At 36.6% G+C, this 135071-nt stretch overlaps 1 protein-coding gene across 1 annotated transcript; it reads left to right on the plus strand.

Annotated features, from left to right (window-relative positions):
* Positions 1–25899: 25899 nt before the first annotated feature.
* Positions 25900–102666, plus strand: Map3k1 (mitogen-activated protein kinase kinase kinase 1). The gene is made up of 20 exons (XM_026385960.2): positions 25900–26384; positions 65933–66083; positions 69149–69349; positions 72683–72883; positions 73254–73370; positions 73741–73889; positions 80926–81047; positions 81630–81711; positions 81824–82007; positions 83940–84218; positions 86151–86272; positions 90124–90215; positions 90500–90689; positions 91000–92284; positions 92645–92797; positions 93570–93732; positions 95136–95267; positions 97068–97210; positions 97872–98003; positions 100124–102666. Exons 1-20 carry the CDS (start codon positions 25900–25902, stop codon positions 100271–100273), a joined length of 4533 nt encoding a protein of 1510 aa, XP_026241745.1. The 3' UTR covers positions 100274–102666.
* The last annotated feature ends 32405 nt before the right edge of the window (positions 102667–135071 follow it).

Genomic DNA, 135071 nt, shown 5'->3' on the forward strand with positions numbered 1-135071 from the left:
TATCCAAATTACTAGATATCCACTGAAATTTAAATGTACTTGATATAGGGATGGAAAGATTTTCCACCAATAAAAATATTCACAGACTTTCCTCTTTCTTCAGGTAAGAATACCATCCTATTTGTAAACCTTCTATTACCTAACCTTAGAAAAACCAAGAAAGGTGAAAGACGATAAAAATGTTGTTTATGGAAAGAATGTTTCTCAGGAGTTTCATTCATGTTTTCTTTCATGAAAAGAACAAAACAAGAAAAGAATCTGCCCTTGTGCTCTATAGAGTCAATAGGAAATTTATCATTACAAACTTAGCCTGGGTACCTGCAGGTTAAAATATACATATATGTATGTGTGCACGTGTGAATGAATGAATGATGAGCTTGCCTCTGTGAAGTGGAATCAGGTTTAATCCAGTCTTAATCCAGCATGTGTGGTTACATTTTCATTAGCAATATGCTTTGTCACAGCACAAACCACCAAACTGCAAGACTATTTGACATTCATGCTCAAACCAGGGAAGTCAGTCTGTTTCCTTCCTTTTGAGTGACACAAGTCAGCACTGAGATATGATAGCCAATTTTGAAAAGTTTTCTATTTGAAGGTGGAAAATCTTCAAGGCACTTTGGAACGCACAGTTTAAATAAAATATGTATATCCTTCACACTAACAACTTCTGTACATAGCTTAAGATACCAAAGCCTCTGAATCAAAACAGTGACTGTGGAATTGCTTTAATTCATCAAATTATGTACTTAATGTAATGTGATGAGTTCCATCTAAATACTATATAATTTTGTATGTTTTCATTGCTTTATATTCTTTCAAATTAAGATAGCATTATTGAACTCTCGACTTCTTTTGGTATAATTATATCTAGCTGTTTTTAATTAGAATGATTAGTATTGTTCTTTAGGGCTTTCTTTTAGCAATCATTTCCCATTGTTCTATAACATTGCCTGCCAAATTCATTTCATCTGAGAGCTGAGCCTGTCTTGTCTTTATTTTCCTCTCTTCAGGATCATTGCCACCATGGGGTCCATAAATCATTACTGAATTGAAGTACAATTGAACTACTTAGCAAAGTTAGCATTTTTCAGGATGTTATTCATTTTGATAAGGAGAGAAGGGAGCAGAGCTCTGCTTCTTAAACTGTGGTTAAGCAGATCCTCTATGCAGCATCAACATCACTTGAGAGCATCTCAGAAATGCAGAATCTGGGAACTCTGGGACTTAAATGTGCATTTGAACCAACCATGAATGAAGATTCTGCTTCAGTAGGTCTGGATGGGACTGAAGATTCTGTAGTTCAGGGAGCTCCCAGGTTACACCTATTCAAATAGTCCTGAGACCACTCTGAACAGCAAGGACAAGGACAAGAGCCCATGTGATGATGCATCTGCAAGGTCTCTTCTGTCTACAACTGAGATTTACTGGGAAAAGTCAGTAGTTGATGCAGAAGGGTTTGCCTAGCATATCATCTGTGACTAGACCTTGGAGTTTCTGCTTAGTATCACTACTAAGTGAAGGTAGTGCTTCAATTTATTTTCTGATAATGTTTACATTTGACCCTTGCAATGATTTTTGCATTCCATTGGTTAATATTATTAAAACCAGATAACTCTCATTTGAAATAGTTATTTTTAGGAGAGAGAGAAAATAAAAAACCAACAGAAGTAATTCTCAAGTAAAAAACAAACAGCTGGGGGCTGGGGTTGTGGTACAGTAGTAGAGTGCTCACCTACCACGTGCGTAGGCCCTGGGTTCGATCCTCAGCACCACATCAAAAATAAAATAAATAAATAAAATAAAGGTATTGTGTCCAACTACAACTTAAAAAATAATATAAAAAGCAGACTTGTCTGTTAAAATGTTAAATTTTGCAACTTCACAAAATGAAGTATATCCCAGTCATCTCCAATTTTGTTAGCACAAACTTTGGAAAATCATCTGATCTATAAATTAAGCTTAAAACTGAGTTTGTTCAAAACATGGATGCCAAAAGGTGCTAAAAAATATATTGCTTCCTCTATATAAATTGTTCTTAGAGTATAGTCCCCCGGGATAACGGCATCCCCTGGGAACTTGTTGGAGAAACAAATTCTCAGACCCCACTCAAGACATACAGAATCAAAAACTCAGGGTACGTCCCAGAAATCTGTTTTCAAGAAGCCTTCAGGTGATTCTGATACAAACTAAAATGTGAAAAAAACAGCTCTTTCTACAAAGTGAAATTATGATAATTCTCAGGCTTATTGCCCCAAATTTTTAAGGACTTTTCTATTCTGTTACATTAGTTCCATAAAGTTGTGTAGCACAAACAATTTTTCTTTCTATTTTATTTTATTTTTTGAGACACAATCTTACTAGATTGCTTACAGCCTCACTAAGTTGCTGAGCCTACGTTTGAACTTGTGCTCCTCCTGCCTCAGATCCCCTGAGCCACTGAGATTACAGATGTGCACTACCACACCCAACACAAAAAATTTTCTAATAGTATAAAAGCAACGTAAACTAATTCCTAGAATATAAAGGACTGAAATACTGAGGAATCTCATATTACAATACATAGACATGCTTAAAACAAAACTAAACTCCAAAGAAATAATAGGAAATCTCAAGATGCAAGAAATGATATGGGAAATCACAGGCAAAACGTAAGCAAGAGTAGATGCTTGCTCCAGGGGTTGGGTTCTAATGCTCATATTGGATAAGAGATGTAGACTGGGCTCACATAAGGTGGAGAAATAAAACTACTATTTTATAAACCTGGGTCCCTCTCAGTAAAAAGAGCATTAGATAAATTCTTCCCTCTGCCCAAGAAAGGTGGTCTTTTCCTCAAGCTCTGAGTAGAAAGAAAGGATTCTCTGGCAGATTTCAATCCCTGATTGGATCGTGCATGAAGGTAGAATCTAATTTAACACATTGCAGAATGCAGAGATCACAAAGTGACATCCTGAAACTCCTGGGACCAGCAAAAGCAAACGTGAAACCTCTCTGCAGGGATATTTCCAACCCAATGTGTAGAAGACAGCACTGGGAAAACAGAAAAAAGAAGTGTGAAAAAATGTTTTTCAAACAAAGAAAAGTCTTCTTCAAAAGACCTTGTCTAATGAAATGACTAAAGAGTGTTCCTCAGAGCTTGATGTGGTAGCTCACATCTGTAATCCCAGTGACTCGGGGAGGCTAAGGCTGGAGAATCACAGGTTCAAAGCCAGCCTCAACAACTTAATGAAGTCCTAAGCAATTTAGTGAGACCCTGCTACTAAAACAAAAAATAAATCAAAAGAGCTGGGAATGTGTCTCAGTTTTTAAGTACTCCTGGGTTCAATCCTCAGTACCCCCACTCCCCAAAAAAATCATTCCTCAGTGCAAAAGAAACAAAATAAATTGAATCCAGAAAGAATTTCTTACAACTCAATAACTGCACTGTAGTTCAGTGGTAGAGCGCTTGCCTACCACATGTGAGGCACTGGGTTCGATGCTCAGCACCATATAAAAATAATTAAATAAAATAAAGGTCTTGTGTCCATCTACAACTAAAAATATAAGAAATAAAATGAGTAAAATTAAAATAACCTGATTTAAAAACGAACAAAAGATTGGAACAGACTTTTCCCCAAGGAAGACAAACCAGTGGCCAAAAACCACATAAAATGCTTGAATTAGCATCATTAGTCATTAGAGAAATATAAACCAAAATCAAAACATCCACTGGCTGCTATAATCAAAAAGACTGATAGCAATAAGTGTTGGTGAGGATGTGAAGAAATTGGAACCCTCATGCATTGCCTTTGGAATGTAAAATGATGCAGCTGTTTTGGAAAATACTTTGGCAATTCCTCAAAATGTTAAGCATAGAGTTACCACGTGACTCGGCAGGTTTTCTTCTAAATATATGTTTATGAGAGTTGAAAACACATTCACAAAAGAACTTTTCACAAATATTCATAAGAGCATAATAGTCCAAGGTGGTAACAACTCAATTGTCCAACTGATGAATGGATAAGACAAAATATGATAAATCCATACAATGAAATATTATTTGGCCATAAAATGCATTACTGATTCATGCTATAACATGGATGAACCTTAAAAACATGCTCAGTGAAAGACATAAGTCACTAGAATCACATATTATATGGTCATACTTCTTTGAAATGTCCAGAAAAAATAAATCCATACAGAGACAAAGAAAGTCACTGCTTGTAGTAGAAAACAAGACTAACTGTTAACATGTATAGGATTTTATATGGGATAATAAAAATAACTTAAAAGCAGACAGTGATATTGGCTGCACAACTCTGTAAACATACTAAAAAGCACTGAATTTGAATCTTAAATGGTGAATTTGGGTTGTGGTGTAGCTCAGTGGTAGAGCACATACTTAGCATGCATGAAGCCATGTTGAATTCCCACCATCAGAGAGAAAGAGAGAGAGAGAGAGAGAGAGAGAGAGAGAGAAGCTTATAATATATGAATTATATCTTTAAAAAGTTGTGATAAAATAAAACAAGAAAAAATAGAGAATACAGATAAGTAGAGCTTAAAGGGAAATGCATAAATTCAAATGTATATATTTGAAAATGAATGAATTTGTTTTCAACTCAAGAAACTAGAAAAAGGGTGGCAGAATAAACTCAGAGTTGAAGGAAGTAAATAATTTAGGAAGAACAAAATTAACAACAGAAACGAAAAGAGCTTATCAATAAAATCAAATTCTAGGTCTTTGAAAGTTCTTCGAAAAGACTAATAAAATAGACAAATCTGTTGTGATCAACAGAAAAAAAGCCCACTTCTCAGAAGATGATATGCAATCAATCAACAAATATATGAAAAAATGTTCATCATCATTAGCAATTAGAGAAATGCAAATCAAAACTACTCTAAGATTTCATCTCACTCCAGTCAGAATGGCAGCTATTAAGAAAACAAACAACAATAAATGTTGGCAAGGATGTGAGGAGAAAGACACATTCATACATTGCTGGTGGGACTGCAAATTGGTGCAGCCAATCTAGAAAGCAGTATGGAGATTCCTTGGAAAACTGGGAATGGAACCACCTTTTGACCCAGCTATCCCAGTCCTTGGTCTATACTCAAAAGACTTTAAAACAGAATACTACAGGGGCAAAGTCACATCAATGTTTATAGCAGCACAATTCACAATAGCTAAACTGTGGAGCCAAACTAGATGCCCTTCAGTAGATGAATGGATAACGAAAATGTGGTATATATACACGATGTAATATTACTCAGTAATAAAAGAGAATAAAATCATGGCATTTGCAGATAAATGGATAGAATTGGAGAATATCATGCTAAAGTGAAGTTATCCAATCCCAAAAAGCCAAATGCCAGATGTTTTCTCTGATATAAGGAGACTGATTCATAGTGGGGTTAGGAGGGGGATCGTGACAGGATTAGATGAACTCTAGATAGGGCAAAGGGAAGGGAGGGAAGGGGGGAGGCATGGGGGTAGAAAAGATGGTGAAATTGTATGGACATCATTACCCTAAGTACATATATGAAAACACGAATGGTGTGACTCTACATTGTGTACAACCAGAGATATGAAAAATTGTGCTCTATATGTGTAATATGAATTGTAATGCATCCTGCTGTCATATATAACAATTAAGAATTTTTAAAAATTTTTAAATTACATTTTGTTTATGGATATCAATATATGTAGTCAGAGCAAACAATGGGGTCAAGAAGGATATACACCAGCCTCAGGATGGTAATGATCTTTGGAGATCAGGAAAGAGAGGTCTTTCTATCAGTTACATTTTATTTCTTCAAAAAAGTATTTGAAGTTAAGAGTGGAAAATATTACCACGTATTAAAAGTGGTTGGTATCTAACTATCTACCACTACCACCACTTTTTTGTAATTTTATATGATTTAATAATTTAAAAAGCAAAATAAGTCTCATTTATTTCTGTGTTTCTACAATTTTTGATCCAAGTAAAATCATCAGTTAATTTACGTTTCCTTATATACAGACAAGAAGAGTATTCTTTAAAAACTAATAAAAATAGAAAACTTTCTCAACTTTCATTATGATACAGAATGTCTATGAAATAATGAAGATGCTGTTAAACAGACAAAAAAATGTACAAACAAAATTTTAGTTGATTACAGAGTAGGGTGAACACGAAGAATTTTGTGTATCTTTTTCTGGAATAAAAAATAGTCTTAAAGACCCTAAGGAAAAAGTATAACAACAAAAAGACCTTAATTCCTATCTGTTTTCAGGTATAATAAACCACCTGAATAAAAACAAATGAGCCTGTTCAGTGCTTTGGTACTTTTTTAAGAGGACTTGTGTGACTTACTTAGATATTTCAAATGAGAAAACCAGCTTTGAGGACACATGCCTTGCCTGTCTTGTTTTGATTTGGCCCCCTTCCTTCACAGAGAGCCATTACGCGGGCCATGGTCAAAGTGTATAGTGATGTTTCCAAATGCACATCATTGCTTTGGTTGAATGTATTTTCTGCATCTTCTTGATTTGAGTCACGCCAAAAAGAAACTGGACCCATTAATGAGTCACTGCTGGTTTCCTTCTCTTTAAACTCTGGTAACCACTAATCAGCTTTCTATGTCTATAGATTTGCCTTTCCTGAACATTTCATATAAATGAAGTCATACAATACATAGTCTTTAGTGTCTGGTTTCTTTCACTTAGCTAAATGTGCTCAAGGTTCATCCACGTTATGTTATCAATCAGTATTCACTCCTTTTTATGGCCGAATGATACTTCATTGTAGGGATTTGCCATATTTTGCTTTATCCATTCATTCATTAGTTGGTATACATTTTGCCTTTAATCTGTTATGAGCAATGCTGCTATGAGCACTCATGTATGAGTTTTTGTGCAGATATGTGCTTTCAGTTCTTTTGGATCCATACTTAGAAGTAGAATTCCTGGGTCTTTAAACATTTTAAGGAATTACCAAACCATTTTTTCAAAGTGACTGCATGATTCACATTTCTCACCAGTAGATTCTCCATAATATTTCCAACACTATTATTATTTCTAACATTATTATCTCTTGTAAACTATTATAACCATCATAGTGGGTATTATAGTTTAGAAATGAGATGTCCCCCCAAAGCTCTTGGGTGACACAATGCAAGAAAGTTTAGAGGTGAATTGATTGGGTTATAAGAACTTTGACCTAATCAGAGTGTTAATTCATGAATAGGGATTAACTTTGTGGTAACTCTAGGCAGGTAGAGTGTGGCTGGAGGAGGTGAATCACTGGGGGCATGCCTTTGGGGTATATATTTTCCCTCTGGTCTGGAGTCAGTCTCTCTCTCTCTCTCTCTCTCTCTCTCTCTCTCTCTCTCTCTCTCTCTCTCTCTCTCTCTCTCTCCCATTGCCATGTTCTGAGCAGCTTTCCTGCACCACGCCCTTTTGCCTTGATGTTCTGCCTCAACTCAGGCACAGAGTAAAGGAGTCGGCCATTTATGAACCTTTGAAAACTGTGAGCACAAATAAACTTTTCCTCCTCTGAAGTTGTTCTTGTCAGGTCTTTTGATCACTGAGGGGGAAAAAGTCAATAGAACAGTGGGTATGCAGTGCTGTGTCCTTGTTCCTTCATCTGCATTTCCTTGGTGGTGAATGATGTTGGGCATCTTCTCATGAGCTCACTGCCCACTTCTTGTGCATGTTCTTTGGAGAAATGTCTACTTTAATACTCTGCCCATTTTAAAATTGGGTATTTGTCTTTTCATTCTTGAGTTATAAGAATTCTTTATATATTCTAGATACTCTTCCTTTTTCAGGGTTGTGTTTCCAATTCCCTAATAGTACCTTTGAAACCCAAGAGTTTTTAATTTTAATGTAGTCTAATTAAGCATTTTTTTCTTTTGTTCCCCATTCTTCTGGTGTCATGTCCAGGAAATCATTGCCAAATCCAGCATCATACCATTTTTCCTCTGTGTTTTCTTCTAAGTTTTGCAGTTTTAGCTCCTACACTTTGGTCTTTGATCCATTTGGAGTTAATTTTTGTGTGTTATGAAGGAGGGCTCCCACTTCATTCTTTTACATGGAGCTGACTAGTCATCCTAGAACCATTTGTGGAAAAAAAAAATGCTATCCTCCTTCATGGCACTTTGGCACCCCTGTCAAAAGTCAATTGATTCTAAACATGAAAGTTTATTTCTGGATTCTAGATTCATCCCATTGATCTATAGGTCTGTCCTTGTGCCGCAACACACTGTCTTGATTACTGTTGTTTTGTCGTGAGATTTTAAACGAGGACGTACAAAGCTTTCAGCTTTGCTCTTTCTCAAGGTTGTTTGGTGCATTTATTTTTTTATTTGTAACATATTTCATTTTTTACAGATCCCAAGGGTTTTCCTCTCTGGTTGACATCATCACCAAGACCTCCTTCCTGGAGCTGATTGAGGCAACCCCCAGGAACAAAGGCCTGACTGTGACAGGGGAGGTTCTTCCTTCTTCCTCAAAGGCTACTCTTAGACCAGGTCTCTTGTCTCTGCTTGTTTTTTTTTTTTTTAATTATTTTTTTTCTTTTTGTGAGTTTTACTATTTTTATTAATTCTTTTCAGTTATACATCAGAATATAGAAGCATGGAATATAATTTGCTCTCATTCAGTTCCCAATACTTCTCCTTACCCTCCCCTGCACCCTCCCCCTGTTCTCTTCCCTCTACTCTACTGATCTTTCTGTTTTAGTTATAGGATTTTTTTTTTACGAATATACACGATGGTGAGATTCACTGTGGTATGTTCATATATGTTCATAGGAAAGTTAGGTCAGACTCATTCCACTGTCTTTCCCTATCCCATCCTTTCTCCCTTCCCTTTGTCTTCTCCACTGATCTTTCTTCTATTTTTTTTAATGCTTTCCCATCCCCCATTTTTGGTTAGCTTTCATGTATCAGAGAAAACATTCGCCCTTTACTTTTAGAACAATTGCTCTATCTCTGATTATTCCAGTTGAATTATTTAAACTGAAACGGAGTGAATGATTAATAATAGACTTTAAAAAATATTCTTGGGAAATATTTTTAAATTATGTGTAGAAAAATATGTACATAGAGAGAAGCACAAATCATAATGGTGCAGCTATGTACATATGTAAATAGCAAATGATATTGTGAGAGATATATAAATGTATGCGTGTGTGTGTGTGTGTGTGTGTGTGTGTGTACATTTTTACTTTTCTCCACATTTCCACTCGTGACTCCTTTCCTAGCTGGCAAAAAGCAAAGTTGATTTCAGTCCCCCAGAGAGTGTAAATTTGAATTCAAACAAACAAAACAACATCCCTCCTCAGTCATTAGGCTCTCTCTGTCAACTATTTTAGTGTTCTGAGGAACACAGCTTCCCCAGTGCTACCACTCTGTGCCAACAACCCCGAGACTAGTGGCCAGCTGTCACCTGACACCATCTATGACTGTCAGTAAAAATTCTGAAAGCAAGTCATGTATGGTGAGGGATTTTCCCTGACATGAGAGGCTGAAATATTTTCCAAATGTTTAAATCGTCTAATATATATCTTAAGAAACTGTTTTGAAAAATTAGGAGGGAAAAAGACTTTCCAAAACACCAACAAGAGGCTGAAAAAAGTCATAAAAATAAAAATCACAATGTGTCCAAATAAGATAATATGCTATTTATGTACATAATAAATACTCTGCTTTCTATCATTTTTGAATACCCTCTTAGTGTTTTGAAAATAAATCAAGGTACTCCATTTTTACTTGTACCACATTGCTTTTTCTACATGCACACAATATAAACACTGACCAGATATTTAAATACCATGTATTAGAAAAGTGCTCATTACTAGCCTACCAGGGGAAACCCCAGATCTCAGCCCTATGCAACATTCAGCAAAACAAATTTTTCATTTCCAACCAGAGAAATTGGCAAAGAGTCTAAAGAAAGGTTTGATGGAGAGCTGGGGAGAACAGGAGCAGAAACGTCCGAAGAAACTGGCACTTCATGGAATAGCAATTTGCTACAGTTTGCAAGTTGAATGTCCCCAGTAGGCCCATGTGTTGAAAGCTTGGGGCTTCATGGTGGATGCCATTGGGAGGTGGCACAACCTAGTGAGAGGCCCTTAGGTCAGTCAAGGGGAATGGTGGGACCCTCACTCTTTCCTCTTCTTCTTTTGCTTCCTGGCCATGAGGTGAGCAGTTTGTTCCACCATGCACTTTCCACCATTGCCATCTGGCAACCCCATCGGAGGTCCAAAAGCAATGAATCTGCCAAAATAAACCTTTTCTCTTTGTAATTTAACTACCTCAGGTATTTTGTTATAGTGATGAGAAACTGACCATCCAAAGTTGTTACTAGCAGACAAGCAGTTTATAGAACAGACAAACACAAGTACATTCCATGTGGTCTCTGACAGCAGGTTCATTGTGGAACTTGAATTACAAAGCACCCCCTGATCTTCACATATGGACAATGAAGGGCAGGTACAGACAGCCCACCTGGGAATTGTGAATGTGCACATGCACAGACGAAGTTGCTTCCTTGCTTGAGTCTTTGGAAGAGTCTTTGGAAGAAGACATTAATATCTGAAAGGAAATGTTATAAAACAAAGATAATCTTGATGAATATATACTTCTGGGAACAAAGATGCTGCTATATATAGGGGCTAGAATAAACACTGAGCTTCTAAATGGTGACTTAGTCACCATTCCAAGGAGCACAACTACCTTAAGACATAGAAACCTAAAACAGAAACAACAATAACAGCAGCTAACCATAACTTCAGGGAAAACATTGATTGATTTTCATGGATTAACTATAAGTGGCAGTCACAATCAAGGAAACACTGTGTTTTTGCATTATCCAAACTACCCCTTAACTCTGGGAGTGGATGGGGATGGTGAGGATGGAGGGAGGAAAGGGGACTAAATCCTCTCCTGCTCTACTAGAAAGACAGTAGAGAATGCCTAGAGGGACATAATCAGGAAGTGACAGCACAGCATGTTAAAAGATACTTACAGATAAGCATAAAAATAAGCAGATACAAGAGGTGACCTGGTTGCCTCCAAGGTCTGGAAATGTGAGAAGGGAAGCAGAGAGCCTCTGTTCTCCATGACAGCACTTGAGGAAAGGTCCAGTCCTCAAGCTACTTTTAATGGATAAAACTTTTTTTAAAAAGAAAAGGAAGAGGAAGAGAATATGGATCTGAAACATGAACTAGTAAGCTATCACAATAACCCAGAGCAACTAGACTGGGCCTGAAAAGAAGGGAAGGGAGAGAAATAGGAGGAAACAATTTCTTAAGAAATACGGAAAAGACTCAGTGTGTGAGTTGGAGGAAGACAGAGAGCTGAAATTCAAACCAGTTTCCTGGGAGAAGAAGATGTCATCAGAGAAAAATAAACTCACACTATGTCATTCATACTGTCCACCTCGTACAATTAGCATATTTCATATACCATGTTGTTTTTCTAATTGCGCAACTCAGGACTGTCATTTTCATTAAATGCTTCATGCCTACCTGACTCATTTACCTATACCATCGATGCCTTTGTTGGAGGCCACTTTTGAACGTCCTCTTGGTTTTATGCAGCGAGGGATACAGTAGATTCTCTATAGACAGTCCATGCTTAATCGATAACTTCGTAGAAAATACAGGTGTGAATGTTGATAGCTAGAAAGTAAAGAGGAATTTGATTCACTTCTTAACCAAGATAAATTTATTTCTTCCTTTCTTTTCCATATATGTTTTACTTCATCTTCTTTTCTTATTGCACTGTGGGAAATTAGAAAATAGAATTGTAAGTAACAGTGAGGAGAGGGCACATCCTTTTTTCTCCCAATCTTAGGGGTAAAATATCCAGTTTTTCACCATTAAGTTTATAGTTGGCTTTAGTTTTTCTGTAGATGTTGTTTATCATGTCGAGGCAATTCCCCTTAATTCCTAGAGAGCTTAATTTCTGAGAGCTTTTATCATCTGTATCAATATGTGTTGGGTTTCATGGAATTCTGCTTTTTGCACCTATTGACATTATCATGATATGTTATTATTCAGAGTTTTGATATTCTAAATTACATTAATAAACTTTCTAACATTGACTCAAAAATAAATAGTAAGTAAAATAAAAAATAAATAAATGCAAACCTATAATTTCTAAAGTTACCTTATAAGTACTTTACGTGTGTTACTTTATGTTTTAGTCAGCTTTCTTACTGCTGTGACTAAAGGATCTGAATAGAACAACTGTAGAGGAGGAAAAGTTTATTTGAGGGCTCATGGTTTTGGAGGTCTTGTTCCACAGAAGGCTGGCTCCATTCCTCAGGGCTGAACATCATGGTGGGAGAGGGTGGCAGAAGGAAGCAACTCACATCACAATGATCAGAAAGCAGAGAGAGAAGCTCCACTCTCTGATACAAATATATACCCAAAGCCATGCCCTAATTCCTACCTCCTCCAGCCACACCCTGTGACTTCAATTAATCCCATCAGAGATTAACTCACCGATTAGGCTAAGGCCATATAACCCAATCATTTCTCCTCCAAACCTTCTTGCATTGTCTCATGTGAGCTTTCAGGGGACACCTCACATCCAAACCATGACATTTTATAGAGAAGTATTATAACTAACGCTTTTGTAATACTTTCTGTATTCCAGATTTGTTTTACATAATTTAAGTCATTCATTCTTCACACTGAATCCATAAAGTAGATACTGAGGAAACCAGTGCACAGAGAGGATAAGTGAGGTTTTCAAGGTTGCACATCCAGTAAGTTACAGAGTCATGATTCAAATCTAGCAGTTTGACTCCAAAGTTTGTACTCACATATACACTATATGCTCATACAAACATGGGTTGATACCATTATGTAGATTGGGAATTAAAGAATTGGCAGAGCATGTCATAAAGTACAATGTGATTCACAGAGACAATATGAAAGGATTAGAGAAGAGAGAGGTGATTATGAATGAAATGGCTGGGAAAGAATTTCTTAAGAGGAGGGGATATGAGTATCCCAGAGATCAGTTTGTTGCGACTCAATTTATCAAATGATCAATTTACCAAATGAAATATTTACTGAAATTTGCTAGAAAATTTATCTGCAGTCCTGTCACTGTAGTAGATATTCACATGGCTAGGAGCAGAAAGGAGCAGAGCTATCTAAACTGTGAGATTGGTAGCCAAAATTTATTGCCACTTGACAAGCCTAACACATCTCTAGCTATAGGACTATACAGCAAAGCTTAAATGTGGGGAAAGTATCCATAAATGATTCTGCAAGTGGATTATTTATGAGATTTTTGGTAAAATGGTTTGTGGCAAATTCACCATCAATGAATTGACACTTGTTGTGTGGCCCGGCTTCAATATCTAGAACTGGAACGTACAAACATTTGGTTTAGTCATACAGTCCTCAATCCATAGATCTTGAGTCTTTTTTCACCATAATATGCAGTAAGGAATATACTTTATCACATAATACACACACACACACACACACACACACACACACACACACACACACACACAATTCACATTGTCCCTACTTCAGGCATTTCATTCTGATATTTCCTACTTTATTTCTGTTCCCCTTATTTTTAAATAATGGTTACAACCCACTAACACCATTTCTTTTGTTTTCTTTCTTTTTTTTTTTTCCTCAGCACTGAATATTGAATCCAGGGCCTTATAAATGTCAGGCAAGTGCTCTGCCACTAAGCCACATCCCTAATCCAACACCATTTCCTAATCATTCATTGGTTCTGACCTGCAATTTGGAAAACCTTGTAACAAATGAATATGCCAATTCCCCTGATCTGATCATTACATATTATATACATGTACTAAAATATCACACTGTACCCCCATAGATAAGTACAATTATGTACCAATTAAAAATTATAAAAATATATTTTAAAAAACTAAACCTTATAACAAAACATGTTCAAGCTCAATTATATAGTAGAAGGTTAACATTTCTGAACTGAACTGAACAAATACAGTAAATGCCATTTGGATGAAAATACTGGTTGCAATTCTACCATGGCGTTCAGGGATGCAGTTCTCCACTGCAGTGAACCAGTGCTGTCCCATATCCAGCCATGGGGAAATTGTCCAGCTCCAAATCTGGGGCAACCACTGTGGCCTGGTGAGGTGCTGAGGATGCAGCTAAGGAGCTGGAGGAATGTGCCTTCGTCACAAGACAGCCCCCTAACTGTCCCCTTCCCTTTCTTCTGCTGAACCTGCCTGTCTCACTTTCCATGGTAGGCCTTGCTATCTGCTCCTAGGAATTGCTCTTTTCCTTGTTCCACTAATAAACCTGAGGCCATCTTTTATATATATATATATATATATATATATATATATATATATATATATATATAATTTATATTTATGTTGATGGACCTTTATTTTGTTTATTTATTTATATGTGGTGCTGAGAATCAAACCCAGTACTTTACACCTGCCAGAAAGCTCTCTACCACTGAGCCACAACTCCAGCCCACCTAATGCCATCTTAAGCTTTCCATTGCCTATGCTGTTCTATAATTGAGTCACCAATCCTTCAAGGCCCCTCAAGGGGATGTCATACTGACGGGAAGGTGGTAAAACAGGGTAAAAACTTACTGCTGTATTTGCCTGATTCCTTCTTTCCCCTTGAGGCTGGAGGGAAAGACAGAATTGTGCTCAGATTCTGTGGTAGTGTTTCAAATGCAGTAAAGTTGATTCATCACTGTTTCAAGACAAAACCAGACTTGGGGTATACTGACAGGACTTTCAGATCATCTGGCTAAAGCCATTATTTTATGTTATTTCTAATTCAGTGACATGGAAGTATCAACGGAGAAATGATAAAAATCCATGCCAAGTGCTACTGTAGAAAGTCTCCCCATTTTACCATGCATTTAAACAAATTGGATACAGATGATACTTCAAGTACAAAACATTGCAGGCCTATTCTGCCCTTTTGAGTTCAGTTAAATTTATAATTACCTGGTAAAAGGAAGCACACTAGGAGGAGCAATGATTTTCATCACGGACTTCTTTAAAGTTAAGAGCTGAGAAACAAAGAGATTTTAGTCTGCACTTGTTCTCCAATGACAAGACGCTGTTTTTTCTTCCCCCCTTGATACCAGGGATTGAACCCAAGGGCACTCAACTATTGAGCCACATCCCCAGCCCTTTTTGGTATTTTATTTAGAGACAGGTTCTCACTAAGTTGCTGAGGGTCTCGATAAGTTGCTGAGGTTAGTTTTTGAACTCACAATCCTCCAGCTTCAGCATCCAGAGCCACTGGTATTATGGGTGTGCTCTACTACGCCCCGCTAAGACACTGATTATTTTATGATCTTTTCTCCCCTTATTTGTCAGTTTTGATCCTCTTCATGTGTCCCTCTCCAATGGACTTGTATTGTACTGGCCCCACTGGATGCAAGTAGCAAAAATTTGCATCAAAGATGAAGACTTAGTAAAGCCCCACCTGTTTTCAGGTATTCTTCTGACATTCCATCCTTTGCAGCCAGAGATTTCCACATTGGAGTCAGCCCAACACATAATTTAAAAAGAAAGTTTGATTAACATTCCTTAGGTTACAAGGACTTTATAAAGCAAAGTGCTTTCTTGGCATCTTTGTTAGTATTTTTTTTTTCCTTCTGAAGGCATACAAGTGTCTTTAAAAAAGGAAAAAGGGCAGAACTTTGGAACTGACTAAATAAAAAGGTGAATGTGAAGTACTCCACTTGCAAAGCTGGGAAAATGTAAAAGTGAAAATATTACATCAGTGTTTGTGTGTCCTGAATACTTACCACACATATTCGTTAATCCTGGTGAAATGGGTACAAACCTATATTGAAAGTCCAGCCCCACATTAGGCATGATGCTAATAAGGAGATGGCAGGCAAGGTCCCCATTTGAGTAACTCAGCATCATTCAAAGAAATCTTGTAACTTTTGGCACCTATTAAACTTCTAGCCCCAGTAAAATGCTGGGAAATTGTGTGCTGCTGCTCACCATAAGTCCAGCTGAGGAAATATGAATGATTACTACACTATCACTACTCAAAAAAAAAAAAAAAACTTTAACTGCATGGTACCCGATAAACATTTGATAAATATTTGCTGACTGATTAAGAGGTGCCTGATTATTATGCAAAGGATACATTTATTTTTTCCTGAAAGCAGCAATGTACAGTGGCAAGAATTTGAGTTAGAAGCTTTTTTTTTTTTTTTTGTACTCAGGGGCATTTGGCCACTGAGCCACATCCCCAGCCCTATTTTGTATTTTATTTAGAGACAGAATCTCACTGAATTCCTTAGTGCCTTGCTTTTGCTGAGGCTGGCTTTGAAATCATGATCCTCCTGTCTCAGCTTCCCAAGCCTCTGGGATTACAGGTGTGAGCCACTGCTCCTGGCCCCCTAAGTGGTTTGAGACAAGATATAATACAATACTCTTTATGACTCCATTTCCAAGTTTGTAAAATGGAAAGAACTTTGTCTATCCCAAAGAGGAGCTGTAGGGGAATTCAATGGACTGGCTATCTGTAAAAGGCCCAACACATGGAAGACCTTTAGCAAATGTTAGTTGAATCAAATGCTTAATTAGCCCGGTGGGGTGAGGTACTTCTGTAATCTCAGTGGCTTGGGAGGCTGATACAGGAGGATCCCAAATTCAAAGCCAGCCTCAGCAAAAGCGAGGCATTAAGAAATTCACTGAGAGACCCTGTCTCTAAATAAAATAACAAAATAGGGCTGGGATGTGGCTCAGTGGTTGAGCGCCCCTGAGTTCAATCCCTAGTACCCTCCCCTCCCAAATCCTTAATTATTCATTTTCAGGAAAGAGTTTGTCCCTAATACTCATCTTTCCACCAATAATTGTGATATACATTTATTTTTGTTCTCTGGATTATCTAGTTGTCCTTCTCCCTTAAAAACAATCAACTTGTTTGGCAAAATACAAAAGCAAACAAAAATAAAAGGAACATTAAATATTTCAGTGACAACAAAAATGACTAAAATCTTCTTGGAAAAGTTAATACACTCACAGAGCAATCCAAGCTCTGTCAGGGAAGCATTGAATCAAAAGGGACTTCCCTGGAGAAGTGCGACTGCAGCTTTTAACAGAGAACACAACTGATTTTATGCCATCCTCTTACAAGAATGGCCTCTTGACATTTAGTCACCTATCCTAACAATATTATCATTGTTGATTACATTAATATGAAAAGTTATGACAGATGCTGAGTTACTTCCCTTCAAATAAAATGAAAATAGCATCCAAGGAAAAAGGAAGAGATACTAGGGAAGGGGCCAGGAATCTGCTGAATTAAAGGGGCCACTCTAAACAGATGCTCAGCCACTCAAGAGACTGACAGCTCCAGAATGTGACAGGCCAGACAGTCTGGGAGCTGCCTCTTCCCTTCTGCCAGAGCAGATGATGATCAGCAACTGACACATGAATAGAAGAGTTGGGCCTGTACCTGGTACTGCAGTGATGAGCTCTTGTTCCAGCCAAAAAGCCTGCAGAGCAGTTGGAGAATAGAAAAATGCAAATGTCCTGGAACTTCTCAGCCGTCCATTTGGGACCTAAGAACCAGGAGATAATTGACTGTTTCAGGAAGATCAGGAATTACCCTTAGGAAAAGATGGCAATGTAAAAATTATTTCAGGAGGTTTAGATTTCTAAAGGTATTCAAATGAAATCTTTTGCCCCTGAACATTTTAATATTTGAAAATAAAATTTTTAAACTTCCTCAAATTCGTTTCAGCTTATTTTTGGCAATACCCTATTTCTAAAGAAGGAAGTGAATCTTTAAAACAAAATTTTCAGAAGCTCTGAGATACCAAAAGTGATTTAAAACAATACGAAACAATAATTTCCATGATCTTACTCTGTACCAACCAATGTCCATTTTACCTTGAGGTGAGTTGGCATTGCAATGTTTTCACATGTTAATGAAGAATGACATCACTTGAGGATTTTATGTCACTGTATTTGGTAATAAAGAAGATAGTGGTAAATTTTCCAAGGATTTTGAGTCCTTCTCACAGAAAAGTTATCCTTAATTTACTTTTCCCCCCCTCAGACTGGGATAGGTTAGGACTTGAATTATAGTTCACAAAATTGAGAAAAACAAATACTTCCGTGTACACTTCCACACATTGCCATGTGGTGCTGCAGTGTGACCCCGCATATTCTATCCACTAAATCACCTGAAGCCACAAGTGCATCCCACAATTGCCAAGAACTCTGTTCAAGGGGGTGGGCTCTCTGCCAAGTGCACCTATGTGTTAGTCATTGAAGCGATGTTGTATTTAGTTTTGCATCTTTTTTTTTTTTTTTTTGTAATTTAATTAGGGATGAAAGTCAATGATAGGCATCTCCTCAGGAAATGCAGACTGGTACTAAAAACTTAGTCTAAAAATCAAGATCATTTTCTCATCTCATAAATTGGATTTTTTTCCCCCCAGTGTGGTTTTTGGACTTAGCACCTCCCATCTTCTCAACCTATCTGTACTTCCCCTCTGGCTATGGCCTCATGCTATCTGTGGCCTGAGAGTGCTTCAGTCCAGTCCTGTATCTTTATCTCTCACTTCTGCCCCAGGAAAAGGATGCCTGTGGTCACCTGATCAGCTTTTTGCACAGGTGCAAACCTCGAAATGTGGAAGATTAACATCTCCTGGCACAGTGTTTGTCCAATGAGGGTTGTTGCTGGTGGGAGTGTTATTCTACCTTGCCCATTCCTCAGGTAAACAATTGCCAGGCACAATCAACACAGCCCTTCAGAAGGTTCCCAAGGGATCAAGCCCCGTCCATCCTGAACAGAGGAAACCAGTGAGAGAGGACTCCCCTGGACTGGCTTCCCCCTCCTTAGTCCTATTCTTCTGTCTCAGGCTCTGCTTTTTACAGGAATATAGTAAACTCCTACCAATGGTGGCTGTTTCTTCTTGACCTCAGCAACCTCCAACATTCTCTGCCTTTTTAACTGTTGTCAATCTGATAATAAATAAATAAATCTCACTGTTTTAAGGTACATGTGTATGAGTAAGTAAAACATTCAAATAATGGCTATATCATGTGAATTTTTGCTTTTGTCTGTATGTTATAGGCTTTCATAAAACTAGAGAGCTGGAACGGGTGTTAAATGCCATCTAGTTCACTTTCCTCACTTTGAAAATGAAACATGGGGGCCAGTAAAGGGAAGTAACTGAAGATTCACTCAACATGACTCCAACAGTGGTGGCCCCAAAGGGGGACTCTCAACTTTTTGGTGCTTTTCCTACTAAATACTTTTGCCCTTTCTTTATAAATGATCATTTGGTTTTCTAAAGCATCCTCATTCACAGTGCCTGGTGAAAACCCAGTATCAGTCACCTTTCTGTTGCTGTGACAAAAAAAGTGAGATAATAAGTTTAATAAAGAAAACTTTTGTTGGCTCACAGCTTCAGAGATTTTAGTCCTTGGTCACTTGGCCCTGTTAGTTTGGGCCTGTGGAGACCCAGTGCATCATGGCAGGAGCATGTGGAGAGAAGGCCAGTTTACCTCATGGCGGCAAGGATGCAAAGAGACAGGAAGAGGAAAGGTCCAGGGACCCAATTCCTTTCACAGGCACCCTCCCAATGATCTAACTTCCTTCCAGAATGCCACATTTCCTAAAGCTTCCATCACCTCCCAATAGTGCCACAGACTAGTGACAAAGCCTCAACACATAGGACTTTAGGAGACAGTCAAGATCCAAATAATTGCAAACTCCATTTACCATTGAAATAAGGTTTTTTAAAAAGTTATAATTTAGCTGGGCATGATGGCAAACATCTAAAATCTAGCTAGTTGGGAGGCTGAGGCAAGAGGATCGTGAGTTTTAGGCCAATGTGAGAAACGCAGCAAGAACATTATCTAAATAAATAAATGTTTTAATTTCACCACAAAAGCACCAAAAAGGACTACTTTTAAAGAAAAAATAAACAGAGAAGTTACATCTTTTTAAGAGACTTTGTAATGGTGAGCTCCTGAGAGTTTTGTGCAGTTTGTTACTAGAAGACTGGGATCCTAGCCTATATGGCTCTTCCATGGGGACATAAAACATGAGATCAACACAAGTGTCTAAATATTTAACAAAACAGAATGAACGGTTGCTAATGCAAAATCAAAACCAATAAACAAAGAGTGTCAGATATCTTAAGATTTTGAGAAGCCTATATTTACAAGGAAAAGGGGGCCTGAAAATCTGTAGCTTACAAGACTACGTTCCAGGATTAAATGTGTCTGTTTGGAAATATTAGGGAGTGCCTTAAATCTTCACATGTATACTTTTTATTGATGACAAAATTCTACCTAGTGAAAATTAAATGTCATTGGAGGTGATTCATGTATTTGAAACAAGTGAGTTTTAAATGCATAATTTTAACTCCTACTACAGTTAATTAACCTGTAAGTATTCCTTAAGCATAGGGAGAAGATAGTATTTTAAAGTGCCTACTAACTGTACTGTACCTTCAATAATTTCAACTTTCTTTATTGTCATCCCCTGTCTTTCTTTCAGTTCCCCCAAATGTAGAGCTTGGAACAGGATTCTAGTTGATTTGGGAGGTGATAGAAATACTGACAAGGGAATAAGGAAGTAAGACAGGGAAACCAGCCAATAAAGTTGTGTTTTCAAACTGGCTTTCACTATGAGAAAAAGTTTAATCCTGTTGGAAAAAAAATCTAGAAACCACTGTAGAACACACCCCTGAATTATCTCACCCAAAGGGCAAAAGAGCTGGTATGTTCATCAATGTTTAACAACCAGCTCTGGTAGAGGGTAGAACTCTGATTTGTAGCATTTGTTAGTTTCTATGGTGTAAAAACTCTCCTTGTTGCCAATTTCTTTTTTTTAAATTTCTTTATTTGAATTTATTTATTTACTCTAATTTGTTATACATAACAGAAGAATGCATTTCAATTCATAGTACACATATAGAGCACAATCTTTCATGTCTGGTTATTCACAAAGTAGAGTCACACCATTCATGTCTTCATACATGTACTTAGGGTAATGATGTCCATCTCATAACACCATCTTTCCTATCCCCAAGCCCCCTTCATTTTCCTCCCTCCCCTTTGTCCTATCTAAAATTTCTCCAATCCTCCCATGCTCCCCACCCCATCCCCATTATGGATGTGTATTAAGAATTGTAATACAAATAATAATAATAATGATGATGATAACAATAATAATAATAATAATAATAATAATAATAATAATGTTACCTTTGATTAAGTAGAGGGAAGTGAAAGGAGAGGAAGGCAGGGGATGGGGATAAGAAAAATAGTAGAATGAAACAGACATTATTACTGTATATGTGTATGTGACTGTATGACCAATGTGATTCTACAATATGTATACTCAGAAAAATGAGAAATTATGTCCTATCTATGTATGATGCATCGAAATATATAAGTGTATCCCGGGTTGTCAATTTCAAGCTACTAGTGTGACATTGCTGAAATTGGAGTTAGGAAGAAGCATGAACTCTGGGTTCCCATACTTCCATGCAAATCATGTCTAGTTGCTGTTCCTGTCAAGTCACTCCATCACTGGCCTCAGGCTGCATAGGATCCCATGGTGCGGGCACCCAGTTTCACCCTGTCATTTAGTAAACAAAGTAAGCGTCAATAGCTAGAAAGATATGGGTGCTTCCATATCCAGTATGTGTATACCAAACTAGTGGTGAGGACAAGGGAAAGGGTAAGGCTTCAAAGGTGACTACCACATCCATATGTTAATGACAACTAAAGTATATACAGCCAAAGGTCACATCACTAATCACGGAAGAGCTGAGATTCAAACACTAGGCCAGGCTGATACCAAAACCCTCCTGTCTTTGTGTCATACTGCTTTTCCTATAGAAAGCTTTAAGTTTCACAATCCATTAGAGAACAAAGAAAATTATATTGTATTATTTAGAGTAGATTAAACTGCTATACCAAATAGATCTAAACATGTAATGGCTCAAGACAATAGAATTTTACTACTGGGAAGAAACTGATGTTGTCTGGGGGGCTGGGGGTTGGGGTGGGGGGCTGTCCTCCATCCAGACCTTCCAGGGACCCTTTTATTCCCTTGCTCTGCAATCCCCTGGGCCATTGTAGTCACTTGTATCCAGCTGTGCCATTTCTTTTAAATTGGCAGCTCTCATACCTAGCTGCAAGGCATGCTGGAACACATAGTTCCTAGCTAGGCAGAGGTTCCCCAGTACACTTGCATGGTGATGGATGGAGAGAGGAGGGAATTTTATGGGCAGCTGTCTACATTTTTCTACTATTTTTTGTATAATTAATCTTAAAACTTATAGTAATTCAAAGGTAAATTTTTCTGCCTGGTCTACAAAAAAAATTTTTTTTTCAAATAGAAAAGTTGGTGCAACTTAGAACTTTTATTTCAAAAAAAAAAAAAAAGCAAAGTGTAGTATTCCTCTCTCTTTCTCCATTCAAGGGGGTATATTGGTGAAGACCCTCGTGGTATAATTTTCACTTCAGATGTTTAAGGCATTAGGGAATAAAAGCTGCATTGAGACAAGAACTCTGAAAGATTTGGTGAATATTTTTTATGTTCACTAAGAAAGTAAGAACTAACTGTAGAAAAACAACAAAGATATTCTAAATTTGTTAGTAATAATAAACATATATTGCAGCTTTGAAGTTATAAGAACAGAATATAGAGCCCATTCTAAGTTGAAATCTTGTCTCTGCTGCTTCCCAGCTACATACTCTTGGTTCAGTTATTTAACCTCCCTGGGCTTCAGTTTCTTTGTCTGTAAAATGGAGATGATGATAGTGTCTACTGCATAGGGTTATTATGTAGATCAAATAATTCAATATTCATGAAGTGGTTATCACTGTCCTGGCACATAATCAAGATTCAATACAGTTTTATAATTATTTTAATAGTAATATTTAGTAGCCAATTCAGTCTAGAGACTTCAAAGATTCTCTTCTTAAAAACTTTCAGATTTGTTTTATATGCTTCATGTGGTATACATCTAGAGACATTTTTTTTCTTTTTTTCTATGGGCTTCCATTCCAAATGTTCAATGCCATTTGGTTTTATCAACCTTAACACCTCCTTGACCCAAATCCACTTCTCAAGTTTCCACCTCCTGCCTTCCTCCAACAATAATCTTCACAGAGGCCTTTGAAGCATGGTGAAGTGGAGGCTAGCTCAGAGACTTGCTACTATAATATCACCTACAGTGCCCTTATAGGAGGCCAATTACCACACAGATAACAAGATTTCCTGATTTAAAACATCTGGGAACACTGGGAAGTGTGGTGTCTAGGAAAAGGATAGAGAAATCAAGTCTAGTCCCCACCTCTTCTGCATGTGTTACACAATAAATATCTACAAGTCCAAGAGGACAGCTTTTTGCCTATTCTCAAGATTATACTCTTTTTGAGAGAGAGAGAATTTTAATATTTATTTTTTAGTTTTTGGCGGACAAACATCCAGGCCGCACACATACCAGGTGAGCGCGCTATCGCTTGAGCCACATCCCCAGCCCTCAAGATTATACTCTTAAGTTTCTATGTCCACCTAAGGCAGATCTCACAAACATAGCTATGATATGAATATATTCACATACTGATGGATCTGAAATTCTGTGAGTCAGCCCAATAAATAACCACTAATAAAATTGTAGATGAGAATGTTTTGAATAAATGCAGAAAAACAAAAACATATCTCCCAGGAAGGAAAAAATTTCTTGCACATACATAGTAGGTGCTTGATAAATATATAATGAATGAGGTACAAGCTGAAGTAATTCTGCCAGTGCATACATTTTTTTTCATTTTAATGCCTGTGATATTTATGCACAGCCAAAAAAATGTCAAATGTTTAACTGGATACTCCAAATGAACTTGACTTAGGAACTGAAGTGTGACTTAGGTGATTCCCAGAAGCACTGTGACGGAGCAGTCATCTGTAAAGCACGGGTGTAAATTTACTGAAATGTCACGGTGTATGGGAAATCACTGCAAAGTTTATATCTGTGTGAGAATAAAGAGCTTGGAAATGGTAATTGGAGTTTTTGGTTTAGAGGCAACCTTGAAAGAAAGATGTGTCCTTTATGTCATTAAAAAAATCAAATTAAGGCAATTAAGAGTCAACAGTAGCTTGGTATTTGACATATGCGTCTGTGCAGTGATATAAAGCAGGATTCAAGCAGCACCAAAATCATAGCAAGAGGTTTAATCATGCTTAAGACTCAGAAAGTTGGGCAGGAATCCATGCAAATACTCTTCAAAAAAAAAAAAAAAGACTTTCTAAGAATGGTGCATTTAACTAATATGAAATCAGGACCCTTTTAAGAATCCCTCTATGTTACCTTCCTTTTCAGTTAACGTTATGTCTGAGAAGGGGGCTTTCATTTAATCTATTTTCGAGAAGTCAAAATAATTATTTTGTAGATTGCTCAAGCTTTTGTCTAGATATATCATGATTGACAAAGATAGCTCTCCCCTTTCTCTATGTGAGAAACCCCTCCTGCCCCCTGTCTTAATTAATGTTTCATAAAATAAATCTAGAGACATTGCTCCCAGGTTCTGGGAGATTTCCCAACTTAGACCAAAAGTGTAGAGGAAAAGAAGAGACGGGGAAAATAAACGCGATACAGAAAGTCTACTCGGTTGAAAAAAAGTAAAAAATCATTAACATGTAAATGTTGCTTTCACTTCCCAAAGCACCTTCTCGCAGAGTCTCTCCTGGTCTGCAAGGGTTTCCAACGCCACGTTCGACAACCCGGGCATTGCAGGGGTGGGGACTGGGGAACCCAGCCCGTCACCTGACTGCCGGAAAGAAGGACGTGCAGCCAGAAGCATCGGATTCGGGGAGGGCCAAGACCTGACCGAAGATGACATGAAAGCTCTTCCTGGCACAGCGCTGGTTCTTACCCCAAACGTGCGCTCCGTGGTTCTGTATATGCCTGCCGAAGAAAAAAATAAAGATCTGCAGGGACCCCCGCTCCTCCCTGTTTCTCTAGCCGGTGGGTGTTTGTGCGGTGGCGGTGGTGCGCGCGGGGGTGGGGGGTGGGGGTGCTGTCCCAAATCACAGTTTCAGGATGTGAAGTAAGGATGAGAAACCTTAGTTTTGCGATTTGTAGCACGAGGGGGTGGGGATGGGACAAAAGAGTCGGAATGCTTTCTTCAAAACAACACAACTTTATTTACTTTTGGTCCGCAACTGCACGTCTGGTAAACGCTGGCTTCTGCTTTGCAGCAAGCTACAATCCTGGGCGCCACCTGCGCGTCGGGCGCGGGCGGGCTAGGGGTGGAAGGCTGGTCGGTGCCGGGACCCCAGACATCCACTGCAAAGAGCAGTGCGAATGACAGACTGCAAACCCTCCGGCCTGCGTCCCCTTCAAGCACCATAAATCCAAGTTCGAACTAATTATTTGGTTCAGAACCTGCAACTCCCGTTGGGCGCGCTTCATCGAACCCCCCCCCCACGCCCCCAAGCTGGGCCGAGATTGCAGCAAAGGGGAAGAGGCGCAAAGCTACCACCAAGCCCCAGCCTCTCGCCCGTGTGGCCGGGACTACCTGGCGGCGCAGCGGTTGCAGTGCGCCCATCCCATCCCAGAGCGCCGAGCGCGGGCTCTCGGAGCCCACAGTGCTCGCTCTTGTGGAATCGGGCGCACTGACCACTCCCTCCCTTCCACCTGCGGCCACCGCCTCCCCGGGCGCACTCTCCGCCTCCGCCTCGTCGCTGGCCGGCAACCGCGCGCCCGCCCGCGGGTCCTCCAGGCCGGCGCTGGCGGGCCGCGCTCACGCAGATAGCGCAGGCGGTCTTACGCCGGCGGCGCAGCGCCCGCCCGTCCGCCCGCCCCCTGCGCTCTCCCCGCCCCCTCCCTCCCTCGCAGGGGCCGAGCGAATGTAGCCCGCGAGAGAAAATGGCGGCGGCGGCGGGGAATCGCGCCTCGTCGTCTGGATTCCCGGGCGTCGGGGCGACGAGCCCCGAGTCAGGCGGCGGCGGAGGGGCTCTCAAGGCGAGCAGCGCTCCCGTGGCAGCCTCAGGGCTGCTGCGGGAGACCGGCAGCGGGGGCCGCGAGCGGGCTGACTGGCGGCGGCGGCAGCTGCGCAAAGTGCGGAGTGTGGAGCTGGACCAGCTGCCCGAGTCACCACTCTTCCTCACCGCCTCTCCGCCGTCCTCCTCCACTTCCCCGTCGCCGGAGCCCGCGGACGCGGCTGCGGGTGGAAGCAGTTTCCAGCCTGTGGCGGTGCCGCAGCCCCACGGACCCACGAGCCGCGGCGGCGGCGCCCACCCTCTGGAACCAGCGGCCGCGCCGGACAGCGGCGCCCCGAACCCCGTGGGGGCCGAGCCCGGGGAGAAACCGGCGCCTGCCGCCGAGCCGCCTCCTGCAGCGGCCCCCGCCGGGTAAGCCAGCGCGGCCGAGGTGCGGCGGGTCCTGGGCGGGCGGAGGGCAATGAATGAATCCCGGGCATCGCGCACGGAGTCCCGGGGCTCGGCTTTGCGGGACTCGGCACCACTCGCCGGGACCTGCGCCCACTGGCACCTCGGAGCCCTCCAGGGTCTGCCGGCGTCCGGGTCCTAGCCGGGGGACTGGACGAGGACGTGCCCGAGAGTTTGTTATTGTTTGCAGACATGTGACAGGCGTGCGAGCCGCGCTGAGGGACCCGTTGGGGAAAGGTGTGGGGCCCCAGCTGGCTTTGTGGGTTTCCGGGGATCGGGGCTCCCCGAGAAGCACGGGCGTCCCGGGGCTGGACCAAGGGTGGGTACCAGCCCAGCGGCGGAGCCCGGGGCGGGTGTCCCCGAGGGACTGGGGAGCGAGGCCCGAGCTGCGCGGGCGGAGGTCGGAAAGGGGCGGGGTGGACTGGGAAGCCCAAGGTCGGGTGGGGGGCACGGAGGGCCAAGAAGGCGGAGGTCCCCGGCTGTGACAGGCAGAGCCCTTGGGCCCGTAGGAGCTTGAGTGCCCGGGCAGGAACCGGGACCGGACCCGGGCGCAGGCGGCGCGCCTGGAGTGCCGGCCCTGGGGGCTCCGGGTGTATCGCGGGGTAACGCCTGTCAAAGCGGCACCGGCTGACCGCTGCAGACTCGGCGGGGCTTGTGGTCTTCTAGGACGTGTGGTTTTTCGAACTGTGACCCCCAACAGCTCCTTGTGTTCTTGGGAATTCATACTGCATCACTAAGACTCCAGTGACTTCTGTTTGGAGTTTGAATTTGGCGAAGTGGTGTAGGAGCCAGGACCGGATGTGTCAGCCATTCAGTTTCAAAGCGGTGGTGACTGCTCCCCGCAGCCCCTGCGGCGTGGCTGGGAACCGCAGCGCCGGTGCGGTGCTGCCTGCTTGGTGCAGCTGCACCGGCCGCCGCCGAATTCCAGGGGTCACGGTACTGTGGGCTTCGGCTTAGATGGGTCTTGTGGTGCACGTGAATTAGGAAACGTGTGAGGTAATTTGGCTCCTCGGCCTCACACTGTTTTGGCTATTGGAAATTTTTCTGTTAAAAGAAGTTCTTTTAAGTGTGACAGCTATAATCTTTTTTTTTTTTTTAAACAACTGATAGTAATTGCAAAAGCACAAAGTGTTGATGGGCGTTTAGAGTTGCTGGAAATATTTTCGTAATAGTCACTCGCTGCTCTATAGAATTCCCTGACATTTGTTAAGGGAGTAAAGTGTGTCTACTGTGAGATGCGTCAGACAGTAGGTTTTGGTTAATTATTTTAAATGCTTTGATTCTTTTTTGTGCACTTGTATGTTGGTTTAAAAACATGGTCCGTTTATTACTTGGAAGTCTTCCCCTACCAAAAAATAAATAAAATCTAAAAAATATGCTTAGCACTGTACCATGGCGATATTACAATGAAAGGAGATTTGAGACTGGTTCAGTTTTCTGTATGCAGTGGTACACATAACTTAGTCTTACAAGAAGAAATGTTGCTCCACGGGGTCTTATTTCTGTGCAGATCAGATTAAAAGTCAATCAGAATAATTCTTAGAAGGCAATTGTTACTACATTTCGGATTTTTTAAAAAATTGACCCCAAATTTGAGAAATTAATTTTATTTATTTTTTGGATATAATAAATAGTTTGTGAGATTCAAAGACTAAGTAATCAATGCTTAATTTTTGTTTCCTTTCTTTAAGGGGGGATTTTAATTGCACAGTATATTAATGGATTAGTAAGCATAATATTTTTTCAAACAAGTCATTTTATTAACCAGAATGCTCTTGGTTCATCCCAAATGTCATATGCAAAGATTTCATTTGTAACAAAATTTTGATCCCTATCTTTTGAAATGTAGTGATTATTTTTTTTCAGTTTTCTTGACAGTGGGGTTGAAATTCATTTGAGTCTATTGGTGTAAAAACTTACATTATGGAGAAAAATACTTGTACTATAATATTTCCATGTGTTTTATTTATATTGTCAGATTATTTACCACTTAAAGTCTTAGAAAAAGCTGATTGTAAGCAGTACTATAAGATCTCAGTTGAATTGTGCATTTTCCTCTTTTTGACATACTTTCAAGAGGAAAATCTAAAACTGAAATTTTTAAATATTTTTGTTTCAACAGTAGTAGAGGTCTGAAGACTTCTACAGAACTACTGAGTTTTTAAAAAAGAGAGCTTTGTGATTTTTACTTAAGAATTTCCTTCAGTTTATAATTTTGGATGTAGAAATTGGAAGTATAGGAAATACATTTACAAATGATAAATTATATAAGAAATACCCATTAAAATAAAAGATTTTATGTCTATCCCTCTTCAGGGTAACTGAAATCAGTGAAAGTTTAGTGCCTGTAAGTGGCGCCCAAGGGTTTGGGATTTTTCCTTATATTACAGAATTAGGGGCTTTTTCTTCCTATTTACTGTCTTTGAAGAAAAATTACAGTGTTACTCTCCATTGAACAGGCTATTGTGAGTTTGGTAGATATAATTACTCCATCCTATTTTTGTAACTTAAAAAACCAAACTATCAATTTGCTGGCCCATGAAAGAACAAGATATGCTGTACTTGTTAGTGTTAGTTTTTGCTTAAAACTAAGAATATTTCATAGGCTGCTGTTATATCCTCATATAGCCCTCAGTTTCACTTCCTTTTAGAAGTTGTTGAAATGAAAATACAATTTAGTGACCTGTTACTAGAGAGGACATGTAAGAGTTAGCTAAAAATAAGTCTTTTTAAAAATTAAGTTGGTGATTTTTTTAATAAAATAATAGAAGTAGTCACATAAGATAATTTTATATGATTTTGTGTTGTAGTTATAAATTGTCTCCAAATTCCATTTAAAATCAGGTAAAAAATGGATTCTTCAAAGATTAACCTTATTAAATATAATGCTGGAAGAGAAATATCAGAGCTAGAATTGTTGCCAACTTTTGTTTTCTTTTCATATCTGATCTTGGCAAGAGTGACTGGTTAACCAACATTCCTTAATATATGATTTCCAATACACTATAATAACTCCATTTTGTTAGATAGGAAAAACAGGAAGTAACCCTGTTCATTGATATTCTTTCAAGTCTTCTGTAGCACCTCAAGCAAAATATGTTGCATGTTTTAGAAATGGTCACGGACTTGTCAACTTGAAGATTTCAAAATGTGGGAAGAAAGGAGTGTTCTTTTGGTTTCACCAAGAGGAAAAAAAAAAAAACTAGCTACAGCTTGCCTAGGCTGAGTCTGCTAATCAGTCCTTGACACTGGCTATGTGCATTCCAAAGGAAGAAGTGATAGGGTGGCAAGTAGTGGGGAATGGATTTCCCCTAGTTATAATATGGGGCAGTCAGAAATGCTCTGAGTTAGAAAGCACTACTTTTGCATTCTGTATCCCACTCATTTTCTTGGGTTGAGGGATATCTCTTGCTATGGAACGCAGTGGAAAATATGGCATGGAAAAGCAGTAGTCTCCAGAGTCTGCTTAAGAACTCCATCATGTGAATTATACCTCTAGCCATGGAATGCTTTGCTTGTATAAGATATACCATGTATATTCCTTAGAGTTAGTTATTTCCTTAGTTCTGGCCTCCTCTTTTAATTTTAAGTCTAAAGTGAGAGCTACTTTAAAAAATAAATGGGAGCTGGAAATGAGGCTCAGTTATAGTGTTTGCCTATCATCAGCAAGGCCCTGGGTTGGATCTCCAGCATCCTTCCCAAAAGTTAAGTAATTGCACAGAATATTAATATGATGCAATGTGCAGTATTAGAAATAAGCCAAAGTTGTCTTTAAGAAATAATTTTTAAACATTTTTATTTTTTTAATTGAAGCAAAAGAACATTTTAATCATGAAAGAAATCAGAACCAGAATTAAAAGGTTTATTGCAATGCAGTGAGATTAGTCAGGTACTCTTAAAATTACAAAAATATCAGGATTGTACTTGTGGCTTATAACATGTTAATTGAGCATATAGATAGGTGTAGATAGCTTTTATATATCACTTTCCTTGCCTTTTATGTTGGGTAAGATACACACACACACAGACACACACACACACACACACACTTTTTTCTTATTTAATCATCTTATTTAATCTTATATAATCATCACTACAGCCCTCTAAGGCATTGTAATTTCTCTTTTCAGGAGGTTGAAACTCATTAGGGATGGTAAAGCTCCATGATCATACAACTAGAAGTCAGAGCTAGGATGCAACCCCAAGTCAGTCTGACTCTGTAGTCCATTGCTTTTCATTACTATGTGCTTCTTCTGTCTTCTTTTTCAAATTAACTGAAGGTTTTAAGAAGACAGTTGTTTTGCAGGAGTTCTGATAGACCACTAGCTTGGTCTCTACTCAGTGCTGCATTCATCTGCTAATACTTACATGATGAATATCTTTCTTAAACCTGCCTTGTACACCTAATACAAGTAAGTAATATTCAGGATCCCCCAACATGCTAGGAAAAGAGGATAAATGATTAGTGTTCAGTGTTTCTTAGATTTATTGATTTTTGCTATATTAAATTATATGTGAAAGGAAATAAAGAATATGGACTGTCATTCATTCATCTTGATAACTACACAGGGTGAGAAGCTTCCAGTATTGCTGGATCCTGCCTCTTTGTTACTGTATGAGATTTCATTCATTCAACCTTTATGAACCTTTGCAGATAATTGGTAGTAGAGGAGAGGGTCAGCAGTACATAGCTTCTGTTTTGTTTAGTAGATGAGGATATGGAGGGGCACCCATATTTGTGCTCTGAGTCTCATCTACAACATTCTATACCATATTCCTGTGGCCAAACAGTGTTACCTTCTTAATTTTCTGAATTGGCCTTAGTAGTTGTGAGGGGTAGGTTTGTCTTATCTTTTGCTTATACATTCAGCCTGCTAGTTTTTGCCTGTTTTCTTTTGGTGTCTCCCCCTCGCCCCCCTTAGGACAGACATGCTTTAGTTTAGGATCACAGATATGGAAAAACAAATCTAGATACAGATTAGTTTAAAACTATTTTTCTACCTCCTCTTAAGAGTAATATAGATGGAGCTGCAAGTCCAGACATGATATTTTTTTTCTTTTGCAAGAGAAAATTAAAATGAGGGCATGAGGAGCAAGAAATTCAGTATCTGCCAACACTGGTTTTAAAATTCAGTCTTTATTATTAATAACAGCAACTCTGCTCATTAAGAAAACTACGTAGGGAAATGTAAAATATGCTTTAGGGCATAAGATGATCAAGAAGATATCCTTGTTTTCATCTGCCTATGGCATGTCACTGTTGATTTAGGTATGTTTGGTATGGAAGGGAGTTCTATATTATTAGTGACTGACTCCTTTGCAATGCCAGGCTGGTTAGTTTGATGTAATAGATTGAGATGTAGAATGCTAAGGAGAATCATTAAGACCCACTAAGTATATATTTCTGAAAGTACACTTCTGTCACCTGGGATTTATTAATGTGGCCATTAAACCTCTCAAAGACTGGAGGAAGTTCTTGGAGTTATATGGTACAACACACACATTTCTATCATTAGTGTATTAACTAAGTTTATCACATGCAAGCAGGATGATGATGGGTATATATGGAGTGAGGAGAGTGTGGATACTGGGCTTTGTGTGGATGCTCTGTTCTTGACAAGTAGATATTATCATTAATTTTCTGTGTTGCCTAAATCATTTAACTGATATGTTATCAAATAATCTTCATACTGGTCTTACAGCATTCTGAATACCAAATATCAGTTGTTAACAGACTAGGAATTCTATCTTCCTTTTTGTATCATCTCCCAGCATGAGTTTTTATGTTTTATACATTGCTTAGTATTTAGTTGCAGTAATTGATATTTAATAAGCAGTCATCGATCATTATGACCAATTCAATATAATATAAAATTTAAATAATTAGTGTGCTTCAATGACTTAAGTATAGTTATAAAAAATTGGAGCCACATTCAAGCTGTCAAATAATTGATAAAATTGAGTTCCTCTGTTTGAAACAGTGTTACTTATGTTAATGAGTAAGCCTTCCTGATTTTCTTCTTAACCTTGGCAGTTTTTCCTTGGTGGCCGGTCTTCATCCCCTGGAACATTAATGTTAAAAGACCCTTAGGGTATTCCTAGGCCTTCTGTCATTCTGTGTCCTCCATACCAACTGAGATTCATTAATGCCCTTTGATCGGTTATTCACAAGTGATTTCAGAGGTTATTTTCCCAGTTACGATCTCTCTGAAACTTAAGATCTACACCTAACTATCTGCATGATACTCTACACTCCTATGTCCAAGTCCAGATTCACAGTCTTCACTAAACCTTCTGCTAACATGCTCTCTGTTCATTAAATGGCAGAATCAGAATCTAGGAGTCATCCTTGACCCTCATGCTCCCCTTCTTAGGTGCTGGTGATTTGAGCTGCCATCACATCCCAGTCTCAGCATCCATTATCTAGTTTGGACTCATGTCACAACCCCCCTCACACACTGCTACATTATAGCCCTTTTCCCTCCCAGTCTGCTCTCTGGATTATGTGGCTAGAGATGTAATCAGATCTTAACTTACTCCCTCCAGAAAAGTGAAATGAATTCAATTAAATTTTAAAACTTTTCAAATGCTTTCCATTTTGATAAAGACAAAATGAATCCTTAACTCACCTTACCAGGACTCTTATCTGCCTTTCCAGGTCTGGATCCATCTCACACATGCCCTTGTTCTCCCCAGACCTGACTTCTTTCATTTCCTCAAGTTTAGCATACTGCCTCTTGCTATAGGTCCTTTGCATGCCCCCTCTGCCAGCAACTGTCTTCCCATTCCCCATGTCAGCTCTTCTTTGTTAAGACATTAGCCCATTCACAGATTACCTAGTCTGGCTTTGTGGTACAGCATTCCTACTGTCAATATTGAGATTTATACTTTATTTTCTCAACCAGCTGAGCAACCTTCTTCCCCAGAAGATGGCAAGACCTGGGTGTACAGGGCCTTTGACTGGTTAGGGACTCAACACCTAGCAAAATGCCTGCCACAAAATGAATATTTGGTAAATATTTATTGAATAAAAGGAGAAAGATAATGCCATAGCATGCCCAAACTAGTGGGGTCATCTGTTCTTCCTTTTTGGTCAGACATAGTTTAGGACCTAGGTAAGAAGAGGTTAAAACGGCAAAATCTTAGACTATTGGTGTTTCCAAATTATTGGTTTGTGATAGACTCATTGGGAGATACTCCGACTTGTAGATATGCCTGGTACCTCAAGCCTCAAGGACAGCTAAATAAGGTTTACAGCAAATAGCTATATGTATGATAATTTTATAAGTTAGAAGCATGTGCTATGCATATGTAATTCTCCTATACTTTCTAGGGATTCAAGAATGTTTTTCCAGGAATAACATTGTGCATAAAAATGTTATGCATTGACATAACTGTTTGTTTTTCCAGGTTCTCAGAAGTAACCTAAAGTTAAATACCACTTTTAGGATTCTTGTCTTGAAAACTCTAATCTCATCCAGAATTGACTAATTTGATAAGTCAGCCTCAGATAATAGAAGTTCACATTTGCGTTAAAGAAAAGATTTGTTAGACAACTACTATACAGTGTTTCAGGAGCTAAGAACCCATGTAACAGAAAACTTTGTAGTGGTAACTAAACCCAGCAGCCTCCCTTATCTAGAACACAGGTTAGCACTAAGGGGAAAAAAAAATGTCTCTGAGCAGCCAAAGGTTCTGAAACAAAATCTGTGCTTTGAAGTCCTTTGATTTTACACTCAGAAGAGTGTCCAGGACATTTGCTGGCTGTTGACACTTATCTAAGATGTTGTCCTTGCAGTTTTGTTCATTTGGTGTTCCTAACACACAACTTTTAACAGCAGGAGGGATGGCAGTATGAGCTCAGCCAGAGGCAGACAGGTTCCCTTATGGCAGCAGGGTTGGCTGACCTCACAGACACAGGGGAGGAAGGCAGAAGAGGATTTTAAAACAGTGCATTGGGGGGCCACCTGGTGTTGGGACAGCTAGGGCCACCTGGATAGCCTCTAAAATTATATATTATTAAATCATAGCACTCACTATTCAACATTACTTTTTGGACATAACTTTCCTAACTTGTAAAATAAGTGTGATCAAGACTACATGATTATTTTCATTTGTCAGAGCTACTGTAGCTCATTATTAAAAAGTTATCTTGTTTCTATAGTCTCAGTGAATTAAAGTCGAAAAGTTATAATTTCTATTAAGGAAAATGATCCTTGAAGTGGTAAACCTCTAAATTATCTGAGTTGTAGTTCTGCGGCCCTGATATACTAAATTAAGAGGCATACTTTAAAATTACATAAAATTAGGCGCTGCTTATTAGAAATGTCTTGTGGATTATCTGTATGGAAAACTTCTTGCTTTATTTGTTGGCCTATGTCATTTTATACCCTACAAGTTATTTGAAATTAATAAGTATTAAGACACACCAATGTATTCTGACCTTTTTCCTAGTTAGATTTCGAGAAGTAAGGTTCCAACTCTGTAACATTGACCAAATTATATAATTACTGGAAGCTTTTTCATTGAAATGAGATGGTTTCACAAACATTCTTAATGTCTACATGTTCTAAAATGATATTTGTGTCATCAAACAGCACTTCATAGTTTCTTGCTTTTCCCCCCCCTAAAATATCTTAATTGGGTATAGCTATTATCAATTTCCTGAACTTCCATTAGTGCTCTTAATTTATTTTTATTGAACCTTAGATTTGAAAAAGGTGCAACAGATTGATGTAAATATCAATACCCCTGAAAACATTTTTACAATTTTAATCTAAATTTATTTTGAATTTTGTAAGTATATTTTATGCATTCTGGTACAAAGCATCTTCATACCATTATACTGTATTATAACAAGATTATGATGTTATATCTGGCATCTCAAGGCCTTGATGGTATTTAAAATTTATAGAATTTAATTTCAATAACATCATTGAACAGTTCTTTTGAAAGCAATGGAACAATTTTTTTAAAAAATGATGTCTTCATTATTTAATAAATAGAAGCATACTATGTGTATTACTGTACAGTGTGCTTTTTTTCTTAACAGTATGTTGTAAGTTATCTTTCTGAACAGAGAGCTGTCAATTTAAGGACTGTGTAGTATTTCATCAACAATATCTCAATTAGCCAGTTTCCTGTTTTTAGACATTTATATTATTTGCTTTTAGGTTCTTATGTTAAGCTTTAGTGACTTCTTTTATATGTAATATTTATATAGTTGGGCCTTTTGTTCTGGACAATAAATATTCAGAAATGGAATTCTGAAACAGAGGTGTGCATATTTAAAATTTTGATACTATAACCAGTTTGCCTTGTAAAACATTGTGCTAGTTTACATTTACCTCATAGTACATGAGAATGCCGATCGCCCAATATTCTTGCCAATATTGTGTATTATTGATCTTCTATTTTTGCCAATCTGGTGAATAAAAGATGGCTTCTCACATTTCTTAGCTTTTTGTGTCACTGTATATTTTGTACTTATTTACAATTTCATGCTTCTTTTGTGTACTTCTTTCTTTCTTTTTTATATATATATTTTGTTGATGTAGATGGACACAATGCCTTTATTTCATTTACTTATTTTTATGTGGTACTGAGGATTGAACCCAGTGCCTCACACATACTAGGCAAGCACTCTGCCACTGAGTTACAACCTTAGCCTCTTTCTTTCTTTCTTTTTCTTTCTTTTCTTTTCTTTCTTTTTCTTTCTTTTCTTTTCTTCTTCTTTTTTTTTTTTTTTGTTGTTGTTGTTGGTACTAAGGATTGAACTCAGAGGTTCTTTACTACCGAGCCTCATCTATAGCCATTTATTTATTTATTTATTTATTTGAGACTGGATCTCACTTACTTTCTGAGGAAGGCCTCAAACTTGTGGTTCTCCTGCCTCAGCCTCCCAAGTCACTGGGATTGCAAGTATGCACCACTGCGCCTGGCATTTATTTTCTTTCAAACATGGAAGAGAATTGATATTTTTCTTATTGATTTGTAAGCACTCTTTGTGTATTGTAATATTAGCCCTGACATTTGTTGCAGCTGTTTTCCTCTATTTTTAAGTTATGACTTTGATTATTATTATTTGTCCATTAAGAAGCTTTAATTTTTTTTTCAAATTCCAGTTGTTTTTCTTTGATAACTTCTGTGTTTAGAGCATATACAAATGCCTTTCAGAGAGGCAGTGCTGTGTAGTAAGAGTATAAGCACCTGAATGCTAGTCAGAGTTTCACTCCTATCAAGCATTGTAACTGACCAGTTTCTTATACAAGTATTAACTTGTGACTATTAGCTATATAATTATTAGCTATTATTATTCCCTATTGTAAAATTTCTAATAGTATTTTTATGAGTTAAAATACTTTAATCTCATATCCATCTGAAGCTTAAGGGTTGATTTTAGGGATCTAACTTTATTTTCTTCAAATGATTGGCCAGGTGTCCCAACACTGTTTATTGAGTTAAAAAAAATACCCTTTATCATGTAGTAAAATTTTTTACATACTTGGAAATTCTCAAACACATGTATTTCAGATCTTTTTTTGCTCTAAAAGTCTATATTCTTAAATAACAAAATTTCAAGTTTTATAGAAAGAGTAAAAGAAACCCAGTCATTTACTAGAAAGGAAAGGGTCTATCAGAAGATTATCAATTATATGTTTGCCTTCAATGATAGAACTGTATGACCAACTGTCACCTGCATAGTTCCTCCCAGGAGGGACAGCTCTGCCAGGCACTTTGGCTATCGTGTATGCGTACTGAACCCCAGTCCTCCCAGCCTCTCCATCCTTGTAGTCAGAGCTTCTTGTCCTTTTGGTGGGTGAACACTGCCGCCATCTCCCTGGTTGGTCTGCTGTTAGTCCCCTGACTCCTTCCTCTCACCCTGCACTCAGTCACCCATTTTGTCTCACTTATCTCTAACCCTACGTCAACCTACTTTTCTCTACATCCATGGCTGCTCACCCAGGGTCTGGACAGTCAGCCTTTTCTTCATCCTCAGGATGAATTTGAGACTTAATTATGTCACTTAGAAGTCCCTGGGGGTAGGCCTTTCCCACTCCTCGGCACCTCCTTCCAGGTCACCCTCTCCTGTCATTCCATACTGCTCGTGTTTGTGTCCCCTGGCTGGCCTTGCTTCCCTCACAGGGTGCCGAATGCTCCTTCCCTTATCCAGTGTACTCATTCTGCCTCCTCTGTGAGATATTGGTTTTTGTTTATTTGTTTTTTCCCGTTTGCAATAAATTATTGGCATCTTACTAAAAGCAAAGGTGGCTATTGGTAGAAATCAGCACTATACTGCTGAACTCTACCGTTTCTCAATATTTGAGTTAGATTTGGCACCTGTTAAACATTTACTTTTTCCTTTAACATCATAGATGTAGTCATGACTTTCTGAGCAATAGTATTTTCAAAGAGGTGTATATAAAGCACATAGTATTGTAAAATGAACCAAAATTTCTGATTAATTTGTATTAAAATTTCAAAGGAGAAGTCTCAGGGGAAAAAATGTTGATGCTTAGCAAAGGTTGTCCTCTAGAATAATCCAAGGCCTTCACAGGTCAAACAACAGATAAGCTCAAATGCTTGAAGCAGAGAGCTTTACTAGGGCATGGGCATGTCCATCACAAGATTTATATCAGCTGCTGGACCTCTGTAGGCAAAGGTCCCAGCAAGCTGATGGATTATAGGTAAGCAAGCATGTCATGTGAGGCCCGTAGAATCCCCTTTGGTCTAGTCTTTGGGTGTTTCTAGAAAAATAAAAGGGCAAAGTAGTAAGCATGCCAGAGTGAGTGTCCATCATCAATGCTGCCACCAATCCTGATGAGGGGGCACATATGCCAAGGAAACTTAGTGAATGCTGGGACCCAGTGGGGAGGAAGTCTCCACCTGCTGTCGCTTGGCCTACAGGGGAGTTTACCTGATGACAAGGGTGGTTCTGGCCTTAGTTAGCTGAGCATGGGGGAGATGCTGGGGTATTTGAGGTGGAATGCCTAGAGCTAAAGAATGCAGAGGAGTGAAATAGGCAAAAGGAGCTTACAGGGGGTTTCCTGGCTTGGGGATAGGTGGAAACCCCATAGGCCCAGAAATTAGTTGTAGGACCATATTCAGGGTGGCAAGTATAGTTCAGGTAACCCCATCTGGGTGGAGACAGGGTGCAGACAGGGCCCAAAGACCAAGATGGGGACAAGAGTCAGGGCTTTAGCCAAATAGAACCAGGCAGAGCTCTCTGCCTCATTATTATTCTGTTTTCCAATCGTTAGATCTCAATGCTTTGGACAAAATAAAAAGCCTTTGTAGCTGGACAGGTAACCACAGTGCACTAGGAAGTGGGTCAGGAGGCCCAAAAGAGGAGTTGCACCAGACCTAGACAAGAACAGTTTGAAGTCATACTTCTGGGAGCTGTGGCTCTTCTACTCCAAGCTGTTCCCCATGATTTCCAAGATTTGCAGATTAGGAAATATTCTCGTGCACAATGAATTTCATCTACTCCTCTGAATGTGGTTTTAGAACTGTGCATTTTCATTTCATATAGTACTATGTAGAGATTCAGAAGGTCAGCCTGAGGAGTCTTACTTACTAGGTACTTACTGACACTGGATTCTGGGAAAGTCACTTCATTTCTTTGAATCTGAAATTTCTCATCTCTAAAATGGGGTTAGTGGTGGTAATTAGATGATATAATGAAACATGGTTCTTTTTCTAAGTTTTTTATTAATGTGTATTCATTGTACATGTTAATGGGATTCAGTATTTCTTTTCATATATATACGTAGTGACTGTGAAGACACACTACAGTACTTTGACTATACCAGAGAGGATGAGGGTGCTCAAGGTTACCTTGCTAGTCACTATTAGTGTAGCAAAGGCAGGTTGTATAGGTTATGCATCTTCTTTAAAGCAATTATTTTTCCCTATCATTTTGAAAGAATTTACTAAGAAAAAAATGGAAAACTGAAACATTTAAAATTCTGTGATAGGGGTAAAGCATCTCACCAGTAGTGGATAGATCAGGGTTCTCATCACTTTGTGACCTAAGGCAGGTCTCCTGGGTTTTGTTTGCTTATCTCTGAAAATGAATAGATTGGCTTATATAATCTTAGTTCCTTTCAATTTCTTGTAACTTTCCAAAAATTTAATTTAAAATTATTTCTTATGACTAAATTTATCTGTAATTATTGAAACAACAGATAGTTCTTTGAACTTATCAACTCTTGGGATTTTAAACCTGGGTACCAGCAACCATGAAAAGAAATACAAATGAAAAGCATTGAAGGCTCAGAAAAATAGAAAACATATATATTAAATGACATTAAATAAAACAAAAAAAGTAACTATGCTGGAAGAATATTATTTTGCAAAGTGAGGAAATAAATTAGGGCAAAGCAGTAGCATGTTTGTGTTTAGAAGATATTAATTACCAAGTTGGGGGGGCAGTTTTGAAAATCTACTTTTTGGTAAATTTACTGTTACAAGCTATTTTTTTATCTCAGTTTTAATTACAGAAAGAAAGGATATTCATCAGGTATACTCTCTATCAAGCAAAACAGTCCTTTGTTTCCTATGTTTATAAAGGTCTTTTCATAAATGTGTGTGTGTGTGTGTGTGTGTGTGTGTGTGTGTCTCTCTCTCTCTCTCTCTCTCTATATATATATATATATATACACACACACACTTTTTTAAACCTTTAAAATGCATTATTCAGTGATACTTTGTTTCATTGTTTCCTCATTGTGAAGTCTCAGAAAAATAGAAAATATATATTTTAAATGACATTAAGTTAAAAAATATGCTGGAAGAATATTATTTTAGATTTGATTATATTTTGGGGGCCCTTTTCACAAATTTGGACAGAGTTGGCAGTTACTGGAAATTACAAATTTCACTATGGATCATTTTATTTTTTTGTGGTCCTGAGGATTGAATCCAGGGGCACTCTCTTACTGAGCTATACTCCCCACCCTTTTTTAAAAATTTTGAGACAGAGTCTCACTAAATTACCCAAACTGGCCTCGAACTTATGATCCTCCTGCCTGAGGCTACTCAGTAGCTGAGATTATAGGCATGCACCACCAAACCCTACTTTAATTTTCTTTTTAATCTAATAACTTTAGTTTCGAGTTCTAGAAAATTATGACTTTCAAGTAGATTGAGTAGAATAAGACCCTTTGACTGGTTTAATCATTGTGATTGTACCAGCTTGAAACATTTCCTCACACATCTTCTTGCCCAGTGCTCGTCTTCATACACAGAACTGAAGCTGCTCATAATTCATTGCTAAACGCAGGGACATCAGCAGTAATTACTTTTTGTCTTAGATTCCTGGTAGAGAAGAATACTTAACCCTTCCTGCTTCTGTCACAACCCATGGCAGCAGTTCCCTAGTTTTTAGTGTTTGAAACTGTTATTCAGATATTTATTTGGGGCACTTACCACGTACTATACCAGCTCATGGATTCCAGATAAGGCTGGGATAAGGAATAGAGCAATCTTTGATGTCAGTTGCTTTAGCAGCATTCTCAATTCTGCTGTTACTGGTCCTGTTAATTGGCTATAGGTGTTGTCACCAATAGTTAAAGACTGTCATCTGCACAGTGCAAACTGAAATTATTCTGCAGTTTTTAAGTGGATGGTAGAACATTCCCTCCACTGCAAGAGGATTTGCTAGGAGAGTTTTAAATAGTGCCCAAGACACATGAGAACAAAGCCTTCCCTTTTTGGGCTCAGGTCCAGAAAGGCAGTTTGGGCATCAAAGAGAAAAGGTTATGCTTAAGAACTTGCTTTCTCTTCTCCTTCTTACTTCCTGGGCCAAGTTTTTTTTTGATAAGATATAAAACCATTAGTGTCTGAAGTCAGCTTATCTCTGAATCCAGCCACTTGCTAAGAAGTATGTTCAGAATTTCTTTGTGCTATATAATCTGTATTCTTGTTCAAGGGTTTCCAGAATAAAGAATGTCAGAGATTTTAATTTCTAAAAACAAGTTAATAGAAAATTCTTATCTAAGTAGAGATTATGTTTGTCCACACTTGACCCAAAATGAAGTTTTGTGATTTTCTGTTATTGTTGTTTATTTTGGCAGATTTTCTGTTTTCTGTTTCTCCTTCTTTCAGCACATACACATATCACATTTGCCCCCCCCCAACACACACACTATACATGCACAAGTTTTGCTAAAGAATTTCCTTTTCACTCCTTCCTGCCATGCTGTTCTGAGTGATGCTATTGCAGGATCTGTGAGCTGTTCTCGCTGAATTCTTTCCTACAATAGGGTTTTGGAGTGCCAGTGCACCCAGTCTGCCTGTGTTTCCTCAATGCATTGTTAAAAATAAACCTTGTTTTATAAGTCACTTATGGAGCATTGATAGGGTCTGCATTTGTAATCAAATGTTACCTATCTGTTTGGAATTACCTATACTATACTTTTACTCCTAAGCAGTTCTTATGCTGTTGGGTCATTTTTACCCCAACTATTTCATTTTGTGTATATTTAGAGCACATGAGCTACATTTTTTATTAGCAGAGAGTTTTGAAACCAGTCATACAAAAAAATAAAAAATAGCCATAAAAGGTAGGTAATTTGAAGCTGTCATTTATTGATATTTTAATGTCTAATCTGGGATTGATTTTTTTAATGTTCTAGGGGAGAGTACATTAAAAAGGCATTGATAAAAAGCATTGATAACAGCACTTATATGCTTTGTAAAAAGTTTCTGATTAATGAATGTAGTATACTTAAAATGTTGATTCATTCTTTCCTCTAGGCTTAGGCAGTCACATGTGTCAAATCTTTTAAAATAATGTTATTTTTTCTTTAAAATATTATGATGTGTTGGAAATTTAGTTATTTTGGCATTGCAGCTCTGTCTTCCAAGTTTGTTCCTATGAAAATTACGAATTTTTTAGGATCAGGTGTGTACATTTGACTATAGTCACTGCAGAGGCCTGACGGACATCATTGGTTCCTGCACTGTCACATGATTCCCGTCTGGGTCAGTAAGGGTGACAGTACTGTCTGTGCTCTTAGCTACTGTGGTTTTCATGTTCTCTCCCACAGCCCAGTAACATTTTGGAGTCTTTTAACTCTGGGAAGTGAAAGCCTCACTAGTTTTCACACTGGGGTCCTCAGCAACAGAGGGAAGAGCTACTTACTGTATTAGAGCCAAGGCCAGGTGGACTCCCAGGCCTGGATAGTTGAGATGCCTCCAATGATTGTTCTTCCTGAACAAGACTTGCTCAAAAGGATATTGAGCTATTCTCCTCACGGGAGCAGAGAAGCAGCCAACTTTTTTAGGAGACCTGAGCAGGAACAAGACAGAGACAGAAAGTAGGGAAGGGCAGGCAAGTAGGGAAGGTTTTGTAGTTGACTCACTCTGGAGCCAGTAAACTACAAAATCTAGTCAGGCCTCTTCCTGGGAGGGTAGACTCTGAGAGAACATGAAGGACCATAAAAGATCTAGCTCTAAATTTTTTTTACCCCTTGACTTTAACAATATTTTCCTGTTGGTTCATTTTGTAATTCAGGTTTAGTCACACCAACTACCAGGTGGGCATTTAGTTTACCGTTTCAAAGATTGGTAGCATGTTAACATCTGCATTTAATAAATGACACTCAAAAACACTGTTTCTTTTAGAACTTTAAATGTTTAAAAAAAAACTGTTTGAACTTTCACAGTATCTTCTATTTCTTGTGTAATACTAATGCAGAAACCAAAAACATGAATTCTGTGAGAATTCTTTGACCTCCTATGGAGCTCAAAGAAGCTTTACTTTATATGAAGGTAAGATGATATAAACGGTATTTTGAAAACCAAAATTATTCTGATAATAAATCCCAGTTGCTTTTACTGCTTTTGTTTTTTAAAAAGACTAATCAAATTGCAATTCAAATTCAAGAGACTAGACATTCCTTTTGGATGTATTTGATTTTCTGTTACCCCTTTTACCTGTTGGAGAAGGAATGGTCAGGTATCTTTAGTTGAAAGATACTTAACCTGCTCTCTTGTTGCTTAAGCATTAGCATTGGCTCAGGCTCATGAGGCCTGACTCCATTACTGTTTTACCACCTTTGCAGAATATTGAGTGAAGTTACCCAAATCTATTTTGAATTTGACTAACCTCCTCTGTAAACGGGAAATAATTACACCTTTTGTAATTCAGAACTTTGGTATGTGAAATGAGATGATGGATGAGCATTTTAAAATCAAAAAGGACAGCCTCCTGACTATGTAATGCAGGTGGCATTAAAGAGTGGCAGCTATCTTCAGGGGGATTCCTACTTCAGTGCAGAGGTGAGTCAGAGACTAACCATGCCTAGTACATCCTACTTCTTCCTTCTCCTCCTGCTGTACTTGTCTTATGTGAAATAACAGTGAAGTTGACTTTCTCTGTGCTTGGTACACTGAATGCATTTTACGGATTATCTCATTTAAGCTTTACATCATCTTTGTGAAGTAAATGTGATATGTGTTCCCAATTTACAGGTCAGAAAGCAGAGAATCTGAGAGGTGAGATAACTTGGCAAGACATCAAAGCAACTGGTGGTCAGTGAAGCCTGTGTGTTAACTCCTGCAGTTAGTCTCCCACTCTGCACTCTAAACCTTTAGAAACATTTTTAATGCATTATTTTACTTTGCTTTTTTCCCCCTTGATTCTGGGGATTGAACCCCAAAGTGCTCTATCACTGACCTATATCCCCACCCTTTTTTATTTTTTGAGACAGAGTCTCACTAAGATGCCCCGGCTGGCCTTGAACTTGTGATCTTCCTACCTCAGACTCCTGAGTAGCTGGAATTATAGGCAATGTCACCAGACTCAGCTACTTTTTTTAATATTTATTTTTTAGTTATAGTTGGACACAATATCTTTATTTTATATTTATTTGGTGCTGAGGATTGAACCCAGTGCCTCACAGATGGTAGGCCAGCACTCTACCTCTGAGCCACAAGCCCAGCCCTTTTTTTTTTTTTTAATAATGAAATAAGTTTGAGTTGCATTAGAACACAAGATTCATGATCTTGTCTTGAAAATTATTAATTTCCTTTACTTTTATCCATTCTTCCTCATACAGTATATGATGAAATCAAAAACATATCTAGCGATGACTTTTTAAGGTACCTGTTTATATCTTCCAAAAACATAGGAAGCATCAGCAAAACATTTTAACATTTTTTGTTGTTATGTAAAATTTTTTAAAAATAAGGCAAGTTATAAACACAAATAAATTTAGATTTCAGCATGTTTACTGTGCCAAGCTGAAGACCAGGATCCAGACTACAAATACGGTTAAATTTCATTAACCACATATTTTTGCCAGCTGAATGGGAGAAGGTTGTATACATGCATTAAAAAAGTAACTGCTAACACTTATGGAACTCTTTACCCTTTACCAAATGCTTGTCCAGACTTTGACTCACCTAGCATCCTTCCTGTTTCATGGTTGTTGGGAATAGTTCAGAAGGTTAGGTGGTAAGGGAGAGTGTGACAACTGCTGACCTGCTACTGTATGCCATATATAGTTCCTCTCCTGCCATCTCTCAGCTCCCACCTGAGTGTCCTGGACATACTCTCTGGAAGCTTCCTTTGCTTCCTTGGGCATTTTGAAATTTCTTTCTTTCCATTTAGCTGTAGCTAGTAGAGCTCTTTATTAAAGTGTCATGGAGGCCAGGGAGACTAGCTGATTTTCATTTCCAGTGATTTTAAATTTAAGTCCATTTCTGACTTAAGCAGCACTGAAGTAGTATTTTAATAATTGGTAAAGACTGTTTACTAATTTGAGTAGTAGAGACAGTGGTATCTAACACCAGTATCTACTATATAATGTTATGCCTCAATGGGCTTAAATTCATTTATTCTTGTATTGAGGTTTGTTCTCTACTAGGACTGCCTGCTTATCAAGCGTGAGACCTTTATTTTATGTTCAGCAGGCATCTTCTTTGATAATTAAAAGAGCTTAGTGGCTCTGGGAGAATTCAGTAATCTGCCTTCCCAACACACAAAGGAGATTACCTTTGAGTTTAAGTATAAAAAGGGCACTCAGGTAAAACTGAAGTGTCCTTCAAGGCAAGATAAATATCTTTGCCCAGAACTGTGTCTCTGACATTGCATCATTGTTTTCTTCAATGATAATAGTAATGTGTTCGCCATCCCATAAATCTTATAAATGAACTGCTTATAGAAACTCACACTATGGGGCTGGGGTTGTAGCTCGGTGGTCAAGTACTCACCTAACACGTGCGAGGCTCTGGATTTGATCCTCAGCACCACATAAAAATAAATAAATAAAGGCATTGTGTCCAACTACACCTAAAAATATATATATAAAAGAAACACTATCACTTCAATTCAATGTGTGTTAATTGACATACTTTTATTATATGTTTGTACTGTGCTGGGAACTGAGTTGGTCCCAAGTAAAAGCTGGAGTTGGGGAGGTCACACGAGAGTTTAGTTCTTGTGATCTCTACCTAGTTATTGATTACTTACAGCTAGTTTAATGAGAAACCCTTGGGGAGAACTCAGGTATAGTGTAGGCTCTACCTGGATTGGATAGTATTCTTGTGGGTGCTGCATATGAAGATATCTTGATGAATGAAAAGAATTAGTTTAAAGTAGAATATGCTTAATTTTACATCAATAGTAATTTCACCTTGAGGATTGTTTCATGGCTTCTAATGTATTTATCTCTAATGAACCTTTGCTTAGTTGAACTATGGATTGCTCAGAATCTGGCACAAGTGCCGAGGGTCGAGAAGCACATGGATGGTTCCTGTTGGCAGTCATAATTCCTTGATAGGTTGGCCCAGACTTGTTCCATACCATTGAAAGGGCAGCAGGGAAATGTTAGCTCAGGTTCCTCTGAAAGAGCCAGTATTTCCTGGAAGATAGGGGAGAGGATCCCACAGAGAGGCCTGAGACAATTGCCAAGCGGGAGACATAGACAAGGTGGGCCAACAGTTTTTTCCCAAGGAGCCAGCTGTCAGCAGTAGCAGTGCCACTGGATGAGGGGTACAAAGGGTGTGGTGACTGTCTCAAGACAGAGTAGTTGAGTGGAGTAACCAGAGTGGGTGGGATGAAAGGTAGGTGCAGAAGCACAGGGTCCTCCGGAGAAGCCTGGAAGAAGAGGGAGAAAGAATTGGAAGCCTAATAGTTCGCAAAGACAAAGTATTTAGGGGGTTGTTTGGTTGTTTATTCTTAAAACAGGAAGAGCTAAAGAGATGGAGCAAAGAGAACAGGAAGTTTTATGTGTTGTTAAAGTAGTCAGCATTCTTTTCTGAAACACATTTCTCGAGAGGGAGGATCAGAGGGGGGTTGATAGATGGTTAGTAGGAAGCCAGTCTGATGAAAAGATTGCCATGATTCTGAGACCTGAAGTATGTACAGAGAAGTTTTCTCATTTTTTAAATTAACTGTTATAGTTTATGGTGTAACTCAACAAATTTATTAAGAATTGGCTATGCGCTGGGCTCTAGGAATTTAGCAGTGATGAAATGCAAAAATCTTTACTAGAGATTGTTGTGTTCTAACAAACAATGATTGTAAGTATTGCATAGTTTCTGTTTGCATAATTTTTTCCCCCTGTTCTGTGAACTTGGCTTGGGTATTTGAAGTGAATACTTCCCTTAAAGTGACCATCTCTAACCCAGTTTGTTTAGTCATTTAATTGTCCCTTTTAGATACCTCATAGAGATACTGCCGCTCTCCACATTTTACCTTGGTCAGCTTAGACTTTGGTGTTGAAACATGGGTGTGGCAACATACCTGGGGATGGGGTTGATCCAAGAGTACTTCCTTAGCAATAATAATATCAAAGTTTTAAAATAATTGCCTTTTAGAAAAATAATTTAGGATCTATTTAGAAATAACCCTGTAGATAACTATTTATTCTCTTGCATACTGATAGGCTTCCTTGGAAGGATAGCCATAGAGGCATGGCTAATGTGCATGTGTGCAGTTTATCTTATAATGCTTACATGGAATAGTAAACAAAATTGATTCAGGTCTCATGGTTTATCTTAATTTATTTGTATTTTTTTAACATAAAACCTTCCCTGTGTACCCCTTTGCAAATCTTGGAGTGAAAAATCAACACTCTAGAGATAGAAGCTCTCTATCTTTCATGCTTACACTGTGGTTTCAAATGCATCCTGCCAGCTGTGTCCTCCAAAATAGGAGAATCCAGGTATGAGGAATCTGAATTCTGGATTCTGACAGTCCCCCTTTTCCCGACACATGAAGCACTGGCCCTCCGAGTTAGTTCCCTTTCTTTCTCCCAGGTTGCTTCCCTAGTTGGATGTAATCTCATGGCTTCTGCCTCTCCCTTTCCAGGCAAAGTCTTTGGGGGTTTTCTTCAAGGCTTTGTATTCCCACTTAACCACAAGAAAATCAACAGTCATTAACAAAATTACAGACATGGGTATGTTCCAAAGCTATGGGAAAGTTTTTCACTGAAATATAAATGATCTAGACTCATGGTGCTTAGCTTCTTTTACTAACCATGTGTTAGTGTTTTCCTGGGAAAGGAATCTCATTTTCCCTAAGACTGGTGTCAAAGCTTTTCTCTCTTCTTTCGGTGCCCGCAGGATTAATGGCACATGCTTGGTTTATACAGAGGCCTCAGTGAAACTTGTTTATGACTTGGAGACCTTTCTGGTTTTTGGAGGCTTCTGTTGGAAATGCATGACTTCCTTACAGCCTTCCATGAACAAATACCGAGCATCTGAGAGTCAGTTCTGCTGGAGTGAAAGATGAGTAAGACAAACCTTGCCTTCAAGTAAAAACATAGCCCAAAGGGAAAGCTCATTTCACTCATTTATTCAGCATCTCTTTATTGATACCTCCCTTATGCCAAGCTTTCTGCTAGGGCAAGAGACATAAGGTTGAGACCTCTTTACATCCTCAAGATCTCACAGTCAAGAGGGTGCTGGCTGCTGTTTGCTGAATGAGAACTGAGGAAAATTCCCTTCACTATGTTAGAGGGTTGTGGGGGAGGCCTGTGGAGGAGGCACCAGGGACAGGTTCTCCCAATTAGCACTGACCCTTCAGCTTGTGTAATAAGGTGGGACCTATGGGCTATTAAGACCAAGGGTAGTGCCCAAAGAAAATCAAGCAAATTGTGGAGTTGTATTTTTCGCTTCTTGTGTGTGCTAGGTAAACTCACATTTTATTAGCTGTCAGTTTGTTTTCATGTTTCATTTTTAATGTTTTAAGGTTTGTAACTTTGATTCACTGTCAGCCAGAATGGTAGTGAATGAATCCGTTTTTCTCAGTAAAAGGAATATTCATGTACATGCTTATAAAAACAAGTTCTTCTCATGTTTTAAACAGGAGTAATACAAATTCTATATTACAAATGTAGTTCTTAGTCCCATTTCCATTCAGATTGTTCTTTTGTATCTGAAATCATTAAAAGTACAAAATGGTTATGATGACAGGCTTTTGAAGCCATATGCCAGATGTTATAAGTCAAAACCTGCCATTGTAAAGTAGATGCAATTTGGTTCTACTAAATTGTTGTTTTTACTATAATGAAAAGAAATTGGCATATTTATGAGCAACTCCAGGGGCCCACTGCAAAGAGGAAGACATTATTTGAGAAGGCTGATTCATACTTTATTTAAGACAGGAGGTAGGGGTTAATGTGCCTTCTCTTTCAAGTGAATAGTGGGCAGATATCTCTGCTATTAGTAATTGCCTAAGGGACATTTCTAAAGTAAGAGTGCCACCTACTGAATATTTTTTTCTTCCCTCATTTTTGATTCCTAGAATCTTCTGTTTCACTTTGAATTCTTAGTTTCTCTAACTGGGTACTAAAATTAACTCCAGTAGGTTGCTTGTGCCAACAGTGAGACCATCTTCCAGTGAATTAAATAGGGTGGGTAGGACTTCCAAAAACAGGTGTAGAAACAAAACCTAAATGTTAGCCTGATTTAGTACTTGGCAAGTTTCAAAACCTTCCTATCATTTTAATGTACTCCCTGGCTCAAACATGTTTTTGTTTGTTGTATCTTAAGCTGGCCATATGAACACAGTAAGTGGGAGTAGGTTAGCAAATGGCCAGGAGGAAATGAACAAGTCCAAGGAGTACTTGAAGAGGATTGAGGAACATATGACATTGGCCAGGATCTCCTGGAGAGACCTCAGTTTCCTGGGGGATAATGTTAGTTCAGATATTGTTTGATCCAATTGCAAATCCAAATACTTACTTCAGAATCATCTATATGATGCTTTTTAGGAAGTTCTTAGCAGTAATATATTATCTCATCAGTGAAAAGTTGAGAACATAAACACTAGCAAACACATCAGTATCAGGATTAAAGTATGTTATTTTAAAATTTTACATTGCCATTGTTTGCAGTATATTGGCACATTTTTGGTGATGTGGCTTAATTTATTGCAATTTATTAACTTATCAGTCATCTTCTGCTTGTTTACTTGTCTTTTGAACTATGCAAGTATAAAATGATTTTTTAAGGAAGATAATCCTGTACGTTAAATTGATTTATACTTGCTGATATATTCAGATTATTATTCATGGGCTATATTCTATAGCCTGATTTTTAAAAACAAAGTATAATGTATTAGAATTCATTCCACATAAGATGTTTATGTTTTTAAGACAAATATGACAAGCTTATGTCCTGAACACTAGATCTTATTAACCAAAGGTTAGTCACCTTTTTCCTCTCAGTTTAAAAGACAACTTGCAGTGACATCTACTCATGTTAATTAAGTAATGAATGTTAAGTGACTAAATAGAAAATGTTTTCTGTAAGTTTTTATAGGTTTTAATAATACAGAAGCAAAAATATTTTGCAATAATTGTGTTTTTAGATTAGCACTCAGAAGGCTACTATTACTAACATTGTATCCCAGCTTTTTTCCTTTTAAAAAAATGCAAACCATAATTTCTGTGACTTAACACAGATTAAGCATTTCTTATTGTTATTCCAGATCATAAGCAAAGTGGGCTGTGTGGCTATAGTAAGCCCTGGCCCCAGGAGTTATTTTCAGACATCAGCACAACTGAACCAAGAATCTGTCAGAGGGTGGACATGCTTCCTTTCTCATTTCAGGCCACTACTTTATTTCTTCTGACTCGTCACTTCAATATGGAAAACGGTTATGTATCTTAAGGAAAATAAATTTGTGGCATGTTGTTGTTTTGTAGTACTGGGGATTGAACCCAGGGGGGTTCTACCACTGAGCTATATCTCCAACCCTTTTTATTTTTATCTTCAGACAGGGTATGACTAAGTTACTGAGGCTGGTCTCAAACTTGCCATCCTCCCACTGCAGCCTCCCGAGAACCTGGGATTTCAGGCATGCACCACCAAGCCCAGCTGTAGCACATTTATTAAAAGAGAGAGAGAGACAGACAGACTAAAAGAGTTAATGTTTTCAGTGTAAGACAACCTTTAAGTCCTACTTTCTTAAATGTTCCCTTAGTTATTTGGTCTTTCTGAGAGAGCTTTGATAGTCTTTTATATAAATATTTCTCATCCCATATAGTAATTAAGTTTGGATTGCTTTCATAATAGTGAATATTAGTACTAAATCTAAAAGTTTATATAGCAGTATTTCTTAGCCTGAGTTATCACAAAGGGTCTGTAGATTACATAGCTACTGTGTAGATGGTAGCAATAATGTGAATAAAGCATTTTCATATTTGAAAATGTTGGGAGCCACTGGAATAGAGGAGTGGCAAAGAATGTTTTATACAAAAATATAAAAATAAAAAAGTGAAGTACTCTCCAGATTTAACAGTTGAAGGGAGTTTGTGGTTCCCATTAAGCTTTATATTTTTTATATTCTATCTTTAGAGCAAGGATACAGCATCTGTATATTGGTTGTAATGTATGAATCATAATGTTCAGACTGACCAACCTGTTTCCTCCCTTGGTGGCCAAGAGACAGTCTATACAACAATCTTCACATTCCATACATTTCTAGTTGATAGTTACTTTCCAAAACCAGAAAAAAATAGTTACGTTTTATTGCTTTCATCTGTTTTTCAAATAACAAATAGCATTAGAAGAAATGAAACAGCACAGTATAGGGTACAAGGACAGGACCTTGAAGCTGGAGACACCTGGTTTTGAAACCCAGGACTTAGTGTGGCTATTTAATTAAGCTACTTAATCTTTCTGTAAGAGTTTATCCTTGCAGTGAAGATGAAGAGTGTCGCTTTGTGTCCTTGGTGAGACCTAGAGCCACTGTAGGATAGCACCTAGCATAGGAGGTACTCCACAAACGGCATCTTTAACCATAATATGAGTTGTCATTACATTTGTAGTGTCCTTTCCATTTACTTGACACTGCTGTAACGTTCATCCAAGTTCATTAATTTTAAAACTTGGGTAAGAACTACATCCAAAGGGCTTATAACAGGTCATAGCCCCTTGTGAGTGAGTCACAAGGTATTAACTATTATTAGCCCATTTTACAGAATAAGTTAATGGGAGCAAATATGAAAGTTAACTTTCTTCTAAGTACTTTGCACATAAACTCATTTACATGTAATAGCCACTTTATATGATAGGTACTGTTATCCACATTTAACAGTCAGGAAGTTGAGGCACAGAGAAGTTAAATAACTTATCCTAAGTCAACACAGCTAGTAATATCAGACCTTGAATTTAAATTCAGGCAGTCTAGCTCCAGAGCTCATGTCCCTGATCACTAGGCCACATTTTTTGGTTATATATGTGGTATGACTTATTACCTTTGCTGCCCCATCCTAGGAACGTGTCTTTCAAAAGGTATATGATCTCTGTTGACTAAGAAGCTCTTTTGGTTTTGTTGTGTGTACAACCTAAATTTCCTCATGGACTCTAGCCTTAAAATGAGGTCATTTTGATGGAAGCTACCCAGATTTTCCTGGTCTGGGTGGTTGTGCCCCATCAGCACCTTTGCAAGCAGTCTCCCCATTCCCCCAGCAGTCCCCCCACCCCTGCCCACACACAAACTGCTTCCTCAAGTCCCCAGTGTCGGGTCTTACTCTGCTGGTGAACAGCTGTATTCAGTTGCCTGTTGCCTTCTCTTGAGCAGCACTGTGTCCTCAGCCATAACCATCGCTCCTTCTGATTGCACTGGTCTTGCTGCCTCTGCCAGGTACTGATGCTGATTTTGTCAGATCAGTCACTGCCCGTGACTCTGCTATCAGTGCTGAAGATGTGTGAATGTCCTGCTGTACCAGAGACCTAGGGTCTTAGGGTCATTTGCAATGAAATGAGAGTCATTCTCCACTCCCTTTTAAAATTTTATGGTCTGGGGTTTTCTTGTAGCCATCTAGAGATTTTTGCAGAAAATCATTCATCAAGGTTTGGGTTTTTTTTTGGTTTTTGTTTTTATTTGTCTATAGACCATTTATTTATCTATTTCTATGCAATGTTTAGAATTGAACCTAGTGCCTCACACATGCTAGGCAAACGCTGACCACTGAGTCACAACCCCAGCCCTCATCAAGTTTTTTTGCTCACAGCTTCTTTGTCTTTGTGCAAGACCTGAGTTTTGGCAGAGAGGAAGTAGACTGGGCCAGCGGTAAATCTTTGTGACAAATTCTGGCCTCAGTCAAATTCCAGTGTCTGGCACCTACTTCATTTAGGTAGATTCATACCAGGAGACTACCTGTCTTGCTGACTTACTCTCAAATAATCTTTTCTCCCAATATTTTGCATTTTTGAGTCTTAATTGCAATGATGGCATACTGAATTTTGTGATACTTAAAAAGTCTTAAATTAAGACTGCTGGTGTTAGTGTCTTTGGATTTTTCTTCTTAGAAATATTAACTTATTGGAGTCAGAGAGTCTGCAGAGAAGATCCACTACAGATTTGTTTGCATTGTGTTCTCTAGCAAAGGTATCCTGCTGAAAAAGGACTTCCATGCCACACAAGTGTGACTCATGATGCACATAGATCTTTATTAGAGACTCTGAGGTGTCCCACAATAAATAAACCCAGCTGCATTTTAGCTAGTGTTTTTTAATATGCAGATTCTTAAGAGATTTCATAGTATAGAATATTATATTTGCCAAACTTATCTTCCACCTAGAATATCTTCTTTTAGCCATCACCAGTACCATGCCTGCCAGCCCTGTTTTTTACACATATTCAGGACTTACCTCCCTTGTGGATCTTTCCATACCTCCCCTAGAGAAAATTAGCAATGGTGTGTTCCTATTGTGGTTATCTGTGGTATTTTAAATACTGTCATAGAAACCATGGCTTATCTTTTCTTACTTCTGTTAGAATAAGCCGTCTGGAGGGTTAGGAGCCCTGTCTTATTTATCTTTTTGTTTATTTTCTTGCCCAGTGCAAGGCTTATACATGCTTGGTGTGCCAGCATTCATTGGATAGAGTAGTTTACTAGCATTAAAAACATAGAGAAGAAAAACTGCATTTGTCAGGAAGTTATTTTTTCTCATTCTGAGCAGCCCAGCTAACATACCTTTCCACCAGCCAGAAGGAAGTAGTATAGTACTAACTGTTCCACAGAGTTTTGAAAGAAGTCATTCTGCTAGCAAAAGCTGTTAAGAGAACTTGATTTCTAATTCAGTGATATCCCCTCTTTCTCATTAATTATTATTTGGAGGCCAGTTAAACCAAGTAAAGGGTTTTATTAACAGAAAATACTCCCTCAACTGTTACATATTTAAACCACTTTGCTTAATAGCTGGGAGAAAAGTGTGTAATAGACAGCTTTCCCCTGTTAGTAGCCTTTTTATTTGACCTCTTAGAAGAATGCTCAAACTAGACTTCACATTTCTTCAAAGAAAATTGATATGGTAAAAAGGTTTTCAAACACATTTGGAGAAAATTCCAAGAAAAAAACATACACCAGAGCACTGACTTGGTATCTTTTCAATGCAAACCAAAATGTTAAAAGAGCAGCCATCTTTTCTGTCAGCTACGTGCACTGTGCCATGTGCACTGTGCCAGGGTTCCAGGATAAAGAGCAGAACGTGGAACGTGACAGGTCGCCTGGCTAAGAACTGCCCTGCGGTAGTAGTAGCAGTATTGGGAGTTCCAGTCTACTTCTCTAGTGGAGTGTGAGCTCTCATTAGGTGTGTTCATCATTGTCATGTAGACATTCCCAGCCCTCTATTTGTCAAGTAGCACAAAAGGGGAATTCTTGAAAGGAAGTACACATTTAGCCAAATACTGTGGAAAAAAAAAATGAGCATCCTTTTCCTTACTTACTGATGTTTGTTCAACAATTAAGGAAGAGGATGCTCACAACATCCATTTTTTTTCTCCCAAAGATTTCTAAAGATTCTTTGTCAGCTATCAAGTACACAGCAAAGGAAGAAATAAACAGTGAAATTTTTAGCAATGAGTATCAAAAAAGTACAGGCTTCTATGGGCTTTTGTTGAAAAAGAACAAATGGGAAATTAGACCATATTGATCTCAAATGCTCTCAAAAGACATTGGCTCTCAGACAATTGATTGTATTAAAACCAAGAGATTTTCTGAGTTCCTGGGTGAGAAGATGTGAATAGAAGATGTAGTGTAGAAGTGATTACTTTGATGAGTGAGAAAAATATTTTTGAAAAAATATTTATTTAAGAAGTAAATATTCCAGAGACAGACAGTAACTTTACAGTTCATTTCTTTTGTCTATCACAGATAGTGGAAGAACATGTTTTTCTGTCTCTAAGATTTTCATATATTTCATGAGATGACAAATCTTTTTTTTTTTTTTTAAAGAGAGAGTGAGAGAGGAGAGAGAGAGAATTTTTTTAATATTTATTTTTTAGTTCTCGGCGGACACAACATCTTTGTTGGTATGTGGTGCTGAGGATCGAACCCGGGTCGCACACATGCCAGGTGAGCGAGCTACCGCTTGAGCCACATCCCCAGCCCGAGATGACAAATCTTAAAAAATTGCCACTCATTTCTATACAATTCTGACCATTTTTATAGTTCCTACTTGTCTATATAATATTACCAACAGAAATTTTATTAGTTCACAGTTTCTGACAAGTCATCAATTTTGATTGAACTTGCATCCATAGGCTCCTATAGAATTGAGAAAATTCCACTTTAACTGTTTTTTTTTTCTTTTATCCCCATACAGAAGAGGTGTTAACCTGAAAAGATATCTGCCCTCACCTCTTGCTTTTTCTGCTCAGCTGATTTAAAAAAAATAATAATAATCTTAACTGATCTCAAATTTCTAGTTTTCCAGGATCTTCATTTCATTACCAAACTAAATTATTCAAGTTAGTAAACTTGATTATTCTTTCTTAATTTTCCTTGAAATTCTTACTAATTTTACCAGTCATCTTCTATTCTTAACTGTCTGGGTAGCTATATCACACACACCCCACCCTAATTTCAGATGTATATTTGGCTTTTCACTGTTATCTTTTCCTCCTGGCAAGTCTTAACTTCTGTTTCATTTTGACATTTGTTCAACCTGTGAGTACATATGATTGTTCTCAAGACTTGACAGTATACATAGTTGTCTGAATTTGTTGCTTTTTATATTCATCTATTAATACATTTAGAAGGAAGAATTATTCTTTTTTCTAGATTTGGATAGAACATTCCAGTTCCATTGTTCAGTGATGTCATCAGTTGTACACATGCGATTTGTTGTGACACATTAATAACTTGAATGATAGTTTTTAATAGAATCTTCAGTTACATTTCTGAGGGACATGGGTATACCAAGAAAACACGTTAGCCAAACTTTTGCATTCCTGCTTATTTTCTTTCTGTAAAGAGATGATTTAGAAAATATTTTTGAAATGTATCATTTTTTATTCATCTGGTTTTGAGCTCAGGGAGTACAGCCCTTTTAGTGTGATAACATTTACTTGTGTATAACTATGTCCACACTGAAGTCTAGCCTTGGTGTTGTAATAAATATATCTGTAACATTGGAGGGTATTGAAATAGACCAAAATGTTTGTCTGCTAATTTTACAGATTTACTTTTGCTGCAAGGGAATTTTCAAAATCCTTTTTAAATATTCCTATGAATATTTGTGATCAAGAAAGATACTTTTTTAATATTTAAAAGGTATAGATACATACCTTTATTTTATTTATTTATTTTTATGTAGTGCTGAGGATCAAACCCAGTGCCTCACGTGTGCTAAGCAACTGCTCTATCACTGAGCCACAACCTCACCTCTAAGAAAGATACGTTTTAATCATAAAATATTCTTGAGTAGCTTTCAAAATGCAATCCCTTAGACAAACTAAAGTCTTTTTCTAAAAAATAACATGCCCTCTACTCATCATAATAGTTCCCTGGTCTGTAGTTGACAATATTTTGTGTGTATATTATTTTGTAGTTTTAATATTGTGTGAAGTTTGTATCAGAGTTTGAATTTTACCAGTAATAATGTACTTAGCAATCCCTTGGAGTTTATTCAGTACTCTGTAGAATGTCAGTTGCTTTAAATATATTCATACATTTCTAATTCAGGAACACATGGTATAGAAGAACTATACAGTTAAAATACAGATTTACTTGCTTCTAAAGAGAGACTTGGGCAGACTTACATGCATTACTTACTAATTTAGAAGTTGGAAAACCTTTTGAATATCCTCCTCATTCTCTTTGAATTTGTTTACATGATCCCAAAGGCACTATTGGTGGTAGAAGTTACAGGTTGTTAAGGGCTGTGTGTGTCCATTATGTATGTTAGTGCCTTGATCTTTGTTGATTAGGAGTGATAGCAGCTACTGGCACCTGTTGCTCTGAGTGCTAGGTTGACAGCTGCAGGACAGGACAGGAAAAGGCCATGCTCTCAAAGCACTATCCTTTCCTCATCTAGGTTGCCTAGTGAATGGGTTTTTGCAGTGTGATTGTCCATTATTTTGGTTTTAGTTAATTTCATACATAGTCTTTACATTCCTATACCATGTTTTACTTTCCAGAAATCCTGTAATTCTTAGTGTGGATTACTTTAAAACTCAAATGGGGTGATATTTTAATAGAAACTAATCTATGACTTCAGATAAATGAATTTATAGTACATGTATGGCAATTTAGAATGTTTTATAAATGTAAATCAATCAAAATCATTGAGATGTGGGGCTGGGGATATAGCTCAGTTGATAGAGTGCTTGCTTGCATACACAAGGTCCTTGGTTCAATCCCCATCACCATCAAAAAAAAGAAAAGGAAAAAAAAAAATATATATATATATATCACATCACTGAGGTGATATGAAACTGATTATGTTTGTTGTTTATAATTATGTTCTTTGTTATTTCTCTTCCATATTTTTGACATTTTATTGTTAATTAGAACAGGAGAATTTTGAGAGAGTACTCTGTACCCCTCAAAGGACTAAACAGAGAGGTTTGTAAGCAATGCTAAGAAATGGTGTCCCTCATAAAGATTTCTGGTATAGAGTAAAGACGTTATAAAACTGATTATATCCACATTAAGAAATTAATAGTTCTTTGCTGTGCTGAGAGGACGTTTATTCTATACAGGGGAAAGTAGGTCTGTTTCTCATAAATAAATAGGAGTTGTGCCATCATTAGCTCTCAAGGTCAAGCATCACTGAGTAACCTGGAATAAAATATTTTGGGAACTAATGAGCCAGTTTTTATATACTGTTATTTATTATGCAAACTTATCAGTGTTGTAAGTGTTGCATATTTTAAAGATGGCAGTGGTTTTATCCTTCTTGCTCAGAAGGAGGAAAAAGCCAACAACCAGTGATAGCGCATCTCTGCAGAAACTGTCCTACTGGAAAACAGAATTGTCTCAGTGTATTGAGATACAGAGTTTTACTTTTGTTTTCCTGTTTGCCTAGGTCAACAGATTTCAAACACTTGTAAATACTCATTTTTTGTCCTGTAGATGAAAGAGACTGCAAAGGCACTCAGATCTGAGTTTAAATTCTGTATTTTTTACATAAACGCTTTATCACCTGGAGCATGTAACTTAATTTCCCTTGTCTTTTCTCATCTGTGCGATGGGATAGTAAGAGTCTTGTCTAGTGAGAATTGACTGAGCTAACCCTGTGTGTGGTAGTAGGTTGCCGGCCCTTTTGGCTTGTCATGCTGTTCCCATCGTTACCTGAGTCGTTCCTCCTTTTTTACCTTTTTTACTTTTTGCCTGGAAACTTATATGAAGGGTGTCATGGTGGGCTGGTAACTGGAACTTAGTTCCTCCCTTGTTGTCCTCTCTCCTGGGTAACAAAGCTTGGTAACAAAGTTTGGTAGTATATGAGTTCCTGCTGGTAGGAGGACTTCTCAGGTGGCTCTCAGTTGTGCCTGCCCCAAGTAATCCAGTAAATCCTTGAGATTCTTTGGCAATCCCAAGAATCAAAAATTTTCTCTGTGTAGAGTTACCCAGATTCAAGACTGTAAGGGAAATCTTTATTTATGCTGAGGTTAAATTCTATTAATGTCCAGAATGGTTTTATTTGATCACTATAGTCTTAGTTGCTCCTATTATAACAGAGAATTTTTCTAATAATGAACATAATTAATGTGCTTCTTTAATTTGGGTAGTAAAATTGTCACATTGTAAAACCTTTTAAAGCTTGTTTGTGTGATTATCAATAGAGATTAGCATAGATGTCTAATTTTTTTCCCATTTTTAAAAACCTTTAATTTTTTTAAAATTTGTTATATATAACAACAGAATACATTACAATTCATATTACAAATATAGAGCACAATTTTTCATATCTCTGGTTGTACACAGTCACATCCTTTGTGTCTTCATACATGTACTTAGAATAATGATAACCATCAAATTCCACCGTCTTTCCTACCCCTATGCCCCTTCCCTTCCCCTCCTTTCCCTTTGCCCTATCTAGAGTTTATCTAATCTTCTCCTTCCCCTTTCCCCCACCCCCCACGCAGCATTATGAATCAGCATCCTTAAATCAGAGAAATATTTCAGCATTTGGTTTTTTGGGATTGGCTAATTTCATTTAGCATTACATTCTCCAACTCCATCCATTTACCTGCAAATCCCATGATTTTATTTTCTTTTAATGCTGAATAATATTCCATTGTGTGTGTGTGTGTATATATATATATATATATATATATATATATATATATATATATATACACCACATTTTCTTTATCCTTTCATCTACTGAAGGACATCTAGGTTGGTTCCACAGTTTAGCTATTGTGAATTGTGCTGTAATAAACATTGATGTGGCTATGTCCCTATAGTATGCTGTTTTTAAGTCCTTTGGGTACAGACAGACCAAGGAGTGGGATAGCTGGGTCAAAAGGTGGTTCCATTCCCTATTTTCCAAGGATTCTCCAAGGATTTTCCACTGACGCACATTCTTGGACCAGCCAACTGCAGACTGTGGGATGGGTTCACATGTACAAAGCAAGATGCCCTCAGTATTAGAAGGGAGATGGCAGTCCCACCAGCAATGTTTGAGTGTGCCTTTTCCCCCACATCCTCACCAACACTTATTGTTGTTTATATTCTTGATAGCTGTCATTCTGACTGGAGTGAGATGAAATCTTAGAGTAGTTTTGATTTGTATTGCTAGAGATGTTGAACATTTTTTCATATATTTGTTGATTGATTGTATATCATCATCTGAGAAATGTCTGTTCAATTCCTTGGCCCATTTATTGATGGGGTTATTATTTTTTTTTTGGTGTTAAGATTTTTGAGTTCTTTATATATTCTGTATTCTGGAGCTTAGTGCTGTATCTGATGTGCGTGTGGTAAGAATCTGTTCCCAATTAGTAGACTCTCTGTTCACCTCACTGATTGTTTCTTTTGCTGAGAAGCTTTTTAGTTTGGATCCATCCCATTTATTGATTCTTGATTGTTATTCTTGTGCTATAGGAGTCTTATTAAGTTGGACCTAATCTGATATAATGGAGATTTGGGCTGACTTTTTCTTCTATTAGATGCAAGTATCTCTGATTTAATTCCTAGGTCCTTGATCCACTTTGAATTGAGTTTTGTGCATGGTGAGATATAGGGGCTTAATTTTCTGCTAATGTTTTAATAACAAATCAGACTTGACAGTGACCAGTTGTAGCAATGATGAACACATGCTTTCGGGTCATACCTATAGGGATTTGAATCCTGGTCCTGCTACCCACTTACCAGCTGTCTGACCTAACTTTTCCAAGCCACAGATGGTAATGACCTCATAGGACTGTTGAGAAGATGAAGAAAGTTCATACATGTAAAGTACCTAGTACCTTGTCTAGCATGTAACTTTTAACCCTTTCTGCTATGATACAATCTGGCAGTTATTTCTCCGTTTCACTAGATGTTTCCTTGCTAAAGGTGAACCATTTAAGAAATAACTTTCTTAATAAAAATTACAGGGCACTTGGTAGGATTCCATTTTCAAGGGTTAGTGTCTTCTTTGTGCCAGGCATTGTATAGAACTAGTATTTTAGGCTCTTTGGGGTAGCACAGAACAAACATATGTTAGGGTGTATTTCTTTCCAAAGTAAAGAATCCACAGAGCATTTCCTCCTTGCAGTATGTGCACATGGCCCCTGGAACCTAGGCATTCATTGCCCAGGGTGGTTACATGTAGCACTAGTTGTCTATTTGCATGGGAAGGTACCCAGAAACAACTCCTAGTTTTACTTTTATTGCCTTTCCATTGCTAACTACATCTTCTGACAAAGATTTCTCTTCACCCTATTTCTGTCTCATTCTTTTACTTACTCTCTGGCTCTTTTCCTCTTTAATGTCATTCTTCCTGCAGTAACTCTTACCATGTATCTTACTTTTAAATTCCCAAAGAGAGAAGATCTGAAATATACAATACGGGGCTGGGGATGTGGCTCAAGCGGTAGCGCGCTCGCCTGGCATGCGTGCGGCCCGGGTTCAATCCTCAGCACCACATACAAACAAAGATGTTGTGTCCGTCAAAAACTAAAAAATAAATATTAAAATTCTCTCTCTCTCTCTCTCTCTCTCTCTCTCTCTCTCAAAAAAATAAAATAAAATAAAATATACAATACGATTTAGTATAGAGGGTCTTTCCACTGACGCACATTTTTGGACCAGCCAACTGCAGACTGTGGGAAGGGTTCATATGTACAAAGCAAGATGCCCTCAGTATTAGAAGGGAGGTGGCTGTGCTGGGTAGGACCTCTGGCTTCCCAGAAAGGGGCAGTGTATTGAATACCTTTTTTTGGTCTGTACAGGAACATTTGGCACTGATGATAAAAAAAAAGAATAAGATACAGCCTGTCTTGTAAGATCTCCCAATGTGATGAGGGAGACAGATACTTAAAACATATACTTTATTTTAATACTCTATTACAGTTAATCTTTAACATGCTGGGAAGGAGTAGCTAGTCACCATGGAACAGTGACAGGAAATTCTTTACTGAAGGCATATGAGGCGGCAAAGGGTATTCCTGACAAGGGGGGAAATTTTTACCTGCGAAGACAGGTGTGAAATGCCTTGGTGAACTTAAGAAGAATTGTAGTGCTACAAGAACAGGGCAGTGGTTGGTATTTAAGGCACTCCAGGAAAAGGGTCTCGTTGATGGTACTGTGAGATTAGTAAGATGATTAGACTCAGACCTAGAAGAAAACGATCTTATAGAAGGGAGGGGAGACCTACAGGTGAAACAATACAGTCAACAATGGTGGTACCACACTGGTCAGATAAAAGGAGGACCAACTGGCTCTCCTGAGAAAGGGCAATGGAAGCACCCCATTTTTAGCAGGTGAAGTCTGTAGGTCTAGAAAGGGTCTAGGATTATACATCCAACCTCAAGATGGAAAGGTCCTCGAAAATCTAGGTCAGTCATAAATTCATTCTGAGGAATGTTCAGAAACAAACAAAAAGCAAGAAACATCATGTTTCCTAAGTGAACAAGAATTCTGAAGATCAAGCCTGATCTTGAAAGTTTCTCATATTTATCTGGCTAAAACTTTGTTTCTATACTTTTAAATCTTAAAAGGCAGTTTCTCAAAACACATTTTTGCTTTGTAAATACTATCTATTATTTAAAAGTAAGAAATATATAAGCTGTTTTAGTTGAAATAACAGATGTGTTTCTAGATAATAACTATGGCAGAAACAACTCCCTAAAACATATGTTTCCCTACCACAAGTTAGAGGTGGCTCTCATCTCTTAGTGACTTTGCAGTTATCTATTAGTTTGGTTTAAAAACGTGTTTATTTTCTGCTGTAGTTGTGATAATAATTGAACGACAATTCATTGCCATGTACACACATACAAACACACTGACACCTGATAAAAATAAAAACCACGTCTATGTGATCTGTGAAGATTATGTTAGGATTATGAGAAAACAATACAAGCATGTAGAAAAACTTGGTTTTTCTTTCCACATTTTGATTTTCATTTTTTTCAAAGACAAACTGAGTAGGAATGATTCCTTTCTGGCATGTTTGATTCTGAGAATCCCAATGGTTGTAAATTATAAGGGGAAAAAAATATCTGTTAATTGCAACATTTGCTCTGAATGTTAAGAGACATTCAGAATTTAGATGTTAAAATATGAAAAGATACATATTTTAGAATTAATGCTATATAATCATTATGAAAAGACTAGAAAGAACACTTTGGTGTATATTTGCAGAGTAACTTATAAACGACAAAAAATCCTCATCTGAATAAAATCTAATTTGCAAATTTAGTCATAATTAAATAAAGAACCATAAAAAGATGAAGTAACATGAATAGTCATTAGGTTTTAAAGGTTTCCTTAGGACTGCTAAAGATATTAATAAATAATCAATGTTTATGTTAGTGCCTATATGTTAATACCAACATGCTTAGATATTGGCTATATAAATGAATAAAACATCTGGACCCTGCCCTCATGGAGCTTATACTTGGTGAGGGGTTGGGGGATGCTTTGCAAATTGCACTGAGCACTTTAAAGAAAAAGTACATGGGCTGTGAATGAATAGAACTGGGAATTCCTAATTGAGACTAGGAAGGTTTCTGAAGACGTTGAGGAAAAAAAATCTAAATGAAATGGGTAAAAATTAACTAGGTGAGAATTAGGCAGAGTGAGAAAAAGCTCTGCAGAAGCCCTGAACAGGAAGGATCCTAGGGTTCTTGAGACAGTGAAAGAAGCAGGAGAGTGGGGTATATGCCGGGAACACAGGAGTTGAGGTGAGGCCATGGTGCTGAGCCTCAGAGGGCATTCCATACCTTTTGGATTTTAGTCTAACCGCAGGGGAAATCTGCCAGAGGATTTTAATGGGTAAGTGAGCTTAGAGTCTCTGTGGATTGAACAGGAGTAAGAATTCAGGAGAAGTCCCCTTAGAAATAGGTTGCTAGTTCAGACCAGATATAGCAGCTCCACCTGGAGGAGTAAAAGTGGAAGATACATATTCTTGAAAATAATTTGCCAGTATTATCAAAAGTTTTCATTTGTACACATTTTGACCCAGCAATTCCATTTCCAGGCATTTATTGTAAAGAAAAAAATCTCTTGTGCAAAAAATTAGCTGCTAGAATGCAATCCCTATTGTTTAGTATTTTTAAACAAGTGGGGAGAAAAAATAAATCATTGCAGACTCTTAAGGAGACCATATCGTCCAGTCCTCTGTGCATCTGGATGGGTGCCAGGAAGAGAGGCGCTAAAAATGCAGAACCTTCCTCTCCCCAGCTGGGGGGAAAATAGAATTAATGAGAAGAGACCCTCTTGAAACAAATTTGGAAGAGGGGAAACATGTAGTCTTAGAGGGAAGAAGATAAGCACCTTTGTCTGGAAGCATAAGAGTTTCTGGCATAAAAATGCACAGCAGTTATACCCTGGGACTGAGTTTGTTTTTTTTTTGTTTTGAGAACTAGGCTGGGAACCTAAGGGTACCTCAACACATTGTTACTGAAAAGGGAACATTTTTGGTTTTTATACTGGGGACTTGCAAGTAAATTTGGGTAGGCAGTCAGATTACAAAACCTGAGCTTCCCTCAATGCAAGTATTGATTGGATGAATTTTGGGCAAACTGTTTCTACCCCATCTCCCCATGTATCCCTTGTGTTCTTTCTCCTGTCTCTCCCTTCCTCATTCTCCCTCTTTCCTCTCCCATCTTCTTCCCTTCCCTCCCGTTTCTCTCTTTCCTTATCCCTTCCTCTTAGCTTTCTCCTACATATACCTGTAACATTAATATGACATAACCAGAACATGAAAAGAACCAGATAATTCTAAGTAAATGAGATAATCTTTCCTTACAAAAGACAAAAATGACCTTTTCCCCATCTCATGTTCATTTATGCTATATGACAGTTTTTCTGTGTGACAGAAATATTTTACTATATGGTCTTAATGTCTGTTTGCAAGATTCAACTCAAATGTTGTGTCCTCTTTGTTTTCCTAAAAATATCTAGACCAGTCTCTTGACAGTTAAAAACATGTTGGTTCCCACTCCCCCACAATGTCAGTGCTTCCTTCATTAAAACCAGTTAAGCATTTCCTTTTTAGTGCCTATTTATTTTGTTTTAATTCTAAGTTTTTGCTTGTTCTTTGAAGATATTACTTCAAAGTTGTGATTAACTGAAAAATTCCTAAAGGAGTTTGAATTTGACATTTTAGTAAGCTTAAGGTTATCATCTTTGGTATTTCCATATTTTCCTTTTCCTGTTGGTAGCAAAAAAAAAAAATCAGTATTTTCTAGCTTTATAGACTTTACAAAAATTATTGAAGGTAGCATCATATTTGAAAAATTGTTACTTCTCCCAGAATACAGTACTTTAACTGTTTCCTTATGAACCAGGTTGTTAAATCTTTGCATGTTGTGTTTGTGTGTGTATGAATATGCATGCACATGTAGATATGAATATCTTTTTTTGCTGAGAATGACACTTTATCTCTGATGTTTTGTGGAATCAGTTCTCAAAAGTTCCTAGCATAGAAGTTATTCTGGTACCTCCATATTATTTTATGAAGTAAAGATCAAAATATTTGTACTAGGTAATTTTTACTCTTTAGGTATGGAGTACCCAAGTGTTTTTTTTTGTTGTTGTTGTTGTTGTTGTTGTTGTTTTTGGTTAGGAAAATACAAATTTAATAATATAGACTTTGAAACATTATATTAGGATCATAGAAGATCTAGTTAAGTTCCTTTTTAAATATTTATTTAGTTCATTTCAGAACTAAATCCATGAGAAAATGGTAGTTAAGATACCCGTCCTTAAAAAGAAACAATAAATAAATAACAAAAATAGAAAATAAAAAATATACCCTTCTAAATACTTTTCTGCCTTATACATGACTGTGTTAGGGTGGTAGAATTAGAAGCAGTGCAGTCTTCATGAATGTGTTTGTTAATGTTTAATGCTTAGGATCCATTTGGGTAACTACCTGGAGCATCATTAAATTCATGTTATCAGACAACATTCAACACTCTACACACAGCAGTATTTGTAGTATAATTTATAATATTTTCATTCCTTGCTTAAATCATTTAGGGCTTGTAGTAGTTGTCTTTTGGTTACATGTTCATTGGAACATTGAAACAGAACTGTACTGTCTTAGAAATTATTTTTCCAGTATAAAGAGTCTCCTTTTCATTTCTCCCTCCATTTTAGTCGTGAGATGGAGAGTAAGGAAACTCTCAAAGGCTTGCACAAGATGGACGATCGCCCAGAGGAACGAATGATCAGGGAGAAACTGAAGGCTACCTGTATGCCAGCCTGGAAACACGAATGGTTGGAAAGGAGAAACAGGAGAGGTCCTGTGGTGAGTGACTGGGGATTACCTGCTCTAAAGCATAGGAGGAAATGGAAAATTAAGCGTAAATAGATCCCCTTGTAAGTTTTCATCTTCTTTATTTTAAGTGCAGTAATTTTGTTTGCTTGATATTCTGGCCTCTTGAAACAAACCATAATTAAAGCTATGCTAATTGAGAAACTGTTGTAGGAACTTAACTGTTTGGTGGAGGGCTAAATGATTAAAGCAACACTGCCCTCTAATGTCAGTATCTAAAAAATCTTTTATTGGAGCAGTTTTTCCAATATATTTTGGATGCTTTATCTTTAAAATAGGATGCAAGGATCTTAATTCCAGAAGTCTTCTAAGAAAGCAGAAAAACTAAATAGATGCAAGGAGTTTAAGATTAAAGATGAATGAAAACTTTATGGGGTTTGATAAAAGATAACCTAGATTCATAGATTGGGAAAGTTAGAAATACTCTATTCAAAGTATGAAGACAGCATTATGAAATACAGTTCTTTATTCTTATAAAGGAAGAAATAGATTCTAATTGTTAACAGTGTCCTAGCACCAATCTATACCAACAAGTTTTTATGTTTTTTCTTTATAAACAAAGACTGCAGCATAAGATTCATCTAAACTACACCCCTATGAAATATCTAGCCTTACTTTCATTCCACATACCTGTTTAAATTAAACATAAAAGTAAAAATGTAGTCCTTCAGTCTCACCAGCCACATTTCAAATGCTCAGTAACCACATGTGCCTGGCAGCTGCCATTGGGGCAGTGTAGTTACAGAGCATTTCTATCATCTCAATGCTGCTAGAGGTCTAGCGCTAATCAGAGTTAGATATCTCAGTAGCCCCGAAGGCTTTGGACACCCCTTATCACTGAGTGTCAGCTGTTACTTGTATTCTACCCACTGCTTCTAATTCTGTCTCATGGACTTATACAGAATAAATCTGTTTGTCCTTTACCTGCAAACTTTTTTGGCTACCTTGGTATTCACGAGTTCTTTCCTTTCCAGCTAAACCTAGTACATTTCTTGCATTTCTTCCTCACTCGAGATATAGATGGAAACCCCTCACCATTTTATTATTCTTGTCAGAAGATAAAAAAAATATCAAGGCCTTGCCTTAGTAGAATGTTCTATTGAAACATCTTATAGAAAGTGGCAGTTAGAGAAGGAGATTTCTACTCAGTATAAAGAACTTTTGAATAATTAAAGCCCTGTGAAGTTAGAATGTGCTGTTTTCTGAGCTCTTTGAGCTAGAGGTATTCAGAGTCTAACGCTTCTGAGAAAACCACAGAGCAGAAATTACAACTTTTTAAAGAGGAGCCAACCATCTATCTTTTGTTATGGATGAATTAACATTTTCTAGTTTTCCAAAACCAAAAATTTTTTTCTCACTGTCCACTTTCCAGCAAATACTTAAATACCTTGTCTATGTATGTAGAACAGGAGTGAAGAGGGCAGAGGTGTGTAGAATAAGACACCTAACATATTGTCCCTAAGCTTAATTACCCCATCCTGCATTTTATGGTTTATAGATTTCAAATTATCCTTAAAAAGTTAACTGTCTACTTGGTTTTGTTTATTTTTATTGTTTTATGTAAGTTACTTTATATTCTTCTTGAAACCTAAGTAAGGCATAAATATTTCCAAATGGGAAACCAAGGCTTATACACAATAACTAAAATATCACATGCATGAAATACCACAAAGTACTTTGTGACTAGGTGCTAATGAGTGGGGTGTGCAAAGAGCACTAAGGACTTGGGAAAGAGAATGTCAAGCTGTAAAGTTAAAGGACATTCCACAAAAGGTAGGATTTTAACCATGCCTTTAAAATGGATGAGTTTCAGCTTTAAAGAAGAATGAAATTATGGCATTTGCCGGTGAATGGATGGAGTTGGAGAATATCATGCTAAGCAAAATAAGGCAATCCCAAAAAACCAAAGGCCTAATGTTTTCTCTAATATGCAGATGCTAATTCACAATAAGGGTGGCAGGGTTGGAAGGCACTAAAGAAAAACAGAGTTAGATTAGGTAGAGGAGAGTGAAGGTGGGGGTGGGGGGAGATATGGGGATAGGAGGGATAGTAAAATGAAACAGACGTTATTACTTTATGTATATCTATATGACTGCATGACCAGTGTGATTCTATAACGTGCAATCAGAAAAATGAGAAATTATACTCCATCTATATATGGTATATCAAAGTGCATAAATGCATTCTACTGTCATGTATGGCTAAGTAAAACAAATAAAAAAAATTTTTTTTTTAAATGGATGAGTTTTCTTCACATGATGGTATGCTTCCTAGGACACTGCATGTTGGATATGAGGATTTGGAGAGTGAGTGGAGCACAGAGTGAGGGAAGGTTAGGCAAGGTTAATGGAATAATGACTGACTGTGTAATAGAAGCAGTAGGAAGACCAGAAAGTTTGGCCTTTTGTTTATGGCTAGATTCAATCTGAGAGCTTTAAAATTAAAAAAAAAAAAAAAAAAAGTATTTTAAACTGAATTTCTACTTGAGAGATTCTTTAAGCTTCTGGCTTCTTTTGGTTTTCTGAGATATGTATCTAAACTATTATGAAATGTAATTGTTTAAAAAAAATAAAGGGCAAGGTGGTTTATATTCATCAGTCAGATTATTTGATTACTTAAAATCATGCTGAGTTTTTTAGACCCTACATTTTTTCAAAATAAATGAAAAAATCTTCATTTATTTAGTAAATTAACTATAGAAGTTATAAGTGTTTATTTTTCACATTTGTTGGCTAACTTTTGATTATTGATTTCAAATATTAAATGAGTTTGGGCATATAATAACAGTACCATTTCTAAAATGTTGTACAAAAACATTTTAACTAATAAGAAACCATAAATGACTGACTTTTATATAAGTAAAAATGTCTTTAACATTTATGGTTTAAATTTTTTTTAAAAAAAAGTAATACCAAATAAAATTTGGTGTACTTTATGGTATATTTATATAATCTGATTAACTTCCTAGTCTGTGATATTCAAGTTCATTTATCATTTATGTTTTTGAGTAACCAAAATATTGAATACTTTTTATGTAGGTGGTAAAACCAATCCCTATTAAAGGAGATGGATCTGAAATAAATAACGTGGCAGCTGAATCTCAAGGAGAGGTCCTGGCAAGTGCTGCTTCACCAGCTCCCAAAGGCCGTCGGAGCCCATCTCCTGGTAGCTCCCCATCTGGTCGCACAGTGAAATCAGAGTCTCCAGGAGTAAGGAGAAAAAGAGTTTCCCCAGTGCCTGTAAGTTAACGTTTTGACAAATATATTAGTTTCTATCATTTCTAGACTCATTTATAATACAGAAAATACTGCCGAGCATTCTGTTAGAATTTCAAAGTATGATCTAGATACTCATGTTGGGAGTGGGGGTGGTGTCCTGAGACCTCTTCTGAAGATCCATTAGGTCAAACTAATTTTTTAATAAAATATGTTTTTTGCATCTTTCACTGCACTGGTAATTGTGATGGGTAAAACTTCTGGTGACTTCACCTGAATTAAGGCTATGACAACAGAATTTTTCTTCTTTATTGCTATATGTTGGCCATTAAAAGAAACAAATAGCCACTTTTACTTAGGAATGCCTTTGACAGAGAAATAGAAATTAATTTTATTAGGTCCCAACTCTTATTAAATACACGCCTTTTAAATATTCTGTGATGAAATGAGAAGCTTTCATAAAGCACTTCTCCTCCATGCTAAAATATAGTAGTTGTCTCAAGGAAAAACATTCATATGATTGTTAGAGTCACAAAGTGAACTAGAAGTTGTATTTTTATGAAATATTATTATTTGAAAAAATGACTGGCCAACAAACTATGATTATTCAGACTTGGGTATTTGGCAGATATTTTTCTGCCAAACAAATTGAGACAAACTCTTCACCAGTGACAAAATTTAAGATTTTAAAGCAAAAATTAGAATTTTAGAAAAGTCATATTCACCACTGTGAACTTAACAGTTTCCCAGAACTTAAGATTTCTCTAATGAGATAGGTGATACCAGATGTGATTTTTAAAAAAAAATATTTTCATGAAATGTGTTTGGAAGATCTGCATGACTCAGTGAACTCCAGATGAGTATTATATGGTATAAAACAGTGATTTCATAGGATCCATATAAAGTATAAAATAGGTCATCTGGATTTTAATCAGTAGGGAAACATTGTTGGTGTGGTTTCATATTTCACATTACAGCTACTTTTAAGAAACCACTTTTGAGCCTTGGTGTACTATGCATAATTATTTGAAAAGTCTATCAGAATATTCCTTTCTTTTAAGTCTACATAACTGTGTGAGGTCGGTTTTCTTTCCTACACTTACCCTGGCCAACACATTATATGTCAGCAGATTGAATGCAGAAGTAACTGAGAATCCAACTGTTTTTTATGTTAAGCCAGTCATCAAAGAGATTTGCAAAAAAAAAAAAAAAAAAAAAAAAAAAAAAAAAAAGCAGGTGGGCCCTTCATGACAGAGACTTCCAGTGATGGGATGGATGTATGTTAAACTTTCTAAAACTTTGAAGCCAATGAGTGAATGGAAAAATCGTTAGAGAGTGACCAAAAGGAGGAGCTTTGGTTTTCCTCAGATCTCAAGTTGTGAAAGAACATAGATCCTTTTTAAAAAAGTACATTTTCATTATTAACACAATAACTATCTTTTAGTAATTCCCAAATTTTGCATATTGGGCACAGCTCAGCAGAGGTGGCTTTCTGCTCCCCATGGCATCTGCTGAAGCTGGACTAGCTAAGGGTGCTTCTCCATTCACATGCATGGCTTCTGCTGGAAGACTAGAGTAGTTGGGGACTATTGGCATCCCTTTGTCATAGCAGGGTGGCTGGATTGCAACAGTGTTTCAGGAGGGCAAACTGCAACATGCAAGCTCTTCTTAGCCTCCACTCTATCATGTTGGACTACCTGATTGCCCAAAACTAGCTACCTGCCCAAACCCAGTATCCATGTGTTAGGGTTTACACAGGCTGTAAATAGTGGGAGGTGTGGTTCGTGGGGGTCATGGTGGTAAAACTATATAGAAATATAAACAGAATTGCATCCCACATCTCCCCCAACCCCCAAAACAGTCCCACTCTTAAAACAGGAGACTGTTGGTCTGGAGCTGTTTTTGTACCTGGAAACCAGACTGACTATTGGCCAATCACAAACAGACAGCCAGCCAACTGGTTATATAACTAGGGACCACCAGATAAAGCAAAAGCCTCCCTGTGGCCATCCAGCAATTACTTTGTGTTCAGCCTATAGAAGCTGATTTTTTACTTCATGCTGCTAAGGTAAAGCTCTCTGACTCTCTTCTAGTTTTGAGTACTGCCTGATTCATGAATCATTCTTTACCCAAATAATCTGTTAGATTTATTTAGTCTAAAGTTTTCCTTTGAACAGCACACTCTGCCCAGCCTTAGGCAATTGCTAATCTGTTTTCTGTCTATATATTTCCCTCTTCTGAACACTTCATATAATGGAACCATACAATATGTGGTCTTCTGTGAAAGAAGTTAGTCACAGTCAAGTTTTATCCATGTTCTATTACATGCATCAATATTACATTAATTTTCAATTGCAGAATAATATTCTTTTTTATGCATATATAGTATGTTTTGTTGACCCATTCATCAGTTGAGCTATTTTCACCTTTTGGCTATTATGAAAAATGCTGCTGTTAACATTCATTAACAAGTTTTTGTGGGGACATATGTTTTCATTTCTCTTTGGTTATTCCTAGCAGTGAAATTGCTGAGTAACATGTTTAACATTTTGAGGAACTGCTTATAGTTTCCCAAAGCAACTACACACAGTATTCTTGTTGCTTTGTGCTCTTGCCAACATTTATTATTTTTAACTATTCAGCTTTGCATCCAAAACAACCAGTATTTTTACTGGGTAGTGATGGAAAGAACAAGTTGTAGGAAAATCAGTGAAGTATAGTAAGAGCAGTATGTTACTCCACAGGAAAGTTTTTCTTGGTACTGGGAATTGAACCTAGAAGCACTAGTTTTCCAAGTTGCTGTGACTAGCCTTAAACTCGTGATCCCCCTGCCTCAGCCTCTCCAGTCGCTGGGATTCCAGTGAGATGTTTTAATCAAGGAAGAGTATGTAAGAATGTATAGTAGGAGGAGTTCCAGGACAGTGTTTGTAAGTTCCAAATCACCGAAGGGCATTTAATAAAGCCTTAAATAGAAGGCAGGAAGTTGGATGTTTAATTTTTACCCCTAGACATAGTCATTTTGCCTGCTTCTGAAGTTTACTTTTTATGCTTTTATTTTGGTTTGTATAATACTTTCAAGCATACTTTTCAAATGTTTACAGAGTAATTTGTGAAGTTGACCTGTGGTTCTCACTCAGCCAGAGTTATCACCAGTTGTAAGGATGACTGAGATTACCAAATTTCACCTGAGATGAGTATGTCAGGACAGCATTTTGCCTGACTTTGCTTCATCACACATTGAAGCTTTTTTTTTTTTAGAATATAATCTACCATAAGGGTGTCTAGTAGACTTTTTTTTGACTATTAACTTCTTGTTGAGAAGTAAGAAACCTAGAAAACAAAAACACTGTCATAAAGTTTCAGAGCGGCAGAATCACACCACCTCGAAGAGCCCCTTCCCCGGATGGCTTCTCACCGTACAGCCCTGAGGAAACCAACCGCCGTGTGAACAAAGTGATGCGGGCCAGACTGTACTTACTGCAGCAAATAGGACCCAACTCTTTCCTGATAGGAGGAGACAGCCCCGACAACAAGTACCGAGTGTTTATTGGGCCACAGGTAGTATTTGTCACCATCTTATATTGCATTAGCATCTGGTACTAATTCACATTTACATACTATCTTAAATTGAGATCAGTTAATCCCCTTGAGTAAAGTGAGTTTAAAATGTATTTGGGAGCTAATAATGTTTTTCTTAAATGTATTTATGAGATTTTTACTATGAGTCAATACCTTAAATAAATTTGATCTTTTTAATAAGTTCACTGAAATAAAAGATTAATTTGTAGAAATATTTGTAGACTTGTCTTACATGTAAAGATAATGAAAAACATTAATATGTATTTTCTATAAACATTTTAAAAATATTAAGAAAGTGATAAACCACAGATTTATTAACCCATCAGTTTTAATTCTTTTAATTCTTTAGAACTGCAGCTGTGGGCGTGGAACATTTTGTATTCATCTATTATTTGTTATGCTCCGGGTGTTTCAACTAGAACCCTCAGATCCAATGTTATGGAGAAAAACTTTAAAAAATTTTGAGGTAATTTTTTTATAAATGCTTTGGAATTTTTAAAATTGTGAACAAATTTATATATTTCTGAAAGTTTTCTATGAGCTCCAAATTTAAATAAACAGTGATCATTTTGAAGGTGCAAAGGTATGTAAGAAGTATTTGGTACTGATAGTTTTCTTGAGATCTCTTGAGTGATAAATTTTTTCTTCTAAAATGAATAAAATAGTGAACACTGAATATTTTTCTAAGTAAACTGTGTTCTTAATTTTGAAGCTCTTAAACCGGCTTTATGAAAAACATATGTAAATAAAAGATGAATAATATTTCAACCACTAGAACTCTTCATACGTATAATTATGGCACAAATATCTTTATTACTGTCTTTTTCCAATGTTAGGTTGAGAGTTTGTTCCAGAAATATCACAGTAGGCGTAGCTCAAGAATCAAAGCTCCATCTCGTAACACCATCCAGAAGTTTGTTTCACGCATGTCAAATTCTCATACATTGTCATCATCTAGTACTTCTACATCTAGTTCAGAAAACAGGTTAGTACATTTTAAGGAATTAAGCATTAATTTAATTTTTTAATTAGAGGTGATTTTTTATATCTATTTGTTAAATTGCTCAAAAATGATTTAATTTTTAAATCTTGGTTTAAATGTTAAAATCAAGGGTAAATAAATATTAAGTCATTTGAGGATATTTTATTCTAAAATCTAGAGTGCTGGAAATAGTACATTCATATAAGAAATGTCCATTTCATGAGAAAAATTATGTGGCAGATGTAAAATACTAAGTGGCTACTGTCTGTCAATCATACTCTGTGCCAGAGCATCTGATATATTGTCTCATTCTAACCACCTTGTCATTAGGTAGCCACGTGTTACCACTGTTTTATAGATAATGAAGCTGAGTACTGTATAATTAGAAGGAAATGTCTGTAGTTTTTTGATAGTTTATTTACATTTCCAAAATCACTTTCAACTAGAGGATTTTTTAGTGTTTTTTAAAATTTATTTATTTATTTTACTTTTTTTGGTATGGTACTAGGTATTGAATCCAGGGGTGCTTTAACACTGAGATACACCTACTATCCTTGTTATTTTTTGAGACAGGAACTCAGTAGTTGGTGAGGCTGATCTCAAACTTGAGATTCTTCTGCCTCAGTGCTGGTTGCTGAGATTACAGGAAGGTGCCACTGCACCCAGCTTTAGGATTTTAAATTATATAACATTGTTATTTAATTAATAGCTATTTAATTAATTCATAGCTATTTCCAGATAATTCTCTCAAACTCTTTTACCTTTGAGAATGTAAACATATTCCAGTTAAATAGACTTATCAGTTGTAATAAAGAAGTTCAGCTGTTAATCAGAGTTTTTACTTGACATCTACAGTGCTTTTCCAACTTTCCATGACCTAGTTGCTGATAAGATGAATTTATAAGCCTTAAAGGATCAGAGAGGTAGCCCAAAATGACAAATGTAAAATTCTTTTTTAGCTCTCTAGTATCATCATAATTCAAGTGAATTTTTTTCTATTCTATGATATTTCTTTACCGGTGTTAATGGGGAAAATGAGATATTTAAATTATTGCAGAAACCTCCTCTTTGTTCCCAAGGCACTGGTCTAAGTGATTAAGTCCCATATTCATCCCATCATCCTTTTAAGTATTGTAACTATCTCAGAATTTGTGAAGAAGGGGAAAGTGATGACAACATGACAAGGGCTCAGTGAAGACGAGAGAAATATTTTTTATCTGTGGAAAATATAAATATTTGAATTTGCTTAATTTTAAATGAATTGATTGTAGAATCCTAGATTTTTCCAAGTTGTTTAGGGCATTAAAATTTTCTAGGCCTAATAATGACTAAATCCTGAAGAGGTCATGAAGCTCACTTGATTAAGAGCATAGCCAGGGTATCTTGGCTCTTAGTTCAGAGCTCTTTCTCTCACATCTTATCTCTTCTAAATAGAATGGAAAGAGAGAGAGAGAGAGCGCTTTATTTCTGTAGCTTTCTGACCCAAACTTATTCTAATTTTTCCTTTCTCCTTTGAATTGGCATTTCCATAACTTTTAACTTTGAAGAAAAGTAACAGATACTTAATTGAACAAGCAAGCCAAAATTAAAAGAGAAAGTTTCTCTGTAACATGGAAAAAAAGATGCCTTGAAAATATGTATTGACCATAATTTGGGGATTCTGTTGATTTATTTTAAATTTGTTTATTTGTGAGGAGAAACTACAAACATATAGTCATGATATACTTAGTTTTTTCCCCCACACAATCATGTTTTTATATATAAAAACTAAACAAATAAAAGGGAATTTATCTGCAGATCTAATTACATTAAAAATTTAAATTATATTTCAGAAATAATAAAATCAGAATTAGAACAAATTGAAAATATTTGCAAAATCTAACAAAATCTTATCCATAAATAAATAAATAAATCTGCAAAGAGGAATCTAGAATCTCAGTGCATACATAAATGGACAAAGGGAATGAAAAGGATGTTCACAAAATAATTTGAAGGGGATAACAAACATATTTGGTCAACCTAATAATTAAACAAACAAAACATCATTTTAAAAAAAGGTAATAGTTTTTATTTACGTAATTAGTGAAGACTTTTATAATGAAACCAGTCTGTTCTTAGAAGGATGTGCTTCATGTATGTAAAATGGTTTTGTTCCCTTTCTGGGAAAAGGTAATGTGTCTTTTTAAAATGTTTTGATCCATTAATTCAGTTAAATGGTTTAATGGTTAAAGTGTGTCCACATTATGAATATGTTAAGGGGGTGGGGTTGTGGCTTAGTAGTAGAGTGTTTGTTTGCCTAGCATCTGTGAGGCACTGGGTTCTATTCTCAGCACCACATATAAATAAATAAAGGTCCATTGATAACTAAAAAATATTTTTTTAAAAAATGAATATGTCATGCAACCATTAAAATTGTACTTTTAAAGAATATTGAATGTCATGGAAACATGTTTATAACTGAAAGCACATTCAGGTTGTAACACTATATTATGCACAAACCCAGTTTTTAATATATGAAAAGTATTACAAGTACATAAAAATTGTAATGGTTATTACAGGAGGTGTTAACTTTTTTTTTTTTTACTTTAAATGTTTACTTTGTGGGCCATTGGGTTTCTTGTCGTAGCTACTCAGCTCTGCCCTTGTAGCCTGGAAATAGCCATAGATAATCTATAAATGAATGAGTGTGATGCATTCAAGTAAACTTCATTTACCAGAGCAGACCACCACCTGATTTGTTGTCTTGCAGTTGGCTGCTCACTGCTCTATATTCATGTGATCTTCTGAAAAAACTACCAAAATGAAAATAATCTGAAATGTCAAAACAGTGGGCACAAAGATGTTCCTAGTGATTTCTTATAACAACCCAGATGTCAACAACAAATGGATAAACAGTTATCTGTCAGTGGAAAATTATAACACCTTAAAAATTATGCACACACATACAGTGGCAGCAACCCACATATTCATTAAGTGATGGATGAAAAATGAAATTCAAAACATTTATACAAGGAAATATTATCCAGCCTTAAAAAGGAAGTAAATTCTGATATATGCTACAATATGAACCTTGAGGACATTATGCTAAGTGACATAAGCCAGACACACAAAAAACAAATACCATATTATTCCAGTTATATGAGGTGCTTAGTCAAAATAATAAAAAGTAGAATAGAGGTTGCTAGAGGCTGGGCAGAAATGGGACTTGTTTAATGGGATGTAGTTTCAGTTTTGCAAGATGAAAAGAATCCTGGATAGTGGTGATGGATGCCCAGCATGAATGTACACTGAATTGTACTTTTTAAAAATATTTTTAGTTGTAGATGGACACAATAGTCGTATTTCATTTATTTATTTTAATGTGATGCTAAGGCAAGCACTTTTCCACTGAGCTACAATCCCTGGCCTGAAATGTACTCTTTTTTTTTTAAGAGAGAGAGAATTCTTTTTAATATTTATTTTTTTTTAGTTTTTGGTGGACACAACATCTTTTATTTTATTTTTACCTGGTGCTGAGGATTGAACCCAGTGCCCCACGCATGGCTGGTGAGCGCACTACCCCTTGAGCCACATCCCCAGCCCCCTGAATTGTACTCTTAAAAATGGTTTAGATGAAAATAAAATGTTTAATATGGCAAATTTTAGATAATATATATTTTTTACCACAACAAAAAAGCAAAGAAGAATGTTATGAAGAACTTAATGTTTAATAACAAGTAAAGTGTTATAATAAAATGTTTGTAAATATGAAATAGTATATGTATACAGATAAGAGATGAATGATATGTACATTGGAAACTTTGAAAATGATGGGTAGAAAATATGCTGAAATGATACATATGTGGTCAAAAAAGCATTTAAATTACAAATTGCACTTGCAATTTGATTTAAATTATGCAACTTTATTTTTGCTCTTGAATAAACCCCTTTTGGTGTAATTATTTGAAAAGTTGGTTGACCTTGCACCATTTTTGCCCCCAATATTTTTATTATACATTGTTACATAAATTATTCTTAAAACAATACTACTTATTGTTTATCTTTAATACATTGCATATTTTGATAGCTTTTCCACCTTCAGATAAATCAGGAGGGAGAAAGGCTAGTCATTGTGACTTCACCTCAGGAATTACACATTGTGACTTTTCTGGCCTGTTTGTTCAGCTTATTGGGAAATTTTTTTAACTGATTATTTTGCTGTTGGTCACTAAGACCTACTTTTTAGGAATCGTAGCCTTAGACATTAGAAGTACACTATTGGGCCCAGGGGAAAATGAAAACCTGAGCTTAGCACAGAACCTAGTTTTTAGAGGTAGGTAGATTATGAAACATTCTTCTAAAGTAAAAGTTTAATGATGGGTCTGCCACAGATTGGTTTTATAACTAATTTAACATCCCAGATTCTTATATTTATGTAATAATAAAGTATTGTTGATTTTAAAAGCTGTTTATCACTTCACAAAGGTTCATAGTGAAATGTTGAGAGCCAAGGCCCAGTCAGAATTAGCCTGGCATTTGCCAGAGGGAATGTTTGAAAGGTGACGCCAGCGAACCATTGAGATGATGATTTGAGTTAAGCTGTATATAACTGCTATGATGCTGGTTCTCGTGCTACTTTGGAGTTCTCGGGAATTCCTGGAAAGTTCTGTTGGTTGGGGAAGTGCCGGAGGAGGGATTTCCAGTTGGTGGTATTCCTGGAAGGCCCTCGTGGGTGGCATTGGCACCCTATTACCTATTGCAGATATTTGGAGTTTCTGTTTTGAACCTACAAGTGCCTCGTGGCTGCTCCGTTATTTTGTGCCCAGCCACACTGCGGCAGTGAAACCTTTATAAAAATAAGAAAACAAAATCTTTCTCTCCAGACCAACTGCACACAACGTAACTATTGTTAAGCTTTGTACAACTTTTTAAAATTATATAACACAAGGAAATAAATTCTTCCTTTTATTCAGTGTGAGAGAAACAGGTGCATGTGCACACACACTATTTCCCTCTCTTTTTTTTTTTTTTAAACAAATACAAAGTCATGCCATATATTTTGGTCTGCATCTTGCTTTTATTTTCATTTTATTTTAAATATCATTTTCCCAAGTAACTCCTGGGATGTTCCTCAGTAGCAGAGCACTTGTCTGGCATGTATAAGGTCCCAGGTTTTTCCTAGCCCCACCACAAAAAAAAAATAGTACACACTCCTTTTTTTATGTTGTTGATACACCATAATTTAATTTATCATTACCTTAATTGATTGATAGTAAGTATATCAGTAATTATTTGTCTACTAAGTGCAACAAATTTTTCTATTGTTCTGCTCACATGCTTAAATTATTTCTGTAAGACAGCATCCTAGAAAATAGAACTTTTAGATCATGAATATATACATTTGAATATATTAAGGATTAATAACAAAATTACCTTTCAGAAATTTTATTTTTTATTCCTACCACCAGTGTATATGACAACCTGTTTACCTATGCCATTGTCAGGGGCCAAATGTTACCAATCTATTTAATTTTTACCAATCCAAAAAATAATAAAATAATATATGGTTTCGTTAACATGCATTTTGTACTTCTCTTTTCGTGCTTATATTGGCTATTGATATTTTTTATTTTAATTGCCTTTTATCTCTGTTCATTTTACTATTGAGTTATTAGTATTTTTCTTACTGATTTCCTAAAAGCACTTCATATATTAGGAATATTCAAATAAATACAACATAATTGCCCATTTTATGTTGCAGTTTTGACATATTTGGCCATAAACATTCTGTACATGCTAGAATTTTGTCATGTTACCTTTTTCTTCACCCTATAATATATTGTGCATTATTTTTAAAAATTTATTTATTATAATTTGTATACATGACAGCAGAATGCATTTCAATTCATAGTACACATGTAGAGCACAATTTTTCCTGTCTCTGGTTATTCATAGATTCACATCATTCGTGTCTTCATATGTGTACTTAGGGTAATGATGTCCATCTCATTCCACATCTTTCCTATCCCCAAGCCCCTCCCTTCCCCTCCATCCAAGCATTTTTTTTTTTTTTAATGGATCTCTTTGTTCCTTTTGAAAGATTTATAGTGTCTGGTTGAACATGATTTTTTTAACTTCTTTTTGATGTCCATTTGATTGTTTTCATTTTTTTCATTATGTTAAATAATATTGCAGTGAATATTCTCACACATATCTCTATTTTTTGTTTCATCGATTCTTAGAAGTCTAGATGAAAGGTTATGTACATTTAAAATGCAACATGTGTCTAGATCTAGTTCTAAGCAAGCTGATACCATGTAGTTTTATTTGTAAAATAAAACAAAAATCTTTCTCTCGAGACCAACTGCACACAGCGTTAACTATTGTTAAGCTTTGTACAACTTTTTTAAATTATATAACACAAGGAAATAAATTCTTCCTTTTATTCAGTGTGAGAGAAACAGGTGCACGTGTGCACACACACTATTTCCCTCTCTCTTTTTTTTTTAAACAAATACAAAGTCATGCATATATTTTGATCTGCATCTTGCTTTTACTTTTATTTTATTTTAAATATCGTTTTGTCAAACCTTATAGCAGTTTGTTTATTCAAAAGGCACAGAAGCCACATTTTAGGGATACATTGCTATTTTTTAATATTTATTTTTTAGTTGTAGTTTATTTTATTTATTTATTTTTGTGGTGCTGAGGATCAAACCCAGGGCCTCACACCTGCTAGGCAAGAACTCTACTGCTGAACCACAACCCCAGCCCACAATGCTGTTTTTCAGATCGTAGCTCATGTGTTGAATTGTATTTGTGGCAAGGACAAATTAACTCACACTTACAATCTGTAAATACACATATATGGAATCTGATTTGAAATTTGTCTAAGCTAATAGGAAAAATAATTATCCCTGAAATACTTAATAGAAGATGCTCTTAATTATTTCTAATAATGTGTTTGTATTTTAAAGAAGCATAATTCTAATTAGCATATTGCATTAATTCTGTCTTATATTCTTTTGTACTTAGTACTTTTGCTCCTCCTTCCTTATAGCATAAAGGATGAAGAAGAGCAAATGTGTCCTATTTGCTTGTTGGGCATGCTTGATGAAGAAAGTCTTACAGTGTGTGAAGATGGCTGCCGGAACAAGCTGCACCACCACTGCATGTCCATCTGTAGGTGACTCCTTTATCCCTGTGCTTACTCAACACAGTTGCTCTCCAGCTAACCATTTTATTTGGAATTGTATGATGAGTTGTGGGGAAATTAGTGAGAATGGGGGGGAAAAGTGTTCCTAGGCCATATGTAAAGTTTTCAACAAATTAGAGTTTAGGATCTGTTAGAATTGATCTGTCTGAGCAATGACATCCAATATCGTGTGATACAGGTGGAAGTAGAAGGAGTGCAGAGTTCCCACCTGGAAGGTGTACATGAAAGAAGGTCTGGGGAAGCTTTACAGAAAGGGGGAACATCAAAGCAAGGCCCAGAATTACCCAACCTTGTAATCAAGTGGGGCAGAACATTTTTGAACAATAGTGAGAAAAGTACATGTTGTCTTGACTAATAAAATAGCATTTGCAAAGGCATCAGAATAATTAAACTGCTATGCTTGCCTGCTTTCAGATACTCCAATAATTGTTGGTGGTTCCTTCCATAGAAATCCTGTACTGTTATGAACAGTTATGACATATAAATACATATAAATACTTAATACATTTACATTTTTGTAAGTATTCTGTATTTATTTATTTTTTTAGGGGCAGAAGAATGTAGAAGAAATAGAGAACCTTTAATATGTCCCCTTTGTAGGTCTAAGTGGAGATCCCACGATTTCTACAGGTAGTAATTTTGAATTAATGATTTGCATATGATAAATAAAAGTAAAAATATTATCAAAGTGATCTGTTAATCTGTTAATATTTTTTAGCAAACTTTGTATTTTTCATTTTAGCCATGAGTTGTCAAGTCCCGTGGATTCCCCTTCTTCCCTGCGTGCTCCACAACAGCAAACCACACAGCAGCAGCCTTTGGCTGGATCACAAAGAAGGAATCAAGAGAGCAATTTTAACCTTACTCATTATGGAACTCAGCAGATCCCTCCTGCTTATAAGGATTTAGCTGAGCCATGGATTCAGGTAAATAGTTCTTCATTCTTCATTTCTCAAAGAAGATTTGCAGATCAATTAATGTGTTTGTCCCCTTTCTTTACCCTTTTATAACTTATCAAATATTTTGCTTGCCTTCGTTATGACTCAGTCCATTGAGAATTTTACTTTTACTTTGGTATTAATACAGCTACACTTAAAAATTTCTTTCTAGGTTCAGATTTTGTATCTGGGAAACATCTCATCCTGAACTAACAGATAAAAAGTCTACCCAAGAGTAGAAACTGAAACTCTTCAGTGCTAGCTTTTTTCTGTGTTTAATCCTCATTCCTGCCAAAGTTTTCTTATTTGCTACCGTTGAAACTCAATTTCTCCTTTGATCCTACCAGCATATAAAAATGGGTGCTTGCTTAGTGGATGAATAAGAAAAATTTGTGGTAATTACTTTGTAATAAGCATTTTATTTATAAGGACAGTTTTCATTCTTTTACCTTCTCTTATGATTGCTTCTTCATCCTCAGTAAATAAGGTTTTTGGTTGCTTGGTCTTTCATGATTTTCTTGATTGTTGAGTGCTTAGTCTACTATTTTGGAAAAAAATGTGGGGCCCAAAACCAGTGTCTTCAGTAAACAATAATGAAGTAAATATATAATTTTTATAATTTGTTAAATTCTGTTGAATACTGTTAAGTTTGTGAACAGATGTATTAACTCATTAAGCTTTTACATCATTAGGACTTGTTGTTTCCCTTTTCTTTTTATGACCATTATAGTTCTGCAGCTTTGCAATTCTCTTTTCTAAGCATGTTAGCAACCTATTATCTCATAAAATCCACAAAATTAATAAGACATCTCAATTCTTTTATCTAGTTCACTAATGATATTTAATACAGATCTTGACCTGCTCCTTCAGGATCCCATAAAGAAATCTCATGTTGATTCTAAGCTATTAGATGCTGTTCTTTCAAGGCCATAGTCTAGTTTATTTTGCTTAAGATTTGGTTTGGTCTAGGTTATATATTCTAGTTATTTTGTTTTGTTTTAAGAATGTTATAGGCTGAGTTAAAACTTAAGACAGTGGTATTCTACTTAAGAGTGCCAGAAGTTTATATTCTTTTTGGTTTATTCTCATTTAGGTCCCTTTTTTAAAGTATGTCATGGTCTGCTTTTCCCAAAATTGTGTTTTCATTTCTAATATGTAGAAATTTTTCACACAATAAATTATCTTAGTTGTTAAGCTTATTTTTAGCCAATTGGTTAATAATTTCAATGCCATTTACCTTTTTCCTTTTTTAGGGATTCTTTATTCTGCAGCTTTGGAGGCATGGTAGTGAGGACTGTAGCAACATTCATAATTCTGAGTGCATCATTACTGATTTAAACACAAGCATTCTTTCTATAGTTGTTTGGTTTTTTCTCTCCATTCATCATAGTTCCTGTTTTGCCTAGACCCACATATTTTTTCAACCATTTTGTATAAGACAAATTCAAATAAATTATTTTGACTTACTACAGTCATCTATAAGAAAAGTACTCTGTTTTGAAACCTCCACTCTAGTGCCTTTCTTGACTTGGCTTTTTTAAAAATCTTGCTCCAGTTGTTTCTTTGTAAACTACCTTAATATGAATATAAAATTGGAATTCTTCACAATTTTTTTAGTGTGGGCTTTTTGTTTTTGTTAAACATGAAGGGTACAGGCCTAAAAATACAAGTATATCCATCTAATTCATGGAGTTTACTCATCATTTTCCTTGAACTAATAGGTGTTAATGACTTAATAATTACCTTGACTTAAGTGTAAAATTCCTCCTTAGGATTTCTAAGTAACTAGGCATATTGAAATTGAGTAGTATAATGAAGAATAAAAAAATGAATATTTTTTCTTTAATAATCAAAAAATTATGTTTAACTCAACACATTGGATTTATTAGTTTTTCTTCACATTGTGTTTGTTTGATATAGGTGTTTGGAATGGAACTCGTTGGCTGCTTATTTTCTAGAAACTGGAATGTAAGAGAGATGGCCCTCAGGCGTCTTTCCCATGATGTTAGTGGGGCCCTGCTGTTGGCCAATGGGGAGAGCACTGGAAATTCTGGGGGCAGTGGTGGAAGCAGCCCAAATGCTGGAGCCACTAGCGGGTCTTCCCAGGCCAGCATCTCAGGAGATGTGGTGGAGGCCTGCTGCAGCGTCTTATCAATGGTCTGTGCTGACCCTGTCTACAAAGTGTACGTTGCTGCTTTAGTAAGTAGTTTTATTCCACAACATATTATTATGGGTTTTCTTCCTTTCATAGATACTCTTTTAAAGATATAATAAAATGACTGTCTTTTTGTCTATAGCTGGTCCTCATTTTTGAATGTGTATCTGCTTTCCTAAGTCAATCTGTCTGTGTCTCTGGAAGGAAAAGGCAGGGGGATTGGGAGGCAGGTACAGTAAAAGTATTTTACCTGGTTTAATTTTGGAAAATCCAAATTCTACTCTTACTTCATAATCCCAGGAATTTATAATTTTTCATTTATCTGTCATTTGAATTTTATTGGTTTTAATCTGTTAAAGTTTCCTTTATATGCTGCTTATTCCCCCCAAATAACGATGTCTTGCTGCTCGTGTTTTCCTCAGTGGTTGCCTCACCCATGACCAATTAAAAATGTTTTGTGGGATTGAAAAGTGATCAAAGTTACTTTGATTTTTTTTTATGTTGTCAATACACATTAAGAAAACTACCTTTCCTTTGCATTTACTAGGGATTCTTCATGTTTTACTTAATTTTGCGTATTAATCTTTATCAAGTAATATGTTTGTCAAGTGGCATTCCTTCCATTAAGGCACTGAAAATTCTATTTATGTTATTGTACAATAAAATATTTCAAGTATTTTGCAAATGTGTTTAATGAGCGAGCCCTTGGATTTGAGCCCCAACACTGCAAAATAAATAAATAAAATATAATGAGCAAATTCATTCATTTTTTTTAATCTTATGTTGTTATAATTGTTTTATATTTTCAACACAAATAAATAATATTTGAATGGTTAAGGTTTAAGTTATCAAACTTATAGCTATCACTAAAGAAAAAACATTATAGAAAAATTATATATTTTTATAATTGATCTTTTGGAGATTAATTCTTCAAGGAGAATTTATTTATGATAAACATTTTGCTTGACTTTTTATAAATATTATATGGAAATTCAGGAAGCTTTTCACAGAAGAGGGTTCCATGACATAGACACCAAGCTGTTTTTCTGGTTTAACCTGTTAAACAGTTGTCTTTCGTGAGAGCAATAAAGAGGTAATTTTACAGACAAAAACTTTAAGTGTATATTTCTTAGACCATTGTTTCTCAACCTTAGCACTATTGCCATTGGCCACATAATTGTTTGTGAGGAATGGGAGAGCACCAGGGATGCTTTCCTGTGCACTATTAGGATGTCCAGCAGCATCCATAGCCTAGATATAGATATAGTAGCAAACCCATCTCACCCCTCTACCCCCTCAGACCCCTAGTGATGACAAGCAAGGCTTTCTCTGGGCATTGGCAAATGTGCAGTGGGGCTCAAAATTGCCTCCAGTTCAGAATCATTGTTGTAGAATAGTTCTTAACTAGTATGTTTTTAAAACTCATCCTCTCAGCTACCTCTCATAGTCTTTTTTCTTCCTTGCATTACCACTTGTGCCTAATAAATCTTCTTGAGAAGTAATACAGTATGATGTTTGGGGTTATAATTGAGTGACTTCATCATTTATCATACTAACTGGAATACTAATGTATTGATTAAATTGGGTTTAGTGTAAGATATAGAGACCTGATTCACAATCTATTTTCCCATTTGCTAGCAGTATGACTTTAGTAAAATTATTTAATTTCTTTTAAACTTAACTAACTCTCTTAAACTTTAGTTTGCTCACCTATAAAATAATGAAAAAATCTTAACTGTTAGATTTGGAGTGATGTTATGTAGAAGAAACCTAACCATGATACCTAGCACATTGTGAGAATGTTGAATATATGATACCTATCATTGTTTCTTAAACACCATTTTAATTAACACCACTTTGAGTTATGATTCATTTCTATCATGATTTATTTGGTAGTTCACATTGTCTCAGATTAGGCCATTGTCTCTGATGCTTTTTAAATGTAGTTAAACTGACCTTCAGGTTTTTTTCCCTAGAAAACTTTGAGAGCCATGCTGGTATATACTCCTTGCCACAGTTTGGCAGAGAGAATCAAACTTCAGAGACTTCTCCGGCCAGTTGTGGACACCATCCTAGTCAAGTGTGCGGATGCCAATAGGTAAGACCTTATTGATGAACCACTTCAAACCACTGTATGAAAAGTTTCTCACACCACTTCAAACCATTGTGTATTAAAAGCTTCAAACTGGGCGGGGTGGCACATGCCTGTAATCCCAGTGGCTTGGGAGCCGAGACAGGAGGATAGCAAATTCAAGATTAACCTCAGCAACTTAGTAAAGGCCCTAAGCAACTTAGTGAGAACCTGAAATAAGAAACTAAAATAAAAAAGAGTCGGGGATGTGGCTCAGAGATCAAGCGCCCCTGGGTTCAATCCCTGGTACCAAAAAGCAAACCAAAAAAAAAGTTTTTAGCACAAGCCTCACACCTCATAGAATATTTGGTGCATATTTGTTAAGTGAGTCTTTGAATATTGTTTTCTAATGTAAGATTTGAAATTAAAATTTAGCATCATCAAAATGGCGATATTACCAAAAGTTCTCTATAGCTTTAATGCAATGCCAATCAAAATCCCAACGGCATTTCTTGTAGAAATGGAGAAAGCAATCATGAAATTCATATGGAAGAATAAAAGACCCAGAATAGCAAAAACAATACTAAGCAGGAAGTGTGAATCAGGTGGTATAGCGATTCCAGATCTCAAACTATACTACAGAGCAATAGTAACAAAAACGGCATGGTACTGGTACCAAAACAGGCGGGTGCAATGGTACAGAATAGAGGACAAAGAAACCAACCCACAAAACTACAACTTCCTTATATTTGATAAAGGGGCTAAAAGCATGCAATGGAGGAAGGATAGCTTCTTCAACAAATGGTGCTGGGAAAACTGGAAATCCATATGCAACAAAATGAATCTGAATCCCTTTCTCTCGCCAAGCACAAAAGTTAACTCAAAATGGATCAAGGAGCTTGATATCAAATCAGAGACACGGCATCTGATAGAAGAAAAAGTTGGCTACGACCTACATGCTGTGGGGTCGGGCTCCAAATTCCTCAATAGGACACCCATAGCACAAGAGTTAACATTTAGAATCAACAAATGGGACTTACTTAAACTAAAAAGTTTTTTCTCAGCAAAAGAAACAATAAGAGAGGTAAATAGGGAGCCTACATCATGGGAACAAATCTTTACTCCTCACACTTCAGATAGAGCCCTAATATCCAGAATATATAAAGAACTCAGAAAATTAGACAATAAGATAACAAATAACCCAATCAACAAATGGGCCAAGGACTTGAATAGACACTTCTCAGAGGAGGACATACAATCAATCAATAAGTACATGAAAAAATGCTCACCATCTCTAGCAGTCAGAGAAATGCAAATCAAAACCACCCTAAGATACCATCTCACTCCAGTAAGATTGGCAGCCATTATGAAGTCGAACAACAATAAGTGCTGGCGAGGTTGTGGGGAAAAGGGTACACTTGTACATTGTTGGTGGGACTGCAAATTGGTGCAGCCAATTTGGAAAGCGGTATGGAGATTTCTTGGAAAGGTGGGAATGGAACCACCATTTGACCCAGCCATTCCCCTTCTCGGTCTATTCCCTAAAGACCTAAAAAGAGCATGCTACAGGGACACTGCTACATCGATGTTCATAGCAGCACAATTCACAATAGCAAGACTGTGGAATCAACCTAGATGCCCTTCAATAGACGAATGGATAAAAAAAATGTGGCATTTATACACAATGGAGTATTACTCTGCAGTAAAAAATGACAAAATCATAGAATTTGGTGGGAAATGGATGGCATTAGAGCAGATTATGCTAAGCGAAGCTAGCCAAGCCCTAAAAAACAAATGCCAAATGTCTCCTTTGATATAAGGAGAGTAACTAAGAACAGACTAGGGAAGAAGAGCACGAGAAGAAGACCAACATTAAACAAGGATGAGAGGTGGGAGGGAAAGGGAGAGAGAAGGGAAATTGCATGGAAATGGAAGGAGACCCTCAGGGTTATACAAAATTACATACAAGAGGAAGTGAGGGGAAAGGGAAAAACAGTACAAGGGGGAGGAATGAATTACAGTAGTGGGGGTAGAGAGAGAAGAGGGGAGGGGAGGGGAGGGGGGATAGTAGAGGATAGGAAAGGCAGCAGAAAACAACAGACATGAGTATATCAATATGTAAAGCAATGAAGTGTAACTGATGTGATTCTGCAAGCTGTATACGGGGTAAAATGGGAGTTCATAACCCGCTTGAATCAAAATGTGAAATATGATATATCAAGAACTATGTAATGTTTTGAACAACCAACATTAAAAAAATAAATTAAAAAAAATAAAAGCAAAAAAACAAAAAAAAAGAAATTTAGAAACTTAGAAGACTCTTAAGGTCTAGGAAAAGTATCTAATAACAAGTAAAAGCTAGCATAAAAAACTGCATGACCTGCACAAAGTGTATTGTGATTGCTTCTCTTAAAGAACTTCATAATCTGAAGTCCAGTGATAAGAACAAGAGCAGACACACATATATATAAGTGTAATCTCATTTTAGAGAAAGAGTTACACAGGATAGGCACCAGTGACATTATTATACTTACTAATGCCCCCTTTTCATAATCAAAAAAGAACCTCTTCCATTATTTTCATTGTAATGGAATTTTACTTTATTTATGATGGTTTAGTTTTTGTGATTTTATGTTCTCCTGCAATATCTTTAAAAATTGACAGGAAATGAGAATAATACTAACTGGAGAGAAAAATATGAAGTAGAAAATTGTGAAGTTTGGTACAGTAAAAATTGGTATAAGCCATGCTTTTTTCAGACCAATGGTTCTCTTTGTTTTCCCCTTTTATAAAATGGTAGGAAAAATCACTTTCATTTAATAAATATAGCTATAATACATGACTGTTTGGAACTGCTCATCTTTACATCCCAGCAGATCTTGAATTGCAAGAAGTGTTCAGTCTCCCTTATTTTGCTTTTCTTGTTGCACCCAGATCTCTTGTCAATTCAATATTTGTCTTCCTGCCCAAATTATCTGAGTTAGTTTACAGAGGGTCTCAAAAACTAGGTACCTAGGGCTAGGGATGTAATTCAGTGGTAGAGTGTTTGTCTATCATACACAAGGCCCTGGGTTCAATCCCCGTTATACACACACACACACACACACACACACACACACACACACACACAAAAGAAGTACCTAGCTGTGCCTAGATTCTTATCCCACGGAGTCTGAGTTTTTGTCTCCATTGTTTTCTCACATAAGCCTCCAAATTGAAAGTATTAGAGGTTTTCTACTTGCTTGGGGAAATACCTGGAAAACATTGGCAAATTAACAAATAACTTGAAAATGCATAGGAAAAATCATGTGAGTCCTCAATATTAGAATAGGTGATTTTCTGAGAATGTGGGTGTTTTGTGGCATTTGTTGTTCACTTTCTGAAATTCTAAAGTCAGGTTGTTCACTTGGTGGATTGGAATAATTGAAAACATAAGAAATACTATAAAGGGATCTTATGATATTTGGGTTTTGTGATATTCTCAATCTGGAGAACATAAGGGTTTTGGATAGCAAGGTTTTGTTTTTAATTTTAAAAATTCTTAATGAAAGTTCAAAGATTAAAAAAGTCATAATTTGCATTCATTTTTATTTTAAAAAGATGGTATATGAAAGTAAACCTTTTATCTGATTTTTAAATAAGTACTTGCTTTCTAAGAGCCAGTACTGAAGATTCTATGCTTAATGTATGTGATAAATTTATTAATTAGACCTACTAATAATTATTATTACTTGGAGTAGTATTGTTAATGTGATTTTAGTGGTGGAAAAGTAAACACTCCAGAAAACATTATTTTTCTGCTTTATCACAAGGCTTTATATTACTACTCTGATATTGATATATATTTTGAATTTATATTGCTTTCCTTTCATTTTTAGCCGTACAAGTCAGCTGTCCATATCAACACTGTTGGAATTGTGTAAAGGCCAAGCAGGAGAGCTGGCAGTTGGTAGAGAAATACTTAAAGCGGGTAATAACTTTATTACTTAATTTTATTACTTAAAATTAATGCAGCATGTTTTATCATTTTCCTTAACCTAGTTAGTCTCTACTGGGTCCATTACAGGATTTTGAAGTAATTATGTAAATTGATTCACCCAGCTAAGGTTAGAAATATGAGTTTATCAAGGAGAAATTCTTAAAACTAATATAATCCAGGGTATTCTCATTGGCCTTACACCATTCAATCATATTTTGATTTAGACTTTCATATCACTCTTTTTAAGTCATTTTATTTTTACTTTCCTTTTGTAGGATCCATTGGTATTGGTGGTGTTGATTATGTCTTAAATTGTATTCTTGGAAACCAAACTGAATCGAACAACTGGCAGGAACTCCTGGGCCGTCTTTGTCTTATTGATAGACTGTTATTGGAATTTCCTGCTGAATTTTATCCTCATATTGTCAGTACTGATGTTTCACAAGTTGAGCCTGTTGAAATCAGGTGATTTTTTTTTCCTCTGCAAATATATGACTTTCCTCTTCATACTTACCCCACATTCTCTCCAAGAATGGTATAGTTTAGATTTATGAAAAGCTCAGAAATTTAAAAGCATAGATAAGTTACTTGTACCCTAATATTTGCCTGGCATAGAATCCTAAAGTCTAAGCTATTTAATTAAAAAGTTAAAGATCTCTCATACAAAATTATTTTTGAAGTTTACAATCTATAAATTACCTTTTTTAACATTCCATACCTTTATAGTCATTGAACTTGTCTAGTAATTGAATGTGTTTGTTTTGTTTCCTTTCAGGTATAAGAAGCTGCTGTCCCTCTTAACCTTTGCCTTGCAGTCCATTGATAATTCCCACTCAATGGTTGGTAAACTCTCTCGAAGGATATATTTGAGTTCTGCAAGAATGGTTACCACAGTACCCCATGTGTTTTCAAAACTGTTAGAAATGCTGAATGTTTCCAGTTCTACTCACTTCACCAGGATGCGTCGTCGTTTGATGGCTATTGCTGATGAGGTGGAAATTGCTGAGGCCATCCAGCTGGGCATAGAAGACACCTTGGATGGTCGACAGGACAGCTTTTTGCAAGCATCTGCCTCTAATAGCTATCCAGAAACCACAGAGAACAGTTCCCTTGAGCGCACAGTACATTTAGAGAAAACTGGAAAAGGATTATGTGCTACAAAATTGAGTGCCAGTTCAGAGGACATTTCTGACAGACTGGCCAGCATTTCAGTAGGACTTCACAGTTCCACTACAACAATGGAGCAACCAAAGCCAATGGTTCAAACAAAAGGCAGACCCCACAGTCAATGTTTGAACTCCTCTCCTTTGTCTCATCATTCCCAATTAATGTTCCCAGGCTCATCGACCCCTTCTTCATCTACCCCATCTGTACCAGCTGGCTCTGTAACAGATGCCTCCAAGCATAGACCTCAGGGTTTTATTCCCTGCAAAATACCTTCTGCATCTCCTCAAACACAACGCAAGTTTTCTCTACAATTCCAGAGAAACTGTTCTGAAAACAAAGACTCAGATAAACTTTCTCCAATCTTTACTCAGTCAAGACCCTTACCCTCTAGTAACATACACAGGCCAAAGCCATCTCGACCCACCCCTGGTAATACAAGTAAACATGGAGATGTTTCAAAAAATAGCATGACACTTGATCTAAACAGTACTTCCAAATGTGATGACAGCTTTGGCAGTAGCAGCAATAGTAGTAATGCTGTTATACCCAGTGACGAGACAGTGTTCACACCAGTAGAGGAGAAATGCAGATTAGATGTCAATACAGAACTCAATTCCAGTATTGAAGACCTTCTTGAGGCATCTATGCCTTCAAGTGACACAACAGTCACTTTTAAGTCAGAAGTTGCTGTCCTCTCTCCTGAAAAGTCTGAAAGTGATGATACCTACAAAGATGATGTGAATCATAATCAAAAGTGCAAAGAAAAAATGGAAGCTGAAGAAGAAGAAGCTTTAGCAATTGCCATGGCAATGTCAGCGTCTCAGGATGCCCTCCCCATGGTTCCTCAACTACAGGTTGAAAATGGAGAAGATATTATCATTATTCAACAGGATGTAAGTATCATCTTTAAGAAATTACAGTTTCCTTGGGGCATGCTAAAATATAATTCAGAAATGCTGTTTTTATCATTGCAAACAAGTTGTTCACATACAGTTATTAAGTATACATTAATAATGTCCGTATCATTTAAAGAGCAATAGTTCTGGCCTATTTCAGAGACATTTCTGGTTGATTCTGTAATGGTAATCACTTCTGCAATAAACATTGGTTGCTAGCATTGTCTGTTCAGAAATGAATTTTATAGGTGATTTGGGAAACCAGACTAAACAAGAATGATATTTTGCCAGGTTAATTTTATACAATCTTGCTCTTTTAACTTAACAGTAAAAAGATTACTTTCACTTAATATGTAGACACCAGAGACTCTACCAGGACATACCAAAGCAAAACAACCTTACAGAGAAGACACTGAATGGCTGAAAGGTCAGCAGATAGGCCTTGGAGCATTTTCTTCTTGTTATCAGGCACAAGATGTGGGTACTGGAACTTTAATGGCTGTTAAACAGGTAAATATCTAGTGAGCACATAAGTGAAATTATTCAAATTATAAAATGAACCATGGACAAGTGAATAGAATAAAGGACATATGTAATCATGCATTTATATACTTTAGCAATTTAAGCTTTGAGAAATCTTAAGTTTTAAAATAGATGTTACCAAAGCACTACAGACTCATGAATTCTTTATTAGAAGTTGAAGCCTGGTTATTGTAAGATATAATAGCAAGATGGGCCTTATGGATGTTTTGTTTTGGTTTTTAATTTGTTTTTGCCTGTTATGATTATTAGAAGTGTGGTTTCAATACTCTTCAGCAGTATACTAGTGTAATACTGCCTTGCTTTCTGTGGGTTGCTTTTCAAATGAGCATAATTATCAAGATGTGAAAATAATAAAGCTTTCATTTTTAAATCATATCGATTGTTCTCCCTGATCAAGCTTTTCTCAACATTGTCTTCAAACAATCAGTATCTTGACTGTATCCTAGTTTGGTTTTTGGTTTGGGTTTGGTTTTAAGAGTATTTTTTGTTTGTTTGTTTTTGGTTTTGGTTTTGGTTTCATTTTTCTGATATTTCATTGCTGCTTATGCTACATTCTTATTTTCTAAAACAGTTTGACTTGGCTAGTTTTTTTTTTTAAATAAAGTACACTGCACACGTTAGTACAAATGCCATCTGCTATTAATGTAAAAGCTAATTTGGATTTGTTCATTTTAGATCAGGTTGTTGGAACTAAAGAGAAACACCAGAATTCATATCTTTGTAAACATGTTTGAAACAGGTGACATATGTCAGAAACACATCTTCTGAGCAAGAAGAAGTTGTTGAAGCATTAAGAGAAGAGATAAGAATGATGAGCCATCTGAATCATCCGAACATCATTAGGATGTTAGGAGCCACATGTGAGAAGAGCAATTACAATCTCTTTATCGAATGGATGGCAGGTAGGTTCATGTATTAAATTATGAGTAATAATGCATAGACTTACATTTCTGCTCTTTGGGGAAAACAGTGTAATGAACACTTATTTTTTTAAATAGATAGAGTTTCTAAAAGCAAACCAATTCTAACATACTAACATAAATTATAACTACTTTGTTTTATCTTTTTTTTTTAATATAATAAAATACTACCTCTACCTTTAAATTTTTACCAGTGTTTTTAAGTGATTATATAGTATTGGTTTATAAGAATCATCTTTTTTTTTTAATTTGGTTTGTGATCCATATTTTTCTGGGTGGCCATCATTAATTAAACAGATTTAAGAAGTATTTTCACATAATATAGAAGTCAAGTTATATTTTTTAAAAATTAGTACAGGTAAACTCGTTCAACCTTGTCATCTTGAACAAAGACTGAATTTTATTTTCTCTTATACGGAGTATACGGTAAAATAAGTGATTAAACATGTGGTGAATAGATTGTGTTGATTTTTTAGATTTGCTTATCTCTGATCTACTTTTTAGGTTAAACATATAATTATTTCACTGTCTTATATGCTTTCTTTATATAAATTTTGGAGTCGTCTTAATCTATAAACAGAATTAAAAATAATATGTAGATATTTTAGACTATTATCTCAGAATAAAGACATTACATTTTCATTTTAATTCATTATTTTTATGTATTTTAATTTATTCTAATGTTTCTACATTGCAAGTTATGTACTTAAGTGGCTACTTATATGTCCACAGCGTTTATGGCAGCATAGATATTTTTGAACATATTGAAATACATAATATTTGATAGATTTATAATATTTTAGACAAGAATCTTAGAATTTTTTTTTAATTTTGAAGAACAATAATATTGTAAATACTTCCAAATGAAATCATTGAGTTTGTGACTTGCCCCAGGTCAGAGTTAGTAAATGGTAGGATATGACTGGACCTTTGGCTTCTCCTTCTGGTCTCTTTACCTTCTGCTAAATAACATGTTAGCGTTGCTTACTTAAGTTGGTAATAAAAGCATTTGTATATTTTGATTGAGAAGATAGAGGAGTGAACTGTGTGTTTCAGAAGTGGTACCATTCAAAACTAACTTCTAAAGCTTTCTGAAATCTTGGGCTTCCAGTAAACTAGCTTCATGAGGATTCTATAAAAATTGAACTAAGAGATTTTTAAGATGATCTAGGAAGTCAGTTTCACCTTGGTTTTTTTGTTTTGGTTTGTTTTGTTGTTTGTTTTTGTTTTGTCAGTTTCATTTCTGATAGTAAGATATGAATTGAACATTTCAGTTGAGAATATCAGTTCTTGCCTTGCAAGCTTAAGAAACCAAAGTGTAATAGACAATTTTAATTCTGGCCTAAGTTTTTGATAATCATTACTGTTTTGTGTTTGTGTTACAGGAGGATCTGTGGCTCATCTGCTGAGTAAATATGGAGCCTTCAAGGAATCAGTAGTCATTAACTACACTGAACAGTTACTTCGTGGCCTTTCTTACCTCCATGAAAACCAGATCATTCACAGAGATGTCAAAGGTAAGGATTCTTTTATTTTCCACTAAGAAAATAAATGTCATTTTAAAATTTGGACATTTGTTGATGGTTTCTGACCTAAGTTTCTAACTATGGGATTGTTTCTCTGAATAACTCAAATTTCTAGAATACTAGAACTTAAAGGAGCTTTAAGGTAATTTAATCTGCAGCGCTCATTTTATAGAAATGTCAGTACTAGAAAGGCTGTCTCCTGATCACTTGGCTTGTTGGCTTCATATTGTGCTGCCTCCCAGGAAGTTTCTTTTCTTGGTTTTATTTGTTTTATTTAAAGTAATTGGTATATCATAAACTTCTGTTAAGAAAAACTCAGATCTTTTGTGGTTTAGTTCATTTTTATAAAGGACAACTTTGGTATTTCATAATGAGGCTCTTTAGTACTTCACATAGCCTATCTACTGAAGGACTGTTATAAGGTTAATTTTTAGAAATAAGATCAGAAACTTTGCAACTGATTAAAAAAATACCTAGGGGAAATACTCTAATGTGTAATAGCACTTCCTCAGTAAGACTCATGTAGCTCAGGAAATAATAACAAGACTTAGTACGTGGGATAGCATCAGATTTAAAAGCTTTTTGTACAGCAAAGGAAACAACACTCTGAAGAGAGAACCTACAGCATGGGGAAAAGTCCTTGTCAGGTACTCTTCCAATAGATTAATATCTAGTAAGACCTCAAAAAACACCAAAACCTCCAAATAACTCATTCACTAAATGGGAAAGTGAATTTAAAAAAAAAAAAAAAAAAAACAACTCCTCAAAAGAAGAAATACAAAATGGCTTACAGTTATCTGAAAAAATTTTTTGACATTTTTAGCCATCAGGGAAATATAAATCAAACTACACTGAGATTTCATCTCACTCCAGTTAGAATGGTAGCTATTAAAATACAGATAACAAATGCTGGTGAGGATGCAATGAAAAAGGAATTCATACACCTTGGTGGGAATATATAGCCACTATGGAAATCAGTATGGAGAATCCTCAAGAGAGTACGAGTGGAACCACCATATGACCCAGGTATTCCACTCATCAGTATTTATCCAAAAGAATTAAAGTGTACAGAGATATATGCATACCCATGTTTGTGGCAACACAGTTCACAATAACCAAGTTATGGAATCAGCCTACATGTCATCAACAGATGAATGAATAAAGAAAATGTGGTGTGTGTATATGTACACTAGGAAGTTTTGCTCAGCCAGAAAGAAGAATGAAATTAGGTCATTTGCAAGAAAATGGGTGGAACTGAGGAGCATTACAAGCATTACGTTAGGCGAAATAAACCAAATGTGGAAAGACAAGTGTCATGTGTTTTCTCTCATATGCTGAAACTAAAGGAAAAAAAGTTAAAAAAAAAAAAAGATTAATTTTTTATTAAGCTAGAATTATGAAATGAGCATAAATTTAAATTGGTCTAGACCAGTATGTTTCCACAAAACTTTGTCTTACAATGTAAATTATACTAAAATTTGAATTTTGGAGAAAGATTTTGTTGGAAATCATTATACTAAAGGTTTTTGAAAGGTTCACCAAGTCTCTGTCCTTTATCTTTGTATGCCTTAATTGTTTTTTTTTTTTTTTCCAGATTTTCTTTCTGAGGTTTTAGATTTTATTTACACTGGAGAGATCTGTGTGTAAATAAAGTGAAGGGAGAAGAGAGGATCTTTCTCTTAACCTCTGACATATAGTCCATTCCTTTCTTTTTTCTTAGTACTGGGTTTTTTAAATCAGTCCTTACTTTTGTTTTTAACATACAAGGTCATTTCCTGTTTCTCTTGACAGGTGCCAATTTGCTAATCGACAGCACAGGTCAGAGGCTCAGAATTGCAGATTTTGGAGCTGCAGCCAGGTTGGCTTCAAAAGGAACTGGTGCAGGAGAGTTTCAGGGACAGTTATTGGGGACAATTGCATTCATGGCACCTGAGGTGAGAAGTAGCTTTGTGATGAAAGGTCTATGTGACAGCAATATACCACATTACTTCACAGTGGTATCCAGTATATGCTTAGAACTCCAGGGCCCTTAAAAAAAGATTTTTAACAATATCTACATTTCAGACCCTTATTTCAATCCTTTCCTTCTACGTCTTGAAAAAAATGACAAAACATTTTTAATAGATTTGCTTAATTAAAGGCAAAGTACTGTGGGTTAGTTTATAGTAGTTGTTTTGTAGCAAACCCAAAGTATCCATAATAGAAATATTTTAAAATTATCTATTCCCAGGGGACATGAGCCCAGAGGCAGGCCTTGTCAGTAGTAGACGTTTACTATAGAGCATTGCTCCACTGAACTCGGCCTCTCAAGAACTGTGTGCACAGTTCTTCATGTTCATAGGCAGTGATTTTTTTGTTGCCTACTTGCCCCATCATTGACTAAGATCATGGGGGGCTGCTTTGGAATTCTGTGGTGTTTATTTTTGTGCTACATAGGATATTAAGCTTATTAATGACATATCAGGCAGGCCAGGAAATTGTTATTTATTTATTTTTTGCTCTGAAGTAAACTTAGAATTTAGAATCCAGAACTACAAAATTGTTTTCTCTTTTTTAAATGAATCATGTTACCAAATTAACTCTGCTTTATTTTAGGTCCTGAGAGGTCAGCAGTATGGTAGGAGCTGTGATGTATGGAGTGTTGGCTGTGCTATTATAGAAATGGCTTGTGCAAAACCACCTTGGAATGCGGAAAAACACTCCAATCACCTTGCTTTGATATTTAAGGTAATTGTGAGATAAAAATTACTTCTTTGTGACTTAAATTCTCATGAGTTCTCCCTGTCAACCTAATATAAAGACATATCTCCCTTGAAATAAATGTATATGTATATATCTCCAGAAATTTAGATAGTGTTGTCACTTTAAACTACTTTTATGTGGCATTTACAGCCATTTCCAGTGTTCCAGGTTGTTATGGTCTGTAAAGTCTCTTACAAACACTGAATCACTGTCCCCAGGCAAAATATGCACATATACCTGTCACTTTAAAAACTTGAAGCTCTTCATGTATTTTGCACAATTAGAAAATCTAATTTACTGTTTTCTTTATTTAAAAACTTTACATCAATTATCAAATCCTATTTACCTTTTTTTCAATTCCCAAATTCCCAATGTAGACTAGTATACTGGTTGAGATTTTTATCTTTTGAGTGGACAAGTGATAGGCCTTGAAATCATACAGACCTGGTTTCAAACTCTGACTTTCAATGCCAATGTGACCATAGGAAAATGACTTTTTGTGTCTACCATTTGTTTTCTTCTTTGTCAAATGGATACAATTATAGGACTTATTTCATGGGACTAGTATGAAGATAAACAGAAGTACCTCTGGGACTTAGTCAACCACTTGGCCCACAGTCACCCCCTCACCTGCCATAATTTCCTTCAGTTCTCCCCACCCCCAGTCACCTCTCTAACAGTCTTTTTCTGTAGTTCTTTCTCACTTTCCCTTTGTTCTTTTATGCTTCCTTTGTCCTCTCTCTGTTGTGGTTCAGATGCTGAATCTCATTAAGACCCACAGCCAGTGCTGCACCCCCTGCCTGGGTGTTTCTTTACACCTCTGCCCACATCTGCTCCTTTTCCAGACTCCCAGAGCACTTTTGTATATGTCTGTTTCTGATCCTTCCTTTGTTGATATTGTGGTTATTTATGTTCCCATCTTATCTTTTTCAAACTGACGCTCCTTGAGTCTGTTCATGTCTGATTCATTTTTTCCCTTCCAGAGTCTTATACAGAAGTTACTCAATAAAATACTCATGGCTAGGATCAGTGTGAAGTTTGCTGTTATTTTTAGAGTTTTGTTAAAATCCCAGAAACAAATGGAAATGGCACAGTTCAATATTATATAACAGATTTCATTGCATTCTTCCTCACAGGTAGAGTTTAAAGAGAATTATACTGTGACATTTTCAGTTTCCATAACTCCCAGTAAATACTTTGAGATCTATGAAAGCCACAAATAGGTATTTTTTCAAATACTTTTATACCCTCTTTATGATAGTTTAAGTTGCTATAGCACCTTTGTTTTTTTAGAGAGTGATTTGGCAATAGCTGCCCAAATTTTAAATGCCCCTATTCTTTGATTCAGCTCTGCCCATTGTTAGGAATCCATTCTTAAATTTATCTATAGGAAATTGCCAAGTTCAGGATTATCCATTGCACAATTAATTGTAGAATCTAAAACCTGAACTAATGGAAGTGCCCGACACTAAGAAATTATACACACAATGTAAAACTGTACAAATTTTGAGAGTAAGGTCAAGTTGGTGGTGTTGATTTACAAAGTGCTATGAGATATAGTAATAAGTGAAAAGAGCAGAATGTATAAAGTGTTCCCTTTTGTAGAAATTTTATAAAGAAAATCTGAGGTATGAAAATATTGACTTTTTTACTTAATGAAGGAAATACGAGAAATAGGTGAATGGTTACATTTGGAAATAGGGAGAATGGATGTCATTTTTTGTTTTATATTTTTTGTTTTCTGGTGTTTAAGGTGTATACATATCAGTCAAGTATATCTTGGTATAAGATCATAGACTTTTTAGAATTTTTTTTATATCTGTATTTTTTAATCCAAAGCATTCACTTACTAGGGTGGGAAAGGGGAAAGTTTTCTTATGATTAGAAGTAGGTAGGTTTAAGTTATTTAGATTCATTCTTATTTATCAAAAAGTTAGTTCTTCATGGTGTTTGATACTAAGAATTAATGTGTGTCCAAATCGAAGATAAAAATTAATGCAGTGGACAATCATGTATAGATAGAGGTTTTGAAATTCATGCACATGTTTTCTATATCCAAAGTGCACTTGTGGAAAATTTCGACACTATTGCTTTTTTTCTTACAGATTGCTAGTGCAACTACTGCCCCATCAATCCCTTCACATCTGTCTCCTGGCTTACGTGATGTGGCTCTTCGTTGTTTAGAACTTCAACCTCAGGACAGACCTCCATCAAGAGAGCTACTGAAGCATCCAGTCTTCCGTACAACATGGTAGCCAATTTATACAAATAAAAACTGTAATAGAGACAGGATGCTCAACAAGAAAAAAAAACTTTCGTGGGAAACCACGTCGATATTCTACTGGCCTTCATGCCACTGTACAGCTATGAATGAGGCCAGTGGGGAACCCTTACCTAAGTATGTGATTGACAAATCATGATCTGTACCTAAGCTCAATATGCAAAAGTCCACAAATTGTGCAGAAACTGTAAACCGTGCCTTTCAACGAACTGGCCCTAGGTGAACAGGAAAGCAATGACGTTTGCATGACTAAACAGAAGCATAATTTTATTTTTTGGAGCACTTTTTCAGCAATATTAGCAGCTGAGGGGCTCAGGATCTATTTTAATGTTTCAGTTATTCTTCCATTTCCTATAGTGATCACAAGCAGGGGGTTCTACAATTCCGTTCCTTTTTTTTTTTGGTCACTGGCTATAAAAATCAGTATCTGCCTCTTTTAGGTCAGAGTATGGTATGAGTAGCAGTAAATACATAATTTTTTAAAGTTGATATCTTCTTGACCCACAATTGACTTTTTTTTTTTTTTAAATGCCTGGGCAATTGTGGTTCATGTGCATTTTACTGTTGGCCCATTCATTTCGTTTTTGGAAATTATGGTTCTGTATTTTTATTTCACCTTCATTTTTCTTTAATATTCAGGGAAAGGTGATCTTTTCAAACCAGAAAAAAAAGAAACAGGAAAAAAAATAGAACTAAGTGTGAATTAGAATTTATTAAATATCTTGCTATTACAAGAGTTTTTAACTACAGATTGAAAATTTTTTAATTGGAATATAATAAAGTACTGCCTATATTGAGTCAGTCACTACTTTTACTGTGCAGATTAAATATAAATTAACAAAATCAACTGTTCAGCTTACAATCAAGAACAGGATTACCTTCAAATTTATTTGAATTTTTTTAGTGTTTTGGTTTCTTTTGCTAAATGGTAGGAAACTTCACACCATTTAAGACTTACTCTTTATATAACAATCCATCATTCATCATTACCATTGATTATAAAATGTAACTGCTATATTCCTTCCACCATGCATCGTCTCTTTAAACTAGGCATAGCTGATAAAGAAAAATTAACCTAATTACTCAACTATTAATCAGTAATTTTTTAAAAAAATAAATTTGCTTTGAACTTAGAAAAAGTGTTCAGAAAAAAAAGTGAAATTGAATTCATTTACATAATAATTCCTTGAATTTTGTGCAGTTATTTAATGGTTTAATCTGGAGTTGAATTCAGATGCATGGAATTCTGAAGGAAAATGGTAGCTCTCTTATCCTTTCATGTATGTGAGTCTTTTAAATCATGTACTGATTAACTATTAAACACAACTTTGAGATGTTAAGTTTTAACTCTTCAGAAGCCAGTGTGAAATAGAATTGGTTAATCTCAAAGACTCAGGATAAACTAAATAAGCTATATAGAGTACATTTAGAATGTACAACACAAATTGGAAGTAAAAGAAGTTACAAGATAAGTTTACAGGGATATATTGCTATAATTTTTAAAAGGCAGTTTTTTTTAATGTGATTGTGTTTCTTAGTGAAATTTTACATTCCTTTGTTTTTGGAAGATTGGCAATATTTGAAGAGTTAAAAAATAGTACAGAAATGTGAAGTTTGGTAGCTCTAAATGTGTTGTCCTTTGCTTTTTTATTTTGTTTTTGTTTTTGGTTTTTTTGACTACTTAGAATTTTCACAATTCTAATAAGATTGTTTCCAAGTCTCTTATGTGCAAGCTTTAAAGGACGCACTCTTGCCATTTTATGTACTGGAAGATCATCGGTCAGATTAATACTGTGTCTGACAGAAATGTAAACTGTATAAACTGAGGAACCTCAGCTAATCAGTATTACTTTGTAGATCACCATGCCCACCACATTTCAAACTCAAACTATTTCTAGATGTCAATCCACTGTGTTTGAGTTTGTTTGCAGTTCCCTCAGCTTGCTGGTAATTGTGGTGTTTTGTTTTTTGTTTTGTTTTCAATGCAAATGTGATGTAATATTCTATTTTCTTTGGATCAAAGCTGGACTGAAAATTGTATTGTGTAATTATTTTTGTGTTCTTAATGTTATTTGGTACACAAATTGTAAATAACGTCTACTGCTGTTTATTCCAGTTTCTACTACCTCAGGTGTCCTATAGATTTTTCTTCTACCAAAGTTCACTTTCACAACGAAATTATATTTGCTGTGTGACTATGATTCCTAAGACTTCCAGGGCTTAAGGGCTAACTTCTATTAGCACCTTACTATGTAAACAAATGTTACAAAAAAAAAAAAAAAATCTCTGGGTTAAGAAAATTTGGCTTAAATGTATCCTTTGTTATTTTAAATATATCAAGATATTTTAATTAAAATTTTTACCCCATTGAACCAATTTTATAGTATTTGTACCTATTTTGGTGTTTTGTCTTTATAGTAAATAAAATTTTTTGAACAAAAGTTAATTTGTTACTTTTGAGGTTTTTTAAAAATAATTTCATGCTCATAAAAACGTTGCAAGAACAACACAAACAGTTGCTATATACCCTTCACCCAAAGACCCTAGTCAAATTTCTCTAGCTGCCCAATTATGTCCTTTATAGCCAGAGGATCCAAACCAGGATTACCTGTTGTTCTTACTGTCATATTTCTTCGGTTTTAGAAACATAGAACTGGTCATTTGTTCTTCTTTGACCTTCATGAACCTAGTATTTTTAATAATTATACGTTATTGGTTTTAGAAGCCCCTCAATTTGACTTTGGTGCTACCTCATAATGAGACTCAGAGCATGCAGGCTTGGCTCTACCATCAGAGGAGACGCTGTGCTCTTCTCAGCTCACCACAGCAGGACGCATACAAGGTTCACGGTTCACCAGTGATAGATACTGCCACTGTGGAGTTACTGTTTCTCTTTATAATTAATACTCACCTAAATATTAAGTATTACATAAATAGCCTATTTCTGGTCCATTGGTAGCTCCTGGCTCTTATTACTCAGATGGTTGCCAAATGGCATTATTTTCTCTTTGTTCCTTATATGGTATTAGTTGCCATTTTGCCATTAAGAAGAACTTTCTCTTCTATTTATTCATTGTACGTCATGAATTTACTCAATTTGTAACAGATTTGACTAGTAGGAGCTTCTGAGAGCTACTGCTTTGTCCTTGGCAAGTCACCATTATTCTTTGGACACCTCCATTACTTCCAGTGCCATCTTATGTGTCATCTGCTTTGGTTCTTGGATCAGCCATTTTGTCCAAAAAACTCAATTCCTTTGATGGAAAATGATACCTGAAAACCCAAATCTACATAATGTATACATATATAGAACATTACATGGCACTCCAATAATATGTACAATTTTATCTTTTATGTATTAGTTTTAAAACAATTACCTCAAAAGAAGGAAGGAGCCTCAGTGTGTGGCACACACCTGTAATCCCAGTGTCTTGTGAGGCTGAGACAGGAGGATCGATCACAAGTTCAAAGCCAGCCTCAGCAACTTAGCAAAGCCCTGTCTCAAAAAATAAAAAGGGCTAGGGATATGACTCAGTGGTCACAGAAGAGAATAAAGGGAATCAGAGTAAAGGACAAATGGAATAGAAAAAAATTGGAAAATGTCAGACCTAAATCCAACTGTCAGTTACACTAAATGTGAATAAATTAAATATTCATGTAAAAAGCAAAAAATAAAAACCAAAATCTGAGTGCTAGCTCATTGCTACTGGGTATCAGTACTCATGGGCCCTCTTCATAGAACTATAATATATACATGAATATACACAGTTTTATACACACAAATGCGAAATAGCATATGTAAACCTACATGCACACAGCCACATGCAAACCACGAGTTCACACCAATCTTACCATTTGATCAAACACTGAAAGGGTTTATTCAAGCAGTCTCTCTTTCCAAATTTACAACTCTCAGAGAAACCTGGCACCAATTCTTTTTCTTGTTTTGATCAAACACTGAAAGGGTTTATTCAAGCAGTCTCTCTTTCCAAATTTACAACTCTCAGAGAAACCTGGCACCAATTCTTTTTCTTGTTTTGTTTTGTTTTTGTTTGTTTTGGGGGTGTGTGTTTTCATTTTTGTTTTGTTTTTTGTTTTGATAACTGGGAATTGAACCAGGGGTTGTTAACCATTGAGCCACATCCCCAGCTCTTCTTATTTTTTATTTTGAGACAGGGTCTTGCTGAGTTGCTTAGGGCCTCACAAAGTTGCAGAGGCTGTCCTCAAATTTATAATCAACCTGCCTCAGCCTCCCGAGCCACTGGGATTACAAGCATGTACCACCATGCCCAGCTTCCATTTATTCTTAATATACTTGGCTATTCACTCAGTTATTCCTTGTCTTTCTCTCCCATGTAATTAATCTCTATTGTCCACCCTACTTGTCTTTCTGTGTGGACTGTCCTCACTTCAACCTGACTAGGGCTTTTTTTCTAATAGACTTTATTTTTTATTCTTAAATTATCTGTACATGTGCATCTCTATTTTAACTGATAAAGGTAAATTGGATACACTTATGGGATACTATAAAATGTTTTTTATTTATTCTTTTTAAATATACATGACCTTAGAATTTTAGCATACATACATGGAGTAAAAATTCCCATTCTTGTAGTTGAACGTGATATGGAGTTACACTGGTTGTATATTCATATATGAACATAGGAAAATCATGTCTGACTCATTCTACTGTCTTTACTATTCCCATCCCTCCTCCCTTCCCTTTATTCCTCTGTGTCTGATCCAATGAACTTCTAGTCTCCCCCTACCACTATGTGTTAGCATCAGCATATCAGAGAAAACATTCAGTCTTTGATTTGGGGAGACTGACTTATTTCACTTAGCATGACAGTCTCCAGTTCCATCCATTTACTGCCAAATGCCATAATTTCACTTTTCTTTAGGGATGAATAATATTCTGTTGTGTATATGTACCACATTTTCTTTATCCACTATATGATGTTTTGATACTTGTTTACATTGTGTGATGTTCAAATCAATAAAATATCTCTTCAGACATTTCTTTATGGTTAAGTCATTCAAAATCTTATTGAGCTACATACGCACATGCACACACACTCGCAGTTATCTATAGCACACTAGGACTTCTTACTCTTATCTATAACAGTACTGATGATCAGCTCTTTTCTAACCTTCTGTCTGTATTCTCCGCAGCCTTTGGTAACCATCTTTCTACTCTCAGTTTCTAAGGGATGAACTTTTTAGGTTCCAGATGTGAGAGAGATCAGGTAGTACTTGTCTTCTGTGTCTGACTTATTCCTGTAATGATCTCCATGTCCATCCACGTTGTCCCAAATATCAGGATTTAATTTTTCATGTCAGAATACTATTTCATTGTGTATGTGTACCTCGTTTATCCATTTTAGTTGATGGACACTGAGGTTGTTTCCGTTTTTTAGCTGTTGGGAATAATGCTGCAATAAACATGAATGTGCAGATGTGTCTTTGATTTCATTTCCTTTACATAGTTACCTAGGAGTAGGATTGCTAGATCCTAGTTGAAAAGACTTTATTTTTTAAAAACAGGTTCAAAGCAAAATTGGGTAAAAGGTACAGATAACCTTTATAACCTTTCCAGATAACCTTATATATAACACCTGTGTTCACACACAGCTTCCCCCACTCTCAACAAAGTGCTTTTTGACAAAATAAGGAAAGCATTTTTTAAAAAAACTTCAGTGAAAATAATACCTCTTTTTAACATCTATATGATGTGATGTTATATACATTCACATAAATGCTCAACTACTTCTAGATGTCATAAACTTAACCGATTGTGCTCTAATAGCTACTTTTAAATCGTGTATAAGAAAGCATAAAAAGTGTTAAGCTATGGAGAAGAGGAATATAAATTTCTTCACCAGCTACTATCTGTCAGGCATAATTTGAAGCACAAAGATTATACTCTATTTTACAAATGAGGAAAAGAGAATATCAATCATTCTATAATTCAAGGTATACCAAGGAACTCACTTTGGTCAATCCCATGGTTTTAGCCTCAGATGGTGTCTTCTATTTGAGTGTTGCTGTTTTCCACTTTTTTTTATTTTTATTTCTGCTCTGTAGTCATTTCTCACATAATCAAACTAGATGATCCACCTTTCAAGATATCACTGAGTTCAGAAGCCATTTGTGTCCCTATATTTTTCAGTTTCTGTAAAATTCAATTTAAAACATATATCTTGTTTGTTTATTATTTCTCTATTTCTTTCTTTATTTTGGCTCTAAGGATTGAGCCTAGGGGTGCTTTATCACTGAGCTACATCCCCAGCCCTTTTTATGTTTTTATTTTGAAACAGGGTCTTAGTTGCTTAGGGTCTTTTTAGTTGCTGAAGCTGGTCTCAAACCTGCAATCCTCCTGCCTCAGCCTCCTGAGTCACTGAGATTAGAGGTATGTACCATAATGCCCAGCTAAAATATACATCTTAGAATTTACAGCATGTTAGAACTTCATAAAATTGCAGGATACAAAATCAACATACAAAAATCAGTAGGGTTGCTAGTATGAATTAACTGAAATAGAAATCAAGAAAACAGTCCCATTTATAATAGTTACCAAAAAAATCTAGGAATAAGTTTAACTAAAGAGGTGAAAGATTTCTACAATGAAAACTATAAAACCTAATGAAAGAAATTGAAGAGGACACACATATACACACAGGGGTAATACATCCCATACTCATGGATTGAAAGTCTCAATTTGTTAAAATGTCCATACTATCCAAAGCAATCTACAGATCCAATGCAATCCCTGTTATAATACCAATGACATTCTTCAAAGAACTAGAAAAAACAATCCTTAAATTTTTATGGGATCACAAAACACTCTGTTTGGTCAAAGCCAATCTTGAACAACAACAACAAAAAATAAAGTCAGTGGCATTACACTACCTGACTTCAAATATACTACAAAACTATAGTAATCAAAACAGCATGGTATTGGCATTAAAAGATACACAGAGGGCTGGGGTTGTAGAGTGCTTGCCTCACACATGTGAGGCCATGGATTCCATCCTGAGCACCACATAAAAATAAATAAATAAACAAAAATAATATTAGGTTCACCTACAACTAAAAAAAAATTTCAAAAAAATACACAGAGGGATGTGTAACCGATGTGATTCTGCAATCTGTATACGGGGTAAAAATGGGAGTTCATAACCCACTTGAATCAAATGTATGAAATATGATATGTCAAGAGCTTTATAATGTTTTGAACAACCAATAATAAAAAAAAATAAGGAAGGAAAAGAGAAGTAATTAAAAAAAATACACAGAGACCAGTGGAACAGAATAAAAAGCAAAGAAATAAATCACACACCTTATAGTCAACTGATTTTCAACTAACATGCTAAGAACACATTAGAGAAAGATTAGTCTTTTCAATAAATAGTGCTGGAAAAATTGGGTATCCACATGCAGAGGAATAAAACTAGATGTCTCTCAACAGTTACAAAAATCAATTCAAAATGAATGAAGGTTTAAATGTAAGACATGAATATATAAAACTATTAGAGAAAAACACGGGAGCCAGGCCCAATTACACACATCTATAATCCCAGCAACTTGGGAGACTGAGGCAGGAGGATCACGAGCTGAAGGCCAGAAACAGCAACTCTAAAACGGACTGAAGATGTTGTTCAGTGATAAAGTGTCCCTGGGTTCAATCGCCAGTACCAAAAATAAATAAATAAAAAGTCTAGTAAAAAACAAATAAAGTTGTTTTAAAAGAAATAAGGAGAGGGCTGGGGATATAGCTCAGTTGGTAGAGTGCTTGCCTCACGTGCACAAAGCCCTGGGTTCAATCCCGAGTACCACAAAAAAAAAAAAAAAAAAAAAGAAAGAAAAGAAAGAAGGAGAGAGAAAACAAAACACAGGGGAAAGATTTGAGGACATTAAACTTGGGCAAGAATTTTGGGAAGACCCCAAAAGCAGATAACAAGAGCAAAAATAAACAAATGGAAGTACATCAAACTAAAAAGTTCTGCACAGCAAAGAAAATAATGATTAGAGTGAAGACAGCCTGCAGAATGAGATATATTTTCAAACTACACATCTGACAAGGGGTTAATATACAGAATGTATTAGAAAGATCAAAAACTCCATAGCAAAAAAAAATTAATTTAATTTAATTTAAAAATGGGCAATGAGGGCTGGAGTTGTGGCTCAGTGGTAGAGCACTTGCCAAGCATGCGTGAAACACGGGGTTTGATCCCAGCAGCACATAAAAATAAACAAAGGCATTGTGTCCACCTACAACTTAAAAAATTGTTTTAAAAAATGGGCAATGAACCTAAATATACACTTTTCAAAAGATATACAAATGGCCAACACGTATATGAAAAAACACTCAGCAGCACTAATACTCAGGGAAATGCAAAACAATTAAATGTCACCTCACTCATTAAAAGTGGCTATTATCACTCAGGAGGCTAGGCAAGAGGATCACAAATTAGAGACCACCCCAAGCAACTTAGGGAGACACTGTCTCAAAATAAAAATATGAAAAGTCCTGGAATGTACTTAGTGGTCAAGCACACTTAGGTTCAATTCTCAGTACCAAACACATCAATGGGTACTAAGTTACAATTAGGAATAAGAAGTTCAGGAGTGTTATTGTACAATACAAGGATTACAGAAACAATTATATACTGGATATTTCAAAAACCAGAACAAAGGATTCTGAACGTTTCCTCATAAAGAAATGATAAATATTTGAGGAAATAAGTATGTTTGACTTGATTAGAACATTACATAATGCATACATTTATTAAAATATCACAGGAGAAGAGCCATCTTGGGACTGCAGCAGGATGGAGCCTACGGAAACTTGAAATCCAGATTCCTGAGATCGCATTTTGCAAGGAAAACACAGGTTAGAGAGAGCCAAGTTCTCCCCAGCTCGGTAAGCCCAGAGGCTCTGTAGGGACTGACAGGACTGGTAACAGTGGGCAGAAGTTTAGAAGAGGGTATGAAGGAATTTTGTCCTCGCCCAGCCAGTGGGTCCACTGTCCCCCTTCCCGGGGCATCCAGGCAGCACTCACTGGGTCCCTGCACCAGCCTGGGCCCTGACTTCCTCCCCAAGCCCAAGTCGGGCTTTTACTGGTCCATAAGTCCCACCAGGTCCAGCATCAGTCTGGCATCCAATACGGCCCTCTGGCTCCCCAGTCCTCAGTCTCACAATTTCTTCCTGGCCCCTGACCTGGCCCATGGCTCACAGCTTCTGGGCCAGTCCACAGGTTACAGGGCCTGGCCTTGATCTGTCATGCAAAACAGATGGGTTCTGGGGGTGGCTGGGCCCCAAATTGCCCCATGGCTGCTTAGCTGCAGGACCACCAAGTGGAGTACACAGCTTTATCAGGGATCGTAGGTCCCAGGACCTTCTGCAGGTCCTGGCATCCAACCACAAGTTCTGTCACTAGGCCTTGATCTGCCCTTCACAGAGCAGCTGGACCCCCCACATGGCCAGGGGCCCAACTTACACCACACCTGCTTAGCAGACTAACTTGCCCGGTCCAGCACACAGCTTGTGGCCCCACTCACAGGTACATTGATTTATTGTCAGAAAAGCTGATAACCCCACCTAACTGCTGAGAAGGGAAGCTGAGAAACTATTGAACACCAGTGGAAACAATTGTTTAACTTTTCATTAAGATCCTTTTTTTTCCTCTTTTCTTTTGTTGTTTTTTTTTCCTCATATCTCTACCATTTTTTGAAGCAATTATTTTTCATGCATCCATTTATTGAGGACTGGGACATGAATAGTATATTTCATATTTTTCACTCTTTTATACATTTACTTTCTAATTATAATTTTTTTAAAATTTTTACTTTATATATCTATTTTGTCTGTCTTATATCTGTGTCCCTTGGTTCTCTGTCTTTTCTCGTGCTAACAATAAACCTTGATTATTCCCTCTTTCACTCTTCCTATAATTTTTACTTCTATCTTCTCTCCTCCTTCCTCATAAACATTACATTTTACACCACACCTATTCTCTTTGTTCACCACCAGCATTATAAACCTTTTTGCAAACTTACTGTTTTTATTATAGATAACAACTGAACACATCATTTCTGTTTATTGCAACAAAACTTTATTTGGTTTAATGCTATATATTGTTTACATTGGTTGCTTTAAAGGCAAGGTACTGGAAACCTCAGGGACACTATAAGTCTATAATGTAGACTACAGGATAGAAAGTGTATTGCCTGAGATCCACATTACTAGATGGGTATACACAAAAACAGTGTGAAGAAAAAAAAAAACAGGGAAAAAAATTGCTCCAAACAAACCAAGATCCACCAACAATAGAACCCAATGATACCACAGTGGAAGAAATGTCAGAGAAGGAGTTTAGAATGTACATAGTTAAACTGATCCATGAGGTAAAGGAAAATGTAAGGAGTTAAATCAGAGATAAAATTCAGGAGGTAAAAGATGACTTTAATAAAGAGATAGAGATTCTGAAAAGAAACCAAGGATAAATCCTCAAAATGAAGGAATCAAATATAAAAACCAAACTAAAAATTAAATAGAAAGCATCACGAAAAGACTAGACCACTTGGAAGACAGAACTCAGGCAATGAAGACAAAATATATTATCTTGCAAATAAAGTTGACCACACAGAAAAGATGGTAAGAAACTATAACAGAACTTCCAAGAAATATGGCACAACATAAAAAGACCAAATTTAAGATTTATCAAGATAGTTGAAGGTATAGAGATATAAACCAAAGGAATACACAATCTTCTCAAAGAAATAATATCAAAAAATTTCCCAATCCTAAAGAACAAAATAGAAAATCAAATACAAGAGGCTTACAGGACCCCAAATATACAAAATTACAACAGGCCCACACCAAGTCACGTTACAATGAAAATGCCTAACATACAGAATAAGGATAGAATTTTAAAGGCTGCCAGAGAAAAATAACAGGTAACATTTAGAGGGAAACCAATCCAGATTTCAGCTGATCTCTCAACCCAGACAGACCATCAAAGATAGATGGTCTTGGAATAATATATACCAAGATGTTAAAGAAAATGGATGCCAGCCAAGAATAATATACCCAGCAAAATTAAGCTAAACATTTGAAGATGAAATAAAAACTTTCCATAACAAACAAAAATTAAGATAATTCACAACTAGAAAACCTGCACTATAGAACATTCTCCACAAAATATTTCATGAAGATGAAAGGAAAATAAAAGTGAAAACCAGCAAAGGGAAAAAACTTCACAAAAGGAATAATCAATCAAAGGAGAAAGTAATTCAATTAAAAAGCAGAAATAAACCAAAATAATCAGGAATACAAATCATATCTCAATAATAAACTTGAATGTTAATGGCCTAAACTCATAAACCAAAAGACATAGACTGGCAGATTGGATTAAAAAACAAGACCCAACAAAAGCTGTCTCCAAAAGACTCACCTCATAAGGCAAAGATATTAACAGACTGGAAGGTAAAAGGATCACTCACATGGATCACATAAACAAGCAGGGGTTTCTATCCTTATATCAGATAAAGAGGACTTCAAGCCAAAGTTGATCAGAAGAGATAAATAAGGACATTTCATGCTGCTTAAGGAAATTATACATCAAGAAAACCTAACAATCATAAACATTTATGCCCCAAACAATGGGGAATCTATGTAAATCAAACATTCCCTTCTTAATTTCAAGAACCAAAAAGATCACAACACAATAATACTGGGGGACTTCAATACATCTCTCTCTCTAGTGGATAGACCCTCCAAACAAAAACAAAGAAACTGTAGAACTAAAAAATAGAATCAATAATTTAGACTTAACAGACCTATATAGAATATTTTATCTATCAACAAGCAAGTACACTTCTCTAAAATAGACCATATCTTATACCACAAAGCAACTCTTAGCAAATACAAAAAAAATAGGGATAATGCCCTGCATTTTATCAGATCATAATTAAATGAAATTAGAAATCAATAATAAAATAAAAAATAGAAGCTACTTTAATACCTGGAGACTAAATAATATGTTATTGAATGACAAATAGATAGTAGAAGAAATCAGGGGTGAAATAAAACAAATACTTAAAGGTAAAAGAGAATAACAATACAACATATCAAAATCTCTGGGACACAATGAAAGGAGTGCTAAGAGGAAAGTTCATTGCATTGAGCTCTTTCATTAAAAGAACAGAAAGTCCACAAATAAACAGCCTAACATTACATCTCAAAGCCCTAGAAAAAGCAGATCAAATCAACATCAAAAGCAGTAGAAGACAGGAAGTAATTAAAATCAGAGCTGAAATCAATGAAATTGAAAGAAAAGAAGCAATGCAAAAAACTGACAAAACAAAAAGTTGTTTCTTAGAAAAAATAAATAAAATTGATAAGCTCTTAGCCACACTAATGAAGAGCAAGAGAGAAAATTTTCAAATTACTAAAATTTTTATGAAAAAGGAAATATGATAAGCACTACTGAAATACAAAAGATTATCAGAAACTATTTTAAAAATTTATACTCTAATAAAATAGAAAATCTTGAAGACATTAGCAAATTTCTAGAGACATATGACCTACCCAAACTGAATCAGGAGAATATACATGATTTAAATAGATCAATTTCAAACAATGAAATAGAAGATGCCATCAAAAGCCTACCAATTAAGAAAAGCCCAGAACCAGATGGATTCTCAGCCAAGTTCTACAAGACCTTCAAAGAAGAATTAACATAATACTCCTCAAATTATTTCATGAAATAGAAAAAGAGGGAACCCTTCCAAACTCATTCTATGAAGCTTGTTGTGGTATGGATGTGATGTGTCTTCCAAAAGCTCACAACTGAAACAATGCAAGAAGGTTTGGAGGAGAAATGATTGGATCATAGACTTGACCGAATCAGTGGATTAATCCCTGATGGGATTAACTCGGTAGTAAATTGAGGTGGGTGGGGTGTATCGAGAGGAAATGGTTCATTGGGGGTGTGGCTATGGGGTGTACATTTTGTATCTGGAGAGTGGAGTCTCTTTGCTTTCTGATCATCCTCTGCCAAACTCTGCCATGATGTTCAGCCTCATATTGAGCCCTCGAGGAAGAGAGCCAGTGTCTATGGACTAAAACCTCTGAAACCATGAGCCCTTAAATAAACTTTTCTTCCTTTACAAAAAAAAAAATTCAGCCAAGTAACAAGTGACAATTGTTCTGGTTGGGTCCTTCAGTCACAGCAGTGAAAAAGCTGACTAAAACAAAGCTAGTATCACCCTGATACCAAAATCAGATAAAGACACATCAAAAAAAGAAATCTTCAGACCAATATCCCTGATGAACATAGATGCAAAATTTCTCAATAAAATTCTGGCAAATTGCATACAAAAATACATTAAAAAGTGCACCACAATCAAGTGGAGTTCATCTCAGGGATGCAAGGTTGGTTTAACATAAGGAAATCAATAAATGTAATTTGTCCCATCAATAGACTTCAAGACAAGAATCATATGATCATCTCAAATGATGCAGAAAAAGCATTTGACAAGACACAGCACCCCGGAGATCCAACATGGCGTCGTGCGCAGAGAGATCAAGTCTCTGACCTCTTCAGCTGTGCGGGCATAGGGAGTCGTAAACAGTCTAAATGCTGTTTGCTCAGGATCACTAGGCAATGCTGAGCTGACGTGGATCTGGGGCGAACAGTCTGGGCCTCTCAGAACACACACTGAGTCCGGATCAGCTGAATTCAAGCTCCCGTTTGCCTGCTTCCAGCAGACAAACAGCTGTGACTCAGCACTGATCCATCCGGCTGAAACAACTGGTCGGCCCTTCTGATCCTACGGAGGTAAATGCCTACCGAGCCTTCATAGGTAGTGGCCACAGGTTTGAAACGGGGCTTGGGAGAGACAGTAAGGACCCACCCATTGCATTGGTCACCCGGCAAAGGGAATCGAACTGTCGCCATTTGCAAGAGATACCACCATGGCAGAGAACTGATGTCATCAGACTTCGGCGGAAGAGATAACTTCATTGAAACCTGCGGCTACAGGTGTGTAATCCCCTAGCCTTCCCTCTCCACACGTCAGGGAAACCTTAAGGGCCCCTCCCAGCTCTCCCGTGAGCGAGCGCGATAGCCAGACCGAGGGAATCGGAAGTGGCGCTGAACCCGAGGCACGGAACTCCCGGCTACCGCTCCCACCAATGCTGACAACTGAGGTCTCTTGCACCAGCTACCAGGGGCGTGGTTACCGGAGGGCAAGTAAAATTCGCTGAGGATTCTCAGCCCCAAGCTCTACAAACTTAGGGTCTGAGGGAATGGCAAACAGGGAGAGTGTGCCCAGTTGTTCATGAAAACAGGGCTCCCGGGAGCAGCAGACCTGGCGTGTAGCCAGTATTGTGGTGAGCGTCACCGGTGAGAGGGGCCTGGCTAGAGGAAAAGTGGGGAAGTGAGTAGACACAAGAGGAGGCCCTTGGCACTCAGGATTGGAGACTCGCCCAGTCTGGGAGGAGGAGCTGCTGCACTGTGATTGGTTCCCGTGTATTGACAGGAGAAGCTTGGCCTGGTGGGCACAGCTCCACCTACTGGAAGAGAAGTTAATCAAACTCTAAGACTGCATTTATTAGTTTTGTTTTTGTTTCTGTTTTGAATTGGGTTTTTTTTTCATTTTCATTTTTCTTTCTTGTTGTTTTTTAAATTTTTTTCTTCTAATTTTAATTTTAATTTTTATTATTATTATTTTTAAATTTTTTTTTCTTTTTTTATTTCCTATTTTTTTCTTCTTTTGTCTTTTCATTTCTTTTCAATTTTCTTATTCCCCCTTCCTTGAATTCTACCTGCTTACTCTCATTCTCTTTAGTGACTTCTTCCCTTCCCTTCTAATACTTTCCTCCCAAGCATCAAATAAATTTATAGGAGTAAACGGTAACTCAGCAGTCAAACAGAACAAGAAGTAACATGAGCAGCATGAAAAAGCAAGGAAGAAAAGGAGTACAAACAATGCAGGACAGCCTAAATATTCAGGAGGACCTAGAGTCATCAGAAAAATGGTGAAATAAAGAACTCAAGGAACACCTTAGACAGATGGAATGGAACCTTAAAGAGGATATGAGACAGCAAATTCAAACAGTGAAAGAACACATTGAAAACAAATTACATAAACAGATAAAAGAAGAAGTTAAGCATCTTTATCAGGAGATAGAGATTATAAAAAAAAATCAAACAATAATTCTAGAAATGGAGGAAACGATAAACCAAATTAAAAACTCAATTGAGAGTATCACTAACAGAGTGGAGCAAGTAGAAGCCAGAACATCAGATAATGAAGACAAAATATATCATCTTTAAAAGAGTCTAGCCAACTCAGAAAGGCTGGTAAAAAATCACGAGAAAAACATCCAAGAGTTATGGGATAACATAAAAAAAAACAAACTTCTGAGTCATTGGGATAGAAGAAGGTACAGAGATTCAAACCAAGGGAATGAGTAACCTGCTGAATGAAATAATTACAGAAAACTTTCCAGAAATAAAAAAGGAAACAGATATACAAATTGTAGATGCACACAGGACACCGAGCACACAAAAATCACAGTAGACCAACGCCAAGACACATTGTTATGAAGATATCCAATATACAGAACAAAGAGAAAATATTAAAAGCTACAAGAGAAAGGAGGCAGATTACATTCAGGGGTAAACCAATAAGGTTAACAACGGATTTTTCATCACAGACACTGAAAGCAAGAAGGTCATGGAACAATGTTTTTCAAACACTGAAAGACAATGGATGCCAACCAAGAATTCTGTATCCAGCAAAATTAAGCCTCAGGTATGACGATGAAATAAAAATCTTTCATGATAAACAAAAGTTAAAAGAATTTGCAGCCAGAAAACCAGCATTGCAAAGCATCTTGAGCAAAACACTACACGAGGAAGAAATGAAAAACAATAACCAAAACCATCAGTGGGAAGTGCCTCGGTAAAGACAGGATGGGGGGAAAGATAATCATGGAGAAACAAACTAAATTTTTAAAAAAGGATAAATAATCAAACATGGCTGGAAGTACAAACCATATATCAATAGTAACTCTAAATGTTAATGGCTTAAACTCTCCAATAAAGTAACATAGGCTGGTATCATGGATTAAAAAAACAAATCCAACAATATGCTGCCTCCAGGAGACATATCTGATTGGAAAAGACATACACAGGCTGAAGGTGAAAGGTTGGGAAAAAATATACCACACACACGGTCCTCGTAAGCAAGCAGGGGTGGCCATCCTCATATAGAATAAAATCGACTTCAAGACTAAGTTAATTAAAAGGGATAAGGAAGGACATTATATACTGTTAAAAGGAACCATTAACCAACAAGACATAACAATTATCAATATTTATGCACCAAATAATGGTGCTGCGACATTCATAAAACAAATTCTCCTCAAGTTCAAGAATCAAATAGACCACAACACAGTAATTATGGGTGACTTCAACACACCTCTCTCACCATTGGACAGATCCTCCAAACAAAAGTTGAATAAAGAAACAATAGACCTCAATACCACAATCAATAACCTAGACTTAACCAACATATATAGAATATATCAACCATCGTCAAGTGGATATACTTTTTTCTCAGCAGCACATGGATCCTTCTCAAAAATAGAACATATATTATGCCATAGGGCAACCCTCAGTAAATATAAAGGGGTGGAGATAATACCATGCATTTTATCTGATCATAATGGAATGAAACTGGAAATCAATGATAAAAGAAAGAACGAAAAATCCTACATCACATGGAAAATGAACAATATGTTACTGAATGATCAATGAGTTACAGAAGACATAAAGGAGGAAATCAAAAAATTGTTAGAGATAAATGAAAATTCAGACACAACATATCGGAATCTATGGGACACAATGAAAGCAGTTTTAAGAGGGAAATTCATCTCCTGGAGGTCATTCCTCAAAAAAAGAAAAAAACAACAAACAAATGAGCTCACACTTCATCTCAAAGCCCTAGAAAAGGAAGAGCAAAACAACAGCAAATTTGGCAGAAGGCAAGAAATAATTAAAATCAGAGCGGAAATCAATGAAATTGAAACAAAAGAAACTATTGAAAAAATTAACAAAACTAAAAGTTGGTTCTTCGAAAAAATAAATAAGATCGACAGACCCATAGCATGCTAACGAAGAGAAGAAGAGAGAGAACTCAAATTACTAACATAAGGGATGAAAAAGGCAATATCACAACAGATGCTACAGAAATACAGAAGACAATTAGAAATTATTTTGAAAACCTATATTCCAATAAAACAGAAGATAGTGAAGACATCAATAAATTTCTTAAGTCATATGATTTGCCCAGACTGAGTCAGGAGGATACACACAATTTGAACAGACCAATATCAATGGATGAAATTGAAGAAGCAATCAAAAGACTACCAACCAAGAAAAGCCCAGGACCAGATGGGTATACAGCAGAGTTTTACAAAACCTTTAAAGAAGAATTAATACCAATACTTTTCAAGCTATTTCAGGAAATAGAAAAAGAGGGAGCTCTTCCAAATTTATTCTATGAGGCCAACATCACCCTGATTCGGAAACCAGACAAAGACACTTCAAAGAAAGAAAACTACAGACCAATATCTCTAATGAACCTAGATGCAAAAATCCTCAATAAAATTCTGGCAAATCGGATACAAAAACACATCAAAAAAATTGTGCACCATGATCAAGTAGGATTCATCCCTGGGATGCAGGGATGGTTCAATATATGGAAATCAATAAATGTTATTCACCATATCAATAGACTTAAAGATAAGAACCATATGATCATCTCGATAGACGCAGAAAAAGCATTCGACAAAGTACAGCATCCCTTTATGTTCAAAACATTAGAAAAACTAGGGATAACAGGAACTTACCTCAACATTGTAAAAGCAATATATGATAAGCCACAGGCCAGCATCATTCTGAATGGAGAAAAATTGAAGGCATTCCCTCTAAAATCTGGAACAAGACAGGGATGCCCTCTATCACCACTTCTATTCAATATAGTTCTCAAAACACTGGCCAGAGCAATTAGACAGACAAAAGAAATTAAAGGCATAAAAATAGGAAAAGAAGAACTTAGATTATCACTATTTGCGGACAACATGATTCTATACCTAGAAGACCCAAAAGGGTCTACAAAGAAACTACTAGAACTAATAAATGAATTCAGCAAAGTGGCAGGATATAAAATCAACACACATAAATCAAAGGCATTTCTATATATCAGGGACAAAACTTCTGAAACGGAAATGAGGAAAAACACTCCATTCACAATATCCTCAAAAAAAATAAAATACTTGGGAATCAACCTAATAAAAGAGGTGAAAGATTTATACAATGAAAACTACAGAACCCTAAAGAGAAAGATAGAAGAAGATCTTAGAAGATGGAAAAATGTACCCTGTTCATGGATAGGCAGAACTAACATCATCAAAATGGCGATATTACCCAAAGTTCTCTACAGGTTTAATGCAATGCCAATCAAAATCCCAATGGCATTTCTTGTAGAAATAGATAAAGTAATCATGAAATTCATATGGAAAAATAAAAGACCCAGAATAGCAAAAGCAATTCTAAGCAGGAAGTGTGAATCAGGCGGTATAGTGATACCAGATTTCAAATTATACTACAGAGCAATAGTGACAAAAACAGCATGGTACTGGTACCAAAACAGGCGGGTGGACCAATGGTATAGAATAGAGGACACAGAGACTAATCCACAAAGTTACAACTATCTTATATTTGATAAAGGGGCTAAAAGCATGCAATGGAGGAAGAATAGCATCTTCAACAAATGGTGTTGGGAAAACTGGAAATCCATATGCAACAAAATGAAACTGAATCCCTTTCTCTCACCATGCACAAAAGTTAACTCAAAATGGATCAAGGAGCTTGATATCAAATCAGAGACTCTGCATCTGATAGAAGAAAAAGTTGGCTCCAATCTACATATTGTGGGGTCGGGCTCCAAATTCCTTAATAGGACACCCATAGCACAAGAGTTAATAACAAGAATCAACAAATGGGACTTACTTAAACTAAAAAGTTTTTTCTCAGCAAGAGAAACAATAAGAGAGGTAAATAGGGAGCCTACATCCTGGGAACAAATCTTTACTTCTCACACTTCAGATAGAGCCCTAATATCCAGAGTATACAAAGAACTCAAAAAATTAGACAATAAGATAACAAATAACCCAATCAACAAATGGGCCAAGGACCTGAACAGACACTTCTCAGAGGAGGATATACAATCAATCAACAAGTACATGAAAAAATGCTCACCATCTCTAGCAGTCAGAGAAATGCAAATCAAAACCACCCTAAGATACCATCTCACTCCAGTAAGATTGGCAGCCACTATGAAGTCAAACAACAACAAGTGCTGGCGAGGATGTGGAGAAAAGGGTACACTTGTACATTGCTGATGGGACTGCAAATTGGTGCGGCCAATTTGGAAAGCAGTATGGAGATTCCTGGGAAAGCTGGGAATGGAACCATCATTTGACCCAGCTATTTGCCTTCTCAGACTATTCCCTGAAGACCTTAAAAGAGCATACTACAGGGATACTGCCACATCGATGTTCATAGCACCACAATTCACAATAGCTAGACTGTGGAACCAACCCAGATGCCCTTCAATAGATGAATGGATTAAAAAATATGGCATTTATACACCATGGAGTATTACACAGCACTAAAAAATGACAAAATCATGGAATTTGCAGGGAAATGGATGGCACTAGAGCAGATTATGCTTAGTGAAGCTAGCCAATCCCTAAAAAACAAATACCAAATGTCTTATTTGATATAATGTGAGCAACTATGAACAGAGCAGGGAGGAAGAGCAGGAAGAAAAGATTAACATTAAACAGAGACATGAGATGGGAGGGAAAGGGAGAGAAAAGGGAAATTGAATGGAAATGAAGGGAGATCCTCATTGCTATACAAAATTACATAATAAGAGGTTGTGAGGGGAATGGGAAAATAAACAAGGAGAGAAATGAATTACAGTAGATGGGGTAGAGAGAGAAGATGTGAGGGAAGGGGAGGGGGGATAGTAGGGGATAGGAAAGGTAGCAGAATACAACAGTTACTAATAGGGCATTATGTAAAATTGTGGATGTGTAACCGACGTGATTCTGCAATCTGAATCTGGGGTAAAAATTGGGAGTTCATAACCCACTTCAATCTAATGTATGAAATATGATATGTCAAGAGCTTTGTAATGTTGTGAACAACCAATAAAAAAAAGATACAGCACCCCTTCATGCTCAAAACACTAGAAAAACTAGAGATAGAAAAACTAGGGATACTAGGAGCATATCTCAATGTTATAAAAGCTATATATGCTTGGGGGCTGGGGTTCTGGTTCAGCAGTACAGTGCTTGCTTTGCACATTTGAGGCACTGAGTTTTATCTTCAGCACCACATAAAAATAAATAAACAAAATAAAGATATTGTGTCCATCTGCAAGTAAAAAAAAATTAAAGCTATATATGCTAGGGCTGGGGGTTGTGACTAAATGGTAGAGCGCTTGCCTGGCATGTGTGGGGCACTGGGTTCAATTCTCAGCACCACATATATTAATAAAATAAAGGTCCATTGACAACTAAAAAATATTTTTTAAAAACTATACATGCTAAACCCAAACCAACATTGTTCTAAATGAGGGAAAACAAAGCATTCCTTCTAAAAACCGAAACAAGACAAGGATGCCTTCTTTCACCTCTTTTATTGAACATTGTCCTTGAAACTCTAGTGAGAACAATTAGAAGAAAGAAATTAAAAGGATACGAATAGAAAAAGAAGAACTAGAACTATCATTATTTGCTGACTACATGATTCCATATCTAGAAGATTCCAAAAATTCCACCAGAAAACTTCTAGAACGAAGAAACAAATTCAGCCAAATAACAGGATATAAAATTAACAACCATAAATCAAATGTGTTCCTATACATCAGTGATGAATCCATTGCAAGAGAAATTAGAAAAATTTCTAATTATAAATTAGAAAAAGACTATTCATAATAGTCTTAAAAATAAAATATTTGGGAATCAATCTAACAAGAGGTGAAAGACCTCTACAATGAAAGCTACAGAACATTAAAGAAAGAAATAGAAGAAGACCTTAGAAGATAAAAAGATCTTCCATGCTCTTGGATAGGCAGAATTACATTGTCAAAATGGCCATAGTACCAAAAGTGTTGTACAGATTTAATGCAATCCCTATTAAAATCCCGATTTACAAATCAACATGATTTTTGAATAGAAAAGAATGAAGACATCTAATTTTAGTTTATTCCCCTGGTTTAGTCAGATCAAAGATCAGTAATTTCAAAAGCCACAAACATTAGGTAAGATAGGATTCAAGTCTCAGATGATGAATGTCAAGAATGATTCCAGGGGAGTAGAATAGAAGAACCAACATTGTATATGGTTACTGTAAAATTAAAATGTGGATGTGGAGATTGATGTGCATGACTTACTTAACTGAAAAGCTTGTCTATGAGGGAACATGAAGAGAAGCAATTAAAGGGTGCATGGACCCAGAAAAAACACTCACATATTTAGCATGGCTTAAAAGGTTCTTCTCATGGTCTGGCATCTACTCAACTCTGGCCTCCTGGCCTGTCACCCTCTCCTGACTAGAATACCTAACAGCCATGCTATTTCTTAGTATAGGCATCAATATGGAAAAAGACAAACCCCAAAAGAATGTGACCAAGAGAGAAGGAATGAGGAAGCCACTGTCTTTCCCAATGACAAGACAGGCCCAGGGGAGGAGATATCCATCAAGTTTGCAATGACAGTTTCTGGGAAGAGGCCAAAGCATTGATCCCACCCTAAGCAAATTCTTTCCCAGATACTGACACCACACCCTCTATCTGACCCAGTAAAGACAGACCAAACTGACATGCTCATTGAGTCACTTCTCAGTTTAACCTATAAGTCTAACTACCCACCTTTGGCTAGTGGCTAATTTTCCACCAGGAAAATGGGCCCATTGGAGGCATTACTCCATTCCTGAACAAAAGCTGTGCTGAGCTGATATGTGAAGTTTCATCCAGCCTGGTCCTTTTGTGATAACAAGCATGGTCTCTCTTGCTGTCACATGCCTATACCAGGACTCCTGTCTCTCTTATCACCTGACTCCTTCCTACTTGTTCTTCAAGATTCACTCTTAATTCCTCTAGGAACTAACTCAACCCTACTCAATGTGAGTTGATCTCCTGTAATGCCTTTGCATCCGTGGGTCAACTGATTTGGTCCTTTCTCCACTGCACCATAATGTTGGGGCTACTTGTTTCTTACTCATGAAGCTGTGAGTTTTGCAGCTATAGAAACAGTATCTTACTTATTTCTGCACCCTCTGTGACTAATACAGAGACTGAAACAGATTAAGGTTAGTTGAACTACATGGTAAGAAGAAACCATCCACTAAAAATAGTAGTTGATTTCTAATACCAATAAAATATCTCTAGCTTAAATAACTGAAAAGTTTTCTAACTGTATACTTTTAGTGGGACATAGTCAAAGTATAAAAATTGAAAAGACGAATTTGGCTTTGGTGATGGTATAATTTTGAAAGCATTTTGTGTGTAGTAGAATAGAGTGAATAAGTATTTATTTTGGCATTTTGTGTATAGTAAAATAGAGTGAATAAGTAAATATACAGATGTTTTGGGGATACAGGTTTTTTCTGTGGAAGAATAGGAAATACAAATATGAATGTGAGAAGGTAAAGAAGAATCATATGATATTTTAATTTTCAAATGAAGATGGACTGATGAATTTCAAAATATAGTTCCTAGTAACAATGAGCACACCTATTTCTTAGAAACTGGCTTCTAAGTAATAAGAAATAGGGCTCCTTATCTAAATAACTGTTCCAGGTCTGAAGCAGTAAAATATGAAGTAAGCCTGGTCTATTTTGTTGTTCTAAAAACACAAGGTACTCAAAAATTAATGGGAACATGTCAAAAGAACACAGCTTGATAAGACTTGTACACAACAATTTGGCGCAATTTGATTCTCAAGTAGATAATGCTAACATGCTGACTAAAAAAGACCCATGGGACAGAGATTCAAGATGGTGGATTAGAGGAGGGCTGCACTTCCAGTTACTCCATGTCTCAGGATTCAAGCAGCAGGAGTACTCTTCTCAAAAATATGGGTGAAAAAGGGAATTCACTGAAATCCAAGATCAGATAATCAGAATCTCATAAGAGATTCAGAAATTTGGGTGCACTGAACAAAGAACAAGAAACAAAACTTTGGAGCCAAGCAGATTGCTACAGCGACACTGGTTCACTGCAAAGGGGTGGGATAATCCAAACAGAGAAACACAATGGACAAATTGGGCATGGAAAATTCTGTGGATCAAAAAAGCAGCCTGAACTTAGCTGATCCAGATGCTACTTGGCCACCTGGTGTCGTTCAGTGCTCTGTGTTTCTCAACTGGTGAATGGAGAGCTGAAGTGGGGACCATCTTGAGGAGGCCATGCAGCAGCTTTCTGCTGCAGGAGCCCGGGAGATCATAGCTATCTGTCTTGGCAAGTGACTACCATACTGTCCTGGCAATCAACTACCATCTGGCCTACAGTGTACCTAGAAGAATGTGAGTGAAACAGGCCCAGAGAAGATTATTCTTGAGAAGAATCCAAGTTAGAAATACAGAGGAAAGTAGAATTCACTTTCCCTTTGAGTCTAGCAGTTCACATATGAAGGTCAGAAATCTGAACAGGCAAGTGTGAATACACTCAGGGACTAAACCTGGGAGGGCCATATTTGTGGGCAGCACAGTGTATGGAGGGTTGGCTTCCCTGCTCTGCAAGCAGAATTCCTGAGAGATTACTAAAATCCATATTCCCAGTAGAGATCAACTTCTGCCTGACCTAAGGTTGTATTGCTCCAATTTTTTTTAGAACAAATACCACCCAACAGAGTCCCTAAGGCCTGATTAGACCTCAGCTGCTGGAACTCCATTCTTAAAAATCAGCAGCAGCCCCACCCTAGGAATACATCCATCTGGTCTGTCCAAACAAAATCTCCAATCAACAACACCCATTCTGTTCTACCTTATACTGGTGAGAAGGTGAGAGATATTTCAACCAGTTACAGTTTCAGATCACTCCAGTTAGCAGCTTGGTGAGCAAACACAAAGAGATGAAGGAATTAACCACCCCAACCCTTGTGCACACATGTGAGCTGCTCTCTCTCTCTCTCTCTCCGCCCAAGGCAAGCTCCTCCCCGCCAAAAATGGAAAAGATAATTAGGCATAGACAGTGAACATTCTCCTACTTGACAGTTTTGACCACTTCGCTGGAGATGATGCTTTCATTTTTATTTAAGAATCTTTTTTTCTTTAATTTTTATTTTTAGTGTCTTGCTCTGCTGATTGTTTGTGTATATATATGACACACATATACATATTTCTTTTTTCATGTTTAGCATTTTTTAAATAATAATTTTCCCTGACTTTTCAGAGTTAGGGTTTTTTGTTTATGTCGGCATTATTTTGTTTCTGTTTGTTTCTCTTTTCTTCTTGGCTAACAGTCAATTTCTCTTTCTCTCTCTTTACTTTGTTTTTTCTACTTTTCTCTACTTTCTTTATGGCCATCACCTCCTACATTTCTTCTGCCTTGTCACTGCTCATATATTGAACATTCTAAACTTTCTTTTACCTTCCTATCACATTTATTTGTTTTTGCTGTTGGCAATTGCTGACCCCACCACTTCTGTTTTTGTGGTAATTAGTGTTGATGTCATAGTAGGAACTATTTATTTTAATGCTACATATTGTTGGCACCCTAGGCTGCGGCCATGTACTATACAACTCTATAATGCACACTACAGTCCTACTAGATTTGTGTACTTATTATAATTATGTTCCAGTAGATGGCAGTAGAGTGGCAGAGGAAGAGGGGCTTTTGCTAATTCACACAAGAGCTGCAGAAAACTCCCCCCACCCACTTTTGATGCAATCTTAGGTCATTTGCAGCACAAAGTAACTTAAAAATACTTTGGTCTAATTTGACTAAAATTTACAATTATAATTCGCAGAACTGGCATTAACTTCAACATCAGATAAAATGCCTTTTCACCTACTTTCCTTCTCGAAATTTTGAATTGCACTGTGTTGTTCTAGAACAAATTTTCTTTTTTTAGCTGCAGATCACATTACACTTGTAAAAATTATTGGTCTAGGGGTGTAACTCAATGGTAGAGCACATGTGTAGCATGTATAAGACCCTGTATTTCAGTCTTCAACACCAAAAAAAGAAGTCTTTCTAGAAATTATCAAGGGTCCCTAGAGAATTTTTGTTTATACGGCTCTTATCTATTGATATTCACTGTTAGCATAAAAAATGATAGATTTAAAAAATATTTACTTATTAATTATAAATAATACTGAAAATGTATTACATATTAAAATGGATAACACATCTTTATGAAAACAGCTACATTCATCCCACCAAAATAGTGACATTTTCTTATATTTTCAAATCTGCTTAATTTATGTGTTAATATTAAGACAGTTGGATTCTCATATCTGCTTTTGTGTTATCATGCAACCTCTGAAAAATCATATTTTACCTTTGTGAAAGAATAAGAGGAAAAAGAAACAATTTCTTGGTATTATTATAAAAGTAATTTTGACCCTGTAGACTCCAGAAAAGATCCTAGGGACCTCTAGTGTCCTCAGGCCACATTCTGAGAACTACTGGCTACTGCTTATTCCTTCCATTCCACTTCTCTTCTACTTATTTCTCATTGAAACATTCTCTAACTCCATTCACAACTAAAAATATTGATAATTAATATTTAATTTTTCTAAAGTATGTTTTCCCATTTAAACTATAATATTTTGAAGCCACATGTAGGCACACAGTTGTCAGTGAATAATTTTTTGCCAGTTATGTCAACCCTATTTGACAATACACAGCTATTCAAATAGCCTGCAGAATATCCACCATCTCTAAACATCATCTCTTCTCAAACATAATTGTGAAATTCAAGTCCTGTCCCTACTCTGCCTGTTTCCCTGCCTCCCGACACACACACACACACACACACACACACACACACACACACACCAACTTGCTTTTTTATTTTTGGTACTGGGATTGAACCTAGGTGCACTAACCATCAAGCTACATCCCCAGTTCTTTTTTTATTTTTGAGACAAGATCTTGCTAAGTTGCTAAGACTGATTTTGAACTTCCAATCCTCTTGTGTCTGCTTCCTGAGATGCTGGAATTACAGGTGTGTACCACATGCAGGAACTGTTTTTAATTTAAATTTTTTTACCATTGTTATTCGTGTATGATAGTTATGCATAATGCTGGTGTTCAATTTGACATAATCATAAAAGCAGGAAATATAGTTGACTCCACTTCAGGCCCCAGCATTTCCCCTTTCTTTTCCCTTCTCTCTCCCTTTGTTTCCCTTCCTCTAATCTTTTGGTTTTCCTTCTATTTAACTATAATTATTTTTTAAATTAGTGCTTTATAGATATACATTAAGTTGAAATTCCCTGTGGTATATTCATATGTGTACATAGGACAGTTTGGTCAATTTCATTTCATGGTTCCTCTTCCCATGCCTCCTCTCCCCCTCTTAATCATCTTCTCCTCTTCCACTGATTTCCCTTCTCTTATCATGAGACACGCTCCCTGCCTTTTTCCTCCTCATTTTGATCTAGCTTCTGCATGTGAGAGAAAATATTTGACATTTGACTTTTTAAGTCTGGCTAATTTCATTAAGCATGATGTTCTCCAGTTCCATCCATTTATTAGTAAATGCCATAATTTCATTCTCCTTTATGTCTGAATAAAACTCCATTGTGTATATATACTACATTTCTTTATCCATTCATCTGTTGATAGGCACATGGCTGATTCCATAACCTGTCTATTGTGAGTCACACTGCTATAAACATTAACGTGGCTGTATCTCTATGATAAGGTAATTTTAGCTCCTTGGATAATTACCAAGGAGTGGGATAACTGTGTAATATGGTGGTTCCATTCCTGGTTTTTGGAGGAATCTCTATTCTGCTTTCCAGAGTGCTTATATTAATTTGCAGTCCCACCAATAATGCATGAATGTACTGTTTCTCCAACATCCTGACCAGAATTCATTTTTTTGTGTTCTTGACAATTGCCATTTTGACTGGAATGAAATGGAATTTCAATGTAGTTTGATTTGTAGTTTCATAATATCTGAGGATGTTAAACACTTTTTCCCATATTTTTGGCCATTTGTATTTTTATTTTTAGAAGTGTCCGTTTAGTTCTTTTACCCATAATTGGGTTATCTGGAGCTTTTTTGGAATAAGATTTTTGAGTTGTTTATATATTCTAATATTAATTACCTGTTGGAGGAGCAGCTGGCAAAGATCTTCTCCCATCCTGTATGAGGTTTCTCTCATCATTTGATGCCATCCCACTTATTCTTAGTTTTATGTCTTGCACTTTAGGAAGTTTATAAAGGAAGTCACGTGCCAGAACCAAAATGTTGGCATGCTAAATCTGTTTTCTTCTAGTAGTTGCGAAGCGTCTGGTCTAATTTCTAGGTCATTGATCCACTATGAGTTGAAATTTGTGCAGGATGAAAGTTAGGGATCTAGTATTGTTCTTCCACATATGAATTTCCACTTTTCCCAGCACTATTTGTTTAAAAAGGCTCCTTTTCTCCAGAATATGTATTTGAAACCTTTGTCAAATATCAGATGATTGTATCTATGTGGATTTGTCTTGACCATTCCATTGGTCTTTATGTCTGTTTTGGCAGTAATACCTTGCTGTTGTTGTTACTAAAGCCCTGTAGTAAAATTTGATATCTGCCGCAGTCTGTCTGGGCACAAAATAACAGAGCCACCACACAAGCCTTGTAGATTCAAACAGCAACTCTTTATTCTTGAACTCTCACCGGCACTCTACACGCACATTCTGGGGAAAATCCACACCTCCACCGGGCTCTGCATCCCAAAATACTCTCTGAATCCCGCGAGAACTCAACGGGAACTCAAGGAGCGGGCACCTGAGGCAGCAGGATACGCCCTATTCCCAGCAGGATCCACCTTAAACCCAGATCTGTCCTAAACCCGGATCCGCCCTAATCCCTGAGCAAGGTCACCTTTCATGCAATGTCACTGCAAATGACCTGGGTCCAAGGCAAGCCCATTTCCACAATGGAGAGTCCTCCCTCTAAGCAACATTGGGTAGGCTGACAAGGAAATTGCCATGCGTCATTCCTACTTGGCTATGGCTCTCAGCATCTCCCCCCTTCTGATTAATTAAACAACAAGCAATGTGGCTTAGGGACCATGCCTGTTAGGTTGTCCAATTCAACATATGGTTCTTAACCGTCATCGGATGAACTGACCTCTAGGCGTCACCCTTCTGTCTTAGGTTGATACCACTGCAATTGGATCATACCCGTCACTGACTACCAGTCCAGCATATAGCCATACTTGTGGATAGGCCTATGCAGCAGTGGGGGGGGGGTGAGGTTCTTTGCCTCACCTCTGTTGGCCCCCAAATTTAGACCATCACTAGTAGAAGGGAGGAGGATACAGAAATGCCAATTGACCAAGCCAATTGACGGCTCCTTTGGAAAAATTGCATCACTGGTGACACCATCAGCAAAGATATGCCAGCACTACCACAATTCGCTGCACCAAAAAATAGTTCACAATGCATATAAGTGATACATAGTCCAGGCAAGTTCTGCAAGCAGTTCAAAGCAGAGGAGTCTATCAATATGTCCATTTCCTCCCAAAGTAAATCAACTCCTTGATTGAGCATTACTTGTTGAGTTTATTATTCATTGATGCATCAGTTTATACACTTTACTGTGATAGCTATCATAGAAGCTGTAGTTTGGTTTTATCTTTGTCTTCACCGGCACTGGGATGAAGATAGAAATTTTGGCAATGATGCTAAAAAGAAATTATGTAACATTCCAACAGGTACTAAGAAAACAATTTTCTGAACAATTTACATTATCCTGAGCAGAATTATTAAATATAATGAAAAGGAAAGGTGAAAGTAAACAAACAGATCTGTTAACCTCCTTTAAAAACAATCCTTAACAGCTGTTTACCTAATTTAAATTAGACCATTTAAATCACGTGAATAAAAAAAATAATTCAGATCCATTTTTTTATGAGTGCTCCTCATATATGAAATATGGACATACGCACATACAGACATACAACACAAAACACAAGAGTGCACAAAAACGTACAACACATAAGACAATAGTAAAGGCCTTGTAGCTTTACACAGGTAAAATCTCCATTGCAATGTTTAAAAACTCCACAGTCAAAAAATAAAACTGATCAGAAAAACATTAACTTAGGTCTCTATGAGCTCAAAAATAAAATAGAACTTTATGATGTGGGAAAAGGCAATAATAAAATAGATAATGAAAAAAGCATCCTGGTTAATCACTGTCGCACATGTAAGAATAGCCAAGCTGGAGCTCTGGATATCAGCTGTTATGGATTTGAGTCAAATCATCTTCTTTTTGGTCTCTAGAAATTGCTTTGGTTAGTCTCTCTGGAATCCAAATCGGCTGCTGTTCTCCCTGTGGAAACACACAAACAGAACTCCGACTCCAGACAATCACCTGTCAGGACCTTTCCATTGTCCTGTTAGAATATCTTTCCAAAGTACCTTAGGCTTATGTACATTTTTTGGATATATATGTCTTTCCGCAGCACTAAGTCCTGATGAATCCAAATTTAAAAAGTTTAGAGTAAAAAGGGTTATTTTAAGCTCATCTCTGGGGGATATATACCCCTTTCCAATTCCCTCTTTTTGCTTTAATAAGTACATTTTAATAGTTTGATGAGCTCTTTCAACTATGCTTTGTCCCTGTGGATTGTATGGGATTCCCGTTATATGAGTAATGCTAAATGATGAGCAAAATTGTTTAAAAGAGGTAGAGGTATAGCCAGGACCATTATCTGTTTTTAACTGTTTTGGAATGCCCACAGTGGCAAAATTTTGTAAGCAATGAGCTATAACATCTTTAGTTTTTTTCTCTGGCATGAAGGGAGCCCATCAAAAATCCGGAAGAAGTATCAACTGTAACATGCAAATATTTTAATTTTCCAAATTCTGGCAAGTGTGTGATGTCTATCTGCCAAATATGGTTAGGTATCAGTCCTCTAGGATTGACTCCAAGATTAACTTGTGGTAAAAACATCACACAATTTTGACATTATTTTATTATATGTCTGGCTTGTTCCTTAGTTATTTTAAAATGCTTTTGTAAAGTATTAGCATTAACATGAAACCTTTTATGAAAGTTTGTAGCTTCTTCTAGTGCAGAGAAAATATGTATGTCATGTGTAGTTTTATCTGCTAAATCATTGCCCAAACTAAGGGCTCCAGGCAATCCTGTATGTGCCCTGATATGCCCTATAAAGAATGGATCTTTTCTGTCCCAGATTAGACTTTGTATAGTGGAAAACAAAAAGAAAACAGTAGAGGAAGGAGAAATCCTACCAGCATCTTCAAGGGATACTATAGCATTAACTATATACTGACTATCAGAAAATAAATTAAATACAGAATCCTTAAACATCACAAAAGCTTGTAATACTGCATTAAGCTCTACCTTTTGAGCTGATTGTTTGGGTACTAAAAATGTAAAAGTTTGATCAGGGGTAACTACTGCTGCTGTACCATTATTTGACCCATCAGTGAATATATTTGGAGCATTCATGATAGGGGTTTTTCTTGTCATTTTTGGAAAAACTACAGGATGCAAAGACAAAAAAAGACAACAAAGGATTAGATGGTAAGTGGTTATCAAATGAAACATTAGATTTACACATGATTATTGCCCAAGTATTTAACTCATTAGCTAACTCATCAATTTGATCCATAGTATATGGAGTAATAATTTTATTGGGAGAAATTCCAAACACTCCATTCGCTGCTTTTATTCCTTTGAGTATTAATTGTCCTACAGTCTCAGGATACCTAGTAAGAATAGTGTTAGGAGAATAAGATAAATGTATCCAAAATAATGGACCTTCTTGCCAAAATACTCCTGTAGGAATATTTTTTGTTGGTAGGTACAATAAATAATAAAGGCAAACTTATATCAATTCTATCCAAATGCATATTTTCCATATATGTTTCAATAATTTTTAATGCCTTTCTTGCTTTAGGAGTTAACATGCAGGGTGAATTTGGATCTGATGGACCTTTTAAGATATCAAATAAAGGTCCCAATTCTCCTGTTGGAATACCTAGATAAGGCCTTATCCAATGTATGTCTCCCAATAACTTTTGAAAGTCATTAAGTGATTTGAGTTGATCTACTCGTATTTGAATTTTTGGTGAACAGACCATGGTTGAGGATAATAGAACTCCTAGATAATTAATTGGAAAATTTAATTCTACTTTATCTGTTGCTATCTCTGGATTATAATTTTTTAATAAGTTTGTAAGTGTGGCATAACATTCCAGCAATGTGTTTTTATCTTTATGTGCGAATAATACATCATCCATATAGTGAAATATTTGTAGTTCAGGATTTTGATTTCTAAGTGGCTGGATTGCTTTGTTAACATAGATTTGACACATAGTTGGACTGTTAGCCATCCCTTGAGGGAGTACTTTCCATTCATATCTCTGATCAGGACCTTCATGATTTAGTGCAGGGATAGTAAATGCAAAACGTGGACTATCCTCGGGATGAATTAGAATTGAAAAAAAAACAATCTTTAATATCTATAGCTAAAACATGCCAGGTTTTTGGCAAAGCAGACAATTGAGGAATCCCTGATTGAGCAGGTCCCATAATAACCATCTCATTATTAATGGTTCTTAAATCTTGCAATAATCCCCATTTACCAGATTTCTTTTTAATGACAAATATGGGAGTATTATGGGGAGATATGGAAGGTTGTATATGTCCTTCCGCTAACTGTTATTTGGCCAGATCATGGGCTACTTGTATCTTTTCTTTAGTCAGGGGCCACTGAGGAACCCACACTGGTCTTTCTGATTTCCAAGTAATTTTGATTGTCTCAGTGGCCCCTTCTGAAAACCCAATCCATGTCTATTTATTCCTTGATCTATTTGAATTGGTGCTGCTATACCTTGTTCTTGTTCTCCTAATCTTTTTTCTTTCCTAAAACCTTGTCTAGCCCTAGTAGTGTGTGCATTAGGATTGATGTTATTTGTTAATGTCAAACCTAATTGATCTAGGACATCTCGTTCCCATAAATTTATAGGAAGATGATCCAATACATATGGCTGTATAGTTCCTTCTGAATATTTAGTTTTAGCATTGGGCGAGAATCTAAATTTAAAGACAGCATAGCCCAATCCACACCTGTGGAGCCTAATCCCCTGGAACCTCTTTCTACACTACAACTAGAAAATTTATCATATAGGCTGGGTATTATTAACAATTGTGCTATTCTATCTCCTGGTGAAATTACTGATATACCTCTTGGAGAACTAGCTATAATTTTTATTTCACCTACATAATCGGGATCTGCCGCAGTTCGGCTGCAGCAAAATAGCTGGGGGGTGATGAACAACTTGTGTACATTGATACAGCAGGAGTGGGAGCCGTTTATTTTAGGACAGGAGCGGTATTTATACATTTCACACAGCTTATCTTAATTAGCATAAACTAGATACATCAGTTAACCAATAAGAAATCTCCACACTTAATGGCTTGCTGGCCTTACTTCACAAACCACTCCCTCTGGCATTTTGCCAGGTGCCATCCAGACTTGTTTACAGACTCTAACATTTCTCTGGCAAAATGCCAGGTGCCATTCTGACTTGTTTACAGACTCTAACAGGGATCAATTACCCCAGGACTTATCATAAGTTCTTTTAGTGTAGAAGAACTGCGTCCCAATAATAATAATAATAAACCTACTGTTCCTTGGGGAAGAGGTCCTTTTACCCCTGTGGGAATGATTTGAACTCCCATCTCTGGAGTTAGTACTGCTCTGGTAGAGGTGCAGATGTCCAACCCTGCACTCCCTCTGGTTTCTCTGATGAGGGATTTAATGGACAATGTGTCCTGGGCACTACACTGATGGTGTTTCTGGGTTCCTCCACTGCCCCGTATATTTGTGGTTGTGGGCCCTGGAGCATTGGGCCCCCCAGTCCGTTTTTTGGTAATGGAGCCTGATGCCTTTCTCCACGATATCGTGGGTAAATACCTGGTCCTTGTCCGCTTTTTGATAAGGGAGTACTCTCTATGGTTGTTTGAGAACGGCATTCATTAGCCCAATGTCTCCCTCTATGGCATCGTGGGCAAATACCCGGTATTCTATTCCTTTGATACCTAGTTTTGTTAAACCCTTTTCCTATGGGGCAATTCCTTTTAAAATGTCCTGTTTGTTCACAATTGTAGCATGTTTTTGGCCTGGCATCTAAAGCCTGTTGTACTGCAGCTGCCAAGACTTGCCTTTGTTCATTAATGTCTCTATGTAATTTAATATATGTGTTTAAATCTTCATGTCTCCATGGTCTAATAACCTCTCTGCAGCAACGATTTGCTTGGTCATAAGCCAGCTGTTTTATTAATGGCATTGCTTGTTCTGTATCCACAAAAATTCTGGCAGCTGTTTGAATAAGCCTATCTACAAAGTCAGCATAAGGTTCATTAGTTCACTGTATTACCTTAGATAGCTGACCTTGTTAATCTCCATTTCCTTGTAAAGTCTTCCATGCCCTAACTGTGTCTGCAGCAATTTGTGCATATATAGCAGGATCATATTCAATTTGTTGCCGTTGACCCTCATGAGGTCCTTTTCCTAACAACATATCTAGATTTCTTTGAGGGTAACCGGCTGCTGCATTTCGCTTAGCTGTCTCCGTGCAAAATTCCTCATTGGCAACCTTCCATAACAAATATTGTCCTCCATTTAGCACAGATTTACACATGCTAGCCCAATCTGCTGGCGTCATGTCAAAGTTGGTAATGGATTCGACCGACCATGCTTACCGTGAAGGGTGCTTGGGGACCATAGGTTGTTACAGCCTCCTTTAACTGCTTCACTGTTTTGAAATCTAAAGCATGGTGAATTTGCTGCCCTCTTTTCTGCTCGAGTACAGGGCATGCTAATCTTTTAGGTCCTGTCTCAGGATCCCATTTATCAACTATGGGGGTTGAGGGCCACTCAGCTGTCTCCATAGGTGGAGCTGTTGGTTGAATTACGCCCTCTGGCGATAGAACAGAGTTAGTAGCAGCCTCCTGTTGTAGCCTTTTTCCTAATAGCCCCTTTTCCTTTATTTTTTATTTTATTTTTTTTTAGAGAATTTTTTTAATGTTTATTTTTCAGTTCTTGGCAGACACAACATCTTTGTTTGTATGTGGTGCTGAGGATCGAACCCGGGCCGCACACATGCCAGACGAGCGTGGTACCACTTGAGCCACATCCCCAGCCCCCCTTTTCCTTTAAATTTTCTTCCTCTGTCTGACTAGCTCGAGAGACCTTCTCTTTTGCTTGATCTAAAATGTCTTTCTCCATGGTCTGAACCTCTAACAATTTACTTAACACTCTGTCGGTTTGTTTTTCACTAATTTCTAATCTACTATAAAGATAACGTAACCCAATAAGATAACACAAAACAAAACCGAAACTGAATGAAACAAAAATGGAATAAAAAATCATTGTATCAATTTTCTCTTCCTCAGGGCCACAAACTTCAAA

Source organism: Urocitellus parryii, chromosome 1, assembly GCF_045843805.1.
Source record: "Urocitellus parryii isolate mUroPar1 chromosome 1, mUroPar1.hap1, whole genome shotgun sequence".
NCBI lineage: Eukaryota > Metazoa > Chordata > Mammalia > Rodentia > Sciuridae > Urocitellus > Urocitellus parryii.

What these genes read in the sequence shown, in the direction of transcription:
- Map3k1 (XM_026385960.2), top strand. Translation starts at nt 25,900, where the DNA reads ATGGCGGCGGCGGCGGGGAATCGCGCCTCGTCGTCTGGATTCCCGGGC. An exon ending in AGATCCCACGATTTCTACAG is followed by an intron (nt 81,712 to 81,823) that starts GTAGTAATTTTG and finishes TTTTCATTTTAG; the next exon opens with CCATGAGTTGTCAAGTCCCG. An exon ending in CATTCACAGAGATGTCAAAG is followed by an intron (nt 95,268 to 97,067) that starts GTAAGGATTCTT and finishes TTCTCTTGACAG; the next exon opens with GTGCCAATTTGCTAATCGAC.